This window comes from Vipera ursinii (genome assembly GCF_947247035.1).
Source record: "Vipera ursinii genome assembly, chromosome: 2".
NCBI lineage: Eukaryota > Metazoa > Chordata > Lepidosauria > Squamata > Viperidae > Vipera > Vipera ursinii.
In genome coordinates, this window is record NC_139513.1 from 104,753,525 (window position 1) to 104,897,703 (window position 144,179).

General features: G+C 39.7%; 4 protein-coding genes across 4 annotated transcripts; 1 reads left to right on the forward strand and 3 right to left on the reverse strand.

Annotated features, from left to right (window-relative positions):
* Positions 1-35,397: 35,397 nt before the first annotated feature.
* MAT2B (methionine adenosyltransferase 2 non-catalytic beta subunit) lies at positions 35,398-44,692 on the reverse strand. The gene is made up of 7 exons (XM_083356880.1): positions 44,553-44,692; positions 42,454-42,648; positions 41,872-41,986; positions 41,435-41,587; positions 38,368-38,561; positions 37,230-37,343; positions 35,398-36,012 (listed from the first exon to the last, which is right to left on the reverse strand). Exons 1-7 carry the CDS (start codon positions 44,613-44,615, stop codon positions 35,842-35,844), a joined length of 1,005 nt encoding a protein of 334 aa, XP_083213006.1. The 5' UTR covers positions 44,616-44,692; the 3' UTR covers positions 35,398-35,841.
* Positions 44,693-46,032: 1,340 nt separating this feature from the next.
* On the reverse strand, positions 46,033-79,780 carry HMMR (hyaluronan mediated motility receptor; the record flags this gene model as incomplete). Its single annotated transcript, XM_083351322.1, has 17 exons — positions 46,033-46,552; positions 46,807-46,969; positions 49,536-49,712; positions 50,452-50,551; positions 50,790-50,936; positions 51,830-51,988; positions 52,343-52,459; positions 53,116-53,330; positions 54,583-54,701; positions 55,858-56,039; positions 57,017-57,088; positions 58,157-58,245; positions 66,242-66,430; positions 67,786-67,866; positions 73,945-74,033; positions 76,020-76,118; positions 79,735-79,780. The coding sequence occupies 17 exons, from the start codon at positions 79,778-79,780 to the stop codon at positions 46,518-46,520; spliced, it is 2,079 nt and encodes a 692-aa protein (XP_083207448.1). The 3' UTR covers positions 46,033-46,517.
* Positions 79,781-80,884: 1,104 nt separating this feature from the next.
* On the forward strand, positions 80,885-87,241 carry NUDCD2 (NudC domain containing 2). The gene is made up of 4 exons (XM_083355389.1): positions 80,885-81,128; positions 83,074-83,122; positions 83,907-84,058; positions 85,179-87,241. The coding sequence occupies exons 1-4, from the start codon at positions 80,940-80,942 to the stop codon at positions 85,260-85,262; spliced, it is 474 nt and encodes a 157-aa protein (XP_083211515.1). The 5' UTR covers positions 80,885-80,939; the 3' UTR covers positions 85,263-87,241.
* A 692-nt stretch (positions 87,242-87,933) lies between these two features.
* CCNG1 (cyclin G1) lies at positions 87,934-100,523 on the reverse strand. Its single transcript, XM_083355388.1, has 7 exons — positions 100,329-100,523; positions 99,023-99,286; positions 98,294-98,547; positions 97,208-97,286; positions 97,015-97,113; positions 94,645-94,839; positions 87,934-89,995 (listed from the first exon to the last, which is right to left on the reverse strand). The coding sequence occupies exons 2-6, from the start codon at positions 99,284-99,286 to the stop codon at positions 94,648-94,650; spliced, it is 888 nt and encodes a 295-aa protein (XP_083211514.1). The 5' UTR covers positions 100,329-100,523; the 3' UTR covers positions 87,934-89,995; positions 94,645-94,647.
* Between the last annotated feature and the right edge of the window lie 43,656 nt (positions 100,524-144,179).

Below are 144,179 nucleotides of genomic sequence, written 5' to 3' on the forward strand. Positions count from 1 at the left end.
CCTTCCTAGTAAACATTTTCCTTTTGGACTAAACTTGCATCCAAGAGTTCTTATTTCCTAAGATGTGGATTGAGGTGGGTCACGCGAGGGGGAAAAACCACCAGCCACAGCCAAAAAATCAACAAGTTGCTTCAACTGCGGGAGAGAGGGCCACCGTGCTGCAGAATGTCGTTCAAAAGCCCCCCCCCCCGAAAACCAGAGGCATCATCCTCCAAGAAGCCGGGGAAGCCCCAAGGCAACACAAAAGAATCTTCCATGAAGGGGACAGAGGCTGTAGAGTCCACAATTCCTGCCAGGAACTGGGACTGGACTCCGGCCTGCACCGCAGGGACGGTGGACAACTCGGAAGACAGCTCAGAGGGAGAACCATTGGTAAGTGGACCCCTTCCACCCATACTTAAGACAGTGACTATATTAGCTTCCCCTATGCCTGAAGCAGCCAAAATAAAAGCTCTGATAGACTCTGGGTGCATCCGCTGCCTTATCAGCCCAACGCTGGTGGAGAGATTGAGCATCCCAGTGAGGAGGCTAAAACATCCAATCTCTTTTAGTCAATTAGATGGGACAATAGCAGGGGGAGGACCAGCCACCCTAGCCACTTTACCAATCCACCTATCACTGGGGCCCCATGAGGAGGACATAACGTTTATAGTGGCCCCAAGCATGGAATGCCCAATGATCCTAGGACTGGAATGGCTGAAGAAATGGAACCCCGGGATAAACTGGAGGACAGCAGAACTCAACTTCCCAAAGGGGGGGCAGAAGAACGTAGACTCCAAAAGCACCCCCCCAACCCAGAGGGAGGAGACAGCAGCAGTGGGGAAAGAGAAGGGATTACCAGAGATACCAGAGGAATACAGGGACCTGGCTGAGGTTTTCAGTGAGGAAAGAGCAGATGAGCTTCCCCCCCACCGCCCCACAGACTGCACCATAGAATTCAAACCTGGGGCAAAACTCCCAAAACCCAGGATGTATGCCATGAGCCCAAGGGAAATGGCAGAAATGGAGAGATTCATAAAGAAAAACTTAGAAAGAGGATTTATTGAGCCTGCCAAACCCAAAGTGGCCGCCCCGGTTCTGTTCAGGGAGAAGAAGGATGGATCCTTTTGTTTGGTTGTGGACTATAGAAATTTGAACACAATTAGTGAATGTAATCTGTACCCCCTTCCCCTAATGAAGGATATGTTATCCCACCTATCGAAAGGAAAGATTTTTACCAAACTAGACCTGAGGGAAGCATACTACCGAATTAGGATTAAGGAAGGAGACAAATGGAAGACTGCATTCAACTGCCCAATGGGGTGCTATCAATTCAAAGTATTGCCATTCGGACTGCAAGGGGCCCCCGCAGTCTTTATGCAATTAATTAATGATGTGCTGAGAGAGCACCTATATAAGGGGGTCCTGGTTTACCTCGATGACATCCTTATCTTCACAGAAACCAAAGAGGAACATATCAAACTAGTCAGAGCAGTCCTGAAGAAGTTGCGAGCTGCCCACTTATATGCTAAATTATCGAAGTGTGAATTCCATCAGGAAAAAATCGACTACCTGGGATATCGCATATCTCCAGAGGGCATCGAAATGGACCCTGAGAAGGTCAGAGCAGTACTAGAGTGGGCACCCCCCCGCACACGGAAGCAATTGCAAAGTTTCCTGGGGTTTGCAAACTTCTACCGCCAATTCATCCCCGCATTTGGCCAAATAGCCATGCCCCTCACAAATTTGTTGAAAACGAAGGGGGGGTCACCCGTGAAACCCAGCCAGCCTCTGAAATGGTCAATGGAATGTCAAGCAGCATTTGAGAGGCTAAAGAGACTTTTTTCTGCTGAACCTGTCCTAAAACACCCAGATCCCGACAAACCTTTTGTAATACAGGCAGATGCGAGTGAAGTAGCGGTAGGAGCCGTACTATTACAAGAAAATGATGGGGGGACATTGCAACCATGCGCATACACATCCAGAAAACTCACAGAAACAGAACAATGCTGGCCAATATGGGAAAAAGAGGCATTCTCGTTGAGGTGGGCATTACTAACATGGCGCCAATTTTTAGAAGGAAATAAAATACCTTTCCAGGTCTGGACAGACCACAAAAATTTGGAAGCACTAAAAACGCCCAGGAAGCTCACTCCTAAGCAAGCCCGCTGGTCCCAACATTTTCACCGATTCAATTTCACTCTCAAACACTTACCGGGTGGAAAGAACTTCCTGGCAGATGCATTATCCCGCATGCCCCAATATAACAGCACAAGAGTTACTGACTTTAAACCACTTGTACCGGAAGAACAACTGGCAGCACCAGTCACCACCAGGGCACAAGAAAAAATGAAGCCGAAGGTAGATAGCCAAACTGGAATAGAATTCAGGAAATCTTTGGAAAGTGATGAATGGTTCCAGAAAAATAAACATGTGTGCACAATTAAAGATGGACTGCCGTGGGTGGGGGAGAAGCTATATATACCTGCCACACAGAGAATCAATTTCATGCAACTGTGCCATGATACAAAATCAGCAGGACACTTTGGCTTTGTAAAAACCTTACACTTAACTAAAAGGCAATTTTGGTGGCCATCTATGAAAAAGGACATAGAAAGCTATGTGGGTAGCTGTCAAATTTGCGCGATGGCCAAAAGACTGCAAGGGAAACCGCCAGGTCTGTTACAACCGGTGGCAAACCCCTCAGCCCCATGGAAAGAAATAGCCATGGATTTTATCGTAGAACTGCCTGAAAGTAATGGAAACACCGTAGTCTGGACTGTCACAGATCTGTTCTCTAAGCAAGTACACTTCATACCTTGCCAAAAAATCCCGACTGCAAAAGCATTAGCAAAACTTTTTGTACAGCATATTTACAGATTGCACGGGGTACCACAATGCATCATATCTGACAGAGGGGTGCAATTTACGTCGGCATTTTGGAAAGAATTTTTATCCCTCTTAGGAACCACCCAAGGACTGTCATCTAGTCACCATCCTCAGACAGACGGAGCTTCTGAAAGACTTAATAATATACTTGAACAATATCTGAGATGCTATATTAATTTTCAGCAGTCCGACTGGACGGACCTACTGCCTTTTGCAGAAGTAGCATATAATAAAACAGTCCACTCAAGCACAGGTTACACTCCTTTTCAAGTAGCTACAGGCCAGAGTTTCAACCCAATACCAGAACTAACCCCAAAAGAACCGGTTATCCCTGATCTGAAGGAATGGATTGCTCAATTACAAAATACATGGCCAATCGTTAGGAAAGTGTTGGAAGATGCCAGAAAAGCATACAAGACACAGGCAGACAAAAAAAGAACCGATCCCACACCATTTAGGGTAGGAGAGATGGTATATTTATCCACAAAATACCTGAAATCACTCCAACCCTGTAAAAAACTAGGACCAAAATATATTGGACCCTTTCCAATTAAAAGAATCATAAACCCAGTAACAGTTGAATTAGAACTACCCAAAAATCTTAGACGAATACACCCAACCTTCCACTGCAGTCTATTAAAGAGAGAACAACAATCTCCACTACGAGAAAAAATCCCACCACCACCACCCCCCATCATGGTGGAAGGAGAACAACATTTTGAAGTGAAAGAAATCTTAGATTCCAGAAAACACCATGGAACGATACAATATTTAGTGGCATAGAAACACCTCCCCTCCTCAGAAAACGAATGGGTTAACAAACTCCATGTTAAAGCACCTAAGTTGCTTAAGAGGTTTCATACAGAATATCCAAACAAACCAGGCTAACATTTATATGTTTTCTTTCCCCACAGATGGACTCATCTTTTTTCTGAAAGGAGAGCCGAATGTCAGAATCCATTTATATCACATTTCATAATTGTATAGGTAGAACAACGTGCTATTACTGGGGATTCTGCCATCTCTCCGAGGGGGGGGAGAGGATGGTTACTAAAGCGATTTTCAAACAACAGGGGATGTTTTAACGGGGGAAGGGAGGGGGACAGACAGATCTGGTTTGTGTCTTCATTTACAACTGAAAAAGGGAAGCAATAACCATAAAACCAAGGAGAGTTCCCTTTCCCATGGAAGAACCTGACACCTAGCAACTGACGACAGCCTGACCAAATGGATGAGGGGAGGGACTGGAATGGGAATGGTTTATATAGGATTGAAATGTTACTTTTCTCAGATTCCGTCTTGTATTCCCACAATCGATTCCTTCCTAGTAAACATTTTCCTTTTGGACTAAACTTGCATCCAAGAGTTCTTATTTCCTAAGATGTGGATTGAGGTGGGTCCTGACAGTCCGTGTGTCCTGTCTGGTCTACCTTGGAAAACTGACTCATATTTGAGTTGCAAAAATCTGAATAACTACTAGATGGCAACAAAAAGAATCAGAAAATATTACCTCTAACCACTGACTAGTTGTCATCAAACTTTTGTAGTCCAGATATGTTTAGTGCAATTTTAAAAATCAAGACAGTGAATGTAAAATTGGTCTTTATAAAGCCATATATTCTTTGGGGAAATGTGAAGGGGAAAGAATCTAACCAAAAAAACCCCCAGCCTGATTCAAGGTAAATAATATATAAAATCTTACTGTATATATATACAAAACATGTTGGGAGCACAATGCAAAACTTGAGTATATAAGACCATTATATCACAATCATAATGGAAATGTGATGTCCCTGCTCTCTAACTGTAAAGTTTGGAGGAGGAGGAGGAGGGGGAGGGGGGAGGGGGAGGGGGAGGAGGAGGAAAACTAATACCTGTTTGAATTATTGTTTATGAAATATTTCCTGGTCCCTTTCCAATTGTGTGTCCTGAACTTTAAAAGCAAAAGCACACAATTTCAGATTTTGCAAATCATTCTACACATCTAAGAATGCAGCAGTGCATGGTGTTTGCTCTTGGCAGTTTTGCTCTTTTCCAATACATTGCTGTGTGCAGGAAACTCTTACAAACCAGGCAAACTGCCAGAGACAGTCTACTGAAAAGGAGTCAGGCAAAGTGAGTGGCAACCGTTAGGTAATTGGAATCCATTTAGAGAGCAGTGCTGTGCCACTTTCTTCTTCAGGATACATGAAAATCTAAGGAATGTGTAATGCACGATTTAAGTCAAAGCCAGAAACACCCAAAGCAGCTCACTCACATCTTGGAACTTTCAAATTCTTAAATTTGCCCTTTACTGAAAAAAAGTCAATGATTTCCCCAAGAAAGTTTGATTAGTTTCTTTTACTTTCTGTAATGAAGTGCCATCCTTTTTACACTTGAAAGGATCTTTGTAATAATGCAACATTGATCTGTTGAATACAGATGAGCTAACCCTGATAATAGGATTTGGTGCCCAAAAGGTGGGTCTTAAAAATATCTGTTAGGCTCCAGTGCCATCAAGAGGATTTGTAAGGTGGAGCAGCTATTCACTGAGTTACAGGTTTGCACAACAAAGCTATCCCACCCCTTCCTCTTATACTCAAAGCTGTTTTTTTTTTCAATTCAAGGAATGCAAATGAAAATGTAACAGAAAAAGCGATCAACTTTGAGATAGGTGGCAACAAAGAGTGCCTAATTCATGAGACTGTGCCAGAAGAACGGAACGGATTAATACAGAGATTCAAACTTTTCTCCTTCCTTCCTTCCTTCCTTCCTTCCTTCCTTCCTTCCTTCCTTCCTTCCTTCCTTCCTTCCTTCCTTCCTTCCTTCCTTCCTTCTTCCCTCCCTCCCTCCCTCCCTCCCTCCAATTTTTCTTTTCTTATTGTTGTTCTCATACTGTCTCAAACTGTCAGTAATTTTTGACAAGAATAATGTCTTTTTAAAACAAAACCAAACGCTGCAGAAGAGGTACAGAAGAGAGATTTCCCCCACACACACATCCCATTGGCTGGCCAACACAAGAAGGAAACATTGGGAGAACAGCAGCAGGTCATTTTTATGAATGGTGTTTTCTATCCCTGACCCAGGAGGTAAAACAGGTTCTGGAACTGCTACTGTGGAAAATCTTACTCTCTCTGCTTTGCTGCTACATTGAGTGAATTGTTATGGTTTTTTTAATTAGGTTTCAGTTGGCATAGGCATTTTGTTCTTGCTTTTATTTTGTTTGTTTTGGTTTTTTTATATAAGAAACACAATAATTAAAACTCCCAAGTTTTTTGAGGCATTATAGATGAGCATTGGAACATGAGAGGTAACTATGTCAATCAGATCCAAGTAGAGAACCAAGAAGGGGCTTAGTAAAACTCCAGCCTGATTTGTCTCAATATTTTAGCCTTGAATATCTCAATGAAAAATCAAAATGGTTGGGAACAGCTCAAATAAAGAAAAAAAAGTACAAGCACAACTATAGTGATTACTGGGCTGGAGAAACACAGAAGAGCCCTGAATGAAGCAAAATATCTTTGGTTTGGATTTATGTGTGTGTGTACTATGTATGTATGTATATATGTATGTATGTATATGTGTTTATATATATATATATATATATATATATATATATATATATATATATATATATATATATATATATGTGTGTGTGTGTGTGTGTGTGTGTGTGTGTGTGTGTGTGTGTGTAAACTCTATAAAAACATGGCACCACCACAAACACGAAGCCGAACAAAAGCAGCACAACTCACCAGCTCAGGTCTAAGGCTGGCAGCTGAGACCAGCCCATCCACTCAAAACACACCCCCACCCAATCAGAACACACCCACCATTCAAAACACACTCCCACCCAATCAGAACACACTTACTCCCCCACCCAATCAGAGCAACCTCCACCCACAGAACACACCCCCTCTGGCAGTTTAAAAAAGAGGAACAAACAGCCACATGCTTCTCCCAGAAGAAGGAAGCAGAAGCCTCCAGCCTGATGATGACGGATGGGATTCCGTCGAAACGTCGCCCCTACACCTTTAGTTCTACGCGGGGAAAAACCCGAATAACCAAAGATCCACATACGAACACCCGCGAAAACCTCAGAAAACAAATATCTTACCTCTACGGGGAGGAAATCCACCAGCTAACTAGGACCTATGAAAAACTCAAAGTACGAAGAGCTTCCATTCTGTGTGACCTCACATTCCTACGCAACTGCCGAGATCAAAATTTAATCCCCACATCCTTCCAATTGAAATTCCACTCCAACTCTGCAGCCATCAAACGCATCCTGATAAGAATTGAACTGGCCCTAATCAGAAATAAACTCCACACAAAAAGATTCCTCCTGGACCGAATCAACAGAGACCTCCTCACACTTCACCTCAAACTCAGCAACAAGATCCACCCCACACTTTGGGACAAATTCAAACAAATCGCGGTCTGGAGAGCTGAAACAGAGACTGCCTACAAAACAGACACACACACCAATAAACTCCGAAGACTAAAGGAACGCCAGAAACAAACCCCTCCTCTCTCACAGCAACACATGAAAAAAACTGTGCACAACATCTCAGATAGGATTCTCACCAAAGCCAAAACCAACGTCCTGTCTAAAGGATTTAATTTTGCAGTCGCTCCCAAACACATTCCCACGGAAACCATTATATGCGGAGTCGAATCCAGCCTGACCAAAATTAACCCTGATGACGCCAACAAAATCAGACTCGAAGTGACCAACATCCTCTGCACCAGCAAACCACCCAAAAGCAACTTACCCAAAGAGGAACAGACAGCACTACTTAACCTAAAAAATGACACCAGCATAATCATTCTGCCAGCAGACAAAGGCAACGCCACGGTGGTAATGAACTCATCTGACTACCATACCAAATTATCCAACCTACTCCGAGACTCCACATACAAACTCCTCAAGACAGATCCCACCACCTACCTGGAAAAAACCACAAAATCCAAAATAAAAGCCACCCCCATCAGTGAAGAGATCCAGAAAACTATCATTCCCAGAGAAAAATCATCCAGATGTCCTAAGCTCTATGGTCTGCCCAAGATACACAAAGAAGGAACCCCACTCAGACCCATAGTCAGCTCCATAGGCTCACCTCTACAAAATCTAGCCAAATTTCTTGCCAAACAACTACAGCCTTACGCAAATTCCATCACCTCACACGTACAAGATTCATTCCATTTCATAGAGATCATAAGTAAACTAAACTTACAGCCCTGTGACCTACTTGTGAGCTTCGATGTCGTATCCCTCTTCACCCAAGTGCCTATCAAAGAAGCCTTGACAGCTATCCGAAATAAATACAACCCCCCAAAACACATCCTAGATCTGACCAACCACTGCCTATCTAACACATACTTCATCTACAATGGACAAAGATACAAACAAATGGAAGGAGCACCCATGGGATCACCCCTTTCACCTGTCATTGCAAACCTCTACATGGAACACTTTGAAACCCTCGCTCTAGAAAAATCCAACCACAAACCCAAACTCTGGCTCAGATACGTAGATGACACCTTCGTAATCTGGCCACACGGCAAAGAAAAACTGGATGACTTCCTCACACACCTCAATAGCCTACATCCCAAAATACAATTCACCATGGAAACAGAAGCTAACAATCAACTTCCCTTCCTTGATGTCTTAGTCTACAAGAAATCCAACGGCTCCCTAGGACACACTATCTACCATAAAAAAACACACACAAACCGCTATCTGAATGCACTCTCACACCACCACCCAGCACAGATCAACTCCGTAGCCAAGACACTCATCTCCAGAACAAAACACCTAGCTGACGAACAACACCAAAAAACCGAACTACACACTCTCACTAATGTACTAACAGCCAATGGATTCCAAAGAAACACGATTACCAACTTAATCCGAAGAGAGACACCCACAAAAACCCAAGACAGAGAACAAGAAAATGGCAAAGCCCTCCTCCCATACTTAAAAGGGACCACAGACAGAATCAGCAAGGTCCTCCAAAAACACAACATCAAAACAGCATTCTACACAGACAGAAAAATATCCACCATCCTAAGAAACCCCAAGGACATAATTGGCTTAGAAAACCAAGGAGTATACAAAATCCCATGCTCCACCTGTCCCACCACATACATCGGACAGACCAACAGAAGAATAAGTGCACGCATTGAAGAGCACAAAAACTCACTCAGAAAAGGAGAACAAACTTCTTCCCTGGTCCAACACTTTGAAGCCACGGGACATGAAATTGATTTTAAAAAAACCAAAACTATCGCCAAAATTGAACATTTTAACAACAGAATAATCAGAGAAGCCATTGAGATAGAAAAACGCCCCCACAGCATAAACAAACGAGATGATACCTCTCGCCTACCAACCATTTGGAAACCCACCTTGATTGACAGACGAGTCCCAACCACCAAGAATGATAGACCCAAACTCATGATAACACATGACATCACCACCACACAACCATTCAAAAAGCAAATCCGAACCCACAATGATAACGAGGCACAACCACAAAACAGAAACCTAACCACAGCTGCAACATCAGCCACTTTAAACCCCTCCAAACCACACAATAAGCAAACTGACACCCACTATAAAAACATGGCACCACCACAAACACGAAGCCGAACAAAAGCAGCACAACTCACCAGCTCAGGTCTAAGGCTGGCAGCTGAGACCAGCCCATCCACTCAAAACACACCCCCACCCAATCAGAACACACCCACCATTCAAAACACACTCCCACCCAATCAGAACACACTTACTCCCCCACCCAATCAGGGCAACCTCCACCCACAGAACACACCCCCTCTGGCAGTTTAAAAAAGAGGAACAAACAGCCACATGCTTCTCCCAGAAGAAGGAAGCAGAAGCCTCCAGCCTGATGATGACGGATGGGATTCCGTCGAAACGTCGCCCCTACACCTTTAGTTCTACGCGGGGAAAAACCCGAATAACCAAAGATCCACATATATACAGTCATGGCCGAAATTGTTGGCACCCCAGAAATTTTTCCAGAAAATCAACTATTTCTCACAGAAAATTATTGCAGGAACACATGTTTTGCTATACACAGGTTTATTCCCTTTGTATGTATTGAAACACAACAAAAAAGGGAGGAAAAAAAGCAAATTGGACATAATGTCAAACAAAACTCCAAAAATGGGCTGGACAAAATTATTGGCACCCTTAACTTAATATTTGGTTGCACACCCTTTGGAAAAAATAACTGAAATCAGTTGCTTCCTATAACCATCAATAAGCTTCTTACACCTCTGACCCAGAATTTTGGACCACACTTCCTTTGCAAACTGCTCCAGGTCTCTCTTATTGGAAGGACGCCTTTTCCCAACAGCAATTTTAAGATCTCTCCACAGGTGTTCAATGGGATTCAGATCTGGACTCATTGCTGGCCACTTCAGAACTCTCCAGCGCTTTCTTGCCATCCATTTCTGGGTGTTTTTTGACGTATGTTTGGGGTCATTGGCCTGCTGGAAGACCCAGGATCTCGGACGCAAACCCAGCTTTCTGACACTGGGCTCTACAGTGCGACCCAAAATCCTTTGGTAATCCTCAGATTTCATGATGCCTTGCACACATTCAAGGCACCCAGTGCCAGAGGCAGCAAAACAACCCCAAAACATCATTGAATCTCCACCATATTTCACTTTAGGTACTGTGTTCTTTTCTTTGTACACCTCATTTCATTTTCGGTAAACAGTAGAATGATGTGCTTTACCAAAAAGCTCTATCTTGGTCTCATCTGTCCACAAGACATTTTCCCAGAAGGATTTTGGCTTACTCAAGTACATTTTGGCAAACTGTAATCTTGCTTTTTTATGTCTCTGTGTCAGCAGTGGGGTCCTCCTGGGTCTCCTGCCATAGCGTTTCATTTCATTTAAATGTCAACGGATAGTTCACGCTGACACTGATGCTCCCTGAGCCTGCAGGACAGCTTGCATTCCTTTGGAACTTGTTTAGGGCCGCTTATCCACCATCCGGACTATCCTGCGTTGCAAACTTTCATCAATTTTTCTCTTCCGTCCACGACCAGGGAGATTCGCTACAGTGCAATGGGTTGCAAACTTCTTGATAATGTTGCGCACTGTGGACAAAGGCAAATCTAGATCTCTGGAGATGGACTTGTAACCTTGAGATTGGTGATATTTGTCCACAGTTTTGGTTCTCAAGTCCTCAGACAGTTCTCTTCTCCTCGGTCTGTTGTCCATGCTTAGTGTGGCACACACAGACACACAATGCAAAGACTAAGTGAACTTCTCTCCTTTTTATCTGCTTTCAGGTGTGATTTTTATATTGCCCATACCTGTTACTTGCCCCAGGTGAGTTTAAAGGAGCATCACATGCTTGGAACAATCTTGTTTATCCACAATTTTGAAAGGGTACCAATAATTTTGTCCAGCCCATTTTTGGAGTTTTGTTTGACATTACAGTATGTCCAATTTGCTTTTTTTCCTCCCTTTTTTTGTTGTGTTCCAATACACACAAAGGGAATAAACCTGTGTATAGCAAAACATGTGTTCCTGCAATAATTTTCTGTGAGAAATAGTTGATTTTCTGGAAAGATTTCTGGGGTGCCAACAATTTCGGCCATGACTATATATATATATATATATATATATATATATATATATATATATATATATATATATATATATATATATTGTATAAGGGACGCGGTGGCTCAGTGGGTTAGGACACTGAGCTTGTCGATCAGATGGTCGGTAGTTTGGTGGGTCGAATCCCAAGTGCCGCGTAACAGAGTGAGCGCCTGTTACTCGTCCCAGGTTCTGCCAACCTAGCAGTTCGAAAGCACGTAAAAATGCAAGTAGAAAAATAGGGACCACTACGGTGGGAAGGTAGCAGCATTCCGTGCACCTCTGGCGTCTAGTCATGCCGGCCACATGACCACGGAGATGTCCTCGTACAAGCGCTGGCTCTTCAGCTTTGAAACGGAGATGAGCACCAGCCCCTAGAGTTGGAAACGACTAGCACACATGTGCAGGGGAACCTTTACCTTTTATATATTGTATACAGTTTTCTACATTTATATATATAATATATACTCTGTTCTCTCTCTTTGATAATACTTAGGACAGGGATGTCAAACAGCCAGCCCGCAGGCCGGACACATCACGACGAAACCGCGCCCACCCCATTGCTGGCAATGGGGAAAAAGCTCTGATATGTCACGCAACGTCACGTGACATCGTGAGTTTGACATGTCTGACTTAGGAGATAATCTTATTGTGATGCCCCTCCAGTCACAAAATTAATGGGATTCTATTCCTACCTTACATAGTAACACTAAGTACCACAAACAATGGCATGTATTGTGTCCTTATACTCTTCCTTTCACATGAAAAGACAACTGTCTGGTTTTTGTTATTTGTCTGTTTAATCATCACTTCAGTCATGCTTAAGTCACATTCAATTTTGTGTGTGTGTACATATACATAAAACTTTTAAAATGCATACTCCCCATATTTACATAGTTCTAATATTAATATTAATCAATTGAAACCTTTCTTAAATGGACATTTTCTTAATTTCCTTTTTTGCATCAAGCACAGATTTGATATGATGGTTACCGCCCATTCTGCTGCAGAACGAATCATTCTGACTGGAATTTGTGACTGAATACTTTAGCTCCTTCCCTGAGATTTAGATTAATTTGGTAATATTAATTAAAAATAGATGAGATTTCTATTGGACTGGATGCTTCTGGATGTTTGTTGAGTTTCAGCTACATAACTGTCATACAAAGCCATGCTGACTGAGGATTATAGTAATAGGAATAGCACTTATATACTGCCCCATAGTGCTTTACAGACTCTTTGGGTGGTTCACAATGTCAGCATTGTGGATCTGGATCCTCATTTTACTGAGCTCAGAAGGATAGTAGGCTGAGTTAATCTTGAGTCCTATCAGGATCAAACTCCAGGCTATGGGCAGTGTTAGCGTGCAATACTGCAGTCTAACCACTGTGTCATCAGGAAATAATAATAATAATAATAATAATAATAATAATAATAATAATAATAATAATAATAATAATAATAACAACAACAACAACAACAACAACAACCCCAGTGAGGCACTACCTTGACCTGGTTGTGGGGCTTGTGTACTCTGAGGAAGATGAGAGCTATGCAAGAGGTTCAACCATACTGGACAGGCCTCATCAGAGGAGTCAGACAAAGAATGTCTCTCCCATAAAAAATATGGTGAGATGTAGATTTCAGAATGCCATACTGGCTCTGATGTTGCCCGGGTTGACAAGGTTCACGCTAGATGTTAGAGTTCCTGGACATCTGGTGAAAAATGGGTTACAGGACTGTTGGCTGAGCAACCAGGGCCAGTAGCTGCAGAACTACTGGAAGAAAAGGTGTTTAAGCAATGCAAATACACAGTGATTGAAAACAAAGAAATAATGATCTGTTATTACAGATCAAGCCCAACAAGAAGAAGATATCTAAAATGAATGCACCAGTTCTGCAAAGAACAACATCCAGAATCAGAAATAACAGAACAGAGACTAGCAGATCAATGCTGATTTATAATATGAAATAAAGTATTCACAGAAACAGAATTGGATGAACTGCAAAGGTTTAGCCTGGGCAAAGAAATTAAAGCCTTGCCAGAAGTAATTCAGAATGTAGAGGCAAGCCAGGGGGAGTTGGCAGTGAAGGAATCCAGCAGAGATATAGAACTGTTCTCATTTGGAAACCAGGTACCTCTTCCTCAGGAAGAACAAAGCCCTCTAACTAAAGAAATAAAAGAATTGAAACAAAGAATAACTGAGCATCTAGAACAGCACAAAAACAACAGAATAAGGCTGCCTGCATTGAAGCTTGTTCCAAAGAAACAGCTAGCAGAAGCATTAAAAGATGCAAATACTGCAATATCAAGTATAAGCACCAATTCACTGCAAGAAACCAACCAACTAATGTACAGCACAGCTGCACTTATAACTGAATACCTGGGATGCAAAATCAACAAAGAAGAAAAACAAACAAACAGTGCACCACAAAAATGAAAGTTTAGACTAGAAAATAAGATCAGCAATGAATCAGTCAGTACCTGACAAGGAAGAAACAGTGCAGTTCTGGAAGCAGATATGGGATAACCCAAAGAAACACAACAATGATGCAGCTTGGCTAAAAGAGGTGGATGCAAATGAAACAGAAGTTGAAATGAAAGAACTAGTAATAGCAACAAAAATGAAAAAAAAGAGCAAGGAAGAGCAAAAAGTGTTCAGCACCGGGTGAAGATTGAACTGCATGGGTTTTGGTTGAAAAATCTAACTGTTATATACCCACTCATTGCCAAGCATTTCAACAATATACTACAAGGAGGAGAAATTGAAAAGTGGCTAACAACTGGGAAAACCTACCTAATAATGAAAAATCCAGCAAAAGAGGCAACAGCAGGCAACTACAGGCCAATTACCTGCTTACCAACAACTTTCAAATTGCTAACTGGTGTGGTAGCTGATGCAGTACAACAGCATCTAGATGAAAACAATCTCTTTCCACCTGAGGAGAAAGGAAACCACCCCAATAGCAGAGGAACAAAAGATCAACTCCAAACAGACAAAATGATCTTGGAAAACTGAAAGAAAAGGAAGACCAACCTGAATGTGGCATGGATTGACTACAAAAAGGCATTTGACTCTCTGCCACATGACTGGATAATCAAGAAATAACAGGAGCCAGTAGAAACATCAGAAAATTTGTGCAAAGATTGATGGCACAATGGAAGACACAGTTGCAGGTCAATGGTGTAAGACTGGGAGAGGTTAATATCAAGAGAGGAATATTTCAAGGAGATTCATTATCACCACTACTATTTGTTATTGCACTGTTTCCTCTGTCAACAATACTGAATAACTCAGGACATGGCTATCAAACATCAAAAACATCTGCCAGACTATCTGGCTGATTGTGTGATTTATTTATTTATTTCTTTATTTCTTTATTTCTTTATTTATTTATTTATTTATTTATTTATTTATTTATTTATTGGACTTATATGCCGCCCTATCTCCCGAAGGACTCAGGGTGGCTCACAACAATAAAACAGCTATAAAAAACAGTAATACAAATATTAAAAAAGAATTAAATTACAAAGCCCCATAATTAATTACTAAAACCAATAAAATTAAAACAATATTAAAAAACCCCATCCTCAGTCCAGGTCAGCCAGTTGGAAAAGATACGTCTTTAGGTCGCGACAAAAGGACCGGAGATCTGGGGCCATCCGAAGTTCTTGGGGGAGCTGATTCCAAAGGGCAGGCACCCCAACAGAGAAGGCCCTCCCCCTGGGGGTCGCACGCCAACACTGTCTAGCCAACGGCACCCTGAGGAGACCCTCTCTGTGTGAGCGCACAGGGCGAAGTCATTCCTGGCAGCAGACGGTCCTGTAAGTATCCCGGACCTAAGCCATGTAGGGCTTTATAGGTAAGAACCAGCACCTTGAACCTCACCCGGAGGACAACCGGCAACCAATGCAGCTCATGCAGGAGGGGTGTAATATGGGAGTATCGGGATGCTCCCATCACAACATGCGTGGCCGCATTCTGCACCAGCTGAAGCCTCCTGGTGGTCTTCAAGGGCAGCCCCATGTAGAGAGCGTTACAGTAATCTATACGGGAGGTAACGAGTGTATGAGTGAATGTACGTAAGGCATCTCAGTACAGATAGGGGTGCAACTGGTGCACCAGGTGAACCTGGGCAAATGCCCCCCTGGCCACGGCTCCTATATGATGATCTAAGTTGAGTCGTGCATCCAGGAGGATGCCTAAGTTGCGCGCCCTATCGACGGGAGGCAACACCTCTCCTCCCATAACCAAAGATGGTAAATCTTGGACAACACGAGATGCCGACACGTAGAGCCACTCGGTCTTGGCCGGGTTGAGCTGAAGCCTGTTCTTCCCCATCCAGATTCGTACCACTTCCAGGCAACAGGACATCACATCGAGGGCATCACTGGGTTGGTTCGGAGTGGAGATGAAAAGCTGGGTATCATCAGCATATTGATGATACCTCACTCCGAAACCACGTATGATCTCAACGAGTGGCTTAATATAGATGTTGAACAGGAGGGGAGAGAGGACCGACCCCTGAGGCACCCCACAATCAAGGGGCTTCGGGGTTGACCTCTGTCCTCCTGCCAACACCGTCTGCGAATGACCCGAGAGGTAGGAGGAGAACCACCATAAAACAGTGCCTCCCACTCCCAACCCCCAAAGACGTCGCAGCAAGATACCATGGTCGATGGTATCAAAAGCCGCTGAGAGGTCCAATAGGACCAGGACAGAGGAATAACCCCTATCCCGAGCACGCCAGAGATCATCCACCAGCGCAACCAATGCTGTCTCCATGCTGTACTCGGGCCTGAAACCCGATTGGTACGGATCCAGATACTCAGTTTCCTCCAGGACCAATGGGACCTGCCGTGCCACCACGCTCTCAACAACCTTTGCAAGAAAGCGAAGGTTGGAGACATGATGAAAATTATTCAAAATAGCTGGGTCCAAAGCAGGTTTCTTGAGGAGGGGCCTCACCACTGCCTCTTTCAAGGCGGCAGGAAAACACCCCTCACTCAAAGAGGCATTGATCACTGCCTGGAGCCAGCCTCGTGTAACCTCCCAAGCCGCATAAACCAGCCAGGAGGGACACGGGTCCAATAAACATTATTATTATTATTATTATTATTATTATTATTATTATTATTATTATTATTATTATTATTATTATTATTATTATTATTATTATTATTATTATTATTATTATTATTATTATTTAATAATAATAATAATAATAATAATAATAATAATAATAATAATAATAATAATAATGATGATGATGATGATGATGATGATGATGATGATAAAGTTGGAAGTGACCTTGGAGGTCATCTAGTCCAACCCCCTGCTCAGGCAGGAAACCCTATACCAGGGGTCGGCAACCTGAAAAAGGAAAAGAGCCACTGGGAACCGGTTCCATCACACATAAAAAAAAGTGGGAGCCGCGTGCGTGCGTCCATGCACGCGCATGCGCAAAACGGGTTTTTCTTGCGCATGTGCGGACGCGCGCGTTTGCCATTTTTTTTATGTGTGATGGAACCGGTTCCCGGTTGCGCAACGGCGACGGCCCATTTGCAGAGCTACCGCCTTCGGCAGCCTGCAAACATGCCGCAACAGCTTTCCCAAAGAGCGGCGCCGCTGCCCGTTCGCGCGGAGGTCCGCGCACACCTCTCCAAAGGTTTGGGGAGGTGCACGCGCGCCTCTCGGAATGGGCAGTGGCACCACTTGTTGAGAAAGCTGCCGTGGCCCGTTTGCAGAGCTGCCACTTTCGGCAGTCTGCAAACGTGCCGCGGCAGCTTTCCTAAACAGCGGCACCGCTGCCCGTTCGCACGGAGGTGCGTGCACCTCTCGGAATGGGCAGTGGCGCCGCTTGTTGGGAAAGCTGCTGCAGCCCATTTGCAGAGCTGCCGCGGTGCCAGTCTCCATTTGGAGAGGTGTGCGCGCACCACTGCCCGTTCGAAGAGGTGCGCGCGCACCGGGCAGCTCCGGAGCCGCGGGTTGCCGACCCGTGCCTTATACCATTTCAGACAAATGGCTGTCCAGTCTCTTCTTAAAGACTTCCAGTGTTGGAGCATTCACAGCTTTTGGAGGCAGGTTGTTCCACTGATTAATTGTTCTAACTGTCAGGAAATTTCTCCTTAGTTCTAGGTTGCTTCTCTCCTTGATTAGTTTCCATCCTTTGCTTCTTGTCCTGCCTTCGGGTGCTTTGGAGAATAGCTTGACTTCCTCTTCTTTGTGGCAACCCCTGAGATATTGGAACACTACTATGGTGTCACCCCTCGTCCTTCTCTTCATTAAACTAGACATACCATATTCCAGCAACAGTTCCTTATATGTTTTAGCCTCCAGTCCCCCAATCATCTTTGTTTCTCTTCTCTGCACTCTTTCGAGTCTCAACATCTTTTTTACATTGTGGTGACCAAAGTTGGATGCAGTATTCCAAGCATGGCCTTACCAAGGCATTGTAAAGTGGTATTAATACTTTACATGATCTTGATTCTATCCCTCTGTTAATGCTGCCTAGCACTGTGTTGGCTTTTTTGGCAGCTGTAGGACACTGCTGGCTCATATTAAGTGATTGTCCACTAGGACTCCGAGATCCCTCTCACAGTTACTACTATTGAGCAAGGTACCACCTATACTATACCTGTGCATTTGTTGTTGTTTTTTTTTGCCTAAATATAGAACCTTACTTTTCTCATCATTAAATTTCATTTTGTTAGATAGTGCCCAATGTTCAAGTCTGTCCAGATCCTCCTGTATCTTAAGCCTATCTTCTGGAGTGTTGGCTATTCTTGCCAGGTTGGTGTCATTTGCAAATTTGATGAGTTCCCCATCTATCCCCTCATCCAAATCATTGATGAAGATGTTGAAGAGCACTGGGCCCAGAACAGAGTCCTGGGGCACCCCACTATACACTTCTCTCCATGTAGATGCAGTTCCATTGAGGACCTTCATAGTAAATAAAGTCCAACAAATTTAACAGGGCACCAGGGTAGGAAGACTAATTCTGACTTTCATAGTGGTCTCAGTATCATCTAGCTGACACAGAAATGAGAATGCTAGTGGTGATAATCTTTTTACATCATTTTTTTGCACGGAAGTTATTTCTGTTCCAGTGACTTATAGCATCTTCATAGCATCACCCAGCCATGATTGAAGGGTTATAAAACTTGTCTGCATTATTTACACACAATACTAGCTGGATGAACGTAGAAGATTTTACAAATCACAAATCACCAGTGCATAAATGATTTTTCCATTCTCCTATCAGATGCTTACAACTCAGTTACTAATCTTGATTTATGTCAGCTGATGCATCCTTTTAAAATACTAGAATCATTTTATAGGCACTGAAGCTACTAACAACACTTCAAAATATTAAGAGTCTGAATCCAAAGAAATGGTTTTTGTTTTCTCTATATCTACTGCCAATCATATTCACTGGGTTATCCTAAGTTATTAATTATTGCTTCACTGTGTTGAATCAGGCTTTAAAATGCCAATAGAAGGATATATATGTAACTTAGGGCTGAACTGTGGAGGCCTTGATGTTCTCTGAACATGGTTGTTTGCTTGCAGATATTTCATTATCCAATTAGATAACACTATCAGCCCTCAAAACCATGATTTAAAAACACATTTTTTAAAAGCCCATTATTTTAAATACGATTTAAAAACACGTATTTTACACTGCAGTGTATGTAAGTCCAAGATCTGATTTCATGAAAGATAATAATATTTTAAATAATTAGCACCATGTTGCTTCCACAGCCTAGTGAAAACTATATTTTTTCACTAAATAATAGAATAAACAAATGCCAGTTTTCATAGAGGAATTTAGGTGGAAAAAAAGCAATGATATTGCAATATGATTGGGATGCCTTATATGTGCTATTAATTTTTGTTTTTTGTAAAGATGAAATGTGATCCCTGGTGTAGGATGCAAAGATATGCTTCATGTCACAACTATTTTGACCCCAATTTCAGAGCAGGCAGAAATGGACAAGTGGGTTGCAAAAATAGAACACAAACTTGCTTTGTGAGTCTACCCTTTAATAAACTGCTTTGGAGGCTGGTGTGATAAAGACTGCCTATTTCTCCTTCTTGAAATTCACCTGCTGAACTCCCCACACAGCAGAACGATGTCTTAAAATTAGAAATAAATAGATCATTGCCAACCCTGCCATGTTTCTTTCTGTCAGTTGAATTACATAGATGAATGACAGGGATTGCTAAACAGTGTCCAGATTTTCTTTCATTCACTTCGATATGCATATTATCATAGTGACATTTCTTGCCTTATATCTCCTGTTCTGTAATTGGTCTATCAGAGCAGAACTGAACTACCTGTTCAAATTATTAACGTGTGTCAATCGGACTGGCATATGAAGACGAATCACCAGTTTTGCCTCTTCCATTGATATAAATCCCACACAGAAAAATACATGTAAACACTTATAATTAGCTTCTGTCTCTTTGCAAAAATAAGGCACATGTGCACAGTGAAATCTAACAAATCACTACAAGTCAACCTTTAAAAGAGTCTTTTTCATAAGGCAAGGCTGACCCCTGGTGCTTGAGACAAGGAACTTCATCCTGGAATGAAAATGCCTTTGCTGTTTGATCTCTACAATCTTTATTTCTTTTGTAACCTAGATTAGCATTCAACTTTCAAAATACATTACAGAGCCAAAGGGGAAAAAATAATGAAAGAAGACCCACACTCCAAGCAATTTTTTTTACATCAATAACATTTTCCTTTTTGCTATTTTCAAAGCTGTTTACTTTTTTGTTTTGTTTTCAAAGACGATTTGCTCTTAATTTACTTAAAAATGACTTTTTTAAAAAAAGAAAACAAACAAAAACTTCAATGCAGAGAGGATACACACATATTAGAACTGTAATTTTAATGATCTTGTAAACTATTGCTGAAGAAACTAATAAAACCAAAAATGCTCAATCAATACAAACATTATAGTTTGTTTTAAAAACAATTTTACATTTAAAGAACAAATGTGGCTTTCTTAATGACCTGTTTCTAATTGGTTGGCCTCTTTATTTTGAGGATAGTTGTTCATACATAGTTCCACTTCAAAAGATGGACAAATCTGAATTATTTCCTCCATTTTGGTGCCCTTTGTATCCTAATAAAGAACCCAGCTCACAGGACTTCCGGGTGGCACTTCAGCGGCAAGGACGGTCGGATTCGACCGCCGGCCCTTCGATCCCATTGAAGCGGCGGAATAGCCGACGATCAGCTGTTCTGCCGCTCGAAAACCCTTCTCCTCAGGCAAAGAGGAGAGGGGGAGCTTCCAGGTAGGGGTAGAGCTCCCCTAGAGCCCCAGAACATTTGTTCTGGGGCATGAAGGGTGACAGCCCCCCCCAAAGCTTGGAAATGCTCCGGACGAAGGACTCTTCTGCTTTAGCAGAAGAAGATGCTGAATCCACTCCTGCCAGATCTGATTGACATCTTGAGTGACGGTAGCAGCAGAGCTGATGCAGGAGCAATATAAATATCAAGTACAAAGCTTTAACTCTGAAACTCAAACTCTCTTCCTGCTCCAACAATCGTTTTGAAAGAAGGGGAAGATGGCGCCTGACTGATGTTTTTTCTTTTTAAGAAAAAGTGAAAGTGTTTTTCTTCAAAGTAAAGTGACTGTTTGAACTGAGTTGGAATATGTAAAATGGACTTTTAAACCTTTTAAAGAGCTACTTATAATTTGGAGGTGCTAAAAAGTTATTTTTAAAATTTGGTTATTTCACAGTTTAACTACAAAGTAATAAATGGACTAGAAAGTGAAAGTGTGTATTGAAAGTCATTAGTTGCAAAAATGGCTCCCAAACTGCATAGACCCGTTTTTAAAAGTGCAGAGGCATTGTTTGTTCAGCAATCTGGAACACAGTCTTTGAAGTTACCTCCCGAAGCTGCTGCATCTGTATTGACTTTAAAAGATTTACAATATGCTCTAAACGATGCCTTAAAAATTCAGTCTGAAAAAATATTTGAGAAGGTGGCAGAATTTATTGGAAAGGACAGCAAGAAAATAAGGGAGGATTCTTTGATGGCACTTCAAGTGTTTTCAGGCTGTATTGAGAATCTGGATGAATGTGTGGAAGAAATGAAACAAAATAATCTGATGCTGGAGGCTAAAATGGGTGAAGTGGAGAATAAAATGGAAAAACTTGAAGATGAAATGATGATGATGCAATATGGAAACTAGTCAAGGAGAGAAGCAACCTAGAACTAAGGAGAAACTTCCTGACAGTTAGAACAATTAACCAGTGGAACAACCTGCCTCTAGAGGTGGTGAATGCTCCAACACTGGAGGTTTTTAAGAAGAGACTGGACAGCCATTTGCCTGAAATGGTATAGGGTTTCCTGCCTGAGCAGGGGGTTGGACTAGATGACCTCCAAGGTCCCTTCCAACTTTTTATTATTATTATTATTATTATTATTATTATTATTATTATTATTATTATTATTATTATTATTATTATTATATAGAGATATGGAATTCTCCCTGAGGATCGGAGGTTTGAAAGAAAATCCGCAGGAGAGTCTGGAAGAGATGTTCGTGGATGCCCTGGCACCTATTTTGGGGTTTCAACTTGAGGATTTTTTGGGGAAGATAGATAAAGTATTTCGTGTTAATTCTTGGATTGCTAAACAAAGGAAACTGCCAAGGGATGTGGTTGTGTATTTTACAAAGAGAAAGATTAGAAATGAGATCATTCAAATCTCTTATAATAAAAGACTCAAAGTGGCCAATCAGGAGGTTTTGATTCTGAAAGAGATTCCTCCAAGAATTTTGAGAAAAAGGAAAGATTTTTTTCTTTTTGACAGATGAATTAAAGAAACAACAGCTTCGGTTTAGGTGGGTGATACCAGTGGGGATTGTGGTGAATTACTCTGGAGAAAGATATTGTCTTAATACAGTAGGGAAGGCACGTGATTTTTATTCTAATGTATTGAAAGCAGGCTTACCATCATCCTCAGAAGAAAGAAAAGGAAAGGAAGAAGGAGAGTGACAATTACAAGAAATACCTTTGGAAGCTGTGCAATCCTCGGCTTTATTTAAAGATCTTAAGATTCAAAGAACGACACGGGTTGCATTTAGATTTAAGGAATAATAATAATAATAACAGTAGAGATTAATGGAGGACTTTGATAGAAATAAGATTTAGAAATGGAACTTGTTAAAGATCGTAGGATATTCAAGATCTAATAATGGTGGATATTTGGGGATGGTATTTACAGTAGATCTTAAAAATTAGTATGTATGTATTTAAATTGTTAGTAAATGTTGAAGATGTGGTTGTGATGATGCAATGTATTATTATGTGTGGTTGAATTGTAAAAGATTACAATTTTAAAAGTTAACATAATTTAGTGGAATATGTAAGATCTTTAAGAAAAAGATATTTATAACTAATAACTATAGTAGAATTTTTGGTACTGTTATATTGGAAGAAGGCTGATTTGTTTATTATAGAAGAATGGATTTTGAAAGTTTTGAATTAGATAGAAATGGTAGAATTTGGAATATGTGAAGAATATTTGTAATGGAGATATATTATGATGTTTAAGGAGAGTTAAAGCGTGACTGGATTTAAAGTGTAATTATAGTTAGTTAGCATATTTTAGATTAAGATTGTGAAAATAATACCCTGTATTCTGCTTTGGGAAGTCGGGGGGCTGGGGGAGGTAGGGGTATTGGGTGGGTTAGGGTATGGGTTAGGGGTAGGGGGGGATGGGGTTTATGTTCAAAAATGTACTTTAAAACTTTTTAATAAAAAAAAGAACCCAGCTCACAGCTCATATTACTATTTAATTCTTTAGTTACTATAACAAAGGAAACAGTAAACAAAACTTCAGTTAGGTTATTATACTATTAGAAACAATATGTTAGTATTACTATTAGAATAGTAACAATACAGGTAGTCTTGACTTACAAACATTTGTTTACTGACTGTTCAAAGTTACAACGGTACTGAAAAAAAGACTTACGACAGTTTTCACATTTATGGCTGCTGTAGCATCCCCATGGTCATGTGATCAAAACGTGGATGCTTGGCAACTGGCATGTATTTATGACAGTTGCAGTGTCCCAGGGTCGTGTGATCACAGTTTGTGCTCTTCTGACAAGCAAAGTCAATGGGGAAGCCAAATTCACTTAACTATTATCACTGACAACTGCAGTGATTCACTTAACTGTGGCAAGAAAGGTTGCAAAAGGGGGCAAAAGGCACTTAACAGCTGTCTTGCTAAGCAACAGAAATTTTTAGGCTCAATTGTGGTTGTAAGTCGAGGACTACCTGTAATATTATTAAAAATATATTATTAGAAATAGTTTAATACTATGATACTTTGGGACAAGAAAGAAATTGCTAAAGCTTGATATGCCCAGCACATTAAACTAGTACAATACACTTAGAGCAATCATATCATTTGAAACTGATTCAATTCTGATTAAAGTCAATGTTTTAGAAAGTGTATATACCTGAGTTTTAACTCCTGTCATACTCAGGTTAGAGAACTTATCTGAAGGTAGTCATTCTTTCCACCTTTAAATCAAAATCAAGAAAACTTTTAAAGTTAAGAGGGATTATTTAGGTCACCAAGTCCAATTTGATTTATTTGTATCCCGCCTTTATTATTTTTACAAATGACTCAAGGTGGCGAACATATCCAAATACCATGTTTCCCCGAAAAATAAGACCCACCTGGAAAATAAGCCCTAGCCTGATTTTTTGGGGGTGGGCCTAATATAAGCCCTATCCCAAAAATAAGCCTGTGCAGGATGGGTTTGACCAGCACAAGAGGCAGCAAGCGTGTGGGTGCTGAGGGTGTCTGGCAGCAGCCTGCCGGCCCCTTAGTGCAGCACAGGTGTTCTGAACCAGCCCTCTTCTGGCCTTGTAAAGGCAAACCCCTATTTAGAAAGAAGAGACTGGAGAGCATCCAAGGCTAAAAGGCATCCGCCAAGATTTATTACGCAGTTAACAAAAACACTAGAGCTTGTCTTCTCAAGCGGAAAAGTTGCTTCCAGCAACCAGCCCCTCCCCAAACACTCCTTTTATAGAGAGCTCAGGGCGTGGTCTCCCTGTGCCTCCTCCCGAGGAGTCCCACATTCTTTCTTTGTTTGTTCCTGCTCGACTGCCTCCTGCGTCGGGCGTCCTTGAACAGGGCCAGCTGTGGGTCATCATCTTCCGCACTATCGGGCTCACGCAGCTGAGAAGAGGGCCCCGGCTGGGAACTCTGCCAAGCCTCCACGCCATCATCAACCGGTTCGTCTCCCACACGGTCCTCCTCCCCCTCATCTGAGTCATCCGACACATCTGAGCCGGCTGCCGAAACCACAGGCTGGCCCTGAGTCACAACACCAGGTAAGTCCAAGTGCAGAGGCAGAGGTGGGTGGGAGGCAGGTGATCTGGATGTGCTGCATGGCTGTTTGGCTCATGGGAGGCTCGCGGGAGGCTTGCATGGTGGCACCGGCAGAGACAGAGGCGGGGAGGCAGGTGATCCTGACATGCTGTGTGGCAGCCTGCCCTGGTGCAGCCACAGGCAAGCCAAGAGATGGTAGGATGGAGTGGGTGGCACATCAGGATTGCCTGCCTCCCCCCTGTGCCTCTCCCTTCACTGCTGCTGGTTCTGTCATGTGATCCTCCTGCGAGCCAGGTGGCTGTGCAACACATCCGGATCGCCTGCCTCTCCCCTCCGTGCCTCCGCCTCTGCCTGGCTCAGCCATGCACTTTTCGCTCAGAGGGAGGACTGGAAGATTCATCTGCTTGCAAATGGAGCACTTTGAAATAGAGCGATTCACTTCATTTCAAAGCACCCCATTTGCAAGCAGACAAACTGTCATGCCTCCATCAGAGCCTGAATCTGCGGAGGAGAATGAGGTGGAATGGGACCCTATGGAGGTCGAGGGAGGGATGTCTGTGGATTCAGATGAATGTGGGGAAGAACAGGCTGAGGCAGTCCAGGGCCCTTCAGGATTGGGACAGGATGAACAGGAGAAACAGAGTTTAGGCGATGAGCAAGGGCCACCCCCACCTGATTCTAGAGCATGGAGAGTGGAGAGGAGGGAACAATGCAGGCAGGCTCAACTACTCGGGAGGAGAGCTTCCCACCCCTCTCCAGAAGGCACACCTGGAGACTGAGATTTAAGGAGACGCTATGGGGAGAGGTATTTGTTGGGAACAAATGCTGATTCCTTGCAGTTTTGTGTGTTATTGCTGATCTCTTGTTCTGTGATTCTGCTTTGAAACCTTGAAACTTTGACCATTGGACTGACTGACAACGTTGCTTGGATGTTCAAAGACCTCGGACTGTATTTTGGCTTCTCTTCTGAAACTGCTCAGGCAAGCTTGTATTCACACAGACTAGTTAGGTTTATGATGTATGTGTCATTCCTTGTTATCTCTGTGGGCCTTGAGTAAATTCATCTCCTAATCAGACTGTATGTGAAATTACTTGCAGCCAGAGGTGGCTGAAGGTGTGTGTGTTGTTTGGAGGCTTGCCAGAAATGTGGGAGCATTTGGGGAATATTTGGAGCAATTAAAGGGAGGTTTGAATTCCCAGCTGACTGCATTGCCTCTAAGCTGTGCCCTGGGACATGACACAAACCTTCCAGTCTCCGTCATTTCTCCATCTGGGCAAAAAGTGTTTGGACACCTATGGGGCTCTTGGCAATGGAGCAATTTTCTCTGTTCCCAAGTGCTCCTTAGGCGCCCAATTACTTTTAGCCCAGAGGCAGTCTGGAAGCTTTGTCTGCTTGCAAATGGGGTGCTTTGAGCGATTCGCTCCGTTTCAAAGCACCCCATTTTCAAGCAGAGAAAGCTTCCAGTCTCCATCATTTCTCTGTCTGGGTGAAAAATGCATCTGGACTGGGAAGCCCTGTAAGCTGTTGCAGGTGTGGGCAAGCAGATGGTGGGAGGGAGCAGGCGGGCAGCCACAAAAAAAAAGACATTCCCCTAAAATAAAACCTAGTGGGTCTTTTGGTCAAAAAAATATATGACCAGGTCTTATTATTGGGGAAACATGGTACACCTTCTTCCTATTTTCCCCACAACCCTGTGAAATGGTTCGAGTTGAGAGAGAACAATTGGCTTTGGCTGACTGGAATGAAAGTCACCCAGCTGGCTTTCTTGGGTAAAGTGAGACTTGAACTCAGAGTCTTATTAAGAAAAGCACCACCAGTCACAACTATATAGCGTTTTACTCAGAAAAGGTGGCACATTATTAGTCTTTGTGATCTGACTCATAACCAGAAGAGTGGAGTCATAATAAACCTTCCAGTGTTCTGAATAACTGGTTCCCATATTGAACAGCTATTGTTCTTAGGACTTTTCCCTTGAAATTCAGCTAGAATCTGTATTCCTGTTACCTAAATCAACTATACTCATCTAACTGATTAATCGAGAAAAATAACAGAAGTTGACTTTCTTCCTACGAAATACTCTTTTAGGATCTTCACACTTTTCCAGGATAAATGTCTCCCATCACTTCAATCTCTTTGTTGGACGTATTTCCTAGTCCTCTGATTATCTTTACTGATCCTTCTCTTAACCTCAGCCTCTTGTCTCAATCTTCCTTAAAGTGTGCTGCCCAGAATGGCAAACAATTCCCAAGGTAGCCTGATCAGTGCAAGAAAAAAACACAGAAGTATTAATTCTTGTTTAGAAAATCTAATTCTATTTAGGCAACCTAAAATTTTGGTGCATGTGTGTGTATGTATACTTGGAAGCTACTTCATACTGTCAAGTAATGTTTAATTTGTACTGTTACTCTTTTTCATAAATACTATTACCATATATCTCTACATCCCTCATGTGCATTTGTTTCCCAAATAAATCACTCTGCATGATCTTTGCATTGTTAATTTCATTCTGTTCATTTTCAGAACATTTCACTAACATATCAACATTGTTTTTTCTTTAAATTATTTCTGTCTTTGATGTATTAGTTATGCCTCTTCAGATTTTATGTCATCTCCATCTCCGCTTTTCATCCAAATTGCTAATAAAATCCATGTTTCTTGAAAGACATGCAATTTACTTTTGAAAAATAACTTTTTTTGAATCTTGTTTCCAGCCTTACAAAAGGACAGATTCCTATTGAATGTTTATTTGTATATCATATTTATAAGCCCACTCACAAAATATGACTCTGGGCAGAGTATATTCAAAATATAAAAAGGCTTTTTTAAAAGAAAAAACGATACCAAAATTAAAATTACTATTAAAAGACTAGGAGAGTGTGTCAGATAACACGAACAATGGAATCACCTCATTTCACTTAATCTTGCTTGCAAAATGTCAACTCCTTCAGTCAAATGAATAAACCCAGCCAAACTGTGCGAAACTTTAATAATCTGCTTGATGTAGTAAAGCTGCTGGTCCAAAAACAGGGAGGCTATGAGTTCTAGTCCCTGCCTTAAGCATGAAAACCTCACTGGATGATATTGGAGTAGCCACTCTCTCTCAGCCTAACTCCCCTCAAAATAGGAGGAACTATTAGGAATGTTTACCATCTTGAGTTATTTAGAAAAGCATAATAATAAAGGAGGAATTAAAAGAATTGTTGTTGCCTAGATATCCACAAAGATATACATGTAAACAGTCTCTTTCATACTGCAATAAATGATGAGGACTTCTCCTGACTCTAACTTTGCATAATTATTATCTTTACAAGATAACGACATTCATTCAGTTCAAGTATTTTAAAGGAGCTAGTTTGATCAGTTAGCATTGGATGAACATGGCATTTCACATCAGCCTATAATAGTTGTAATTGTCTGTTGACTCCACCATAATGATCAAGTCTTTTGACATCTCACTTATTCTTGCTTGCAGCATGTGACCTCCTTCAGTCAGTGTAATGAATAATAGGCTACCATTTGGGGTTTTAGCAAGTTCAGCACCATCCATCTTCATTTTTCTTCATTGACTTCCCACTGTCTTTTTGCAGCTTTGGATATTTATATGAATTACTGCATTTATCACTTAGGCATCATTATTTTTCTTTGTTCACACATCTTCTCAAATTATTAATAGAGATGCTTTGACATCATTTATTTTACTCTTATAAATGTTTCCCAACTGCTGTTAAATAGGGATGCATCAGAGAATGGGAAAAAAACCCTTCATGTGAGAGTGGAGGAAGACAAAAAACAAAATAGGATCAGAACTTTAAAATTCAGCTTCCTAAGACACCATTTTTGCTACTTAAAGAGAAACTTTTAACAGACCATAGTTTAAAAGATATCAGTGAAACATATATAAAAAGCAGCATGGAAGAAAGAAAGGTAGTTATGATAATTGGACAAAGCTTTGCCACTTCTTTCATGATTATGTCAGAAAATTATAAGGCTTAATTTTCAATAATGTGTTTAAATTGCATAAAAAATAACCTTATGCAATCTAGAGATGTTTTGTTAGGTGTATATTTATACACATAGGTTTACTGTATGTACATTTTGGTATCTGTCTTTGTAAAACAAACACTGACACATCAAAATAGGGCAGTTAGCCTTCTATGCCCACTAACTATATTTCTGGGTTATGAAAATAGGGGATTTTTCCAGACTTTGCTCCCTCCCTCCCCACTTCCTACTCACATATAGATGGGCTATGCAAGGATTGTCACTCAGATTACTGAGATCATGCTATAATTGGAACAAATAACAATTCCATTTTGTCTACTTATAGGACAACTGAGATATTCAGCAGTTCAACTGTCAAGGATCAGTTTATTCCAAAGAAAAAGCATGTTCACCAGATTTTTCTACACACACTTGAGTAACTGTTTCCAGGTTCATTTTCACAGAATATTTTTGACAGCTTCTTCAATTAAGGACTCTTTTGTCCTTTAAACAAATAACTTTAGGATTTTAGTCAACAACCAAAAAGCGTTCAGCTACTTTCACTTCAGTAATTTAGGCCAGAGGTCCCCAATATTTTGGGCACCAAGGACAAGTTCCATGGAGAGATGTTTTTCCGCAGACCAGAGGGGGTGTGGTTTTGTGTGTTGCCTGCCTTTCATGGATGGGGCTTTGCTTGTTTGTGCGGACCAGTTGCTGGCATGCTGTGGACCAGTACCAGTCCACAGACTGGGGGTTGGGGACCCCTGCTTTAGGCCACTCTTAGGGAAATTCTTCCCTAGAAAACCAGTCACATTCTTAGCATCCTAAATTCCAGTTTCTAAACATATATGCATATACACATAAACATACACATACATACATACATATATCCCTAATGACTATGAAAATATGAATCCCAGGCATATCTGTACAGTAGTATAAAATCCTCAAACTCTGGGATGAATACAAAACAGCTGTTTATTGTTAAAAAAATAAAAACAATATAAAAACAACTATTTACAACCTAAAATAACCTTAGCTTTCACTGGTCCACTGCCAGCATCATCAGAGTGAGTGTTTGGGATGGGGAGTTCGTTTATAAACACTGTTGACTCAGTGCTCTATCCATTGATCGTGTAACGGGGCTGCCCGTCCTAACCGTAATTGCTTTAGTTGTCCCGCATCTCCTTGTGCGTATTCCAGTCTTGCTACTTTCTTTCCTCCTATTGCTCCTTCCTTTGCCCTTCCTATTCCTGTCAATTCTGCCTTTCCTTGCTGTACCCCCTCTCCTGGCATATCTATCTTCTCCACCTGTCTTTCTTGCGTCCGGCCATATGATGTTATTTGCTGATCCATCTTCCAAACCTCCCCCTCCCACAGTCACTATGGGCTGTGTATCTTGATCTGACATTGTGTGTGCCCTTCCATTGCCACCCCCCCTTCCCCCTCTGGTGTATCCACTTGTTGTTTCTGCCTTCTGCTGTTCATTCCCGTCAATCCCATCTTCTCTGGTCATTCCTTGTGCATAAGTGTGTGCACACATTGCGGTGCCCTTCCCCCCTGCCTTGTCCATGCCCGGTCGATCAGAGTGGCTACTGGATCATTCCTAGTCCTGCTCTGCCGTCCATTGTTCTCTGCGCGCAGGCATGTGCATGTGTTACGGCATTTTTCCCCCGTCTTGTCCGTGCCAGATCGGCTGGAGTGTTTGCAGGATCATTCTTAGCCTTGCCTCGTCTGCACTCAGCAAGCTGTTGTTCATCCTGCTTCTTCTCCCTGCGAATCGCGCCATCCTCCTCCGCTTGCCATTCTTCCCCCAAGGATACCTGCATTGCTCTGCCCCTACCAATCCATCAGATCCCCTCCAGCCATCGGGTTGGGCATACCCATGTGTCTGTTTAGCCTCCCTGTTGTTCCTCCCTTTCCTCTCCCCTTCTGATCGACTCCACTCCCTCTAATTGATCTCCATCCATATGTGCACCCATTGGATGTGGTCCGCTCTCTCCTCGACCCCTCCACATCCAGCTGTTGGGAGTTGTCAGACTCACTTCTTACCTGTTCCCACCAGTCTCCTTTCCCCACATGGGTCATGTAGTTGTTATCTTCCTTGGCTCCTCTCCTTCTGAACATGATCAGCATTTTGGATTGCTCTTCATGCGCTTTCTATGCTTAATATGCTGGTGGTAGCTCCATATGCCGGTTGATCGAGTATGTGTCTGACAGCCAGGCTTCCCTAAGCAGCCGGCCTTCTTTGGAGGCATCCTGAGCAATAGCTTCTGCCCCCATGAAGTCAAACAAGTGGCCATTGCTGGCCATGTGTGTCCATATTTGTGAGTACTGTTCCTGCCTTTTGACGGCCAACTTATGCTCATGGATTCTGGTTTTAATCCGTTTGGCCGTGTCCCCCGTACAATTGCACCAGCAGTCCTTACATTGTACTGTATAGGCCACCAATGATTTCTCTTCCTCTGGTAATGGCTCCTTGGGGCACATCATCTTGGTCCAGAGTGTTAGGTTAGATCGATGGGCCACACTGACACTATATGGTGCCAGTATGCATGCCGTTGCTTCCGATACCCCATTGATATAGCGTATCGTTTTCCAGGTTGTTGCCTCCAAATTGTTCTGCACTCTGCGGGGCCCTTGGTGTCTGCTGAATCGCCAGATGAAGTTGGTTGGGTAGCCATTCTGCCTGCATATGCAGTGCAGGTGGGCACGTTCTGTTTGCTTGGCTTTCCTTGTATTGCAGCATGCATGAGAACAACTTGCCGAACGCAGATGGCGAACAGGACTGGGAATGATCCAGCAGCCACTCTGATTGACCGGGCATGGACAAGGCAGGGGGGGAAGGGCACCACAAGAAGATATGCCAGGAGAGGGGGCACAGCAAGGAAAGGCAGGATTGACAGGAGTAGGAAGGGCAAAGAAAGGAGCAATAGGAGGAAAGAAAGTAGCAATACTGGAATACACTGTCTGTATGTGTGTATATATGTATATGTATATGTATATGTATGTGTGTGTGTGTATTCTTTAAAAGGAAACTTACTGCTGTTTAATGAAAGTTTAAGCAATTTTTTATACAGCAGGATTGCTCATAAGAGTTTTGATATACTGTATGTAGTGAATTGAAACCAAAACTACAACTGGACAATCATAAAAGTTAATGAACCTTCATATTTCTTACACTGCTAATATCAATGTCCTTCCCTATCTAATATAAACAGGGATTTAAATAAGTGCCTCGGAGGCTGCTAGCACATCTGAGGCTTACTGTTTGATGATGTTTCTATAAATATATTTCCAGGGAGTATTAAAGATAATTCATATTCAATACTCAATCTCTCTACACTTTCAAAGCATCCATTATGAATTGATTGATCTGAAGTGTTGACCACTTGTTAAATTCAAGTAATCTGCTGAAACAATTTTCCCACTACATTCAAATGTGGCTTATTCAACAGCATCACTTTTTTTCATTTTATTCTGTAGGAAAACTATATTTACTAACCTATGAACAACCAAATGTCCATAGCAGCTTCCAACCTGGAAATGAACATCTCTGTGTAATATACCTAGAACCTACATCGTGCTAAGGCTTCAGGACTATTACATACACTACATGCTCTCCAAATGGTCTAAAGAAGGGGATACAAATCTCATTCTCCCCTCCAAAAATGTTAAAACAAAAGTCATCATATAGTTGAAAAACTGGTAGGTTGAAGCATCATTATCATAAGTAACTTCAGTTTCACCAAGGATATTTGAGGGGCTTTGGCCACCATAATTTTTTTTTTCTCATTATCAGTTTAAAGTAGGAATTAACATTTAAATATCTTAAAATATATATTAATCTCAATGTAGTCTTCATTTTGACAACATTAACTTTGCCCCAAGACTTAATGGGACTTTTAACTATCAAATTATATTTACTGAAATTACATTCATACATTACATTTAGCACATTGTGATATAATTAAAAATGATATAAACCCAAATATTTCATGCAGCCTATACAAATGGTAAATCCTAATCTCTTACAGTAATTCATAGAGAAGCTGCCAAAGGCAGCAAATTAGCCTTGTTCCAGTTAACAGTATAACCAGAGTATTAACCATATTGCTATAGGACTTCAATAAGGTTTGGTAATGACACTGCATAATTACCAAGGATATCAGAGCATGTAAGAACAATTTATATTCATTGTCAAATACCCTCCGTTTCTTGAAAATAGCTATCCAGAGAAGCCAATAGTTCAGGAAACAAATTGAAAATTCATAAACAAAGAGCACCCTTACAGATGCTACAAGGTAATTTAGTCTGAAACAATTCCATTCTTAATAACCCCTAGCCATTGGGTAGATACCCAACTGTAATCCAATGAATAAATGATGAAAAACTTTAGCCTTTAATTTGATTTGTACCATATCAAAGGCCTTCCTTTGATAGGAAAGGAAGAAAAATAGAACAGTTAATTCTATCAGCTACAGTATGTATAATATTAATCACCAGTTGCACGTTGTCAGTTGCCTATTTTTTTTTATAAATCCAGATTGATGTGGCCGAATTATACATATTACTTTATGTAGTCTCCTGGATAGGGAGATTATTTTAGCATTCACATCAAGCAAAGGTATTAAACTAGTTTGTATATCTTGTGAGACTGTAAAATGATAAACAGAAAATAAAATGATTAAATGATTGCAGATCTCTAACTATGTACATGCCAGTAAGTCTGTATTTATTTGGAAGTCCATCTGATTCAAGGACTTTCCTAGCTTCACAGATTGCTGAAATTCTGTGATTTCTTGTAATGTCAACAGCTGTATTTATTTTATCATCCCAAGAAATCTCTTCAGTACTTCACAGGAAATTGATAACTTCTTGTGCAGTTACCAGAATCCTAGTAGATATAAATATTATTATAACTATCATAACATAGATTGTTTTGGTAAATAACTGTCCATCATCAATCAGCCTGAACTGCAGGGATAAAACTTTCTCAGTTCTGTTGTTTCAAGTGATAAGCCAGTAACTTTCTAGCTTTCTCTTATGATTCCTAATATTTTTTGTCAATGAATTTCAAAGAATATTCAAATTGTTCTGAGTGCATTAGCTCCAGCATCTGCTTTGTTACACTATGTGCCTATTGAGTTCTTGTAAATGAATAAAACTTTTTATTTTTTTAAAAAAAGTCCTTCTTAATATATTCTATAAAAAGAGAACTCTTAGAAGAACAAGTTCAAATATCATGTAGAATTGGTTGAGTTATAATAGTTAAATTTCATACTTAAAAAGTCCCTGGAGCTTGGTTTGAGATTGCAATGGACTCACTGAAGAGTCTATAACTAGATAAAGTAGAAGAATATTGTTTTTTTAAAAAAATCTAATTTGAAACAATTTTGAAATACATGTTAAAAAGTTTATTCTCTACATTCTGCATTTTAAAACACCCAAATATCTTAGATTAAATTCTAATATATATGCTTGTAATTCCTTCCAAGTTTAAGAAAGTGAAGGTGTTTTTTTTAAAAAAAGTTCTAATTTCCATAAGAGATTTTTCAATAAATATAACATTTTTATGTTAGTGATGGAGGCCCTATGACTCAAGAGTTTAAGCCTAGCTTGTCAGCTGGAAAGCTGACAGCCTAGGTTTGAGATCCAAGTGCCATGCAAGGAGCGAGCTCCTGTTCTTGCCCCAGCTCCTACCCAACTAGCAGTTTGAAAGCATGAAAATGTGAAGAGATAAATACTGTAGGTACCACTTTGGTGGAAAGTTAAGAGTGTTCCATGTTTTATTCTGCACTGTGATGTCATACTGATCACATGACTGTGGAAGCATCTTCGGAAAAACACTGGCTCCCTTGGCTAAGTAATGGATATGAGCATTGTCCCCCAGAGTCAGACACGACTAGGTAGGGGAAACCTTTACCATTTACCTATTATGTTACTCTATCAGCATATTTTGAAGGAAAAGTCATCGGAATAAGCACAGATTTTTTTTTTCTTGGATGCATTACCTTGGGAGATCAGGGAGTAGCAGGAAAAAGGTGCTGTTTCAATGTATGTTATTTTCTGTTTTAGCAGAAACCTTGTAAATAATACTCCCATTAGTAAGGTAAAAATACTACATTTGCACTTTAAAAAATAAACTTAAAGTGGACATTGATTCCAAATTCTATTAATAAAGTGCTTGCATTCTTGTACTTCAGGTTTTGCCTTTTATTTTATAATGTAGTACCTGATGATGTCACACTGTCTGAAAATAGCTATTCTACAACAGCTCTCTTTACCCAAACAAGTAAAATTCTGTAATTATTTGGAATGTAATAAATCAATATTTCTTTGAATGGTTTTCAGGATTTTACCACCTCCAAATATTATTAAGTAAAGTGCAGGAAAATGTATTTTTATGACATATAACATCTGTTAATATACCTCAGTGTGCATTTACAACTGCATTTTTGAGAAAGAGTTGTCAACTGTTTAATACAATGCTGGAGTTTCAAGATGCAGTACAATGTAGAAACATGTAAAGTATAAGTACACATTCATTCCAAACAAAAATATATTTTATTAGAATTTTTTTAATCAGATCTAAAGCAGTTTTTTTAAATTTGAAATTGCATTGGAAACATTAAACTCCTGCATTACAATATTTATAGTAATCAAGAAAATAAATGCCAAGAGAGATCCTATCCAACAATTTTAAACACAAAAATTGCATGTGAGGAAACATTCTCATTCCATATTACTGAGGACTGCAATAATTGTAGATCACTAGATCTTTATGATAAGCCAGTGACAAACATAAAACATATATTAACAGCTTCAAACAGGTTTATTTTTTTATCAATACTTCTTACAATTTCACTAGTGCAAGACAATATTTTTACCTGATTGAACTTGAAACACAGAATGCTGAATACAAAACTATTCTTTCTCCCCTTTTTAAAAAAGTGCGTCATATACCATACTTACACTAAAATATCTACAAGCTAGTGGAACACTGTCTGTCTCCATCTCTTGTCAGTGAGGAAAGGCCAAAGTGATTCCTTGATCCCAGTTTGAAACGGAGTATGGTGACCAATGCCCAACATCAGAAGGCGGGAACAGTCAAGCTGAGCATTCTTAGGACGAGGAGCACCCAGCACTGGGCTATCTATAATCTTTAATTTAAAAGATCAATGTACTTATTGTTCAGCATAAATATATATATATATCAAAATGCAGTTGTTTCTAAGGTTCCTCTCTCTCCCATCCCCAAACCACTTTCTTCTCTCATATTGCAATATTGTAATAATCATCAGCTAGGAATCCTGAAATCTGCAAAAAGTGCAAAACAGAATCACCAATTATCTGACAAAGCACTTCTATCCAAGTCTTAGTCAAAGACTAAGTCAAAGATGCATGTGACATTAAAGTCATTTGTGTCTCCTGAGAAGAACCTTCTAAAGGTAGCCTTTGACTGTAAATTGAGCAAAAGTTACAGCTTGTCCTTGACTTACAACCATTCATTTAGGGACCATTCAAAGTTATAACAGCACTGCAAAAAATGACTTATGACTGTTTTTCACATTTAGGACGCTTGCAGCATCCTCGTGGTTACGTGATCAAAATTTGGACACATTGCAACTGGTACATATTTATGACAATTGCAGTGTCCCCCTTTTGCAACCTTCCAATAAGCAAAGTCAGTGGGGAAGCCAGTTTCACATAACAAAAGTGTTTCTAACTTAACAACTGCAGTGATTCACTTAAAAACTGTGACAAGGTCATAAAATGGGGTAAAACTCACGTAACAACTGTCTTGTTAGGCACAGAAATTTTGGGCTCAATTGTGGTTGTAAGTTGAGTTCTACCTCTACCTTACATTTCCCCTTTACTAAGAAACTAGAGGCATACAGAAAAGAAACAGAGGAATTCATTTCTAGATTTGATAAATTTGATATACTTTAAAATATTTCTTTTCTAATTTTCCAGGCTCTCGGGTGCCTAGAATTCCTTGCACTTGCCTTAATATAAACATTTATTAGATGAGTATTTACATAAAAGGCAACATAAAAGGACAATTCAGATAGTCACTCACTGGGCTATGAGAAACTATAATCAGAAAGCAATTTTTCGTCCCTTCCACATGGCGTCTTAATTGCAGCTGAAATTTCTTAGCTACATTGTTATATGGTTATCATTTACAATTGCAGAGACAAAAATAAGCATTGCTTCCCAAAGAGCCAAAGGAAGATCAAATAATTGGATTATCAATTTCAAAATTTTATTAGATAAAGATCAATTGTTCCTCAAGGATAACATTTCATAGAACTATATAAAACAAATGTCAAATATTTACCAACTACAAGCTAGCTCATTCCAATTAATTACTTACTGGTCTTAAGTGGCTACTAGGAAGACTGAAAGCATCAGCCATAGCACGTGCCATTTCATACTTCGTCATCTGCTCATTACCAGACCAGTGGAATATTCCCTTAATGGATGGATCCTTGGAAAATGAACAAACATACAATTTGAATTCATTTCGATTTTTCTATACTAAAAAGTTCTAGGAAGGGGAAAACAAATAACCACCTTTGTAGAAGGCCACCAAAGACTAATATCAGAAGCAATATTTAATTCAACGCACTGGTTTTTTTTTGCATTATTAGAACACTTTTTCTGCTACATAATGTAAAACTTACTATACATGTATTCAACAGCTACATGTTACTTTGTACATAATAGTGTTACTAGGGAAAAACCCTCACTGTATTGGTCTTCTCTAAAAGAATAGTTGTGGCTGTTTTACAACAGTTTTTGTTGTTATTGTGGCAAATAAACTCTAGCAATCCAAGATGCATTAATATGTTGCAACTTTAAAAAAAATCTCAGTGAGCTCTCTGAATATTAAAAGCATTAGATAATTCTAACTAAGTCTAAACTTTTAAGTGTTAAATGAATACAGCTCTTGAATACCCTGCATTTAGACTGGCAGCAGGAAGCTTCATAAATATAATGAACATCAGAAAGATAAGTGTACCGTTAATCACAGCTATTTCTTTTTAAAAATGTTTCAAAACTGGTAAATAAATACCAAATATATAGACATACAGTACATGGGAAGGAGGAGTTGACAAATGCAACTTTTTGATGGAGATCCCTTTTGTTTAAAATTTTGAATCATGTGGCTGTTTTTTTCAGGTAAGTATAAAAAATCTCTATAGTTATTTCATATCTTCCAACACCACTATTCTTCCAAATTCCTATTTAACTATTATCTCAATATTAAGACTACAGTATCATATTGTATTGAACATTTTAATCACATGTTCTTGTAAGTATCCTACATGTTTTAATCAGAACCTAATTACATCGTTCATATTGCACTGTAATCAGATACATATTATTGGTTTTAGGAAGTCTGCATATATTTTTGAAACCTCAAATACATAAAAAAAAATATTTGTAGACATTGAACATGTGAAGCAGTGCTTCAAACCTTGATATAATACATAAAAGAAAGTTCTTACCAACATTCGCCTCTCAGCTAGCTGTTGGCAAACAATGGCTACATCCTTGGCATATGTTGGAAACCTTTGCTGCCAGTGGTCCATATTGGCTGATTTGTTATTGAATTGCACCTTATCAAACATAATAGTCACAGCACTCTCCTCCAGCTTTTCAACTTCTCCATATAAAATAGGAATTCTAAGGATAGCAGCACCTAAGAGAAAAGAAAGAAAAGCCATCAATGTTGCACAAATCAAAATATATAACCATGCAATTGCCCAAAATGCTGTAAACTACACATCAAGAGAAAAAATATGGAAAAGGGACAGATTTAACTGGGACAAGCCAAATTATTTTACATATGGTATGTGAAAACTGCTTTAAAACTGTCAAAATTAACTCCAGATAGCTTTGTTTCCCATGATAACTTTGACAATAAAGTTATAAACCATAGTGCAATATTCCTAAGGTAATAATACCTGGGAAACTACCAACATGAGTCTGCAAATTGAACAGGCTCTGCCTGCCACTCATGAAAATGGAGCACGTGCGCATGCACTCACCCGCTGCTCGAACAAGTGACATTTCTAAATTCTGTTTTCACTTGTCATTATGGAGTGCTGAGTGTAGACTAATGAAAAAAATCATGAATGTCAACAACTGTAGAATCAGGCTGCAGCATAACAAAATTGACAAAAGTGAAGGGGGTCTGAATACTTTCCGAATGTACTGTAAGTAAGACCATTCAACTCATCATTATTTACCATGAAAGTCAATCACTGAAAAGGAAGCAAAACGGTATTTTAAAAGGAAGCAAACCGGTATTTTAAAATTGTGTGAGATCTTTTTATGGCCAATGGTTTAACTATTTACTGCAGCTTGATTTACAAAATAGCTCGAATTTATATTCTGAAGGGGTGAAATATTTTCATAAAGCCTTGAGGAATATGGGTGGTTTCTAAATTTGATAAATAAAATGATTGATAATTCATAACCCATCATTCTGTTATAACCCATAACCCTGTTATGTAATCATCCTTCCATTCAAACAATGAAAAAAGAGGTTAGCTATTGCTTACAGATAGATTAAAAACTAAACCATTTTAATTTTTCTTATCTATGACAGATCAACAATCTAACGTTACTTACATTATGCTACCAAAAGTACCAATACAAAGACAGAAATAAATATGATTCTGTGTCCCTGTTGTACTGTTTATTAAAGAAGAAAACTGAGAAATGTTAAGACTTGCAAGTGCTTGATAGAAACAGTAGACTGCAGTCTTTGGGGATGAAATGTTTGTCAAAAAAAAGTGAAAATGATTCTAATTGTGTTATTCTGCTCATGTTGCTATGTAGAATTCAATGCTGGATAAGTCAAGAGAAACATAAGTTTGTTTCTGTTGATAGTGAAACTGAAATACTTAAATATGAGTAATCAAACAGGAGGAGAAATAACTGCTGAACAGCAACATATACAATTAAAATATGTCAACACAATAAGGCCTGGATATTTTAGCAGCTTGAGTTCTTCTGCAGTCGCTTGCGGGCGCATGCCTTGTGGTGCATCGTGTCACTGTTGCCAATCATGGCAGGAAGCCGCATGGTTCATCATGTCGCTCGTACCGGTGCCGCCGCTCGGGCAGGACACGGTGTGCTTGTTGTGCTGCTTGCATCGGTGCCGCTGCTCACTGCAGGACACCACACATCTTGTTGTGTTGGTGCTGCCGCTTGCGGCACGCCGCATGGAGCAGCAGCAAAAGCATGGTGCACCCTGCAGCCTCCTGCTGTGCACCGACGCAAGCGGTGTGAAGATATGAAATAAATATAGAGATATGAGATTCTTTCTATATGTGTGCTAGCACTTAAACTAATCAACTCATATTGATTTGGTCCTGTTCTGTTCTGACTCCATCAAATATGTGAACACAAACCTGGGGGAAAAACATAGTAGTTAAAGATATAAAAGTGATACTGAATATTCCAAAAATATGGAATTTCACACTTTATGCAGAATTAATCTTGATAAAGACAACATTCTTTCTATGTGTCAACTAGTTCAAGAGATTGGCTCTTGAATCATTTTTCAAATTTTACTAAAAGATGTCAAAATACATTTTGATATGGTCTAAGTGTCTAAAACAGGGCTTTTCAACCAGTGGTACAGGTACCACCTGTGGTGCACTGGCACCTGGCAGGTGAAACGCGACCATCCTAGAAAAGTGTTGCGGGGGAGGGGAATGAGCTGAACTGGTGGCAGCACCGCACAAGCCTGAGCGAGAGATGGCTGCCAGGGCTCAGCAGAAGCACTAGAATCAGTGCCGCTTTCCAGCTGATCGACACTTCTTCGGGGCTGTCAGGGCTCAGCGGAAGCGCCAGGATCAGCGCCATGCTCCAGCTGGAGCTCGCCGCTGATCCCGGCATGTCTCCTGAGCCCAGAAGAAGCACCGTTCAGCTGGAATGTTGCAGCATCTCCAGGGTCTTGTGATTCATATTTATGACTGTCACAATGTCCCAGGGTCATGTGAAGTGACCAAAACCTGCTGCAACCACCCAGCAGATAGGGGGAATAAAAACCAAATACCCCCCCTCCCCACCCCCGCTGCCAATCCTCAACAGAAATGCTCACAATGAAAACCTCGGACAGGAGGAAGAGCGCCACCGGGCAGGCAGGCAGGTGTCTTGCTCGGCTGTGGCTTGGGGCGCACTTTTTTCAGTTTCACTGTAACTTCGAACAGTCACTAAGTGAACTGTTGTAAGTCTAGGACTACCTGTACTTCATCACTTTTTTCCTTTTTGGGGGGAGGTGTCATCCAAGTTTTTGACACCTTGCTAGACGACTGGTGGTACTCGGATGTTGCCATATCCTAAAAGTGGTACAATGGGTGAAAAGGTTGAAAAGCCCTAGTCTAAGGCCTGTATTAATATTATTTGGATTTTCCCTTCCTTTCCTCTTAGCTTATTTTAACCACAATAATACATATCTTTTTATTGTAATGTTGCCATTTATTGTTGTTTTTATTGTATCTCATTACTATAAAACAATAAAAGGGAGAAGGGGAAATATGTGCCCAAATATAAACTTACCTTCATTGTTTTTTAAAACTGCTCTTTCACCTTCTAGTTTGGTTCTGCCATAGAGATTTAGAGGATTTGGTACATCGTTCTCCTTGTAGGGAGGGTTTGTGCCATCAAATACATAGTCTGTACTAATGTAGATCAGAAATGCTTCCACTTGAGCTAAATTTGAAGGATAATTTATCATAGTTAAATGTGTAACAAAGGGACTATTCTATCTGGCCTTCAGTTCTTCAGTAAATTATACTACTAAGAAACTTGCTGAATCATACCAAAGACCTTCTATTTAAAATAGCAATCAGTAGATCCCACATTCCTCTTTTACCAAACCATGTTAATGAAACATTAACTGACAGAAATTCTTCAACACTGGTTGAACTACCTACACTTAGAATATAGAAGATAATAATTTCACCTTATTTTTTAAAAAATCAATACGTTTTTACCTGCTTCTTTTGCTAGGATTCCTGAAGCAGTCACATTGAGCTGAGTAGCAGCATCTGGTTGACTGTCTACAATATCTGGCCTTCTCTCAGCTGCACAATGTATTACCACATGAGGCTGGAAACAATACACACATATGAGTAAATTCATTCAAAAAGGACCACTGAAGTTTCATTTAAATACCCTTTATCTACCTAAACCTTCATGTTATATTGCTGAGATCCACCAGAATGTATACAAAATTTATCCATCCAAAATTCCTTTGCTGTTTAGCAGTTTCCTTATTTCTTTGTTCCAATCCAAGAATTTCAAAACATACATGAAGTAAAAAATTCTAGAAGTACGACCTTACTTTTAATAAATTCACTTCAATTCACTACTTTTGTTGAATTTTTTAAATGTATGATCATTCTACCAGTTTTCTTCTAGCATTTTTTAAAAAAAATAAAGTCCCAGTTGATTAAAAATAAAGTATTCTTGCTACATAATGAATAGGATATGCTAGTATTTAGGAAAACCAGTTAAAATTGTTAAGCAGTTCTGAACAATATGGGAAACATTTCCTTTCCTTTAAAAATCCTCACCTGAAAATCTTGGATTACACTGTGAATAGCAGCAGAATCTAAAAGATTAACTTGTTCAAACAAAGGTCGAGCTCTACTGTAGCCACAGCCAAGAGTGTGCCAATGATTTGCTTTAAATTCTTTATAAACAGCTCTGCCAAGGAGTCCAGTGGCGCCAGTAATTAGGACACGTCTATTTGGGATATCAACATCTTCCTAAAAAAACAAAATACAACCTATAGTCATATAAACTTATCAATGTTTTTTCCCAAAACTGTTGCACGCTCCTGCACATCTCTTTCCCTTATTTTTGCAAATTCAATTGAACTTAAGCCACAAAATAGCAGCTTCAATAATAACAGATTTGATGAGTCTTAACAGAACAGGATCAAATTAATGAGTCAGATTAGTTTAAGTACTAACACACATATAGAAAGAAAACATACTATGTTGTAATCACCAAAAGATGACTATAACTTAAAACTATTCACTGAATATCACTGAAATTGATATCTACAAAAAGGTTTATTGAAAAAATGTATTTTTTTGTTTTTATTTTACTTTATAAACTGTAAAGACAAAATTTCTTAAAAAAACAAAAACAATACAAAATTGCTTTTCTTCACCTATCAACCAGCAGTTTTTCTATCAAGATTGTGTAATGACACAAAGGAGAAACACAGTGTTACCAAAAGTCCTGCTGAAGTTTTACCTTATAATTATTCCAGAGTTGTTTCCATTCCAGACGAATCAATGACTTTTAGTAGGATTCTGGAATTATAACTGACATAATTATAATTCCAATTGCTTGTAATGAATAGTTATTGGAATTACACAACATTGATACTTGAGAGGTTTTTCTCTACTCTTTTTTTCCCCTTTTATGACTTGCCTTTTTTAGATTTCTAGGTCTGACAGCAAGTTCTGTCTTGCCTTTGTTGATCTGTACATTTGTCTGACATAACTTAGGAGCAAGGCAATAAATGCTCTGAAAATGTAGCTGATCAACAAAAGATTATTGGAATTTCATATTCCTATCAAGCACTTAAACCAGTTTAAACAAAACATAAGGTCTGTCCTTGAAGTAGAAAAGGCCCAAAGACTTGACAAATAATAAAATCAGCATTATTATTTTTTTGGGGGGTGGTGGTGACCATAAGAACTAGGAATGATTACTTCAGGCTATGCCAGGGGTCGGCAACCTTGGCTCTTTTATGACTCGCGGACTTCAACTCCCAGAATTCCTGAGCCAGCATAGCTGGCTCAGGAATTCTGGGAGTTGAAGTCCGCGAGTCATAAAAGAGCCAAGGTTGCCTACCCCTGGGCTATGCAAACAGTATGGAATTCTTACTGAAAGTTAGGAGGAAGCGAGATGCAAATAAATTATCCCAACTTAGTCAACAGAAAGAGCCTCCAAGTCTGTGCAGAGCCCCATTATAGAAAAACCTTAGGAATCCCATTAGAAGCACACTAATGCTGAAAAGCTGTTTACTAGGCCCACGATAATGGCACTGTGAATATTTAAATTTTATGCAATATTAAGACCAGAGTTTAACTGCTCGCCTCCGGACAGGCTCTTTTTCATTCAACAACAAGCAGCTTTAAACCCATCACGTGTATGGCTTATTTTAACAACTCTCCTCCCACACACAGTACTCACGGGAAAAAGGAAAGTCCCTCTATATAGCTCACTCCCCAGCCCCCCACGAGTGTTGATCATTGTTCGCCCAACCTGGCACTCTGCAGCTGGGTTGAATCCCAAGCCCTAAACCCTCCACGGTTAACTAATGCTGGCTGGGGATTATGGGCGTTCTGGTCCAACACGTTCAGAGACCAAACAGTAAAGGGGATGGGGAGGAAACTGTCACATAAGCACAAGAGGAAACCCTCTCTTTGAGCGCAGAGATCGGCGAGCCAACTCATGATTTGCAGCCCGAGGACCCCTTTAAGGCGTCTTCCACCCCACAAGGCAAGAAAGAGCAAGGATTGCCGTCGCCAAAGCCGAGCCGAGGAGCCGGAAGGGTGAGGCGGCGTAGAGGAGGCGCGGCCAGTTTGTTTACCACGGAAAAGCGGAGAGGACGGCGGAGGGGGAAGGGGGTGGCTTGCGAATCCTTCCTCACCTCCTCGAGCCAACAGCTCCCCGGCTCAAAATGGATGCGGAGCCCTTTCTCCCACCCGACCATCCCTCCTGCCTTGGTCCGTAGGCGCTGCCGCCGCCGCCGCCTGCGTTCAGCTGGACTATGGAGGCGGCCGTCGCAACCGAAAGTCCCACCCCTTTCCTCCAGCCGCACTGCTGATTGGTTCCTTTCCACCACGGGAGGCGGGGATCAGAGGGAGCGCCTCACTGCGGACGTGCGAGCGGCGTGCGCTATGGCGGGGAGGAGGAGCAAGGCAGCTCAGTCCAGCTGTTCCAGCTTGCGAAAGGCTTTCCCTGGCTTCTTTGGGAGCTGGTTAACTTTGTGAACTGGACTCCCCGCAGTATATATGCTTTAGAGCAGCGTTTCCCAACCTTAGGAACTTGAAGATGCGTGGACTTCAACTCCCAGAATTCCCCAGCCAGCATAGCTGGCTGGGGAATTCTGGGAGTTGAAGTCCACGCATCTTCAAGTTCCTAAGGTTGGGAAACGCTGCTTTAGAGACCCACCCTCGAGAAAGCAGCCGGGGACCGCCCTTTGTAGATTTTCCTATTGCGGAAATATTTAGAGCCGCAGGGCAAAAAAAATACGTGAAAACACCCTGACTCCGCCTCCCCGTGAATTGGAATTTCTTCTTGTTCTTTGCCTCAAAACGCTTCTTAAGTCAGGCTAACACAACTCTACTGGTTTAGTAGGCAAGACAGAATTTAAGTTGCTTTATTCTTTCAAGCCAGAAATCTTGGCAAATAAGATAACGTGTGGTAGGCATGTACTGAAAACCATGGAAAATAGGCGTAAAAATAACATGCACAAACTTGCCGCTCAGTTCAAAGTAGATTTGCTTTAGTACGCAGGTAAAAAGGAACCTGGTGAGCTCTTTTACATCCAGTTGAAAGTGAAACTGATAATTTCCTAGGGTGTTAAGTTTTACTTAATTGAAACTGTTAAAATAAAGTTAACAGAGAGAGGGGGGGAGGGGAAAGAAATCCAAACAAATTCAAACTTCAACATGTAGAAAACATTTATCATCACATCCAGTCCTGGACAGATCCTTACCACAAAGGCTTACAGAGCTTCTTGTTGATCCTTATGGGAATAGAATGATAAGTTCCACCGTGAAGTTAGTAATAAATTTTATTTTTTAGCATCATCAGCATTGAAAGAATTTCCCCAGGATAGTCAGATTGAGGATGGGGAAAAAATTGCCTTATTTGTTTTGCTGATGGAAGCTGTTTAATTAGCAGAAGTAACCAAAAAGCAACGTCTCTTCTGCCATCAATTATTAGTAAGAATTTTCTTTTGTGTTTGTTCTTTCCATAGAATTAGACATAGATAAGAAATAGGAAACTAAAGGACATGACAGTTACATATCCTAAGATTAAAATACAATTCAGGAAAGCAGCTAGTAATTGTTGTCTCACAAATTCCTTTTAATAAAACGATAATAAAATCAATAAGTACAAGCTAATACAAATAATCTTTAAAGTCAGAATCATACATGATGTATTTCAATTCAGAAGCAAAAAAACCCCCCAATTAACATAGTAATTAAAAAAATGAGTTACATAATGTTTGAAGACTAAGTACTTCCACAACTATGAGCTATTTATGATCATTGAAGCAACAGTTTCAATTTCTAAAATATACAAAAGTCAGAGTTTAACTATGTAACATACTCTGTGTGTGCATATAAAGAAGTTTCGCTTAGGTCTTGTGTACTGATTCTGCTATAAAAATTAATAGGCTTTAATTTAAATGTTTGATGATTATGCCCTATTGATATTTTTAGAATTGCTGTGGCCATTTGTATTTTAGACAGTTTAAAAGTACTAATTATTAAAATATATTTAAAGACAACTTTTTATTATAGAAATATAGATTGGAGCACACAAGGCAGTAGACAATAGTTTCTTGCAAAGATAAATCTCTCAAGTGTGAACTTGTTCTTCATCAGTGTAGAACAGTTTGATTTTTGTTCCTGTTGCCTGTTAAATAAATAACAGAAGATGATTGAAATTATTTTTAAATTACAGAAGATTTAGTATTCATTGCCTTTCTGATCTGTCCAATAACTGGAATTTGCCACCAATTAGTTAATTAAGCATCAATAAAATAAATGCATTGGTAGTGCTGAAAAGAATACACATATTAAAGCTACTCTGCTGGTTGATGTATACATCGAACTAATTCCCCAGGCCCAAGTTGTTAATATTTATGGAAGATACTTGAAAGTACTCACTTTCTTTAAAAGGTGTTTTGGGAGCAACGTTTTCTTTGCTAGGATGCTGAAAAGCTTTAGAAGGATCAAACCGTTTAATACCCTGAATTTCATTAATTTGATCTTGGAGCTCTCCCCTTGCTTGTTTTTCCTTTGCTACTTGGGAACGTAACTTTAATAACTCCTAAAAGAAAAAAAATCCCAATGCAAGATGAATTCCAGATATTACAAACATGACAATTTATGTCCCCCAATCAATACACCAAAAAAGATGAGTGATATTGTTTATGACAGACAAGTCACACTCACAATGTTACGTGCGTCGCAGGATGTATTGGAATTTTTTCCCCATTGCCGGCAAATTTTTTTAAAAAATCCCATTTATATCCCACCCTTCTCCGAAGACTCAGGGTGGCTTACAATCTAAAGCACAAATCAATGTGCTTAGCGATAGCCTTCATTCTATGTATATGCCTGTTTATTAGGCTTTTGCCTCCCCCCAAGCGGCATTATTACAAAGTCAGCTTAATTGCCCCCAACAATCTGGGTCCTCATTTTACCTACCTCGGAAGGATGGAAGGCTGAGTCAACCTTGAGCCTGGTGGGACTCGAACCTGCACTAATTGCAGGCAGCTGGTGTTACTTAAGGAGGCATTAGCCCACTGCTCCACCAAGGCTCTTGGTGTGGGCGCAGTTTTGTCATGATGCGTCCGGCCCGTGGGATGGCAGTTTGACACCCCTGGTTTATGAGGTTCAAAACATGACATGTATATTTCATTTGTCCTCTCTCTTGTCACATGTCAAAACTGCCATGCTCTAATCCAGTGGTGGCGAACCTATGGCACACGTGACAGAGGCGGCACTCAGAGCCCTCTCTGCTGGCATGCGTGCCACTGCTGGCAGTAGCAGGTCCATCAGGTTGCCACCACTGCCTGAACCAGGAGCCCTGCCCAGCACAAAGGAGACGAAGTGGCTGACTAGCAAGCTCAAGTAGAGGTGGTGGAGCAGAGATCACCAACCACTGTTGATTGGCAGTCTGGAAGAAAAGGGAGGGGGAAGCATTTTACGTGTGTGTGTGTGCACAGGGCTGCGAGCATGCGTGTGCTGCAAATGGGGCGGTGCTAGAGCCTGCATTATACTCACTAGCCCTGCCTCGTTCTTGCGTGGTGCAGCGCCTTGTATCAGCGCCTTGCAGCACGGTGGCCCATTTTTGTGCCCCTGGTTTTTGCGTGCCAGAGGCGGCACTCAGAAGCGCCTCCCTGCCCCCCCATCCCCGAGGGCAACATAATACTGATGCGCCCCTGGCACTTTGCAATAAATAAGTGGGTTTGGGGTTGCAGTTTGGGCACTCAGTCCCTACAAGGTTCCCCATCACTGCTCTAATCCAAACAAATGTTTTGGAGCCAGTTTGTGCAAACTTTGTGATTAGCAAGAAGCCAAGAGTAGGTATTAGTTTAGATTTATAAGAAAGGTTTATATAATAGGAGACAGGAGTGGCTACTGCACTGATTTGACATCAAAGTAAGAAGCCTTTTTTTAAAAAAAAAGTAGAACTCAGTGGAAAGGACTGAAATGGAAATGTGGAAAAATTTCTAGCAAATAAAACGGAGAAATGTCTGTTGAAAAGTTTCTTGGTTTTAAGACACAGAAAGTTTGATTAAGTCAAGGACTATCTATAATTCTAAATGGTTGCTTTCCCCAAGAGGACAAAGATATGATATGGAAAAGCATGCTGAAGACAAGAAGAACACTGTATTTATACTATACTTCCATGTATACATAGGATTAGTATTATTTTATACTGAAATTTTTAGTTCAAAAAACAAAAGGTTTTTCTTTCTTAGCAACTAAATCTAGGGAAGAACAGGAAAAACATTCATAGTGGTATGCGTGCAATTAGCTATGTTTGAAGCTGAGAAAATACGACTTTTATTTTATTGAGTTTGTTTTATCAGCCTAAATTTTGTCTAGTCCTATTATATTGTAGTCTATATAGTAAGAGACAGGGTTCTTAATTATCACTTCCACCCTTCCTAATTCTAATCCAGTTTCAGGTATATATTATGAAGTGGTCAAGTTCCTGATGGATGAATAGCCTATCCCTTGTTTTTTGCCTCTATTCTCCTTCAACTAGTATCACATGGCTAGTGTTGACTATTAATTTGAGGAATATGTGCTTTTTCCTTCCATAAATGTTGCTACTGCTGTTCTTGACCCTCATTTTTCTACTCACTTCTACCAACTGTGGGTCTTATCACCACTAAAGTTCCATGAATGTTGGCTTTTACTCCCTGCTAATTGATGGGGATGAAAGAATTAACATATGTTTGATTGTTTCATAGCTGTTTAATATATAGTCGTTAAATTACATATTAGCAACCCTGGTAGCAGGTTAGAATACAGTATTGCAGGCTAACTCTGCCCAATCTGGAGTTCAATCCTGATGGGGCTTAAAATTGACTCAGCCTTTCATTCTACTGAAGTCGGTAAAATGAGGACCCGGATTGTTGGGGGCAATATGTTGACATTGTAAACTATGGAGCAGTATATTAGTCTAAATGCTGTTGTTAAGTGCTATTGCTAAATAAACATTCTTTACTCACAAAGATAGCAATTTGACAGCATATTTTGAATTTTCCCCCACCCTTAACAGACACATGCAGAGTGGTTATTTACATATCCTTTGATATTTCTGTCTCTCCCTATCACAAATAAACATAAATCTGTGTCCTTCATAGAGTAGCACAGACCTGTTTTAGTTGAGTGTTCTCTTCTTTCAGTTTCACTACATGTTTGATCTTCTGCTTCTGATTCTGATGGCCTAGCAACTTAGCATAAGCATCACTAATTTTGTTCAGTTCTTCTTGGGTTGTACCATGTTCATTTAGAAGGGCATTTCTCTCTGCCTCATATGCATCTAACTGTTGCTGAAATACAAAGCAAGACATATGTTGAATCATAGATGACCAGCAAATCTCAAGGGATGTCCCTGTTTGACTTAACAGAATCCATAAGACTGGGAGGAGGTGATCCCTTTCAGTTATGCCACCTCCTTCACTGTTCAGAAGGGTCCCCCCATCCCCATATGGTACAATTACCAATGAAATAGGAAGAATTACTTGTCATGCTTGTGATGAAAAATTGTTCTGCCATCAGACTATACTTATGTTTAAATAATAATAACTGGAGAAGATACGAACACCTTCAAATAGAAATAGAATGACTGTGGCAAAGAAAGTAAAGGTAGTACCAAAAGTAAATAGGCTCCTTGAATACAATCCCAGAACAATTGGAGCACCACTTGATTATATTTGTTCAAGTAGTGTCATCACAAAATCACCATCAGTCAATTGCAAAAAGGCAGCTTTACATAGAACAGTTTACATCCTGTGATACCTTAACAACCATCAACATCTGCCTATTCCATGCCTTTGGGAATGATTTGATAGGTGGATAAAAATGCCAAATCCAGACTGAACATCTGATTGACTGTGCAACCATAACAACCAATTCATTGCAAGTGCCATCCATCAATACAGGGCATTTGTTATATTAAAAACATGGCAGCATCTTAAAACATAGTTAAAATCCAGGTTGATTTTGGAGTTCCAAAATAGTAAGTTATCAAATACTGCCCAAACCCATCAGTGCTTATTAAGGACTAACCTGAAAAGGTTTTACTTTATTATATAGGTCTTCATAGAGCACACGCCAAGTTTTTATATTCTTTTTGTAATCTGCTTCAATTTTTTCCTTAATGGTTTTCCTAGAAATAAAAAATATTGGATATGCAATTAAGTCTTCTAAATATCTCTATTTATCTAGGCAGCCATTCTCTCTGTGACCATATGAGGCATTGCTGTCAAAAAATCCCAGATTGTTCACCACTGCTCTAATGCCTAGAATGTGATTTCTTTTTTAATGTGAACATACTTACTTCTTTTTCTCTCAAACACTCAAAGTATTTTCATCTGAAGTTCCCATGCAAGACATCTGGAACTCACCTTTCTGTTTCAAGTTTTTTGTTCAGTTCTTCACTTTGCTGCTCCAGTTTGGCTTGTAGATTAGCAATTTGCACAGTGCTTGACTCCTTGATACTTTCTATTTCTGCATCTTTTTGTGCTATTTTTGTCTGACTGTCAAGAAGCATCCTTAAAATAAAGGGAGGAGAACTAAAATGAGAAATTCTCAGTAATTTTAAGAATGTTTGGAAATAGGCAAAGTTTTAGCCTAAAAGAAGAATGTGCTACATGTGCCATAAATGGGCAAAAGGTAGGTTACTACCTAAATCAGAAAACCATAAAAATAATCACACTGCAATAATAGACAAAATGAATTGTTTAATTCCAAATGTTGTTGTGTCTTTTGATAATGCACTCTGGATGTTGGGTGTAAATACAAGATTTTTTGTTTGTTTTTCTATTAAAACAAATCCTACAGTCTAAAATCTGCTACTCTTAAGCTGATCTAAATGTTTTTGCTATTGAAAGCTTTGTAGATATTAATTCAGCAATATACGATTTACAGATTTACTGCAGAACTAGAAGTGAAAGGAGAGACATACTTTTATAAAATTTCCACTCAACCTGCAATCTTTCTGGTTGAATCAAAAGACAGAAAATCTTCTCCAAGTAGTTTATTCTCTCTTAAACTAACCTAAAATAAACTACCGGTAGATAGAAAGTGGAACTACTTCCTATAAACTAGCATTTTGATGGAAACTACACAATTCTAAGCAGTCAGAAACCAGAACACAACAGAAGAAAATATTGGGGAAAAAGTCCGAATCATAATCACAGCAGTTTGACAGTAGAATCAGTTAGGAAGAGAGGAATGTCAGCCTCTCTTCACTGAATATATAATGGGGACTGGGCATCCAATTGTCACTGATACTTTAATTTGAATTGCTATATAAAGATGTTGGACCTGATGAGCTAGAACTAGAATTGTCTCTTTCAATTATCTGATTCTATAAATGCCACAAAACACCAAGTACAGTCCTTGCAGTCAAGTCTTCTTGGAAGAATTTCCTAACTGTCCATACCTTGTATAATCTTCTTTTGCCTGGTCTTTAGCATGCTGTTCTTCTTGCATTGCATGAGTCACATTCTGGACTGTCCTATTCATTTCAGTTAATCTCTCCTCTAAAATAGCTTTGTCTTGTTTCAGGCACGTAATCTCTTCAGCCATGCAGACTTTGTAACTAAGAAAGATTTTAAAAGTTTACAATTTATTTTGAGTTGTGCATAGTACTCGTCATCTTTATGCTAAGCTTTTGCCCACCATCCAGATAAAAAGCTAATGTATGACAGGTTGTACTAAGAGAAAGAAACAATAAGAGTTTGTTCATTTTTGTTCCTTTTTAAAGTAAAATTTGTTAACTTCAGTGAACCTTTGCTACCTAAAGCAAAGAAACACAGTGCAAGAAGTTGATCCCTGTTTCTATACAGTCACTCTGAAACAGATGACTACTTTCAGACTATGGAAAGACAAGAGTTCCTAATACTAAACAAGTAAGACCTTTCCAATCCTTCTCTATGCCATGGTATTGACATACTTTTCAAATTCAGTGGTGGTCTCTCCAAATTTAAACTGGAGCTGGTGATATTCCTCTTGCAGCTTTTCAATGGTACTCTTGTTTGATGCAGCCAATTCTTCCAACTCTGCACTTTTCCTGCACAAATAATATTCAACAGTTAAAATTTTAGCACTCCAAAAGGTACTGAATGAACTGGAAGGTACAAACAGAGCATAGGGGAGTCAGGAATTATTAAGTTTAATTTAATTAGCTCTACTTAAATAGATGGGAATGGGAGACCTCTGGAAATATCTATTCTGAAAGTCCAAAAATAGCTTGAAACATTTGGGCAATATAGGAGGATTAAGGGTAGAAAAGGTAATACAAAATCCTTTGGCTCTCATCCTTAATTTTCAATAAAAATCTGTTTTATTTCTTATTCACATATTTATTAATTTTCTTTTCATGTGATATAAAACTGTACACTTTGGTAACAACTTTGAAAATCTCTGGGGAGACATGAAGAATTTACAGAAGCCATGTACAAACCTGGGACCTCAAGCCATGTACTACTGGTCTACATTGCCTACCATTTACGAGAAGGGCATTATCCATTAGTTCATGGCATATGTCTGCTTCTTCAATGGGAAATTATGTTCCTTCTTAGCACATATACCCCAATTCTCTCCAAAGGGAATTGGAACATTCAGAAGAGATCTGAGAATACACAGACTTCAAGAAAGAAATCCATTCTATAATCCTATTAGCTAATTGACACAGATAATTTCAATAGGAGGCTCTTTTCTACAAACCTTTGCAGTTTTGCTTCCAGCTGTGATAACTCCTCATTTTGGGATGCATTATCCTGTTCCAAACGCTTTAACAGCTTCTCAAGTTTAACTTCTTTAGTGTGTAATTTATCCAGCTCATCCATGGCTTCTTTCAGTTCTGTCTCTAGAATCTCTCTCTCTTTAGCTACCTCCTCTTGGAAATTAAGTAACTTCTGATGCATATCAGCAGAGGTTTCCTGAAGTACCAACAAAAATACAAATGAAGTGTGGCCATTAACAATAAGTTTTTTTCCCCACCTGAAAAATATATTTAACAGAAAGAATGAAGCAAGAACCAGTAACCTTCACAGGTGACAATTTATTCAGGCTTCCCATTTATTTTTTTACATTTATATCTATAAAAGCATTTCTCAGCTATCCTATTTCATTTTAATTTTATACAGAAGAAAATAATAAAACTGTACAACATCATGTGAAATGCAAGCGGATGGGGTTTTTCTTCCAAAATCTCAAGGTCAAGGTATTACTGTGGGGTGCCATCAAAGATTTTCAGTTTTTCTTCTACACAAGATAGGAACCCAGACAGCTTTTTCAGGAATGAACACACTCTATGGATTAATCTGCTTAGGGGAGATGATCCAGCAAATACCTTTATGCCAAGTCATGAAAAGCTGAAAAAATTAAAATCACCACCTTAAATTGAGCTCAGAATCATACTGGTAACCTGTAGCAAAAATTTAACATAAAGGTAACACTGCTAAAGTATTTCCACCTGTTAGTAGTTGGGCTTCTACTTTTTAACCTATTTACAACTTCAGAGTCATCTTCAGAAGCAAAGATTATGAATCACCGTTGCAAGGTTTATTACTCCACAACTGGTGTACCATCTGTTCAAACATAGTTATGAATTCAGGGAGGACCCCTCCTATTTCCTCCTTTCTCCTTCAAGGAGTAGATGACCTCATCCCATACCAATTTAGGAATTGGGATCAAATGTTAACCTATCACACACAAGTAATAATTCCATCTTTTAGGAATTTGAGTTTGTTTTGACCTATTTGGCCCTTCATAGCTTCTACGCATTTGACCAGGATATCTATGCCATTTCCCAAATGTATACTTGAGTGTCAACAGCATAGTGGTGAATCTACATCCCAAGCCGACTGATAATCTCTCAAAAATCTCATGCAGATATTAAACAGCAGGAATATACACCCAAGCTCCACGTGGTATAGGGGCATCATCCATTCAAGTAGGAGCAGAACCATTGTAAAACAATGCTTTCCACTTCCAAATCCTGCATGGACCAGAAGGATACCATATCTGAATGCCACTGAGAGGGCCAGAAGGACTGGGAAATGTGAACTCCTTCTTACAGATGGAAAACTATACAGAATAACTGGACAACACAGAGGATGCTCAGTACATACTGAATTTCACGCATTTATAAATAAATATAACCTTTAGTTATCTTAATCTTTTTTTTACCTTAAAAATCTTCTTTTGCTTTTGATGTTCCTGTTCTTCTATAGAAAGTTTTTCTTTTAAGCATTGTATCTCAGCATTCATAACTTGCTCCTTTTCTTCATATTCATGGAAGCATTTCTCTAAATGAGAACTTTGCTTTTTACATAAGAACTCATATACATATCTATAATTCTATTGTTATTTTGATATATTTTCTAGACTCCTTGATTATTTTTAACATTACAGGACAATATCATAGCTTAGGTTACTCCCTATGAACTGTTTCATATTAACCTATTATTAGAGCCCATTGAATACCATCTGAACTACTTAGAAGCTCTCAAATCTGAATTATTTCTTAGAAATGCAATTGACAAAGCAAAAGTGATTTTCAGAGTGTTTTTTAATATTTTTTTCCTAAAACAAATATCCCAGTAAATGTTTGAACATTTTCTATGAAAGCGGCTGGGATCCATCAAAACAGCAACTATTTTTAGAGCACTCTCTCTTTACATTTTTATATCAGGCTATTAAAGGCAAAGACTTCATTTCTTGGCACAACTTCTCAACAGTTGAAGTTCACATATCTTAAAGCTGTCAAGGTTGAGAAACAGTGCCCTAATCTATTATAGAAGGATGCAGGTAGGAAGAAGAAAGTTGGTGTAATGTTAAATGGATACCATAGAAAGAATAAATAATGGAAAGGCTAATGGGTTACATCTTTAGACTTAGAAAACTGAATGCATAAACATGCATGCATGTGGCTGAACTGATTTCCTTGGGAAATCAATATAGAACCCATTTTGTTGACTACTGATGAGTTATCAACGGAACACGATAAAAGCTCATGTTTCAAATGTCAATATTGTTGAATGGTTAAGTGCCTAACTATGCTGCTTAATATATTCCAAAGCACATGTAGCCAATTTTTCCTTAAATCCCTTTCTAAGGTTCAGGCTAGCATAGAAACCAGTCTATCGCACATGCATTTCGAATGAAACAACACTGAAATCAGTATAACAAAATCTGACACATATTCCTGTTATAATTTATATTAAAGTGTATTAATACATATTATAGTTAAAAAGGTTTTTAAAATGTTATTGCTCTGTTGGGCTGGAGATTAGACATTTAAATCTAGTAAGTCTTTTATCTAATGATAGGAAGTTTTGATTTTCATTTGTCATGATGGGAAGAAAGTATTTCTCAGCCAAGCTTAGAAATAGTTTTCAAAAGTCTAACAAATGGTTTATTTTCTTGCAATAATATGCACACAAACCACATTTTTGGACTTACCTTTTTGCTCCTCAAGTATTTTGCACTTTCCATTCAGTTCTTCAGTTTGTGTGGACAAGATAGTTTCTTTCAGATGAAGAGTACTTTCCAATGTTTCGATGTCCTTGTTTTTGGATTCTATTATTTCCTGTAGTTTGACAATATGGAGCTTGTATTTATCATCAACTTGTTCTGCAACATTACTGTTGGAAAGCAGGAAAAATCACACTAGTTTTGCCATTATGTTTTTCTATAATTTGGTTGGCAAAAGTGTATTTCAGCTCATTTTCTTCTGTATGATATACAAATTAATTGGAGGGGACGGTCTTATATATTACATTTTCTTTTAAAATAATCTCTTCCGAAAAGTAGTCAAGCAATAGTAGCCATATATAATCACTGAAGAAAACCACAATATTGTACTTCTATATCACCCAGCCTTTTTGCTTCTAGTTGAAGTTTTAGATTATATCTGTTCCTAGCCATTACTTTCACTGACTCTTTAATTGCATTGTACACAGTAAGATGAGTGTTTCTACTCTTCTTTGGTATCAGGCATCACAGAACAATTAATTTCACAAGCACGGAAAATTGTTCAAAAATAAGTTAAAATAGTCAAAATCAGTGATGTCACATCCTATCTGATCTTCATGTGAATTTAGTGCTTTACAGGCTGAAATATTAAAAGACTTAATGTGAAAACTCTCACATATTTATAATTCCCATAAAGTGATAATCAGTAAAAACATGGTTAAATGAATGGACAGGTTTTCTGTTCTAAATTTCTGCAGAAGTCATTTTGAGGAAAGAAGAATTAAAATAGTCACTTCAATCTGCTGTCCTTGAGGTGTTCAAGATACATGTAGCTTTTATACAAATTATTCCTCTGAAGGGGAAAATGTGAATTTTGTCTTACATGCATATCTAACAATATCAATTTAATCTCTTCCCACCATACAAGTTTAAAATTAAACACTTAAGTAGCCAAGGATTTATTGCCAGTCACCAATATTGATCATATTTGCTACATCTCCCATGGTCCCATATTAGTATGCTAGGATAGCCATTTTGGGAACTGGAGATTCATCCATCACATATAAAACTGTAACTTGAGAAAATCAGTGTTTCTGAGCAATGTGGCTTGGCCAAAATCAGGACTGCATATGCATACTTAACTTACCCAAGTTCTACAATACATTCCAGGAGTTTCTCCAAGTCATATTTCTCTTCTGTTGGACTCTCTGTTTCTGCCCTGAAATAAAGTTTGATCAGAGTATTAAATTTTAGAAAAAGGACAAAATATATCCCAAACCTCAAGCTGGCAAAAAGGACACTTATGTTTAATTAACACCTTGTCAAAACTGAGCCGGTCTCTTCCTTCCCGTTCAGACCCCAAAAGCCCCCAGGAACAGATTCAGTAGCTCAGCAGTTTCTCATGTCCAACTCAGATAAAAATGAAGCTGGGTACCAATAGCATACTGAAGATACCAAACCCAAAATATGTTCTTACCAAGCTACATTTCATTAGAGTTAATAAAAATAGCTGGTACCTGACAATTCATGAGATAACTTTCCCTGGAAGATCACATAGGAGCTGTGACCAAGGGGGCCTTCTCCCGGGTTCGACTGGTGCCCAACTACGGCCTTATCAGGACCTGGATGCCTTACGTACAGTCACCCATGCCCTTGTGACCTCTCGCCTAGACTACTGTAACGCTCTCTACATGGGGCTGCCCTTGAGATCCACTTGGAAGCTTCAACTGGTGCAAAGTGCAGCGGCACGGACACTTTTGGGAGCCTCCCGAAACTCCCATATCACACCTCTCCTCCGTGCGCTGCACTGGCTTCCGGTTGCCTTCCGAGTGAAGTTCAAGGTGCTAACAATGACATACAAAGCCCTACATGGCATGGGTCCGGACTACCTATGGGAGCACCTTCTGCCAATGTCAACACCCCACCGCCCTGTGCGCTCCCACAGAGAGGGCCTCCTCAGGGTGCCACCGCTCAAGGAATGTCGGCTGGTGGCCCCCAGGGGGAGGGCATTCTCAGTGGGTGCGCCAGCCCTCTGGAACTGCTTACCAACTGAAATCCGGATGGCCCCCGACCTCCGCACCTTCCGGCGCGACTTAAAGACTTACCTATTCCAGCAGTCCGGCCTGGCCTGATAGCTCTAATTGGGGTCCCAGTTTGTTTTGATTATTGTTTTTTCAGTACTGTTTCATTATGTTTGCCTACATTACTCTGTACACCACCCCGAGTCCCTCGGGAGAAGGGCGGTTTGTAAAAACAAACAAATAAATAAATAAATAAATAAACTTACAATTCTTCAGGCTGGGCTAGATTTTCTTCCACAGTTCCTTGGACTACATTTAGTTTACTTTCCATGTCTCCATTTTTAACAGGAACCATCTAAAATTGCATCAAGAAACATTACAGAGTGGCTTATTATGAGAAGGACTATGAAATGTATGAAAAATTAAATAACATTACTAGCAATAGTTCTTCTAACTCTTGGGAAAAATGTAGGCCTAACATACTATCTTGTGATATTTGCAAATTTTTTAACTGAGAAAATGTAATCCACATTGGTAATATAACATACCTTTTTTGAGTTCATTTTGCTCCTAAGCTTCATTAATTCTAAATAGAGATTGTGCATTTTCTTCTGGGTTCCATCTTCAAAACACTTAAAAATTACAGAAGGCAGAACAAATCAGTTTTATTATTACATTTGTATTAGGACACTTCAGAAACTACACAAGAAAAGATGACATCTACATATCTGATTCCAATGGGAAAAGATAACCATATGCCAGACTTCAGGTTTCCGCTCATAGTGCATGGCCTCATGAGAGCGGACCTCCACTCCACACGGCTAATTTCACCCTGCCAGGGGGACCCTAGATGTGTCCGAAGTTGCCCCAGAGAGGTGACTGCGAAGGAGGGGCACCCCATTGATCATGAAGCAATGGCAATCGCTTTGTTTTATCCGGGGAAAGCCCTTCGAGCCCAACAGGAGAAAGGCTAGCCGCATGCCAGTGTCTAGACCAGGGATAGGCAACCTCGGCTCTTTTATGACTCATGGACTTCAACTCCCAGAATTCCTGAGTCAGCGTAGCCTACCCCTGGTCTAGACCAAGCTACTGCAGCCAAAGTCCAAGAGCACTACCAAGAACAGTGAACAGCATGCTTGGAACTGGTTAGAGTATTTGATCTTCTCTCCCTTATTTTACAACCAGTGCCTGGGAAAGATCCCCAAAGCAAGCAATCTCCGAAAGTGAGGGGAGGGGGCTCCATTCCCATTCCCCCCATAGATGGATCGGCGAATTAACCTCGAGGAGGAAAGAACCTTATTGAAATTAAATTCAAAATACTATAATCTGATCAAACTTAGAAACTAAAACAGACTGCTAAGATTATATTCTAAAGGATTTTGATTGAATTACATAAAAAGAAAAATAAGAACTTTTTGTCTGAAAGTGCTGGAAAATAAATATTTGCTGACATCTAGTGGACAATGAGAATATAGCACATTAAAGACGCCTAGAAACAAAACAAAACAAAACAATCTGTTCCCATGAACTCTAATGGACACTGGACACTGCTAGGAGAATCACTGTTTGGGAGACAAAAAGCATACATCCTATCTACTATGTATCTTCTACAATAACTATAAAAATGCAAGAACTGGACAAGTTGAAAGTATTAATTTGGAAAATGATTTGGAAAAGGAAGATTAGAGACGGACTGAAGAGACTGGATTCGCCCTACCAGATGGAATATTATATGAATAAACACTTGTTTGAATATGGCTAAATAAACAATAAGGGACGCGGTGGCTCAGTGGGTTAGGACGCTGAGCTTGTCAATCAGATGGTCGGCAGTTTGGTGGGTCGAATCCCAAGTGCTGCGTAACAGAGTGAGCGCCTGTTACTCGTCCCACCTTCTGCCAACCTAGCAGTTCAAAAGCACGTAAAAATGCAAGTAGAAAAATAGGGACCACTACGGTGGGAAGGTAACAGTGTTACCTTTGCCTTTGGTGTCTAGTCATGCTGGCCACATAACCACAGAGATGTCCTCGAACTAGCGCTGGCTCTTCAGCTTTGAAACGGAGATGAGCACCGGCCCCTAGAGTTGGAAACGACTAGCACGCATGTGCAGGGGAACCTTTACCTTTTAAATAAACAAATAACTTTGGCCATAAAGAAATTTTAGAATAAGCGGGATAAGAGATATAAGAAGATGGTATTTTTTGATAAGATACAAAATGTAAAAATATTAGGATGTTTTAAGTGAAGGAAAAGTTTGAATTTTAAAGAGAAGTTTGAAAAGATTCAGGATTAAGGAATGATTGAAATATTGAAGGGAAATTAGTCTTAATAAGAACTCTGAAAAAAAGGATATATAGTGATTTAACTAATTTTTACAAATAGAAGTGAAATATAAATTGACTAGAAAGATGTTATGGATAGATGTTATGATAGATAAGTAGTATAGTATTTCTATAATATACAAAAGATGAAAATATTGGGATGATATATTTAAATGGAAAATTTGGATATTTAGATGTTAAATACTGGGAAAAATATGATTGACAAGAATTGTTTGAATATTATGGAGAAATTGAGCTTAAATAAGATTTATAAAAATAAGACACATGGTGGTGAATCAATAAGATGACTCTTATGTACAAGTCTCATTATAAATAAATAAATAGCATAAGCTGGTAAGAAAAAAAATGCTACACATGGACACTATTGTTGGTATAATTATAGAAGAAAATGTTATCTAATCATTTAAATATGGAAAATATCAAATATTAGAAATTATATTTATTTAATTTTATAAAAGGAGAATGCTACTGGGTGAAGAGAAGATCAAAGAAATATATTATAAATTGATGTATTAATTATGGAAATGTAAAAAAATAATTATTGTTTATTATTAATTGTATATTCTTTTCTAAACAATTTATGAACCAAGACAACACGCTGTACACCAGGCACTAAGGCTGTTATTGTAAAAAAAACAATAAAACTTTTACAAAAAAAAAAAGATAATCATATGCCTAATTCAGAAATCCCTGTGTTCAACACTTGCTCCCAAATACAGTTTTAAACGTGCTCTTGATTCTCTGCTGCAAATAAGTGAAGTTTAAGAGTTATAATACATAAAATGTACCCTTCATGAAGATGATCCACCACATGTCAATATAGCATACTATAAAAACCTTTTCCTTAAATCCAAGTAGAATCAAAAAGGAAATGTGCATTATAGTATACTATACATTTGCACCCCTTCATGGATTACTGCCTTGTCGGGGCGAAGGGGCTTGCGTAATTCAATGAAGCTATGAGCTATGCCGTGCAGGGCCACCCAAGACGGACAGGTCATAGCAGAGAGTTCTGACAAAACGTGATCCACTGGAGAAGGAAATGGCAACCCACTCCAGTATCTTTGCCATGAAAACCCTATGGACAGTACCAAAAGGCAAAACGATATGACGCTGGAAGATGAGCCCCTCAGGTCGGAAGGCGTCCAATATGCTACTGGGGAAGAGCAGAGGGCTAGTACTAGTAGCGCCAGAAAGAATGAAGCGACTGGGCCAAAGCCGAAAGGACGCTCAGCTGTGGATATGTCTGGTGGTGAAAGGAAAGTCCGATGCTGTAAAGATTTTTTCTCCATAGGAACCTGGAATGTAAGATCCATGAATCAAGGCAAGCTGGACGTGGTCAAACAAGAGATGACAAGACTGAACATCGACATCTTAGGTATCAGCGAACTAAAATGGACAGGAATGGGTGAATTTAATTCAGATGACCATCAGGTATACTACTGCGGGCAAGAATCCCTCAGAAGAAATGGAGTAGCCTTCATAGTCAATAAAAGAGTAGGAAAAGCAATACTGGGATACAATCCTCAAAACGACAGAATGATCTCAGTTCGAATCCAAGGCAAACCATTCAATATCACAGTAGTCCAAGTCTATGCCCCAACCACCAGTGCTGAAGAGGATGAAATTGACCGGTTCTATGAAGCACTACAGCACCTTATAGAACTAACACCAAAAAATGATGTTCTTATCATCATGGGGGATTGGAATGCTAAAGTAGGAAGCCAAAAGATAACTGGAATAACAGGCAAGTTTGGCCTTGGAGTACAAAATGAAGCAGGGCACAGGCTGATAGAATTTTGTCAAGAGAATACGATGGTCATAGCAAACACTCTTTTCCAACAACCCAAGAGACGGCTCTACACATGGACATCACCAGACGGTCAACACAGAAATCAGATTGACTATATGCTCTGCAGCCAAAGATGGAGAAGCTCTATACAGTCAGTAAAAACAAGACCAGGAGCTGACTGTGGCTCAGACCATGAGCTTCTCCTTGCAAAGTTTAGGCTTAAACTGAAGAAAGTAGGGAAAAGCACCAGGCCAGTCAGGTATGAATTAAATCATATCCCCATGGAATATACAGTAGAGGTGACAAATAGATTTAAGGAATTAGATCTGATAGACAGGGTGCCTGAAGAACTATGGACAGAGGTTCGCAACATTGTACAAGAGGTAGCAACCAAAACCATCCCAAAGAAAAAGAAATGCAAGAAAGCAAAATGGCTGTCTGAGGAAGCTTTGCAAATAGCTGAGGAAAGGAGGGAAGCGAAAGGCAAGGGAGAAAAAGAAAGATACGCCCAATTGAATGCAGAATTCCAGAGAATAGCTAGAAGAGATAAGAATGCCTTCTTAAATGAACAGTGCAAAGAAATAGAAGAAAACAATAGAATAGGGAGGACCAGAGATCTTTTCAAGAAAATTGGAGAGATGAAGGGAACGTTCAATGCAAAAATGGGCATGATAAAGGACCAAAATGGCAGGGACCTAACAGAGGCAGAAGATATTAAGAAGAGATGGCAAAATTACACAGAAGAACTATACAGGAATGAGCTTAATGTCCCTGATAATCGCACTGAGGTGGTCACTGACCTAGAGCCAGACATCCTAGAATGTGAAGTGAAGTGGGTCTTAGAAAAGCTGAGCAACAACAAAGCTAGTGGAGGTGACGGTATTCCAGCTGAGCTATTCAAAATCTTAAAAGACGATGCAGTAAAAGTGCTACACTCAATTTGCCAGCAAATTTGGAAAACTCAACAGTGGCCACAGGATTGGAAAAGATCAGTTTACATTCCAATTCCAAAGAAAGGCAGTGCCAAAGAATGTTCAAACTATCGCACCATTGCACTCATTTCTCATGCTAGTAAAGTTATGCTTAAAATCCTACAAGCTAGACTCCAGCAGTATGTGGATCGAGAACTACCAGAAGTACAGGCAGGATTTCGAAGAGGCAGAGGAACCAGAGATCAAATAGCCAACATACGCTGGATCATGGAGAAAGCTAGGGAGTTCCAGAAAAACATCTACTTCTGCTTCATTGACTATGCTAAAGCCTTTGATTGTGTGGATCATAACAAACTGTGGCAAGTTCTTAAAGAGATGGGAGTACCAGAACATCTTATTTGTCTCTTGAGAAACCTATATGCGGGCCAAGAAGCAACAGTGAGAACTGGACACGGAACCACTGATTGGTTCCAAATTGGGAAAGGTGTCCGGCAAGGCTGTATACTGTCGCCTTGCCTATTTAACTTATATGCAGAGCATATCATGAGAAAGGCAGGGCTAGAGGAGTCAAAAGTTGGAATTAAGATTGCTGGAAGAAATATCAACAACCTAAGATATGCAGATGATACCACTCTAATGGCAGAAAGTGAAGAGGAACTGAAGAGTCTCTTGTTGCGAGTGAAGAAGGAGAGTGCAAAAGTTGGGTTGAAACTAAACATTAAGAAAACCAAGATCATGGCATCCGGCCCTCTCAATTCCTGGCAAATAGATGGGGAAGAAGTGGAGGTAGTGACAAACTTTATCTTCCTGGGCTCCAAGATCACTGCAGATGGGGACTGTAGTCAAGAAATTAAAAGACGCTTGCTCCTCGGGAGGAAAGCCATGGCAGATCTAGACAGCACACTAAAAAGCAGAGACATCACCCTGTCAACAAAAGTGCGTATAGTCAAGGCTATGGTCTTCCCAGTTGCAATGTATGGCAGTGAAAGCTGGACCATAAGAAAGGCTGAGCGCAAAAGAATTGAGGCCTTTGAACTCTGGTGCTGGAGAAGACTCCTGCGAGTCCCTTGGACTGCAAGGCGATCAAACCGGTCAGTCCTAGAGGAGATCAACCCTGACTGCTCTTTAGAAGGCCAGATCCTGAAGCTAAAACTCAAATACTTTGGCCACCTAATGAGGAGGAAGGACTCACTGGAGAAGAGCCTAATGCTGGGAAAGATTGAGGGCAATAGAAGAAGGGGACGACAGAGAATGAGGTGGCTGGATGGAGTTACTGAAGCAGTAGGCGTGAGCTTAAATGGACTCCAGAAGATGGTAGAGGACAGGAAAGCTTGGAGGAACATTGTCCATAGGGTCGCGATGGGTCGGACACGACTTCGCAACTAACAACAACAACATACATTTGCAATTACCTGAATGGAACAATCAATATGCATATATCAGTGCCACTAAATCATGTCCTGAAATCTGCTTTGCAAGCACTTTATTTTAAAAAAAAATCTTATTCACAGGGGCACTTGAACCTTTCTTTCTGATTTCTCTTAAGTGTTTTTACTGTATTGCTGGGAGTGGCAGAGACAGCAACTGATTATGTTTTCTGCTCTGAATTTTCTCTGCCACTCTGAAGTCGCCCTGGCTGCCTGCACAGTCTGAAACAAGTTCAATAGGAATTTATTCATGCTCTTGGAGTGATAGAAAACCATGAAAACTCCAGACTGCTGTAGATATTGTGGCATAAAAAAGAAAGAAGGCAATCTTATAAGTTCCTTATCTATCTCAAAACTTATGAAGGATGAGAAAACAGTGACCAACCCAGATTGGGTCCTGCAACTTTATTCTGGGACACGTATATTCGCCTTTATTCGTGAGAGAAAAACAGACTCTGTCCTAATCTTTGAATGAATTGTTCTTTGAAAGAAAATAACAGAATAGTAGAGTTGGAAGGGACCTTTGTGGTCTTCTATTCCAAACCTCTGCTCAAGCAGGAAATCCTATAACATTTCAGACAAATGGCTATCCAATTTCTTCTTAAAAATCTCCAGTGTTGGAATACCCACAACTTCTGGAGGCAACTCATTCCATTGATTAATTGTTCTAACTGTCAAGAACTTTCTTAATTCAAAGTTGGTTCTCTTCTTGATTAGTTTCCATCCATTGCTTCTTGTCCTGCCTTCAGGTGATTTGGAGAATAGATTGACCACCTCTTCCTTATGGCAGCCCCTCAAATACTGGAACACTGCTATCCTGTCACCTTCGTTCATTCCGCCGGGACCTGAAGACCTGGCTCTTTGAACTTTCCGGCCAGGACTGAGAATTTTAATTTTAATTTTAATTTAATTGGGTTTAAATTGGAGTTTAACAGGGGTTTTATACTTTATTCAAGGACTAAATTTAATTATTTTAATTGTTCTTAACTTTTGTAATTTGTATTGTTATTTTAAATACTTTGTGAACCGCCCTGAGTCCTACGGGAGAAGGGCGGTATATAAGTCCAATAAACATAAACATAAACATAATTCTTTTCATTAAACTAGATATACCCAATTCCTTCAACTGTTCTTCATGGTTCAGACTCCAGTCCACTAATCATCTTTGTTGCTCTTCTCTGCACTATTTCTGGAGTCTCAACATCTTTTTTATATTGTGGTGACCAAAACGGGATGCAATATTCCAGCTGTAGTTTTATCTTGAAAACAAAACCTCTTTCATGACACTTAATATGAATTGCTACAAAAATGCATTTTTGTGTATTTTAAGTATACAGGTACTTCTCACTTAATAACCACAATTGGGACTAGCAACTCCATCAGTAAGCAGCACGGTCATTAAGCGAGAGATCATATAATCATAAACAAACTTATGACTTCAGTTTCACTCTGGTTGCTAAGCAAATTTGCCACAGCAATTGCAATATAAGACCACGAATTGTGGTTTTACTGCTGGCTTCTTCATTGACTCTGCTTGTTGGAAATTGGTTGCGAAGCTCACAAATAGTGATCATGTGACTGCAGGACACTGTGACAGTAAGCAAAGTACCTGGAGTTGATTGCATGATCATAAATGCAAGGAACGATTGTTACTTTTGTAAAACCATTGCAACTTTAAACAGTAACTAAACTGTACAGTTAAGCAAAGATTACCTGTATCAAACATCTTTCTTCACAAAATAAAGACCATTACAAATCTATACGTTACATTTTAACTTCCAACTATAAATGCAGGAGCCCATCATTATCCTACCCATAAAAGGTGTTCTAATCCCTTTAAAAGAGAGCTATCGATATGCACCTTCGTTTTGAGCAAGTCATTGCTTTTTCTCAACTCCAAAAGCTGTTTTTCCAGAGAAGCAACGTTTGCTAAAATGGTGTTTTTTTCCCTGATTGCAGCAGACAGCTTTGATTCAGACTTGGCAAGATCTTCCTCCAGAGCTTGCAATCTTTTATCTTGACGGGCACGTATTCCAATTAGTATCCGAATCTACACAAACAGGATGAAATTAACTGAAACATTTGATAGAAGGCAAGTCCATCCCTTTATATAGTTTGGCAAAATGTACACGAATTTATTCCTAATATAAAACCACTGGACTGAAAGCTTCCATTTCTTTTACATGCTCATTGAAAGAAGTAACCAAATATTTATTTCTAATACGAGCTGCCTACCAACAATGTCAAGAGAACATAAAAAATTTAAATCACAAAACACAGGTTAAGTAAAACAATCAAGAGAAAGTAGTTCATGGACTCTTACAATTTAAAATGTAAATTAAAGCATTTATAACATTATCTACAATTTGGCGGCTAGTTTACAAAGATTAATAATCAAATATCTGAAAAAGTGGAATTTTACTGATACCCTGTTTATTTATTAAATTTGTAGGCCATTCAATTCATAACATCTCTGGTCCGCATATAACACTAGTTCCTAAACTGAAGGTAAAGACCTCTAAGGGTAATTTAGAAATATAATGAGGGTAATGGAATAATTTATCAGTGTTTGTGAGTTGAGGATCCAGTTTAGAACTGCAGCTAAGTCACTTGTGTAAAACAACAGAGTTGAAAGTCCTTGGTGCTCTCTGAGCTTGTTTGTTTTCTTGTAGACATTTCATTATCTAAGCTAGGCAAGTGTTGGCAAGGAGTGTGGTTTACTGTCAATTTATATAGCCATCAATCAACACATAGACATTAACATCTATAGACTATGCAAGAGACAAACCACCAGCCAAAAAGGGAACAAAAAGACCGATGCCCCTCTCCACCAATCAGCATCCAGATAAGCATAGATTAAAGTCATATCAGACCAATAATCAAGTAAACAATACCCCAATCAAGAAACTGCCAAAGAAATCAATAGTAAACAACCCAACCAAAGTATCTCTAAGGCCACCCCACTAACACTGACAGGGGAATTCACTGCTGGCTCAGGAATTCTGGGAGTTGAAGTCCACGAGTCATAAAACAGCCAAGGTTGCCTACCCCTGCACTAGAATATAAACTGACAACGAACCACACTCCTTACCAGCACTGATGATGTTACCTAGCTTGGGTAATGAAATGTCTGCAGGAAAACAAGGAAGGTCAGAGAGCACTAAGGACCACTCATGTTAACACTGAGCTACAAATATTCTCCTTTATTGGTACAAAAGTTTCTTTTTATGGGAGTAAAACCGGAAAAACAGGTAATTGGGTCAAGAGTTTTAAAAACCCTGGCATACAACATAAAAACAAACAGTTAAGACAAGAAACTATAAGCCCACTTTGCAGTTAGCTTATTAAGATGCATCATCAGCTGTGTTAACTCCACATCAGACTTAAAATAATGTTGAATCATACCTCTTTTTCCAGCTCTTTTTGCTTTTTCAATTCTTTAATAGCAACCAGACTTTTGTCAGGCTTTATTCCTGTGTTTTTTGGCTTTAAAATAAAAACAAAAAAACAAAACTAAAGTTAAAACTCTGCAAGTTTGCTTCATAAAGTTACTGACAGTTAAAAATGAGATTTTGCTTTCACTTTTTATGAAAACAACATTTAAAAGTATAAATACAGCTTGAATTGGTCACACTGCTGAGAAACACACCAACTTCTGGGAAATTGTACCCTAGATGCACAGTTACCCCATCTTTAATAACATTTGGTGAAAATACTTTCAAAAAAATAGTTCAGCAAATTTTAAACTATTCGGTTAAATATGTGAGGTTGGAAACCCCACCCCACCTCCATAAAACAATTGTTATAATTATTACAGTGCCAAATTGTCTCATTTAATGTGACTAACAGTTTGCTTAACATTTAGATATTACATAGGTGATGAATAAAAATTCAACTCCAAGGATGCTGGAAAACAAAACAAGTTTTATTAAAGCTTTCGCAGAAGCGGTGGAACTCTTAGTAATAGCAAATCCCAGAGTCCACCGCTTTTGCAAAAGCTTTAATAAAACTTGTTTTGTTTTCCAACATCCTTAGAGTTGAATTTTTATTCCTCACAATTTGGTGGCCCATATGAGGAATCAGCAACTCTTAGTTCTCGGGTTTCCTCTGAGGAAAAGGGAGCCATGCCTCACTGATTTCAGTGACCCAGACTTCTTTGAATTCCTGAGAGCTGAGGTCTGCTCAAACTAACCTGTTGGAACAAAACAGGAACTGCCAACTGGATTAAGGGAAAAGAGGGGAAGTATGGAAGAGATTAGAATTACTGGCCTCAGTGACCGGGCCACTCTGTGTACAGACCTAGGTAAGTTTTCTGGGGTAAACCAGAGGAAAAACTGCCTAGGCAGTCGGGTGGAAGGCTGGGTAGGACTGTTTGAGTCTGAGATCTGTCAGAAGAGTGTGTGAAACATCCCAAGCACCATAGGGTGGCAAGACGAAGTGAGTGTGGACTTCTAAGTATCTTACTTCCATACCCTCGCTAGAGGATTGGTGGGGAACAGAAGGAAGTGGCTTGGTGAAGTGAATTGTGGTCTCATTAGATTGGTCAAGACAAGAAAACAGGACAGTAAATCAGGATGGGTAATTCTAATAATATCCCGGAAAAGAAATGTGTGAAGAAAATTAGGAAAAATCCCAAACTTAATATAGATAAAGAGAGTCCTTTGGGACTCTTATTAATGGGCTGACTGCATGTTGGGGGTCTCACAGGCAGGGAAAGATCAGTCATGGGCAATAAGGCCCGTAAGGGGATAAGGTGTCCCCTGGAAAGTCCCTTAGGGCAAGGTTGGCAGGATAAACAATATACTCGAGGTAAAAGTAAAAGTATTATGATAAAGTATTGCTGTTTTAAATGCTAGCAGAATGGGATGGACTCATCTGGAAAATACACCTGGGATAAGAGTAAAGGTACCATGATTCAATATTGTTATTTTGAGTGGACAAGAAATCCTATTAAAAGCACTAGTGCATTTTGCTCAAAATATGGAAGTTTTAAAAATTGGCTATGTCAAGCACTAAACATATATGTTAATAAAAGAGGTTTATATGCCTGTTACATTCCAGGAAGTGAATAGTTCATTTTTGTTAGAGGACTCTGGAGGTAGTGTATGTGTGTCTGTCTGTGTTGTGTCTAATAACAATAAACAAAAAGGCCTTATTTAAAAACAAACAGACAAAAAGAGATTGGCTTGTGAACAGCTCCCTGAAATTATAATAATAGTGATTGGTTTGCCTGGAGAAAGCATGAAAGGAACTATCTGTATGTGGAATTTCTTATGCAAGCAGTTTGAATGGAAGTAAATGTGTGGGTATGCTGACCCTCCCTCCGTCCCTCCCTCCCTCTCTCTCTCTCTCTATGTGTATGTGTGTGTGTGTTTGTGTGTGTGTGTGTGTGTGTGTGTGTGTGTGTGTGTGTGTGTGAGAGAGAGAGAGAGAGAGAGAGATTCTCCTCCACCCTGGCTGTGAAAAAACAGTAAATTGCAGATTTCATTGTTGTAAAAGTAAATGGAAAAGCAATAGCAAGTGTTTGCATGAGAAGAGTCCCATGGAGGATGTGTGAATTTATGGAAACTGCATGTGAAGGAGAAAACTATTTTTTAGTGGTGAGATTTTTGTGAATTTTTTTTTCCTCATGTCTTTTTCTTTTTCTGCTGGCTTTGTTGCTTTAAGAGTGAGAGAGACAGAAAGAAAGGGGGGAGCTGCTCGTTTTAACTTTTTTTCTTCTTCTCTGCTTAGAATTCCGGTTTGAGAAAGGTGGGGTGGATGTGAAATTTAATGCCCACTCTTGCAGTTTCAGCTTGCAATGCTTTTTACTGGAAAGAGGAGAGAATAATTGCTGGACAATCTTTTTTGGAAAACTTTTGAGTTTTAGTTAGACCTATATATTCATCAACCAAAAGAAATGACTTTGAATTATTTTGCTTAAATTTCTAAATGTTTTAACTTAATGGAAATTTGTTTCCATCTGAATGGAATCGGATTAAATTGGAATTTGACTCACTTTATATTAAAAGCAATACTAGTTTGATATAGAACTATTTCAGTAACTCAGAATATCTCATTAAGCTTGTTTATCTTTTTGTGGAGTTGCTTTTTTGATGTTTTTATGTCTGTGTGCAGGACACATTGATAGAAAATAATATCTAAGCGAATTGAAGGAATTGTAATTCAATCCTTGTTTAAAATAAAAGAGTTGAGAAATTTTTGTAGGATTATAAATAGCTATGCTGTTTTGATTAAAGATTTATATGCAAAACTGTTAGAAAAAGAGCCTAACATTAACAAGCTCAAACAGACTTTGGTGAGTGTTCCTTTGTTGGCTCTTCACTAGGTAATTTGTTTGTAAATATAGGCAAAGGAATGGCTTGGAGGAGGTTTTGACCCAGAAGTGGGGGAAAAGAGGCAGCCAGTGGCATTTTGACATTTGGGGAAGTCTTGGTGGTTAGCATTTCTTATCAAGTGTGGGTAATTTTAAATCAGAAAGCCGAAAGGAGGTAACCACTTGTTCATAGCAAAGTAGTTGGGAAAAAGAAAAGAAAAAGAAAGAGAGACTTAATGAAGGTTCGATAGTAGATGGGGAGGAGAAAATGTGAGTGGAAGCTGGGAGAATTTCCCTCCCTTAGTCAGCACTAACCTGTGGATTTTATGCCTTACGGCAAGTTCTGAGGTTGTTAATAAGGGAGGAGAATATATACACTGACTCCAAGTATGCTTATGGAATCTTGAATACTTTGGAGAAGAGGAATGAAGAGGATTTATTAATAGTAAAGGGAAAGAGCTGGCTCATGTAAAGTTGAAATAAGATGTACTTGTGGAAGAAGAAAAGAAAGAAGTTAGGCCAGAGTGGCAGAAGAGAAGAAATGGATAATAGAAGGAAAAAGAAGGAAAGTTGCTTTTAAGTTGGTTTGCACAGACTTGTGAATTGCATGCATTAAAGTTGTTGGAAGCAGGGAGACTACCATTAACAGGGTCAGCTCAAAGGTGTGAATTGTATGCCTTAACACAATGTTGAAGGAACAGGAATGTACTATTGAAATATGGAAAGAGAAAAAAACAGGAAGTATAAGAAAGTGGGAGGTGGATGTTGCAAGATGGGAGACGGATGTTGAAAACAAAGAAAGAAGGAAGAAAAAAAAACAAAGCAATAGCTAAGACACAAAAGCAGCCACTGAAGGGGGGTGGGTGGGTCGCAAGGGATGATTGATACTTTTCTAAAACAGGATGGCTGTATTTATACTTTAGTTAAACAAATCTGTGATAAATATATAAGTAAACAAGTAAATAAAAAGCTCTATAACATCTAGTGGTAAGACTATTTCAATGCGTTCAAGTTGAATTTAAATTACCTCAAGTGGGGGAAATTCTACAATATGAAACTAATGACATGTTTATAAAGGATTAGATACTGGGGCTGTTTTCCGCTTTGTCTTTTCTCAGGAAACAAGGATTGCTAGCCCAGACACCTCCATTGGAGTTTGCTATCCACAAGTTTCAGCCTGGTGATTGGGTCCTGATAAAAAGCTGGTGTGAAGAAAAACTTACTCCAGCCTGGGATGGTCCCTACCAAGTCCTCCTAACAACTGAAACAGCAGTTTGAAAGAAAGAAAAAGGGTGGAGCCAAAAGAGTGGAAAATAATTCCTGGAGAAGACCTGCTGTGAATAAAAATTACCAAAACTGATGTGATCATTGTGGGATGAAGAAATAAGAGTCTGGGTTTTGTTTATGATTTTTCTCATTGTAGGAGTAGCAGCTTTCTAACTTTTTCAATCTGAGTGGTGGCCTATGCTGTACCATCCAAAGGATTCCAGAAGAAGCTGTGGACCTCTGCATTCTACAAATCCTTTCATAATATGTTGGTTCTGTGATTGCAACTGTATCACTGAATGCTGTTGTGATTGTGGACAAGTCTGTCCCTGTGAAGAACCTTGTGACATAGTAATAGTGGAAGATTGGTTATAAATGTGTAAAGGTCTGACACCAAGAGCCTCCTTATCCCAATTACAGGAGAAATTGAAATTGAGACACAACCTGACCTAAATTGAAATTGAAATTGAAACACAACCTGACCTAAATTCAGTTATATTGGGAGATAGTGATATTCAAATTCCACTGGAGAATATAGAATGGATTTAAGGTGTATACAGGCTAATCAAACATATATTGGGACAATTAAGGTAAGGGATGAGGTTTTGTACCAACTTACATTTAATACTACCGATATCACATTTCAGATTGATGCTAATGCTGATAAACATATTAGCATGTTGACAAAAAATAATAATCAAGACCCTTGGGATTTCAAAAATGGAAACGTGCCCAGGATGGAGTAATATATGATGGACGGCAAATAGTTGGTACTCTCCCTGGACCCAGATAAGAAAGAGAAAAATATTTTTTAAAAAAAAGGTTGACAAAGCAAGGGAGAGTGACTAATAAAACCTTACATGGAAGGAAAGAATCAATTGCTATAAAACATCAAGTAGATAAAGAACATTGGGAGGATTTCTGGAGTCCCTTTATTTTTTTTTAATAATCTATTTCTAGATCTTAGAGATCGGGCTAACACAGGGATCGCATTTTTATTACTACCGTAATTATAGTTACAGGAGTAATTTGTTGTTACTGTTTGCAGTGATTTCAGTGCATTATTTCAGTATTCAAAGAATGTTCTCTTAAGAGGACAGCAGAAAATATTACACATGATGTTAAACAATGTCCAGGTAACCTATGAAGAGGATATGGAAAGGGCAGAAATGATGTATCCATGGGTAGAAAATTCCAAGTAGGATAAATGAAGAAAAAGGGTGGATTGTGAGGCACATAACAAATGTACATGTTGTAATTTTTAGAATAGTGCACACTATTGTAGAATAACATATAGCTTATGAATTCATTTTATATAAAGTTTATTCTTTATAAAAACTGCTTAAGAGTTAGTATTTTAAAGTATAACTAAAAACAAAAGTGCAGCTATGTTTAACAGAAGCATGAACTCTGTTACACACATAGCTTCTAGATGCAAGACAGGCATTCTTATAGAAAAACAAGGGAAGACATAAATCTTTTCTAATTGCAATTATCCAGCTTGGGTAACAGTTCACCTTGTAGATAAGGCTATACCCCCAAGTTAGCAGGGTATTACAAATCATGTCACAGAAAAGGGAGTGAAGATAAGATAGGAACAAAAGGGCATTGGATCTAATAATTGGAGGGTCTGGTAATTGTAATGGTTGCTAGGCAGTCAGAAAGCATGTGACCGGGTGGGCCTATCAACTTGGCTCATTTTGGAAGGATGTGGTGTGATGTACAGGACAGGGTATAAAAATCTATGCAAAAATTGATTCAAGTGTGGACTCTGGGATTTGCTATTACCAAGAGTTCCACTGCTTTTGCAAAAGCTTTAATAAAACTTGTTTTGTTTGCCAACATCCTTGGAGTTGAATTTTTATTCCTCACACATATTCTACTGTAAATTTAAAAAACTCCTACTTAGGAAAAGAAAGATTTTTTTACTCTCTATAAAATAAGGCTAATGGAACATGAAAGAAGAAGGATATGATACTTACTCTTGAACCGAGAGATGGAAGTTTTCTTGTACTTGCTGGGGAAGTCATAGGTTTCATGTTGCTTGGATTTGGCTGAACTCCTACTTCTTCTATAAAAATATAAAATAAGAGGTTTAATTCTCCATCCTAAAGAGTGTAATTTTTCCCAAATATATTTCTAAGCTATTAACTCAACACTGAAACACTGGAAAATAGACACACTATGCAGAAACCTTGAAATAGAAAATCATGCACATTATCTATTTGACTTGCAAATGTTAGGTCCAAATCAATGGTGTATGTAGCAAGCATCACTTGGCAATGAGGCCATTTCAAAAAATAGCATTATCATTTGCCCCATTTCCATGCCCCATGAAAGCTTACATGCCAAATGTAAGCATGTTTACAGTTTTATGATGAGTTTAATATGAATCCCAAAGAGAAATGTTAACTTGTTAAATGCATAATTCCAGTAAATACAGTATAGGATTCCTGTATTAAGCTATTTAAAGTCTTCCAGCTAAAGAGACCAACGGGGCTGCTTTGTTTTAATAAAATCATGTTAAATGTGAGTTGGCACAATAAAAATGCTGGAATTAGGCAGGGAAACACATATACATATTTTTGCAAGATTTAATTTAGTAAACCAAGATCAATTGAATACAGTTACAGTAAAATGAAAATGTAATTTTTTTGTGTGTATGCAGGTGATCTTCAACTTACCACAACTGAGCCCAAAATTTCTGTTGATCAGTGAGAGATTTTTTAAGTGAGTTTTGCCCTATTTTATGACCTTTCTTGCCACTGTTGCTAAGTGAATCACTACACTTGTTAAATTAGTAACATGGTTGTTAAGTGAATCTGGCTTCCCCATTGACTTTGCTTATCAGAAGATTGCAAAAGGGGATCACGTGAGCTGGAGCTGTCATAAATATGAGTCAGCTGCCAAGGGTCTGAATTGTGATCACATGACCATAACGATGCTGCAACAGTTATAAATGTGAAAAATGGTCATAAGTCACTTTTTTCAGTACCTTTGTAGCTCAAATGGTCACTAAATGAACTGTTGTTGAGGACTACCTTATTTAAAAGTAGCATTATCAAGCATAAGCAATTATTTAAATATGTGATTAAAATCCAATTTGTGTAAGATAAATAAAGGTGCTAATGCTATTTAGAATCATTTCAGCAATTTCAAAAAAAATATTCAGTATGTCATAAGCATTTTTAAATTAGACAATCACTGTACTGCTACAAAGTGCATTCTGAATTTTGTTATTTTCATATTATTTCACTGCCAGGTTGCTAACTAGCTGTGGATGAACCTGTACCACTCTGTCTCTTGAGATTAAGAAACAACGATCTTGAGTAAGGTTGCCAATCACACTGCATCAAGCCATAGTGTTAATGCTGCTAACATTTGATGTTCCCGCTCGGACAACTGATGAAAATGCAGCCATTTTCTCTTTCTCTTTAATGTGCTTTTCTGGTATTTAGAATTAGGTGCAGTAAAGGGGGTTGGGATGAAAACTCGAGCTTGGCTAGCCATAATAATAACTCTGCTTTGTGGGAACTCAAGGACAAGCTGATAACATTTTGGAGGGCTGAGGAGAAAGCCTGCATTTTAGTCTAATTGGAGAATGTGATTCATGACAACAAATTGGGGGTGGGAATTGCACTTTGTTACTTTGTATCTGGGGGAAGGGAATTTAATTTTTGGGTTCAACTATGTTTCCTGAATAAAATGTTCTTTAAGGAAGAATTTTGCCTTGAAGTTCTTTTGATGGGTTTCATCAATCGGAACCATGACACTTAGTTTGTCACTCACTGCTTAATTCTTAATTCCTAGAGTTTTATAGGAAATAAATCCTGCTGTTTGCTGAGAGTTGTTGGAGGAGATAAATCAGGAAAGAGGCCCCAGTGAATAAGGTGTTATTCAACATCCAGGTGCTACACATGATCAAACTGCAATGTAAATTAGAAACAGACCATCTCCAGACACATGCTTAACATTAAAACAAGCAACCATACATATAAGTAAAAAGATGATGAAGAAACTTTGCAAAACCACTGCCATTCATAACCCGGTAACTTACCCATCTGCATCTTGAATCGCTGAGACTTTTCAAAAGACACAGGTCCTTTTGATGGGTCTGAAGTTTTGATATCATAAGAGCCTGGTGGTGGGGCACAAGCTAGAGATGTGGGTAGGAGACAGATATTAATCAAAGTCAGAGCCCCAGTTACAATAAGTTTATTTTTTTTAAAAAAAATAAATAATAATCCATTAAAATGATTTAATTTAAACCCATGTCTATTTTATGGTTTTTTTTTCCTGTTTTCATGGTTCCATTAAATGTAAAATATTTATGAACTCTTAATGAAATGCCCACATCACAAGGAAAGAAGGTAAATTGTATCTGTTCCAAAAAATATATCTTGATACAATTAACACTTATTTTAAAGAATACATTATCCTTTTGAATGATCTACCATGGACTACTTGGGAAGAATATTGTTTGAATTTTTTGTCACAGGATTCCAAAAGAATTCTCGATTTGAGGGCACCTCTAAAGAAGTTTTTCTCAATCTTAGAAACTTTGAGTGGACTTCAACTCCCAACATTACCATCATAAGTCACTTTTTTCAGTATCGTTGTAACTTTGAATGGGTGTGTGTGTGTGTGTGTATGTGTGTGTATAATGGCCATTCAAATTATCAGAGAATATATGTACACGCATAAAGGCAGTCCTATTTCAAGTCGAGGACTATATCTATAGAGAGACAGTCCTCAACTTACAGGACTACCTTTGTGTGTGTACATATATTCTCTGATAATTTTTCTGCAAGGTAACTTTCAAAGAGCACTCAATACAAACTGCTGAACTATCTATTTTTGTGGCAATGGAGTGGAAAAAAGGATGCTCAGTGTTTCCAAGGTCTATTCCAGAGGGGATGCTATGCTTCCAGCTGGAAAAAAAAGCACACACTTTGTTTGATGCACATACCCCAGTGTTATTTGCATGCTGACAAGTATTAACAAGCATAACTGTACATTACGTGTGTATTTGTTAGACTCATAGAAAGTCAGTTTGGTCTAGAAACAAGAAGACTGTGAGTTTTACACAATTTAGGCACAAAGCCAGCTGGGTGACCCTGGGCTAGTCATTTCTCTCAGTCCAAGGAAGACAATGGCAAACCACTTCTGACAACCTTGCCAAGAAAATTGCAGGGACTTGTTGAGGCAGATTCCGAGAATTGGACATGATGCAATGGAATAAAAACAAAGAGTTATTCTTAACTCTTAAAAAACTTAATTCTTTAAAAAAAATTATTATTGTTATCATTTCCCCTGATGGTTGAGATAAAAAGGGGAAATATAAGAACTATGTACACCTTGAAAATTATTATCTTTATACGTACAGTAGCACAAACTGAAATGAGGCTGCTTTTGAAGACTGTATAGAAATTGATTTTGTGAAGTTTACATTATATGTATTATGTTTCAATTTCAGTGATTCATACATTCATACCGTCAAGATACAGAAGAATCAAAAAAATTCAGTACATGAAGTCTACACCAGTTCTCCAGGAGAAAAGTACTGTATATGCATACCTTTATATCAATGAGACCCCATATCTTTGGTAGCCTCACATTGCAATGGAACATTCAGTTTCTCAGCTACTAAAAGTCTTGGCCCAGCAGATACAAAAGTAGCCAGGGAAATGATTGAAGCCTGGGAAACAGGCCCCTTGTCAATCAACAGGGTTGCTGATTTACCACCAGCTTATCAGGTACTTAGGAGTTGAGGACTTGGCAGCCCAAGGAAACAGCAGCCAATAGCCAGCCAACAACATTCCAATTAATAAAAAGTTACACAACCAGGCACCACATAAATACGATACATAGAATAGCCTACAGGACACATTTCTGGCAGAGAGAAGTTCTCTGAGGGTGGACTCCAGCAAGAGTCTGAAACCTCGGAACACTAAACCTCTGGTCTCGGTGACCAACCCAGATTGGGTCCTATAATTTTCTCTCTCTAGTGTCTAATCCTGGGGGTTCCTTGGTTTGTCAAATAGCTTTGGGAGATGAAACAACTGAAGAGATTATACTGGAAGACTATGAATAAATATGGTCATACCTATGTTTGGGTTTGCACTGTGGTGATAAAAATGGCAACATGCAATTTCTGCTCTTATTGCATTTTCAGACTCTTGATAGTTCAGGGTGATGTGTTTATTATTAGAGAAAAAATCTCAGAACAATATTATATAATTGCTGTAAAATTCTCCACAGATAAAATCAGCCATACTGGTAGTAACATAAATGGGATAACATCTCTCAGTTTGATCTGGGATTCTTTTGATTTCATGACTCCAAGAGAAAGAATAAGATCCTCTGCAACATTTTTATTTATTAAATTTATATACCACCCATTTTACCAGCAGGCTGGGTGGCTGAAAACTGGACTATATGGCTAATTAAGGAATTGATTAATGCCTCAGAAAGGAAAAAATACCACCAACCTTGATTGAGACAGTAATAAGCCATCTCTCAATTTAACATATTGTACACAACTGAGATTTCACAAATTATTGGGAACCCTGACTTCTTCCTTCAGAAGAAAGATAATTTCATTTGAAGATTTATTTTGTTAGCAATCTTGTATTCAGTTAGAATTCAAGGTATTTCCTGAGATTTCAACTACTAAAGGTACATTCCAGACCTCTAGAATGTAATTGCACAACTGCTAAGGATTGCATTGGATTTGTGACATTAAAGCAACAGGAAACTCCCTGTTATCTAGCTCTGACCTTACCTTGGCTTGGAACTAATTAGGGTTATATCTGGTTACAACCTGAGTAGGAAACTTCAAGGAATATCAAAATTGAGAATTTTTTTTAAAAAATCCAGAATGCAATAACAAACCACTTATAAAGTGTTGCCAATATAACAAATTGAATTCCTCCATGAAATTATCAGGAGTTAAATTCAGCTCCAAAGGGGCTATCTTTATCTTCCTAAATTTCTAACTGGGCCTTTCATTATTGGTTACTATTGAACATGATCAAATCTTTCCATCTGTACATTTCCATATCTTTCCATTTAATTCTATTGCTCAATCAGTTAGTTTACATAAAGACTGGAGAGGTGGGAGGGAACCTAATAAGAACCATTTTTGCATCACTTTCAGAGCTGGACGCACTGAAATTGCTTTTTCTTTTCTTTTTTTTCTTCTTCTGACCCACCAGCAGATGAATGATCTGTTTGCTCTCCACCTTTTTTCATGTTTGCAATAGTTCACTGTGAAAAGATGATGCTAAATAGAAGTTTTTAGAATTGTTTTAAAAAGTCCATGGTTTATCATGGGATAAGTAGGCACCTCCTTTTTCTATCTTTTCACCTGCTTAGTGCATTAGAATGTAAGCCAAGCAATTCCCAAAAAAATTCCAACAATGCTTTACTACCCTGTTACTTTGCAGCCAATGGTAATGCTGGCTGGCGATAATGGGAATCCACTTCATTAAGGAAAGCTCTGGATTGGAGAAGGCTGTCTTATTAAATGATAAAGGAAGGAAATGGTGATATGATACCCCAAATATCTCAGGAACGGAACTTCATACAATTTACGATTATTTTGGAGACAGAAGGTTGCACAGAATTGCAGCAAAGTAACGCGGACGGAGAGGTATAACATGTTCTCGCACACATTTTCCATCCTGCTCGAAAAATATATTTCTAAAGATCTTTTCTTTCAGAAGAGCATCCACAGCCTCTGGAAAAACAAAACAAACCCATTCACTTACTTGGTGCCTCATTGAAACGCTTGATGGGAGCCTTCGGAAACGACATAATCAGCCTGCAACTTCCCCCACCCAGAACGAACAGAACAAATTCAAAAACTGAACAGGATCCCGCCCACTTTAAAGCACGCCCGAATCAGCCAATGGGAGAATTCGACCGGCGAATTGGTGAACAAATCAGGGGTCCACGGTGGAGCTTGCGCCGTCGGAGGGCGGATAGATAATTAGGTAATAGATAGATAATTAGGCAATAGATAATAATAAAATTGCGAAGCTAGGAATGGTGCGATATGATTTTAGACTCCCATACTGAGTGCAATGAAATATGAACAGAAATGATTGATAGTTTGAGGTTGTAAATGAATATTTAACATATATAAGACCCTACTTGTTTTTTCCCCCTAAGTATCAAACTACGGCGTGTCCGATTTTCAATAATATATTGTATGTTGTCAAATAAAAATACATTTTATACTGTGCACATAGAATGCAGTTTCCAACAGGTCAACAGGAATGTGGATATATATTCCCGAGCTTGGCATCTTTTTACTTTCAGATCAATCCTGTTTGAATTATCATAAACTGCTGGCCAGTCAATGATTTTGGGAACAAAACATCTCTCGGTCAAAAGTAACGTATGTGATTATAGAACTGAAGCATTGTTTTTAGACTCTTTCTTCACGCAAAATCTTGTTGTTCTGTGTGAGCAGCAAAATTGAATGTGATTTTATTTTAAAGCGACTCGTGTAACTACGCTTGTTCCTGTTTTACTAGCACTGGGCAAACAAATTTACCAAATGTGGCGGATAGCAGTAGGGCTTTCTCAGTCTCGGTTCCCCATATCGTCTCTCTGTGGTTCTTGACAGGCTGTCGTATATGCTTGTCTTAAGGCTTTTTCATTAATAAAATGAAAACACATTGAGAGAAAACAACTAGAAACTTGAACCAGTTGTTCCCACCCAAAATGGTAGATTGTGCTGTAATTAGTTGTGAAACGCTATCACTCTACACGTTTTTTCCCCGTACTAGTTCTATGGATGGGCGCTGTCGTAAGATGCTGGCGGAAGCCTGGTAGGCTTGGCCTCGCCCCTTCCCCCCCCCCCCCGCGGTTTCTACCGGAATAGTTCCGAAGACGGGCGAAGAGATCGGACGAGCGGCAGCCGCGCAAAGGCGCATGCGTCTTTTTCCAAGCTTGGGCCGCCAAGTGGATGTCTGCGCCTTTCGAAGAGCGGAGCGGGCTGGTGCCCTGCGCCACTCCCTGGGGCTGCTGGTACCAAACCATGGAAGAGGTCTTCGTCGAGGTGAACGTGCCGCAAGGGACTCGTGCGCGGGACGTGGAATGCAGCCTGAAGAGCCGGCACCTGGCTTTGACCGTAGCGGGGAAGGAGGTGCTCAAGGTACCTCTGCAAAACAGCAGAGAGAGAGAGACAGAGAGAGAGAGCATTTCCTTCCACGCTGGTTCGGTTTAGTCCTCGTGATGTGACATGGGAGAGCGTAGGGCAGACTTATTGCTGCGTGGTCTCGTATTTTTTATTTATTTTATTTTTTTATTTTAATTCCATTTATATCCCGCCCTTCTCCGAAGACTCAGGGTGGCTTACAAGCTTATTGACTTTTGTTTATTGCTTCTGCTCTACTATACTACACTTTTCTCTTTTTTTTGGCGGGGAGAGGGTATGTGTCTTTGAGCCTGGATAATATCCTGCAGTTTTGTTGGCACGATTTCAGAAGTGATTTGCCGGCAAATAACTTTTTATCATCATTTGATCATTTCCCCTAGAAATCAGGAGTTTGTGAGTTTAGTTCTGCCTCAAGCATGAAGCCAACTGGGTGACTTTGAACTGGTCACTCTCTTTCTGCCCTAAGAAGAAGGCAGTGACAAGCCACTTCTGAAAGCCACCTTGCCAAGAAAACTGCAGGGTCTATCTCAAGGGAACTTGTGGACTGGACACATTGATTGGTGAAAAAAAAACATCTTAAGTACACAGATTATATCTAGAATTCTGGAACAGAGTGGCTAATTGCCCTACTCTCATCTTGAGTACTGCATATAAAAGATTCTCAGTCTCCTACCTATCTCCTATCTTAGGCAGACAATTCAGATTCCTAGTCTACCATTGATGAAAAAAACTCCAACACTAAAGCCAAGAATACAGTTAGAAGAATAAATAAATGTGTTGTATAATCTTTTTAGATGCCAGTTTGTCTCGACAAGCTGATTAAAATGTAACATTTGTGCTACAGGTAGTCCTCGGTTTATGACCACAATTGGGACTGGATTCTCAGCCATTGAATAAATCAGTTGTTAAGAGGTCATGTGACTGCTTTCCCTGGTGACCACAATCCCAGCACTTTTGGTTGCATTGTTAAGTGAGCTTGTAGGATGTTAAGCAGAGATAGTCTGAGGTAGGGAAAAGGCCTGCTTTGGGGTTGGGGGATGCTTTGCACAGACCACATGTGAGTCTTCCTTTGCTTATGAGATGAAAATTCTCCCTGCCGAAATTCAAAAAGGATTCTTATTGCCTATGTAAAGGGACACTTATGCGCAGCCTGCACCGGACTTCTTAGGACCTAGGGCTTCCCCCAACCATCTTGTGCTCCCTACCTTACCACATTGCTTCTCAACCGAGGAGCTGAAATTCTTGCCTGCTGAAATCCAAGCAGGCACAATGTTGGAATTCTTTGGAAGGAAGTCCTTCAGCCAGCCCAGAAACAAGAGAGAGTCCTCTGGCAGGTGGCAGCAGGTTGTAACATTCCCTGCTGGCTTCCCCAATAATTTTCAGGGAAAACCAGTAAAGAAGATTGCAAATGGTGATCCCATGATCATGGGGCACTTGGCAACTGGTTGTAAGTGTGAACACATTTCCAAGCACCCAGATTACAGTAATGTGACTGGAGGGAGTGTGTGTGCTGATTCATTCCCTATCTTTGGAATTATGGCTTTAGAATTAAAAACCTGTCTATAACCTTAGGTTAGCAGTTGGCTACTTAATCATTTCTTTCTGCTTTCCAAAGGGGGTGCAATTTGGAATTAAAACTTCCCCCATTTTTAGCAGAATAGTGCAAGAAAAGCAAATGGTCGTAATTAAGCTTGGAATTTTGATATAGTAGAATCTTGAAGGCCTCAATTAAAATAGCCAAATCTATAAAAACATGTGACCTCCTCTTATGCAATAATTGAGCAAGCTGACCTTTTTGATGTGCTACTAAATCTAATAGTTAAGTTTACAAAATTAACTGCAAAATTATAGTATTTCTGTAATCAATTTGTGACATTCAAATATAAATCTATAATATTTGCTTTTGAAATACAGGTTCTATATTTTTAATTTTTTTTACCAGGGTAATCTATTTGACTCTACAATAGCTGATGAAGCAACCTGGACACTAGGTAAGATCTGTGCTTCAGAGAACTTTACATAACAATTTAGTTTAATTGTGGACTTTCTTTGTATCAGCTTGGATTTTTAATTTAAGAAAAACACATGGAAAATGATATTTTGTAAGGACATGGGATTTGTAATTTTGGCTACCATTTTTCCCTTTTGGCAAAATCACGAATCTTGTCTCACTTATTTTGGCCATGTCATGAGAGGGAATTCACTAGAGAAAGCCATTGGAATAGTTAACGATAAAAGCAAAGTAAGCCGCCAAAGAACATGGTGATTAAACATCATCAAAGCTGACAGCAACCAGAACATGGAAAAACTTAAAGAAGTAGTGCAAGATCAAAAGATGTGGAGAGATCCGGCCCATAGAATCATCAAGAGTTAGACATGAGACTGAATGGACAATATTATCACCATCGTTTTCCTTTTCTCAAGACTTTTTAAAATAAAAAGAAAACAGTTGTACTGGGTTAATCTCAGTTGGAATATCATTAGACCCTATCCCTTCACTCTGGAAAACTAATGAGGATGGTCTACATAATTTGTGTTGCACTTTCTTACGGTTCAAAATATGAGTATTTATTATGATTATATGCCATCAAATTAGTGCTGAATCTTAGGGATCACGTAGATAGATTTTCTCCAGGATAATTTGTCCTCAATTTCATTTTCTAACAACCTATTCTTTGTTCTGTAATTGAGTCCATCCACCTAATCATCCTCTTCTTTCAAATAATTGTTCCACTGAATAAATCCAGTGTTGTTGTTGTTTTTTCATTTGAAAAGAGGATCAGAAATTGATACGAATCACCTTGACAAAAACCAACCGTGATGCTGGAAACTGTTGGAGTTCCTTGCTTGAGAATGAGTATGCTGCTGATCCATGGGTTCAAGACCAAATGCAAAGGAAGCTTACATTAGAAAGATTCCAGAGAGAGGCAAGTCAATAGACATTACCCATATTGCAAAACAATGGTGGCCCAGTAATTAAAATGCACTATTGCAAACTACCCACAACTAGGAGTTCGATCCTGACTGGTTCAAGCTGATTCAGCCTTCCATTCTTCTGAGGAGAATGAAGGACCCAAGATTGTTGTGGGCAATATGATGCTCATAAACCCCTTAGAGAGTGCTGTAAAGCACTATGGAACAGTATATAAGTTTAAGTGCTATTGCTAAGTGCTACTTTCGTTTAAAACACTGTTTCATAGACAAGGCTTTATAAACAAATCAAAAATTAATTTGAATATATCATATTTATACACCACCTATATCAGGAAATAATTACCATATACATCATATACTATTATCAGAAGTCCTATATTAATTTACTAGGATCAAGACTCATGGAATGTACTTTAAATACATTCTGAAATTTAATTTGGATTTCAAATGTGTTACTAATGTTGCTAGAGCACAGCTGGTTGTTTTTACATTAAGCTTTATTTAAAAGAAAAACAAGGGGACAATGGAAGAAATACAAATGGCATTTGGATAGGTGTAGGTTATAGACGTGGTGGCTCAGTGGGTTAGGATGCTGAGCTTGATCAGAAGGTCGGCAGTTTGGCGAGTCAAATCCTGAGTGCCGCGTAACAGAGTGAGCGCCTGTTACTTGTCCCAGCTTCTGCCAACCTAGCAGTTCGAAAGCACATAAAAATGCAAGTAGAAAAATAGGGACCACTACGGTGGGAAGGTAACAGCATTCTGTGCGCCTTTGGCATCTAGTCATGCCGGCCACATGACCACGGAGACGTCCTCAGACAAGCGCTGGCTCTTCGGCTTTGAAACGGAGATGAGCACCGACCCCTAGAGTCGGAAAACGACTAGCACACATGTGCGGAGGAACCTTTACCTTTACCTTAGGTTATAAATATTATGAAATAAATAAATATATATACAGGCAATCTAAAGTTATTTGTCTTTTTCAGGTGCTAATACAGTAAATGGAAAATGTTAAGAAGAGTATATAACAGAATTCTGTGTAGTCTTAGTTTGAAATATATCCCAGTAGGCATGTTCAGCAAGAGTATAAATAGAATGCTATGCCTTCTCTTGCAGAACCCTGGATTTGACTTCAGTGGAGCAGAAATTTCTGGAAATTATACCAAAGGAGGGCCAGACTTTTCTAGTCTTGAAAGATAGTGTGTCCTTTCAGCTATATTTCCTCCAGTTTCTACAAAATACAAAACATTAAGCTTTGGAATAGTTTACTGGTTTTCTTCTGGACAGCTTTAAACCATAAAACAATGTCACCAGAATTGCATTAACAGTAATTAAAAATGAACATTTCATGCATGTTCAGATCAATATTATTTGTATGATGACACTTTTGTGCAAGGTTAACAGCATACAGGTTCAGTTGCTACACTTCAAATTGTTTATTGATATGCTAGTATTTTTTTTTGAAAGTCTGTGATCTGACTTATTTTTTGGCAAAGCAGATGAGTAAAAAACATTACTCCCTAAATGCTCTGGCTTTCTCCACTGTCAAATCACTAAAATAAACTTTGAAATATATTTTCAAATACATTGTTGTGTGGTATAAGAACACATTTTGAAGGCAGGGTGTGCCGTCCTGAAAATTTGTATTAAGCCAATTCCAACACTGTATTTTACTTAGAAGAGTCATTACAACTAATGTTAAAATCTGGTATAATTAACATCTTCCACAATTTTGTATCAAATTGTACTATCAGTCAAACCATAACATGCAATACGATATCCTTGGTTAAAGCCATTTAGTGTTCATAAATTTATACCTGACTCTCTTTATAACAGGATCTCCAGTGTGTACCTTCTCTTAATGAAATTCAGACAACCATTTTAGCCACTTTAAAGAGCTATTTCATGCCAAGGGAGTTTTTTGATTTGTTTTGACTATGGGCACCTTTGTGTTAACATATCATACTGGCTGGAACACTTGATAGAATAATTAAAGCATGTGTAACTTTTTCATGAAACATAGTTCTGCTTTCACTGGTACTTATGTTTTTCTGCAGCCCAAGGTATGATTTATAGACAAGCATGTAACGCTCTTATTATAAAGATCTGGATTGTATCCAGTGATGCTATTTGGACTATTCAAATAGATCATTTTTGCATCCCAAATTGGCTCTAACATGTTAGGGTATGTGTTAGGATATATATGGACAAAACAATGAGCTGAATTCTCATTGAGTGATTGGAAATCTACTTGGACAACATAGCATATATCTTTTGTTTATATATGTAAGAAGAAGGAACATACATCATATGTAATTAAAATTTCTAATTGTTGTGCCACGCTTTGCTTTATCCTTGTATACCGTATTTTTCCGTGTATAAGAAACACCCTTGTATAAGACGCCCTGGCATGCAAGTTCCAAGCTTACAGCAAACAAAGCGCTGGGAGCAACCACCTCCCAGTACTCTAGACGCCTCCCTGCTGCCCCCCACCCACCTAACCAGCACGATAAGCATGCATAGTCAGTTCACAGCAGCAGCCTTCCGACCCTGGTAAACAAACTGGCATGAGCACCGGCATGACAGCAAGGCAAGGGAAGCGAAGGCAGGTTTTAAACTCAGCACCGATCAGCTGTTTGGTGGAGCGCCGAACAGCTGAGCTGGCAAATCCGGAAGTTCGGCCGGCCACTATTATCGAGCAGGACGGCCTCGCAGCTGTGTTCCACAGGGTCCCTGGTCAGCATACAGGTACAAGGGAGGGAAAAAGCTGTTGCTGCCATCCATGCTGCTGGTCCCATCAGTTGCCTCTGGATGCCGTCCTCCGACGAATTTGCCCCCTCCTGTTAGTGGCAAGCCCACAGGGCCTTGACACCTGCACCAGGCGGCATGGCAGCGGCATGTAAAGAACCCACACAGGCATGCCCTGGGCTGCAGAGGTTACCATTATTTTTTCGTGTGACGCACCTGATTTTTGAACAGGGTGTTTGCAGGAAAACAGTGCCTTATACACGGAAAAATACAGTATATTTACTCCTCCAATTAACAGAATGAGTGTTAATTGTAGTCTGATTCATTCCCTAACCACATGTACTCTTTTTGTATCTTTATGCTTAGACATGTTTAGTTATCTATAGTTAAGCGAAGTAGTAATTTTCATGCTTAAAAAAGATTTAAACTACCTCAGTTTGTTCTATGGTATGCTTTAATTGTACAGCGCCAGGGCTTGCTAAGTGTTTTGTCTGCCAAGAATTCAAAGCTACTATTTCAGCTATTAAGATGCTACAAGCAGAACTCGTATTGTTTATATAAAGTGAGGAAATGGGATCAATAAAATTGATTTTGTATGCCTAAAGCAGACTTGAAATACAAAGCATGAGGAAAGGAAAAATACATACATTAAGCCCAAGTAACATTCTCAGAAATAATTATCAATAGTACTTATCTGACAATGTTGGAAACAATTTCAACAAGGCAATGATCTTCATGTGCTCACAGGAAACGAAAGTATGAAGATGCTGGAATGATCTTTTCAATCCCTAGATGAGTGTTATTGAAAACATGCGACAAGTGTGCCTTCAAATTTACAGGCAAAGTAGTATTCACGGAAATGTACTATTTGAATGCGAGAGCTTAAATTGTTGAACGTAGTTGTACGTGATTTTATCATTCTCTACAAGTAGGGTTCCAAATTGGTGCTCTTAACTAAATGCATTAAATCTAGACTAGTAACATCTGGGGACTTCCAGATATATTTTATTATTCTTGGCCATATTGACTAAGATGACTGGAAGCTGAAGTCCAAAACATCTAACCACCATTGGTGCAGTGGTTAGAATGCAGTATTACAGGCTAACTGTCCACAGTCTGGAGTTTGATCCTGACCACCTCAAGGTTGACTCAGCCTTCCAAGGTCAGTAAAATGAAAACTTAATTTGCCCAACACCCTTTTCCAAATCCAGGTTAGTTGATCTGATATATTCTATAGACAAGGTAAGTTCCTGAAAGCCCGTCTGTGGTGTAATCAACTCATCAGACTGCAGAAATATTTTTTTCTGAAAAGCAAGTTTTTCTTTGCAATACCTCCAAGAGCATCAAAGGTGGGCTACACATTGCTGGCAAAGAGTGTTCCAGGTATGTGTCTGACCCAGCACAGCCAGGTCTTGTAAACACAGCGATACATATCTCAACATGCAGCCTTGTTTAGAGCACAGTAAATATCAACATATTTTGGAAAATATTTTTCTTTAAGCAAGTTACTGTCACAATCCAAGGCTAACAAATCAATTCATGCAATTCCATTTCAATGTGTTTTATTGAAAGGTACTTTTGTTGCTTACAGACGTAATAGGACATTTTGATAACATGTTTGTTCCTTCTTGACTCCATAAACATCATCTTAAATATTGTTCAGTTTCAATATTCAAATACTAAAGGCATATTAAGATACAATTATTCAATTTAATAACGTCCATAAAAAATTATAGTCTGAGGAAATATCCCATGAGTTTTGTTCTGAAGAGCAGCTTGCAATGAGGTAGAAATAAATGGTTTGTCCAAATGCTGGGTTAAACCAAAAACAAGTCTTCAGGTTTCTGTAATTGTAATAATTTTCCTAAATTTCTTACTTTGATTCTAAATACAAGCCAGTCAGCTTTAAGTGAGTCATTAAGGCAATATGAAATTACACCAACGGTATATGTGCTAAAATTAAAAACATAAGAATTGCTGCATTATGTTTCCAGTCAGCTTCCAAAATTCTTCCTAAGAAAAATCCATTCTAATTTGGGCTGAACAATGCAGTACTCATTATGGTAGAATACTTTATCAAGTTGAAAAGATAATTAAAACTGTTTAAAGTAGCACACCACTAAATTCTGTGCTTTGAAATCCATTTAACACAATGTTTTACTGAAAGTTTGATACCAATCCAAAGCCAGACACATTCCCCTACATATATGCTTAATATAAACACAGAACTTTTGCACTTCTAATAGAGGGGAAAAAAGTTTAATCCAGACCAGGGAAGTTTAAGCACTGAAATGCTTAAATTTGTCTCACCAATTTTGGTACATGCAAGCAGAAGTAAAGACCAGGGTGAAATACTATGGGAAAAATCTAAAATAGTTAATTCTATTTTTAGACATTGCCCACATTCTCAGCTGGTGCCTGACTTGCATTCTTTAAAGAGTTTTAATTTCCAGTGAATGTAATGTACTTTCCAACTTCTTTAAAATATACTTTGCTAGAATCTGAACTGTAATGATACTTGTTAAAAATGTATTCTTTATGTTAACACACTGTAAATACAGACTAGATTTGGCACTTGCAGTCAGTATGATCTTGGACCAACATATTTTTTATTAGATTAAATTCACCTCTAATGTGAATCACAGTTTAAAGGGAATTATCGAATTTTGGATTAATTTGGAATTTTATGTTAACACCATTTCTCAATCATTATTGCCATTACTATGAATCAGATGTAGCAATTTTCTTTCCCTTAGTAATGTTACTACTCTCACTAGAAACTTGTGTATGTTTTATTAGTTTAGTGATAGTTATGTTCATTTTCTACCACCATTTAGTTCAGAAGTGCAAGTATACAGAAGAATTATTAAGGATCAAGTTCTACAATGACTCACATTTTCACATTTCCAGAGGGTAGATCAAAACAAAAGCAGCTGACTTGTTGGTATTTTAGACCCAAGCATTCCTTTACACAAAAAGTCTTCAGTTCTGTGGATTAAGAACAATCTTGTGGCAACAGGCTATACTGTTGTATAGTTCAGAGGCATAAGTGTGGTTGAAGTTTAACATTCATGAAATCAGGTCAGAAGAATCCAACCATTTCTGTTTCAGCACAGGAAAGCTTATATCCTTGTTGATTGAACATATGTTGCCAGTGTCCCATCCACTCTTCTTCAGGATTACCACTAAATCAAAGGAAATTTGAAAATTAATATTGTAACATAAAGTGCACTTATGCAAAAGTGGGGTGAATTAGCATTGTTTACAAGCAGTGTATTCTAAAAAAACAAAAACAGGAATTTCTCTCTTGAAGATTCCTATTTTGACTATTTCATTTTTATGCTATTAAACAAAACCGTGTTTATATCACAGGTAGCCCTATACTTACAACAATTCATTTAGTGATTGTTAGAAGTTACAATGCCACTGGAAAAAGTGGCTTAGGAAAGTTTTTCACACTTACGGCTGTTGTATCATCCCCACGGTCACATGGTCAAAATTTAGATGCTTGGCAACTGACTCACATTTATGATGGTTGCAGTGTCATGTGATCACTTTCTGACAAGCAAAGTCAATGTGGAAGCCAGATTCACTTAACAATCATATTACTAACTTAACAATTGCAGTGATGCACTTGGCTATGGCAAGGAAGTTCGTAAAATGGGCAAAGTTCACTTAACAACTGCCTTCACTTAGCAACAGAAATTTGGGGCTCCGTTGAGGTAATAAGTCAAGGACTTTCTGTACTGTAATCTTTGCTGAGTGCACTGTCATGGATAGCAATAACCCTCTCAGCAAGGCATTGCTGGAATGAAAGTTTAAAGTATCTGAAAGGTTCCTAGATTTGCAAAGATGAACTCTATTCTCCCATTAGTTAAGGTGTTTAAGATTACAAGTAATCCTCACTTGCTAACCACAACTGGGGATCAACAAATCTTTTGCTATGCAAACTCAGTCATGAATTGAAACCTCACAACCCACTTACAAAATTAGTTTCAACTGTGCGTTATTAAACAAGACATGACCAGACTTGCAGCTTCCAGCCTGCTTCTCCATTGATTTTGCTTGTCAGAGGCTGGCTGTGAAGGGTGCAAATGGTAATGACACGATTGTGGGGTGCTGTGACCATTGTAAATGTGTGAAGGTGCTAAGCACTTGAATCACAATTACATGACCATTGGGATAGTATGATGGCAAGTTCAAAAACTGGTCTTAACCAAACCAGCATTCGGTAAGGGAGGACTCTATGTATGAAAGTCCATTTACATGCATATAAGTAGTAAGAAAACTCAACATTTATATTTCTCGTAGTTTAGCGCTTTACTTCTTGACTATTACATGTCCATCTACTGTGGATAGCTTTTTGTGCTATATTAAACTGAAGAATGCAGGCAATTATATTAGCAAAAAAAAAAAAAAGGATTGAGACGGGTAATGTTCACAAAGTGCAGTTAGGATTGGCAACTATACCCCTATGTAATGCAGTTGTTAAGTGAGACATAACGTAACCACAACTTGTAATTTCACTGCCAGCTTCTCCAGACTCTGTTGGAAGCTTGCTGTGAAACTCTCAAATGACAACCATGTGATCGCAGAAACATTATGATAATCATTAATTTGATGGAACTAAGTTAAGGTACTTTTTAGCACCTTTGTAACTTTGAACAGTCACTAAACAGGGCAGTCAGTAAGCGAGAACTACCTATGTAATGAAGCACATTAGGAAACTTGAGAATATAAAACTGACACTAGATTTCAGTAGCTTTTCAACATGTTTTCCTTACAAATATCTGATTAGTTTTTTTCTAAACCATATAAACATGTTTTTGTTCAAAGTTATATTTTTCAGATTCCTAAAAAGATTGCTGCAACTTTTACACTATTTTTATTTCTACTCAAAAATTCAGAATAGTTAAAAATTTATATATATATATAAACAGACTGCTTTATATTTGGTAGAAAGGGTGCTCCACTCAACACACATATATATATATCCTCCCTGGCCTCAACTGACAGAAGTGACGAGGAGCCTGTGGTCTAAAGGTTAATATAGCTGCCTAACATGCAAGCTGCCCAGGTTCGAATTCCATAGAGGTAAGACAAGCTGATGAGAGCTAAAGAGCTTGAAATAGCTATACTAGTCTCCCTTTAACTCTTTGTCAGCAAATATATATATATATATATATATATATATATATATATATATATATATATATATATATACCGTATATACTTGAGTATAAGCCGAATTTTTCAGCCCACTTTTTGGGCTGAAAAATTCCACTTCGGCTTATACTCCAGTCAACAAAAAAAACTTACCGAGGACTTGTGCGCGGCCGAGGCTTTGGTGCTTCCGGGATCGCCCGCACCTCTCCCAAGCCACCGCCGTCCGAGACCTGCCGAAGTTTGGGGAGGTTTGGGGAGGTGCGCGCGCACCTCCCCAAACTCCGCGCCTTGCCTGCCTGCTTCTTTCCGCAGCGGAAAGAAGCAGGCAGGCAGGGCGCGGAGGAACGGAGACTTGCCGACGTTTGGGGAGGTTTGGGCGCCTCCCCAAACCTCCCCAAACCTCGGCAGGTCTCCGTTCCTCCTGCCGACCTTTGGGGAGGTTTGGGCGCCTCCCCAAACCTCCCCAAACCTCGGCAGGTCTCCGTTCCTCCTGCCGACCTTTGGGGAGGTTTGGGCGCCTCCCCAAACCTCCCCAAACCTCGGCAGGTCTCCGTTCCTCCTGCCGACCTTTGGGGAGGTTTGGGCGCCTCCCCAAACCTCGGCAGGTCTCCGTTCCTCCGCGCAGACCTGCCGACGTTTGGGAAGGTTTGGGCGCCTCCCCAAACCTCCCCAAACCTCGGCAGGTCTCCGTTCCTCCGCGCAGACCTGCCGACCTTTGGGGAGGTTTGGGCGCCTCCCCAAACCTCCCCAAACCTCGGCAGGTCTCCGTTCTTCCTGCCGACCTTTGGGGAGGTTTGGGCGCCTCCCCAAACCTCCCCAAACCTCGGCAGGTCTGCGCGGAGGAACGGAGACCTGCCGAGGTTTGGGGAGGTTTGGGGAGGTTTGGGGAGGCGCCCAAACCTCCCCAAAGGTCGGCAGGTCTGCGCGGAGGAACGGAGACCTGCCGAGGTTTGGGGAGGCGCCCAAACCTCCCCAAAGGTCGGCAGGAGGAACGGAGACCTGCCGAGGTTTGGGGAGGTTTGGGGAGGCGCCCAAACCTCCCCAAAGGTCGGCAGGAGGAACGGAGACCTGCCGAGGTTTGGGGAGGCGCCCAAACCTCCCCAAAGGTCGGCAGGAGGAACGGAGACCTGCCGAGGTTTGGGGAGGTTTGGGGAGGCGCCCAAACCTCCCCAAAGGTCGGCAGGAGGAACGGAGACCTGCCGAGGTTTGGGGAGGTTTGGGGAGGCGCCCAAACCTCCCCAAAGGTCGGCAGGTCTGCGCGGAGGAACGGAGACCTGCCGAGGTTTGGGGAGGTTTGGGGAGGCGCCCAAACCTCCCCAAAGGTCGGCAGGTCTGCGCGGAGGAACGGAGACCTGCAGAGGTTTGGGGGGGTTTGGGGAGGCGCCCAAACCTCCCCAAAGGTCGGCAGGAGGAACGGAGACCTGCCGAGGTTTGGGGAGGTTTGGGGAGGCGCCCAAACCTCCCCAAAGGTCGGCAGGAGGAACGGAGACCTGCCGAGGTTTGGGGAGGTTTGGGGAGGCGCCCAAACCTCCCCAAAGGTCGGCAGGAGGAACGGAGACCTGCCGAGGTTTGGGGAGGCGCCCAAACCTCCCCAAAGGTCGGCAGGAGGAACGGAGACCTGCCGAGGTTTGGGGAGGTTTGGGGAGGCGCCCAAACCTCCCCAAAGGTCGGCAGGAGGAACGGAGACCTGCCGAGGTTTGGGGAGGTTTGGGGAGGCGCCCAAACCTCCCCAAAGGTCGGCAGGAGGAACGGAGACCTGCCGAGGTTTGGGGAGGTTTGGGGAGGCGCCCAAACCTCCCCAAAGGTCGGCAGGTCTGCGCGGAGGAACGGAGACCTGCAGAGGTTTGGGGAGGTTTGGGGAGGCGCCCAAACCTCCCCAAAGGTCGGCAGGAGGAACGGAGACCTGCCGAGGTTTGGGGAGGTTTGGGGAGGCGCCCAAACCTCCCCAAAGGTCGGCAGGAGGAACGGAGACCTGCCGAGGTTTGGGGAGGTTTAGGGAGGCGCCCAAACCTCCCCAAAGGTCGGCAGGAGGAACGGAGACCTGCCGAGGTTTGGGGAGGCGCCCAAACCTCCCCAAAGGTCGGCAGGAGGAACGGAGACCTGCCGACGAGCCGCGGCCACACAGGGTATTCCTGTGTATTCAGGCTTGCAAAATGGCGGATCGAGCCTCTGCTGGCGGCAGAGGCTTGCAGAACGGCGGATCGGCTTATACTCGAGTCAATAACTTTTTCCAGTTTTTGGGGGTGAAATTGGGGGTCTCGGCTTATACTCGAGTCGGCTTATACTCAAGTATATACGGTATATGTGTGTGTGTGTGTGTGTGTGTGTGTGTGTGTATCTTTGGTCATTCGGGTTTTTTATATATTTTATATTTTATATATAATATAATATAATTTATATACGGTATATATAAATTTTAGATTGCTAACAAAGATTTAAAGGGAGACTGATATGCATTTCAAACTTTTTTTTTTTCATCAGTCAGCCATACCCTTCTGAGATTCGAACCTGGGCTGATTGCACATTAGGCAGTTGTTTTAACCTCTAGGCTGTAAGCTCTATCTCACTTTGTTAGCTGAGAAGCAAGGGAGATATGTGTTAGATGCTTGTTAACTATTTAGATTACCTTGCTAGGTATATGAGTCAAAAACACTTTTAAAAAATTCACCTTTTAGGGACCAGTTTCTGGGATTGTGGGAAGATGGGCAATTCTGTAATAACTGTGTTTCAGTTGCCGGGCTGTGCGACCAGACACAATCCATTTTAGCTTTTGTCCACTTGGCTTGGAACATTTGCTTGAGGAATATTCTGAGAGGCACTTTGATACAAGTTCTTTCCAAAAGGAAAATTCTCTACTATTTATCTATAGGGGGAAAAAGGGAAATTAAAACCAATCAGTACCACTCATGAGCAATCAATCCATGTCAATGATCAGGTAACACATAAAGACTGACACACTTTCATTTATCATGTGAGTTTTAAAAAGCTTATTCAATGCATAATTTCAGTTTATTTAAGAGGCTTTCAGGTTGTCAAGAATTTTTTTATTATAAAACTCTGGAGATATAAATATGAGGTTTAAAACTGATTTATTGAAGAAAAATACACCAAAATGCAAGCAGGTTGACAATTATAGTACCTGTCATAAAAAAATTATGTGCAAGTTGTTTTAGGTAAATAATTAAAAAGAAAATTCTAGAATGAAGATTCACCAGACATAAATGTTATGAGGGACAAAAAAATAATTACAGTACTGTATGCAATATATCAGTGTCTAGGGAAAAAATGTAAAAGAAAGCAGTATGTTTTCAAATAAATTTCTCAAAAATGAGACTTTAGTATTAAGTTACTGATTTACAATGAAATTTAGTTATGCATCAAAGAAACAAATAGGAATTAAAATTTATGTATCAATATATTATATTTTATTTTTTTATTATTTTAATTCCATTTATATCCCGCCCTTCTCTGAAGACTCAGGGCGGCTTACAAGCTTAGCAGTAGCCTTCATTCTATGTATATGCCTGCTTATTAGGGCTTTCACACACCCCCTAAGCGGCATTATTACAAAGTCAGCTTAATTGCCCCCAACAATCTGGGTCCTCATTTTACCTACCTCGGAAGGATGGAAGGCTGAGTCAACCTTGAGCCTGGTGGGATGCGAACCTGCACTAATTGCAGGCAGCTGGAGTTACTTAAGGAGGCATTAGCCCACTGCTCCACCAAGGCTCTTCCATACACACATATAAAAATTCCATACACACACATTCCATACACACATATAAAAATTATTCATTCACAAATATAGTCCATAAAATGAAGCTGAAAAGGGTCTCTCTCATACTCACCAAATGTATCTCTAATAGTTAAAAAAAGGTATGCTCTTCCAAAAGATCTTAAGGATTTAAATACATTCATAAGAAGGAATATTAAATAGCTTCAATCCAAAGTAAGAATTTAAGTCATAACAAATATTTTGAATTGTGTCCAGAAACATGAATTTGCTAGTATGTTTCTTACAATTTAATCCACACTCACAATCCTTCATTGTAGCAAACTGAATAATCTGAATTTTCCAAATACTTTTGAGAGAAATAAATGACCCGTTTATAACTAGTTTTAAGAGCTGAAATATTCTCCATTTGGTCTTTAGGAAATGCAGCCCTGATGTTTTTGATATTACCATTTAAGATTTCAGTCTTTAAAAAAGGTTTCTTATACTGTAATCTAAGAATGAATGAACTTTTATATAACCAGGTGGATCAACTAAAGTAAAATCCATGAACATACACACAATGTAATACAATGTGATCTGGAAAATAAGGATTGCTTAGTGTGTTATATTGGAGCACATCGTGTGGCTAATTCAACAAATCATGGATAATCTATGAATTAGTCTATGAACTTCATCATATTTCCACAAATAGGTTTCTAAACTTGTAAGCTGTAAAAGTTTTCATTCATAACATTCATACTCTGCTGGCTCTTCACCATTGCCCAAATATCAATACCCTTAATCCAGGAACTATATCCCTTTTTCTAATGTCACATTTGCCCTTTAACTACCATTCTTTTGAGCAAATAGAGAGGCACTAAGAAATTTTCTGATTGGAGCTGTAGCCAGCTTCTCCATTCCATTTAACAAGTAATTAAACAATGAGATCTGCTGAGCTGCACTATTTGCTATGACGAGAGTTAAGCCACACAAGTTATTTTAATGTTTGAAAAATAACCACTGTTATCAAAACTATTTGCCAGGGACTGAAATTGTGCCTCTCAACATATACTTGAAATACCTTCAAAAATATATTTCCTGAAACTGTCAGCAAGGATTCTCCTGAAAATTATTCCATTTCTCTTGCCACCTACATAGCTATTTCCATCTTATTCTAATCTAACTAACCTAAACATTTTCAGAAGAAACCAACCTGTGGATGATATCTAGCTTAAAAAAATAGTCATCATATTTCTATGATAAATTAACAAAGTTAATTCAAAGTTAGTAAAGACATCAAACAGATATTTAATTAGGGCCTACCTTGGAATGTATTCGGAGACACTGTATTATTTCAACCAATTCTGGCACTTTCTTCTCTTCAGCTTCTACGGCCATTATTGAAAGTGCCAACACCGAAGGCTAGTGAGAAATAAAATAATTAAAAACTATCAATTATGTTAAGCTTTTGCAAAACTTACTGCTGAATTGATCACTAACTGATCATAATCCATACCTTTGCTTTTGAAAGAAGAATTCTGCAGTGGCAGGCCTTTAGCTGGGCTTCAAGTATCTCTAATTTAAGATTATCATTCCTGTATAAAACAAGGCTTAATTTGTTGATTTTCAATATTTTATATAAGGATTACCACAAAATGAAATATGAACTGAGTAGTTAGAAGATATGAAAAACTAAAAAAAAGTCATAAAGTGATTTTTTGAACTTAAATCAAAAACACATCACCTAATATTTGGCAACTCAACTCTAAATTCTCAAATTATAAAATTGCATCTAAATACAAACACGTTTCACTCATAGCATATTTAAAAACAGTAATTAATAGTAGTTGGGGCCTAGAGTAGAATCAACTAAGGAGGAGTATTTTGGGTAGATAAATCAAAAACTCGTTAGAAACTTCCTTTGAGCAGAGAGTGAGTAGTTATAGAGGATTAGCAAAATTAAATATTGATTGCCCTTTATTTTCTGTTTTCATTTGGTTCCTTCCACGAAGTTCTGACACTATAATCAAAGCTACATAAGGGCCCTCTGCAGGATTGAGGTAATTCAGGTTATTAGAGTTAACTATGCTGTGTATGTCTGTGTGCAGATGAGCTACATTTGTGTGTGTGTGTGGGGGGGTTTCTAGAAACCTCAAAGGCCCCTAATAGAAAGCTGCTACTTAGGGGCAAGGAAAAGTAATTCCACCTCATAAACTCTGCTGTAATATAACTATGGTGGCATGACAATGACGATACTGATTTTACACAAATGTAGTAACCCTGTTTCAGATAGCTCAAATTTAATAGGATTCTAATAACACTTCAAACTGCTGTGTGGGATTAATAGAATTGTACGTCACAGCCATGTAAATATTAATACCTCTTAAAGCCAGAATGTCTGTCTGCTATGATGTACACATATATTGGGGCACTGTTTAACAGTTTCAACCCCCAGAGTTAAAATTTGAATTGCAAATGCATATCTCTATTAATTTAAAAAGGTATTCTTAGATATTTACCACCCTGCTAAGACATAGGACATTTTCTTTCTATAAATCTCTTTTTGGTTTAATTCCAAATTGGTCCAGAAAAGGAGACTTACCTTTCACAGTTGATGCTGTCACACAGAATTAAACAATAAAGTTGCAGAAACTGGAAGGCAGTTGTTGCTTTTACTTTTCCATGTAGCTTCTCTAAAAGAATTTCCTCCATTCTCATTAGGTCACTAACTGTAAACCGATACTGACTTATTCGGATTAAGTCCGTAGCTAATGGAATATTACTCTCTTCTTCCATGACTTTCACCGCCAAGTAAAAGCAACTTAAGCCAACACAGCCCAAGTGTTTTGGCTGCACCTAGAAGAAAAAGATTTTCAGTTGAAGCCTACAGTATACTTGGTTTACATACATACTGCAAACCTACAAAGTAAATACTATGTAACTCAATAGGACTTTTGACCCAAAAATGTTTGCTGTGGGCTTATAGCAACCTTTTCTTACTTAAAATAAAAAGCAATCATTCCTTAATCTATTTTCTTCTATGCTACCTTTTAAACTTTTGGTGTGTTTATATTCAAGAAAATAGGAATTTCCAGTATGGAACCACTTTGGTTAACGTTGTCTATTGTTCAGAAAAGTAAGCTTTCATGCCTTGCTGTTCAACATCAATCAAGCATCTATTCACTGTATATTATCCCTCAAAACAATTCAGTTCAGTATACAGGAATTCTCTTTGGCAGCTGAAAATCTGAAAAGCAAATTAGCAGCAATCTGAAATCTTGTATCAAAATAAAAATAAACTGGCTTATACTGTAACTTCATAAAGGCCTACCTTCATTTTTGATAAAAAACGATCTAAGTAATTCACGGCAAGAGAGAACGTCTCTGTGCGGAAGCCGAAGAATTGAATCAAACTAAGCAGATCTTTCACTTCAAAATCCCGCAACCTTGCTGTCATCCGGAGCCCATTATCATGAGCTGATTCAATTGTTCGCAAGCCAGAGAGCTTTGGCTGATATCTTAATTCTTGCTCAAGCAATGCATTGAGCTGCAGCAGTAACTCAGGAGTCCCATTTGTTGCAAACACATCAATCATCTGAAATACAAAATTTAGATCAAGACTGTTTTCAAGCAAAACACTTAGAGAACTTTCTTTGCTTTTGCCACCTGTCTGCAAAGCTGCAGAGACACTGCTGCATGTCATATTCTACATTCTTTAATTCCATGTGTAACATTTGCAGAAGTAATACAAAATGCCAAGGAAGCAGAAATGGTCAGATATATAAACCAAGGCTTAAAAATGCAAATATAAAATTATAATTGTAAGAGCCATTGTATCCACAGTGAAACAAACTGTTCTCATGTCTTGAACCACCCTCATTATATTTCTTTAAAAAAATAATGAAACATTTAAACTAATTCTACAAAGGCCTATGATTTAAGTTTTTAAAACATTGTGAAGAGAGCACCACACCTAATAGGATGAATCCCAGGGTTTATTTAATTCTGTATCAGTTAAAAAAGCACTGCGGTGAATGTTATCCTCATTCCCTCACTGTGAAGTCCCTTGCTTCCTCCCAGTAGCAAAAGATCAACTATAATTTATTAGAGGTTCCTTACCCTGTCGCTGTCTAGCGTCTTCTAGAAGCCTTGGACTTGACCAAGTTGCCAAGCGGCTAAATGAGCGCTTGATTGGGAAAGGCTGAGAGTTAAGTGTGACCAAGTTTAATTAAATGAATGTAACAAGTCCTTGGGGAGAAGGGCGGCATATAAATTTAATAAATCTCAACACCGTAGTAACATTCTCTGCCACAGCTGGCTTTATCTCACTCACTTTCCTTTCGGGACTCCTTATTTGAAAAATATTGATGTTAATAAGAAACGTTTCACTTCTGGTTCTCCCTCTCTCCCCCGCTCCCCTCTTCTTACTTTTTGTGTTATTTCATTGATAGACATAGGAATTATTACACTTCAGTAGATCCTATCGTTAGTAATCTCTGTTAACGATGCCAACTTCACGACAAGTCCGGACTTGTCCTCTCGTCTCATATAGCACGCTGACAGCCACTCGCCAGTAGGAGTGAACTATTTTGTATGGTGAAATAAATAGCCCAGCTGCCGGAATTCCAGTCTCTTACCTTTTATCCCAGGAAAGATACAGGCGGTCGGAAAGTCTTCAGATAATCCGAGCTGAAGTTGAAACAAACTATGGACTTTAAAAATATAAATATATAAATACCTCTAGATTTTTTTTTTAAAAAATAGCTTTTTATTTATTTTACAAAAGGACAGAACTAGAGTGACGCTTGCAGCTTTGGGGGAAAAAAAAAAACCACGCGAAGACTCTCCACCTCTTTCAGCTCCGGAGGAAACTAGATTCTGCCAACATTACTTCTGCTGACTTCAAACTCCGCCCCGGCTTTTATAGAAAAAAAAAGAGAGAGGTTTCTTCTGATTGGCTACTGTATTGACCTGGTAGACCAATCAGAGCCTCTCACACCGCAACTTGCTCCAATCGGGAACTGAAAAGCTATATAGAGCCGGGAAATTGCGCGTCTGTGGTGCGTTTTGGTTTCTTCGTTCGTCTGTAGTACCGCGATCGCTGGTAGATAAATAGGCTTTCCGTTGAGTTCGGGGCAAGACAAAGAGAAAGTAAACTTGTTTCAGCTTAAGGTAGATTTGTATGATATGTTTTTCTAGAGCAGCGTTTCCCAACCTTAGGAACTTGAAGATGCGTGGACTTCAACTCCCAGAATTCCCCAGCCAGCTATGCTGGCTGGGGAATTCTGGGAGTTGAAGTCCACGCATCTTCAAGTTCCTAAGGTTGGGAAACGCTGTTCTAGAGGCAATTCTAGGGGGGGAAAAATCCCACTCCACAAGTCCTGTTTATCAATCGGAATGCGACTGAGTGAATGAAAGAGTTACACAAACAGATCACAGGTGCTACGGTATTTATTCAGGCAAGACAATCGGGACACATGGCTACGACGATCATTCCAACCTACTGTACGAAAGTAATGGAATTGCACTACATTACAGGCATCATGAATATTAATACCTCGCAGTAACGGCCTGTCCATCTGTAATAGAAATATATGCTTTCACAAGGAATGAGCCGGTGAGACTTAAAGAGTTTTCATCACATGGTTAAGATCTCGATTCAAACTGCACCACAAGTTGCTGCCTGGGGGGAGGATAGATGATCAAATCACAGAAATAAGCTGGCTAGATTTATGTACCGGTATTACATTAAATCATGAAGTCAACTTTTTAGAAAAGTTTTGGTTTAGTATGGAATATAAATTCAGCAACATCATAGTTTGTTGACAAGCCCGTGATTGTTGGTTCAGTTTTTAAAAAGGTCAGAGGAGAACAATTATTTTGTACAGCACGCTGACTATAACTTTTCTAGAACACCAGCCTGGGAAGGATATAAGCAATAGAGTAGCTACTGTATACCCTCAGGAATAAGTCTGCAATCAGTAAAATTTACTCCCAGATAAATGACATACATGGTGTGCTTTGATGTCTTGATTATGTGCCATCAGATATTTTTTGACTCCTAAAGACCACATGGATAGTTTTTTTCTCCATGACCATCTTCTCTCAGATCTTCCAACAGTGTAGTCATCACCATTGTAACTAAATCCATCCACTTTGCTAATGGTTGTCTTTCTCTTCCATCTTTCTTAGCATTAAAAACTTATCTAGAGGGCTATGTTTTCCCATAATGTGTCTGAGTTAGGATATTTTTTTTTAAAAAAAAGTTAGGATAAAATTAGGGTAATTTCAAAAGAAAGCAGTTATCTTAATGCATCAGACTAACAAGCAGGAGACCATGAATTCAAGTGACACTTTAGCCATGAAAGCCAGTGGGGTGATCTTGGGCCAATCACTCTTTCGTCTCAGCTGAACCCTCCTCACAGGATTGTTGTGGGGAAAATAGGAGGAGGAAGGTGTATTGGATATGTTTGCCACCTTGAGCTATTTGTGAAAATAATAAAGGTGGGAGATAAAAAAATACAAATAAATTTGAGCCTGACGTAATGAAAAAACTGGATTGATTTGTTGAATGATCCGTTGACTTGTTTTCTTGGCTGTCCATAATGTTCAAGAGTTTTATCCAAAATAAATGTTCAAAAGCATCAATACACTTCTTATGCTGCTTCCTCAAAATCTCAACTTTTGCTTCCATAGATTGTCACAGGGAATACCATGTCTTGCACAGTTTTAATTTCTGTAGGTATAGCCATATCACATTTGAATATATTTAATAAGGCCTTTAGGACTGCTCTATCAAGTTTTAATATATGGCATATTTCTTGACTTTGATGTCTTCATTGTCAGTTCTAAGGATAGTTGTTCTACTTGTGATCATTAGCTTGGTGTTCTTTATATTTCATTTTTGTTTCATTTTGTTTCATTTTGCTCTTTGATTTTCATTACTAGAGCTTGCAGATCTGTTGCATTTTTCACTATCACGATACTATCATCAGCACAGCACAGGTTATTGAAGTTTCTTCCTCCAATTCCTCCAGTTTTAAAACCACACATCTTCTCCCAGTCCTGCTTCTCTTAATATATATTTGGCAAATAGACTGAATAAATAAGGGGAGACCACAACCTTGTCACACTCCTTTGCCAACTTGGACCCAATCTGTTTATACTGTGGCTTATCTGCATGTAAGATGAGAACAATACAGTATTTGAGAATTCCTATTTTCCAGAGCAAATTCCACAGCTTAACTCAATTGACATAATCAAAGGCCTGTCTATAATCAATGAAGCACCTAGGGACTTCTTTTGATATTCTTTGGCTTTTTCAATTACTCACCATGCATCAGTACTAATTTCTTATGTTCCTCAATCTTTTCTAAAGCCAGTTTGAACATCTGGCATCTCTTTTTCCGTGTAAGATTGGAATTTCCTTCTGAGTTCAAAGATCTTTTGAAAGATGTTCTTGCATTTCTTTTCATCTTTCAGGTTTTTACAGGTGTTATAATGCTGTTTCTTATCTCTTCTTTTTAAAAAAAAGTTTTATTAATTTTCTAATTTTACATTTAAATATTTAAAAAGCAACGTGGCAGCTGAGTTAATCGATAATTCAATAACATACAAATATATTTAGTACAAGTTTCAAAATACATAGTATTTCCTCTCTTTTCACCTTAGTATTTACTGTCTCATGTTTAAACTAATACAATTCTTATTATATCAATTAAATAAAAAATAACTTTCTTGCATTTGTCAATAATTTTAGTTTATACATATCCTGGTTATTTTAATATTCAATCTTTATAGACAATCAATATCCTAATTAGTTTTTCCCAATTTTTAATTTCCTATTAATATTTAAGTTGCAATTCTTCAAAGAACCTCGAGGCATTGTTTACCTTAAGGAGTCTTTAATCAAAAGAGCATAGCTTCGGCATGTACATGGTCAAGCCGAAATCTGGATTCCCCTCCCCTAAGTACACAGTATCAAAGCACAGTTCCTCCCTCTAATGATCCATCATAAATCACATTCTCCTATTAGTTTGAATTGTAAGCTTTCCTTCCTTTTTAACAATCCGCCAAATTCTTATCTTCTCTTATTTCAAAACAGCCTTGAGAGACATTCTTCCTCCTCCCACCAGCATCAACTAATTCTAACTCTAAAAGTAACACACAAGTTTTAAAGAAGCAAAGCTGCCTCTCTACATGTTGTCAAAGCAAGAACATCTGATGTTAGCAGCATTGAAATAATATTTATAATTTCCAAGTTTTAAATGACCACAATTCCCTTTATTACAATTCATCATAGGCCACATGATCAGGAAGATTTTAATGTGTTTGAGCAACATGGTGGAACTAAGGTAACATTCGACATACGACCGACAATCTTTGCTGGCCTGGTGAGTTTCTAGTGCTTTTGGAATTGTTGGTGAGACCGTTAAAAGTCGTTGGCGCTGTTTGAATTTGTTCTACCAGCAGCAAGATCTGACTGCTGGCCCAGTGATGGATTGTATTACAAATCAGGGCTGTTTCCAGAGGAGGCAGAGGAGGAGAGGACCTGGAGCTTATGGAGTGAAGGAACTGGATGAGGCTGTCGGCAGGCCCAGAGGAAGGGAGTGGGGCTTTTGGAGGAGTTGGTGGCAGCAGCAGCGTGCTCCAGGGGCGAAAAGAAGCAAGGCCTCTTTAAGGAAAGGGTGGAAGAGTCAGGATCAGTAAAAGGAAAGAGGGCGAGGTTGTCAGAATACAAGCGAATTTGAGGGCTAATCAACATGGAGCCCCATTTCCATCTGTCCTGTGTGCCATCGTTCACTCCCTAGAGACTAAAATGGACAATGTGAAATTTGAGCGGGCCACAAACAAGAAGTATATATCGGAGGTGGGGACCCTTTGAGAGCTGTATGCAACGAAATTTCATTTTGATGTATGCCGATTGGTATACATTCAAAGTGACAATAAAGTTATCATCATCATCATCACAAAATCTAATATTCAGAATACATGTCTTATCTATTTAAATATATTCTATTTCTCACCATCTTACATTAATTAATTAATAATACAATATAACATTCTTATTTTCTATTAATTTCCAAATGTCTTAAATTTAGTAACCAAAATTTTCTCTTATTTCAACATTAAATACTTCCTCTTTTCCCCTTGATGTCTACTATCTCATATTTAAGCTAGTAACTTTTATTATAACAGCTAAGTAAAAACATATTTATTACATTTATCAATAGATTTTTAGCTTATATATATCTTACTTTTACATTCAACCTTTATAAGCAAAACAATATTCGAGTTTCACTTTTAATATTTATACTTCCAAGTTTTAAATGACCAAAGTTTTCTTTATTTCAGCTCATAACAAAATCTAGTATTCAAAGTACTCGTCTATTTGAATATGTTCTATTTTAATTCTCACTAATAAATAAAAATCCCAATTTTCTTCAGCCTTATTCTAACTAACTTTCTTTGCCAACTTGCCTTCCATGTCCGTGCTTTTAAGTCATCCAATAGATCTCCTTGTGTTATATATATTTGAAGTAGAAAAGGCCATCTGGTCATCATTTTTTTGGAAGTACTGATGTCAACGCTGCTAACATCGAATGTTAGTGCTTGACAAGAGATGAAGAAGTAGCCATTTCATATGTTAAATTTGTGTATTGCTTTAAGAGATTGAGTTTAAAATTGGGAAGGGGGAAGAGGAGGATTGTACCTTCAAGGCCATCTCTAACTAAAGAAGATAAGACCTTGGCGGGTTTTCTAACGGAAGGGAAACTGATTCTTTAAATTAATTGGAGATTATGATTAATGACAAAATTAGAAAGGTGGAGAATTGTGTTTTAATATATTGTGTGAGGGGCAGAGATTTCAGATTCCAGCTTCCTTCGAGCAGGCATTTGCCGGTGTATTAGGCTAATAAAGGACTTTTAAGGTAAACAATACCTCAGTCACTTGAAAAGCCCATACGTTGGAAACTTGACATCAAGCTGGAATCCACACTACTTTTTAAACTAATTAGGGAGTCCCGACCTCCCGTCGCTGTCTCCAAGTTTGGGAGGCAGTCTGGCAAAGAGTTGGGGAATATCCCATAATGGAGGGAGAAAAATTGCATGAAGCCAGCGCCCTGGCACCAGCAGCCACCCCAGTGGGGGAAGGGCCAGCAAAGAAGCCGGCAGGGAAAGAGTTTCAGCAATCCTCCCAGCTGGGAACTAGACCCAAACAACTAGGAGAATTGGTCTGGTCATCAGAGTGGATTAAGCCCAGGTGCCTCAGAGCAGCCTTGCCATCCCCACAGGCTTCAAAGGCAGAGGAGGTGGGATGACAACAAAGAGAATCCTGCACATTGTATTCCCCAGACCAGTGGGGAGCAGCCAGACCAGCTGAGATTAAATACTCAGGTGAGTGGAAAATCCTGTCTGCAGATCAGACTGCCTGCCAGACCCAGGAGTCCCCTGCCAAGCCCTCTAGACCCATAGAGACAGAGGAACCCAGCCTGGGGCCTCTGCAACAATGGGAGGTTGGGAAGCCCCCACAAGTGAAAGACCAACAACCTCTGAGCTTGCCCCAGCTAATAGAAGACTTGCAACAGCTGGGGGTGATGCAGAAGCCTGGAGATCAGGAGCTGGTGGGAGGACAACAGCAAGGCTAGCAGCAGCAGGACCCAAACGTGCAACCCCTGAATGTACAGCAGGACCAGTGGTCCAGCAACAGGGGGGTCCTGGCACCCATTAAATCAGCAACCAGAGTGGGGCCAGCAACAACTGGAGATACAACAGCACCAGTGGGGGCCCTGGCAGCCAATGAATCAACAACCAGGAGGGGGCCAGCAGCAACTGGGGGCACAACAGCAGTGGGGCCCCAGCAGCCATTGAACCAACAACTAGGGTGGGGCCAGCAACAATGGGGGCCCCAGCAAGCAATGATGAGCCCACCCTTCAGAACAACCTTCCTTGGGGACCCAGAGAAACTGATTTTTTTTCCTCAACCAAGTACGCTCTCACTTGAATCGCTGGGGTCACATTTACCCGGACCTGGGTGCAATGGTCGATGTGATTGCATCCAACCTAGAGGGAGAAGCATCTGAATGGTTGAACAATTTATATAACAAGCAGGCCTCTTAATGGGAGGACCCCCACCTTTTCCTCCTGGGGCTGAGGGAAAGATTTGAGGACTCATCCATTGTCCTTAAAGTGGAAGAACAAATCCATAAGATAAAGCAAGCTGGCCGGCCTGCCCTACAGTACGTATGGGAGTTTCAAAAGATGGCAGGTCGGATAGAGAGATGGTCTGAGCAATCAATAATTCATTTTTTTAGAGAAGGGTTAGATGACCACCTTTCTCAGGCATGTATCTACCGAGCTATCCCCAACCAGCTGCATGAATGGTACCAGGCAGCGGTGAAATTAGATGTCCACTATAAAAAGCCTCCCCCATCTGAAACTGCACCAAAACCAGGATCCAGATGGCTACCACGCCCCCCCAAAACCCCCAACGACTGCTACTGCCGAAAGACTTAGACCACCTACAGGTCCACCAATCAAGTGCTTTTGATGTGGACAGCAGGGACATCGAGCAGCGAACTGCCCAGTTCCTTACCTGCAACAACAGAGTAGATCAGATCCAACAAGGAGGAATAAACCCGCACAGCAGCCATCGAGAGAAAAGTCCAACTTTGCCACCCAGGAGCCCATTACCCAGGTTACGTCCCCCACCCAGGAGGACGCTGGCCCAGCGACAGGACCCCCCCAGTTTTGACAGCGACGATGAAGGGGAGAACGACCCGATGGTGAGTCGGTGCATCCTACCTTTTTTATTGCCTGCTAAACTCATAATCCCTAAGTCAGGGGCACAAGTAGACCTGAAAGTGCTACTCGATACCAGCTGCTCCTGATGCATCATTAGCCTGTCTTGTGCCTTGAGACTGGGCATACGGGCCAAGCCGCTCTCCAAACCTGTGAGGTTTGAGCAAGCCAATGGTTCCCTAATAAGAAGGACTTTAGTCACGCAATTAACAGAGCCCTTACACCTGGAAATAGGCGAGCACTGGGAGTTTATTTGCTTCCTGGTAGCTCCAAAGATGTCTGAAACTGTGATTCTAGGACTAGCCTGACTAGACAAATGGAAGCCATTGATCTGGTGGGAAAAGGGAATGAGAACTGTGAGACTACCCATAGGGCCCGATCCCCCCATTGATTCAACAGAAGTTACAGGAGAATTTAGCCCCCCCCCCCAATGAGCGAGTGCACATGGCTGCCTTACAGCCACCTGACAAGCCGCTCATCCCCAGTGAGTACCAGGACCTAGCGGAGGCGTTTAGTGAAAAAGAATGTGACACTTTGCCTCCTCATCGTCCCAATGACTGTTCCATTGAACTGTTACCAGGGGCCAAACTCCCCCAACCAAGAATGTACGCTATGTCCCCCTTTGAAATGGAGGAGATGCAGCGATATGTGGAGACAAACCTAGCGAGGGGATTCATCGAACGGGCCAAGTCTACTGTGGGAGCCCCTGTGTTGTTCAAAGAGAAAAAAGATGGGTCTCTCTATTTTTCCACCTCGACGTAGTTGTCCTGAAATGTTTATCTTCCCTTCAGTCTATTCTTCTTCTTGATCTTCAGGTTTCTTCTGGTTTGTATAGAAAGTCTTTTCCTTTTTCCACGTTGTCAGTCTCTTTTCTGGGTTTTCCCTTAACTGTGTTGATCAATTGAATCTTCTATCATAGTATTTAATTGTTCCACTTCTTCTATTATATTCTGTGTAGTTGATTCTTTCATTGTAATCAAAGTTTGGGTTCGTATATCTGGGCTGACTTCTTGTTCTTTTCTGTAGCTTCTTATATCATCAGTAGCTACAAGAATAGTTTCATAAATTGCTTTCAACATAAAGAGAATCTGTTCCTGATCTTCATCCATGTTCTCTTAGTAGAGTGTTAAGTTAAAAACTTTACAATCAGAGAATGAAAATAATTTTGTTACTGAGTATAGAACACAGCTGGGCTTCTCTCAGCTGATATCTGTCAAGGTTGCAAGTCTTATCTATAGTCTGGGCATCAAGCCAAGTCTCTTTTAGACAATAACAAATTGTAATATCAGTTTTAGCCACAAGATGTTGCCCATACCATTTAGGGTTTTTTGTTTGTTTGTTTGTTTTTTAAGTCTGAAATTTTTATAATCCTTTTTCCAATTTTACTTCTTTTTTGCAGGTGGAAACCCAAATCTTCAATAAGAATAAAAAATCTTTTAGTCCACAAATTTTAGAAAGATAAAGCTCCAGTTAGAATCAGGTTATTCTTGCAACATTTTAAACTCTCCTGGATAGTCAGTCGCTGCTGTTTTTAGAGGGTGGGATAGAATCTCCCTTCCCTCTCTTACAGGGGGAAAAATACTTTGGGCAGCTTATACAGATAGAAAAAAGTAGGATTGAAGAGAGGTAGATCTCACCCAGTCTCATCTGCGCTGCTTTGTAAGGTACCTGATGGTAAATTTGACTTCGGCTGTCAGTAGACTAGTGACAGGCCATATTTCTATGGCTGGTATTCCGTCTGCCGGTTTGGAGGGCTGCCCCAGATCTAGCGGAAGACTACTGCCCTCCCGCGATTAAGTCGGGATCCCCTTCTTGCTGGTCACCCCTACAGGGCGACTTTCGACTCTTTCCAGGGTCCCCCAGTCATGCGGAATTGGACGTGGAAGACGGAGCTCACCTTCCAAACGTCTGCGGTGGCCATGGTGGCAAACTGGAAGTCCTTTTGTTATCTCCTCTAGCAGGCCTCTGAATTTCTTTGTTAAGTTCTTTCCTGGGAACTTTGTCTTTCTTGGCTTCTTTTTTCTTCTTGACAAAAGTTCCATGGTTTGTTCTGATAACCAGTTTGCTTTCTTCTCTTTCTTCATCTTTGGTGGCCATTTTTCACACTTATCCTTAGTGACTTATTTAAGTTCATTCCATAATTTACTTGATTATCAATGAAGCTCAGGACTTCATAGCAGTTTCTGATGTCCTCTTTGAAAATGGTGGGTATACATTCAATATCATATCCTGAAAATTGACTTTTTGTTCTTTTGTTAGCTGAACATGGAACTTGCACACAAGCAGTTTCTGAACTTTTTCAAAGTCAACACCTGGCCATGTCTTTGATGTTCCTATGGTTCCCTTTAGCAATAATATAGCCAATTTTTATATGCTCTTTCTAGTGATATCCATGTATAGAGGTATCATTTTGTTTGCTTGAGGACAGTGTTAGCTATCAAGAAATAATTGGCCTGGCAGAAATTGTCAAGTCAGTCTCCAGACTCATTTCAGTTTCCCTAAGCCAAACAATTCAAGTAGGGTCCTGTTTAATGTTTCCAACTTTGGCATTCCACTCTCCTATCTTGCTTGCACGTTTGTTAATTTCAAAATGAACATGATCATTGAGATGTGTTTGAATATTAGTAGCTCGGGTTGGTAGTTGGGCTGTTGATTTGATCTCTGAGCCTGGCGATTTGGCTGCAAACATTTTGTCTCCATTTGGGGGGACATCTTCAGTGCGCTTTGAATTGTGCACTTTGAAGTTGACCATAAAACTCATCAAACTCCTTCGCTTCTGCATTGGTAGTTGAATGATTGTCAAAGGATTGTTCACAAAGTCTGATACTATTCAGCAACTGGTTGCATATCATAGGAGAAATAATAACAATAACAATAACAACAATAACAATAACAAGTTGGGAGGGACCTTGGAGGTCATCTAGTCCAACCCCCTGCTAAGGCAGGAAACCCTATACCATTTCAGACAAATGGCTGTCCAGTCTCTTCTTAAAAACTTCCAATGTTGGAGCACTCACCACTTCTGGAGGCAGGTTGTTCCACTGGTTAGTTGTTCTAACTGTCAGGAAGTTTCTCCTTAGTTCTAGGTAGCTTCTCTCCTTGACTAGTTTCCATCCATTGCTTCTTGTCCTGCTTTCAGGTGCTTTGGAGAATAGCTTGGCTCCCTCTTCTTTGTGGCAGCCCCTGAGATATTGGAACACTGCTATCATGTCACCCCTCACTCTTCTCTTCGTTAAACTACACATACCCAATTCCAGCAACCATTCCCTATATGTTTTAGCCTCCAGTCCCCCAATCATCTTTGTTGCTCTTCTCTGTACTCTTTCTAGAGTCTCGACATCTTTTTTACATCATGGTGACCAAAACTGGATGCAGTATTCCAGGTGTGGCCTTACCAAGGCATTGTAGAGTGGTATTAGTACTTCATGTGATCTTGATTCTATCCCTCTGTTAATGCAGCCTAGCATTGCGTTGGCTTTTTTGGCAGCTGCAGCACACTGCTGGCTCATATTTAAGTGATTGTCCACTAGGACTCTGAGATCTCTCTCACTGATACTACTATCGAGCAAGGTACCACCTATATTATACATGTGCATTTGATTTTTCCTGCCTAAATGTAGAACCTTACTTTTTTCACAACTGAATTTCATTTTGTTAGATAGTGCCCAGTGTTCGAGTCTGTCCAGATCCTCCTGTATCTTCTGGAGTATTGGCTATTCCTGCCAGCTTGGTGTCATCTGCAAATTTCATGAGTTCCCCATCCCCTCATCCAAATCGTTGATGAAGATGTTGAAGAGCACTGGGCCCAGAACAGAGGCCTGGGGCACCCCACTACACACTTCCTTCCATGTAGATGCAGTTCCATTGAGGACCACACGCTGAGTACGGCCTGTCAGCCAGCTACGAATCCATCTGGTGGTGATGCTATCTAACCCACATTTTTCTATCTTATCAAGTAGTAGGTTGTGATCTACTTTATCAAATGGCTTACTGAAGTCCAAGTAAATTATATCTACAGCATTCCTCTGGTCCACTAGTTTTGTCACTTGGTCAAAGAATGCAATAAGGTTTGTCTGGCATGATTTGTTTTTGACAAACCATGTTGGCTTTTAGTGATAACTTTGTTCGCATCAAGGTGTTCGCTGATTTGTTGTTTGATTATCTTTTCCAGAATCTTCCCAGGTATTGAGGTCAGGCTGATAGGTCTGTAGTTTCCTGGATCTATTTTTTTTCCCTTTTTTGAAGATGGGAACTACATCAGCTCTCTTCCAGTCCTCTGGTAGTTCCCCAGTGCTCCAGGATCTTTGAAAAATATAGTTCAGTGGTTCTGAGATCACGTATGCCAGTTCCTTGAGAACCTTGGGGTGTAATCCATCTGGTCCTGGTGATTTGAACTCATCTAGGCTGGACAGGTGCTCACTTACCACTTTCTTGCCTATCTTAACTTACGTTTCTATTCTGTTTTTTATGGCACTGGTTTTGGTAGGTTGGACTGTTTTTTCCCTTTGTGTAAAGACAGATGCAAAAAATGAGTTAAGAAGTTCTGCTTTCTCCCTATTGCTTGTCACCTTCTTGCCACTTTCCCCCACTAATGGACCAATCATTTACTTAACTTTTTTCTTGTTTCTTATATGTTGAAAGAAGCTTTTTTTGTTATTTTTGACTTTGGTCACAAGCCTTAGTTCATTTTGAGCCTTAGCTTCCCTCACTTCATATTTGCAGGCACGGGCTGTTTGCTGATATTCTGCCTTAGTTATGTGCCCCTCTTTCCACTTCTTATACTTGTCCTTTTTATCTTTCAGTTTATCAAGAGAGTTCTTTATGCAGCCATGCTGGTTTCTTTTGAAAGCTGTTATTTTTCTTCTTTGCTGGTATTGTGCTAGACTGGGCCTTTATTATCTCACTTTTCAAAATTTCAAAAGGTACATGCCTAGGTTTTGTTTGATCCTGGGAGACGTTCTTAAGTTTGTATTCATCTAACTTTGAAGACATTGAAAGAAATGGTTTGTTAAGTTAGAGCTGAAGCACTTTGTATCTTGGATCAAGTTCTAGTTTAGGGATGAACAATATTTTTGATGGCTGGGAGCTATACTTAACTTTGGGGAAGGGACATGGATAGAGTTCTATCATGACTGGCAATTTTTACTCTCTGTTTAAAATTTTTTTACACTATATAAACATTATTTTAGGACTTACTCTGCATTACTTACGGTATGTGTTTCCATTTCAAAATAGAAACTGCCAGTGATTTTTGACAATTGCTCTAAACAAAATAAGGAGGCCGGGACAGTAAGGTCTTTAAGGGGAAAAGTCTAAACTGCTAAGCTGGAGAAGTAACTATCACATTATAAATCCTACCTCTTTCATATGCACAACTAAAGAGGCAAGGTTTGCACTGTAATCCTCCATCTGCCATCTTACCAATTTTGAATCTGTCCCCAGGCAACTCTGGGTAGGACCCTGTGCACTGTAAAAGATTTCAACAACTGAATGCCATGCTGGAAACATTAGATATTCTTTGTGTTTATAATCCCTAGTAATAAACAGAAAATAAAGTATGATGGACATGGTACTTGAGAGTAGTATTTCTTATCACATTAACAGATTAGCCATGTACAGTATTTACTGCCTACATAGAAGTAGCATCCTCCCCATCAAAAGCCTCAATGCCAATGATAAAATATGGAAAATCCAAGTGGTACTCCCACTCCTGGGAGCAAATGGGGGTAATCGTGCATTAACAATAGATTCATTAATGAAAAACCAATTGCCTTTTTAATATTGCTCTAATGGTTAGGGTGATCCCTCAAATTGTCTAGTAATATCTAGGGAGCGCCAGCCCTATGGAATCAGCTCCCCCCTGAGCTTCGGATGGCCCAAAACCTCCAATCCTTTCGCTGCGGCCTCAAAACACTCCTGTTCCACCAGGCTGACCTGGACTGACAGGCATTTTAATTAATTTATATTTAGAATTTTTAATTTATTTTTTAAAATTCTCTAATTTTAATTTATTGCACAGATGTTCTCAATTTTATTATCTTGATTTCTGTACTTATTATATGTTTTGTTGTTAGCCGCCCTGAGTCCTTCGGGAGATAGGGCGGGATATAAATCCCATCAATAAATAAATAAATAAATAAATATCTAGTCTAAAGAATTTTACTGAAGTGTTTATATAGCTGGGGAAAGTATTAGAGAAAATTAAAAGAAAAAAGACAGCAGTCTTTGTTGATGAGAAGAGGAATGAAGCCTGCCCAAATCCAGTTAGTTAATGTGGATATTAAGATCAACCAAATGGCACAAATAATGCAAGCATTAGATTTTTGTACTGCATAACTAATCATTAAGACCACTTCATCTTTTCTATTTCCTTGCACAGCATGAGAGTTTTGGAGAGTTTGAAAAAGCAATTTTGTGTCACTTTGCTGGTCCCAATAAAACTTGCTTTTGGCATAGAAAGCACTCAAAGCTTATGTGCAAGACAGAGAATTTCTAGTATTTATTATAATTGTTTTCCCAATTTTATTTTTGGAAAGTAGTTACACTTTTGCAATGCTACTATGATAGAGGAATGCATTTTCTTATTTAAAGAGTGGGGGGGAGGGGGAAGGAGACTCTCAAAATTAAGCAACTGCAAGGGGAATGTATCATTGGCTAGCAGACATGTCATTGGTACTAAATAATACATGACCACAAAATACACAGAACCTCAGGGACAGCCTTCAACAAATCAATTTGTCAAAGATTTGTGAGGTTTGAGAACATTGGCAGAAATAAGGAACAAAATAATCAATTGGTGTACTAACTGCCAAGGGATTTGTATTGATCACTGACTACAATACTTTTGAGGACAGTATCTACTAAGTGACCCACTTCTAACTCAGGTTTGTTAGACAAAACAAACCAGGCAAATGATAAACTTTAACTATTTTTGGCTCAGTTTTCAGTGTGTTCCAGAACAGAGGTCCCCAACCTTTTGAGCACCAAGGACTGGTTCTGTGGAGAGAGGTTTTTCTGTGGACCAGAGGGTGCATGGTTTTGTGTGCTGCCTGCATCTCACAAATGGGGCTTTGCTTGTTTGTGTGGACCGGTTGCTGGCATGCCACGGACCGGTACTGGTCCACGGACCGGGGATTGGGGATCCCTGTTCCAGAAGACAGCAAAGTGTGAATTTTTGAAACATGATAAGAACATTACTTAGACAGCTGCATATAATTAATGTTTCATATACCTTAGCTGATTACTTTAAAAGGAGAAACATGTTTCCTCTGCTAATTAGGGAATACTGTATTTGAGGAAAAAAATATCACTACCAGACATCTGTAAGTGATGGTATCATAATGTGGTAAACCTATGAGAAAATTTTCTGAATTGGCCCATATGACATGGTCTCTCATGGGGAAAAAAAAAGCCCTGCAGAGCCTATATCATCTGATGGTAGATGAAGAAGATCACAGAAAAACATCAAACTCAACTGGTTTCTATTCAACAACTATCTTTTGTTCTAGGAGCCTCTTTTTGTTAACTAAAGAAACCTAGAACCTTGGAGATTTCTATTCACTATGCAGGAGTCCTCTGTGATTGGACTTAATCTTTTATTAGGCAAAGCTCATCCTGTCAGGAGATAGATGCTGAGGACGAGACTACTGGAGTTTATGTTAGAAAGTTCTTACTATAGTCACTTTCTATCCTTTCAAACAGCAAATTATATCACACTGATGTTATTATCAGTTACCTGGGAATAAGTCCCAATGAATATAGTGGGACTGAATGAATGCATACCCAGTTGTGCCATGTGCAATTTAAACACTTACAGGATTGGAAAAGGAAATAACTACAAATTGCAGCTTTTTTCTGATTTAATTGGCATCCTGTGAAAGCATTTGGCTTTCCAAAATAACATGATCTGGCTAAAAGAGGAAAGTCTGCTGACAGCACATATTCTTTTTACAGTCTACAGTTGTTTACAACCAAGTTCCTCTTTGTAGAAGAATGACATTTCTTTAGAAAAGGGCTTGGGAACTGAGGGTTGAATAACACTTTAAAAGTGAATATAATCAAACAGCTGTGCCCTTAACAGCTGTTGATTGCATATAATTCTGTCTTTCAGCTGTTAAATACAATTTTATGGTTGCTTTTTTTAGGCTGACAGAGCCATTCACTCAGAGGTAATCCAGAATTTGAGCACAATTAAGTTAAAAAACTATACATAAATTATCTATTTTATATCCCAAACTGATGAACACATAAGAGGGGGTGTTTGTGAGATAGGATGTCAAATTGCCCTAATTAATGTCAAATTAAACACATAATCATGGCACTTGAGGCATATTTCTCGTCTTAAGAACATCCGTTAGAAATGAAGACAATTGTGGTGTTGTTCAAAATTTACAAATTCCTTAATATGGCTTGTATCCACACATTATCATTTGTAAAACAAGATATATATATATGACAGTGCCATGTTTGGGGCCTAGCAAGGTAATCTAAATACTTAAAAAACATTTAACACATATCTCCCTTGCTTCTTAGCTAACAAAGCGAGAAAGATCCTGTGGCCTAGAGGTTAAAACAACTGCCTAATGTGCAATTAGCCCAGGTTCGAATCTCAGAAGGATATGGCTGACTGATGAGAACAAATAAGTTTGAAATGCATATCAGTCTCCCTTTAATTCTTTGTTAGCAATCCAAAAAAAATTACACAAATATGAGCTGTCACTACTGTGGATGGCCTTGGGTTAGGCCAGGGGTGTCAAACTCAATTTCATTGAGGGCCGCATCAGCTTTGCAGTTGCCCTCAGGGGGCCAGGTGGGTATGGCCAGGGTGGGTGTGGCCTACTGGGTGGGCGTGGCTAGAGTGCATATGGCCTACTGGGTGGGCGTGGCCAGCTCTACATCGTTCGCATCAAGGGTGTCTATGGGGGCCTGGGCAGGAGTGGGACAGATCTGAGGGTCTCTGGCAGAAGGAAGGTCTCTGGGCCAGGGCCAAGGCAGTGGGGGCCGTTCCCTCACTGTTTCCAGGATTTATTTTATTTTATTTTTTATTTTAATCCCATTTATATCCCGCCCTTCTCCGAAGACTCAGGGCGGCTTACAATTTAAGCACAAACCAATGTGCTTAGCAATAGCCTTCATTCTATGTATATGCCTGCTTATTAGGGCTTCCCCCCCCCAGCGGCATTATTACAAAGTCAGCTTATTGCCCTCAACAATCTGGGTCCTCATTTTACCTACCTCGGAAGGATGGAAGGCTGAGTCAACCTTGAGCCTGGTGGGATGCGAACCTGCACTAATTGCAGGCAGCTGGTGTTACTTAAGGAGGCATTAGCCCTCTGCTCCACCAAGGCTCCACCAAGAATGTGCAGATGTGCAGGATGGCTTCGCGGGCCACATGAAACCACTTTGCGGGCCAGATCTGGCCCCCAGGCCTTGTGTTTGACATGTCTGGGTTAGGCTGAAACCAGAAATAAGATTTGTCCCATGTTTGGGGCCTAGCAAGGTAATCTAAATACTTAACAAACATTTCACACACACACACACACACACACACACACACACACACACAAATATATATATACAGATATACGTATATACATATATACGTATATACATATATACATACATTACATACACACACACACACACACACACACGCACACACACACACACACACACACATATATATATATATATATATATATATATATATATATATATATATATATATATATATATATATATACCATTTATATCCCGCCCTTCTCCGAAGACTCAGGGCGACTTACAGTTTAAGCACAAACCAATGTGCTTAGCAATAGCCTTCATTCTCAATGTACTGTATTTAATAGTAGGATGTCTTATCTTATGTTCCCTTTATTTTTTTTGAGCAATATATATATATATATATATATATATATATATATATATATATATATATATATATATATGTATGTATGTATGTATGTATGTATGTATATGTATATGTATATACACACATTTCTAATTTCTATGGATGGTCTATGAGTTATGTATCTACCTATTCTTAAGTTTCAGCACACAGCGTAAAGTTTTCTTACATTTAACAAACCAACATATGATTTTTTTTATTCCATTATTTGATTATTTCTCATTTGTGCACTGCTCAGGGGCAGAATAGATCTAATAAAATATTAGAACTAGGGCCATATTTATAATTGTCTGTTCTCAGAATAAGGCTTACTGGTTGCTGAGATGTGCAGAAACATTTTAGGGAATCCTTGACTTATGACCACAATTAGGGCCTACATTTCTGTTGCTAAGCAAGGCAATTGTTAAAGGAGTTTTGCCCCATTTTACCACAATTGTTAGGCAAATCACTGCAGTTGTTAAATGAACCATGTGGTTGTTAAGCAAATCTGTTTTCCGCCATTGACTTTGTTTATCGGAAGCAGGCTGGAAAGGTTACAAATGGTGATTACATGACCCTGGGACAGTGCAACTGTTATAAATGCATGCGTGCTACAAAGCATCTGAATTTTGATCACGTGACCATGGAAATGCTGCAATGGGTGTAAATGGTCATAAGTCACTTTTTTCAGTGCCATTGTAACTTGAAACAGTCACTAAGGAACAGTTTCAAGTTGAGAACTGTCTGTAGAAGAGACAGAAGGATGAAAGAAACAATGCCATCTACAAAATCCAACTGTAACCATTACAACCAATTCTATGTGGGACAAACATTATTGCAGGTTCCCATCCCACCAGGCTCAAGGTTGACTCAGCCTTCCATCCTCCTGAGGGAGGTAAAATGAGGACCCAGATTGTTGGGGGCAATTAAGCTGAGTTTGTAATAATGCCGCTTGGGGTGTGTGTGTGAAAGCCCTAATAAGCAGGCATATACATAGAATGAAGGCTACTGCTAAGCTTGTAAGCCGCCCTGAGTCTTCAGAGAAGGGCGGGAAATAAATGGAATTAAAATAAAAATAAATAAAAAACATTGCGTCAATTAAAACCCAGGATCCATGAACACCGGCTGGCAGTCAAGCGCCACAATCCCAAAACCTTAATCTCTACCCACACCCACACCAAACAGCACCATTTCGATTGGAGTTCATCGAAGCCTGGCACTCCACAAGCAATTCCATCAACACACACATTGACCTACAGCCAGCCTATGAACCCCTCAGAATCCAAATCAATCGCACAGCCAACCAGAGGCAGCACCGATCCTCAACCAACCCACACAAGCCCCCTCCCCCTCACCAGTTCACCTCCCAACGACCTTGACCTGATGTAACCTACCCATCACAAGACTCACTGAGGACTCATACTTGACTCATCACAAGATCCATCACAGACCCTTACTTGACACATCCAACCTGAAGCCCTTATAAACAGAAGAACACTGACATCTCCTGAACTCTGCTGAAGATGTTACCTAGCCTGGTAACAAATTACTGTAAATACTAGAATGTCCTTTAGTGAGAGAAAGTAGTGGTTCTTACCCTCTTAGTTTTTTAAAAAAGGAATTTATGTGCATTTAGTGATTTCAGTGTTGTTTTAATGTAATATGTCTCCCTCTCCTTTGTTTGCAAGTATTTTAACCTAAATTGCTGCATAGTATCAGGGTGATAATTATGGTAAGATAATAAAAATGTGCTACTAAATTAAAAGTATTTTTCAGTAGGAAAGTGCATTGCTTTGTCTTCTTTCCTAAAATACTGAAACTTAGTTTCCTTGACTGTTCATTGTGAGGAAGGTAGCACAAAAAAACAACTATACTGCAAAAATATCACCTGATAGTGCAAGATGATTGGGTTTTTTTAAAATAGCCCTTTGTTGGCATCTAGTCATTATTTAGTTCTGTATTGCCCAGACGTAGTAGTCCTATATTATCATTTTTATTTGTATAGGAAATGTAATATATTTAATTTCAGAGGCATGTGTGATAAATTAAACTCAATCCATGATAAGTTTATCACCTTCCATCCTGCCTCAGTTAGATAATTTCCTGAACTTGGAAGAGATAATGATTTAATTTATTATGATATATTCAAGCCATCATATGTCAACTACATCACAGGTATAAATTAAAATGTGATAACATCATTCAAGAGCCCTGAGAAAAATGTCGTTCTCTGGTCTCTTCTAGATCAAAAGTAGATAACGAAGCTTGGCAGACTATGCTGTATTCTATTTTTCTCCTAGCTACCTTATAAATATTAATCGGCAGCTCCAAAGCACAGTTTCAACAAATGATCAAGGAAATAGTAAGAGATATAACAGCACACCAACTGTAGCATACACAAATGCTATGTACTCTATATTTAATGATCAAAACAACTGTGTAAATATACACATTTTGTGAAGTTGAACAAATTTGTTATTGCATCATTCATTCTATATTTAAACAAATTTACATAATAAGAGTATGTGTTTGCTGGCCATGAGGCTCTCACATCCCTCTTCTACCCCAGCTTCTCAGATTTCACAGGCTCCTACTTTCAAATATAACATATTTTCCTTAGAGTGAGAATATTGCTATAATGGGGAAAATAAACCTAACAAACAAAATGGAAGGTGCACCCTTTTCCTATCTGGCTTTTGGACATGACAAGGGCCAAACCCAGTTCATGTCTTTGCTTAATCCAGGGGGGTCTTCAAACTTGGCCCTTTTACGACTTATGGACTTCCAGAATTCGTCAGCCAGCATGCCTGGCTGAGGAATTCTGGGAATTGAAGTCCACAAGTCATAAAAGGGCCAAGTTTGAAGACCCCGCTGGATTAATCCTACCAGACCCAAACTGAGTCTTTCCTTTATAATCCTATAAAATCAAAGAATAGAAGTCTCGTTACTAGCTCAGTATAGTCCATGGGTAGGCAACCTTGTCTCTTTTATGACTCGTGGACTTCAACTTCAGGAATTCTGAGAGTTGAAGTCCACGAGTCATAAAAGAGACAAGGTTGCCTACCCCTGGTATAGGCCAACAGAGGTCCTAAGGAAGAAATTGCAAAAGACAGAAATACCAAGTTCTATCCTCCGTCAGCTGATGACCTCAGTATTCCATCTTCTTTACAATTAACCTCATTAGTTCTGCTGCCAACCTGAAAGGCCTATTTTGCTTAACAACAGAACTAACCTCATGTACACTGACAAGGAACTACCTACAGTAGCTCCCCCAAACTGGCCAGCAGATCAGATCCTTAGGATTTCCCACTTTGTACCTCAACTTCTACAAAATCTTTGGTTTTCTATTGTTCCTCCTTCTTGTAAAACAGGCGGTCATTAACAGTTGTGTAAACATAGTTCTTCTCAGGTTTATGTTCTTTCTTCATACTGAATCCACAACAATGCTGGTAAAATATAACACTGAGATTATATAACTAGCTGCTTCCAGATCTACTTAGCAGCAACTGTAGACACTTTACATGACTGTGAAATGCCTTTTCTATTGTGAATTATGGAATTGACAGGATTCACTTAGGCCCAGATATCAATCCCCAGACAAAATCAAGTCTCCAAACAAAAACTTCATACACAGATGCTTGTCTAGCCTTCTCTTGAAACACATCAGCCTATCGCTTCTCTGGGTAACAGATTTCTGTCAAAAGTGTTTTCAAAGTCTTTTGACATTCAGTCAGTATTCTCACCAGTACACCTACATTTACTAGATAATCCTCTGTATACCAAAAGGAGGTTTGCAACCCTACAATTGTCAGTGTTCTTGTTTGCAGAACTTTTTTCATTGAATGGGTAAGTATTGTTGTCTACAGAAAAAGTTATATATTAAAAGAAGCTTGGGCTGATTAAAGAAAAATATTTTCTTTCTGCTCTTAGCTTTCCTCTAGTTTTTATAGGATAGAGAAATGCTTGAAGCCCAATTTAGAATATTGAAAATGACAGTGAAACTAGTATTTAAATCAAATTCCACTCCAACCTTAGCCTTGTGCTGAATGATGCCATTGGTTTAAATGAGGTGTTGGCATGCTAATGCACTTCAATTACTTTTAAACTCAGTCTTACTATCATGCCCATGGCCATAAATTATGCGAGTTCTAAACCTAACATTTGTAGGGCTTCCAGTTGCCAATACTTGACCAAAGAGTTCATTCAGTTTTCCTTTCCTTATTTAATTTTTATTTTTTTTAATTTTTTTTATTATATTTATATACCGCCCTTCTCCTGAAGGACTCAGGGCGGTGAACAGGGCACATAAAAATACAAAATACAAAAATTAAAAAAGAATTAAATAAGAGCCCGAGCTAAAAACAGTAGCGTAATAAAAATCCCCAATAAAAATCCCCAATAAAAACCCCTTCTCAGGAAATATGCTTGAAAAATTCTGGATACTGCTTTACATCTACTAGCTTACTAAAATGACTCTCTTTGTTAGTAATGATCTCTCAACATACATTTTCCCTTCTCCACTATGTTAATATTAAATCTTCTGTATTAACATTGAAATATTTTAAAGCCACATTCTCTGCAAGTAGTGTCCCAGATAATTGCCAGGTTCTAAGTACTATTCAGCTGTTCTCTCTTCTAAGAGAATGTCATTTGTCCATAAAACTAAATTAGCTACATTCAGTGTTGATAAATATACACATTCAGAATGTCCTATCACAAGCAAAATGGGGTGACCTTAAACACGGGAAATCAGGGAAGTCAAGACCAAGAGCAATTCCATGCAAGCATACCTAAATGCTGGCTCATTTTAATGACCATCTAAGCTTGCCTTTATGATTAAATTATTCCCATTTTATAATGAAATTATACATTATATTTACAAGGAAATGAAAAGTGCCAATTGTCTCATGATAATGATGATGATTTTGCTGAATATAGTTACCGGTAGATAGCTAGCTAGCTAGCTAGCTAGCTAGCTAGCTAGATAGATAGATAGATAGATAGATAGATAGATAGATAGATAGATAGATAGATAGATAGATAGATAGATATTTATTTATTTATTTATTTTATTGCATTTATATACCGCCCTTTCCCTGAGGACTCAGGGCGGTTTACAGGGAGTTAAAAATCAACCATACAAAAGTTAAAACCCAATTTAAAAAATATTAAATCAACCCTGTACTATTAAAAACCCCAATTAAAATGAATGTCTCCTCAGCCTGGGCCCGAGAGCTCAAAGAGCCAGGTCTTCAGGCCCCGGCGGAATGATCGGAGGTCGGGGGCAGTCCTCAGCTCCACCGGCAGCTGGTTCCAGAGGGCAGGCGCCCCCACTGAGAAGGCCCTATCCCTGGGTGTCACCCGCCGGCAATCTCTTACCGGCGAGACCCTGAGCAGACCCTCCCTGTGGGAGCGCACTGGGCGAAGGGCGTTTGATGCCGGCGGCAGGTGTTCCCTCAAATACCCCGGACCCAGGCCATGTAGGGCTTTATAGGTGATAACCAGCACCTTGAATTTCACCCGGAGGGCAACCGGAAGCCAATGCAGCTCGCGTAGTAGAGGTGTTACATGGGAGTATCGGGAGACCCCCATTACAACTCGCGCGGCCGCATTCTGCACCAGTTGAAGCCTCCGAGTGGTCTTCAAGGGCAGCCCCATGTAGAGAGCGTTACAGTAGTCCAAACGGGAGGTCACAAGCGCATGAGTAACTGTGCGTAGGGCGTCTCGGTCCAGATAGGGACGCAACTGGCGCACCAGGCGAACCTGTGCAAAAGCCCCCCTGGTCACGGCTCCTATGTGATCTTCAAAATTGAGCCGTGAATCCAGGAGGACGCCCAAGTTGCGAGCCCTATCAACGGGGGGTAACACCTCACCCCCCATCATTAGAGGTGGAATAACTTGGTTAACCCGAGATGCTGATATGCACAGCCACTCAGTCTTGGTGGGATTGAGACGAAGCCTGTTTCTCCCCATCCAGACCTGAACCGCCTCCAGGCACCGGGACATCATGGAGAGGGCATCACAGGGTTGGTTCGGGGTGGAAAGAAAAAGTTGGGTATCATCAGCGTACTGGTGATACCCCACCCCGAAGCCACGAATGATCTCGCCCAGCGGCTTCATATACATGTTGAACAGGAGAGGCGAGAGAACCGACCCCTGAGGGACTCCACAAATGAGAGGCCTCGGGGCGGATCTCTGCCCTCCCATCAACACCGACTGCGAGCGGCCCTGGAGGTAGGAGGAGAACCACCGTAAAACGGTGCCTCCCACTCCCAACCCCCTGAGACGCCGCAGCAGGATACCATGGTCGATGGTATCGAAAGCCGCTGAGAGATCTAATAGGACCAGGACAGAGGAGCAACCCCTGTCCCTTGCCCTCCAGAGATCATTCACCAGTGCGACCAATGCCTGCGGAGGGGGTTCATCCAGCCCGCTCGGTCTAAGATGGCGGCCCCTGTCTTGTTCAGGGAGAAGAAAGACGGGACCCTAAGACTGTGCGTTGATTATCGGGGGGTTAACGCGGTATGTGTAGAGCACTTGTACCCCCTCCCTTTGATGAAGGACCTTTTAGCTCAATTGGCTACGGGCCGGGTGTTCACCAAGTTAGACCTCAGGGAGGCGTACTACCGTGTCCGGATTAAAGCTGGTGATGAATGGAAGACGGCTTTCAACTGCCCGTTGGGGAGCTTTCAGTTTAGGGTAATGCCGTTTGGACTGCAAGGAGCCCCCGCGGTTTTCATGCAGTTGATCAACCAAGTCCTGCATGACCATTTGTACCGGGGGGTTCTCGTTTATCTTGATGACATCCTCATATATACGTCTACGCTGGAGGAGCATGTCGCCTTGGTTCGGAGTGTGCTGACCAAGCTGAGGGACGCCCAGTTATATGTGAAGCTCTCCAAATGTGAGTTTCACAAGCCCCAGCTGGACTATTTGGGATATCGGGTGTCCTCCAGCGGGGTGGAGATGGACCCGGGGAAGGTGGAGGCTATCCAACAGTGGCAGGCCCCACGGACCCGGAAACAGTTACAGACCTCGCCCAGCGGTGCGTCTGCGCGCGGCTCCCCGGCCCGGACGGCTCCGGGGCTCACATCTCGGTTTCCGCTACCTCCGGACGCGCTGCGGCTGCTGTGCACGGAGTCGCTCATTCAGGTCTGGGCCTGAAACCCGATTGGTACGGGTCCAGATAATCAGTTTCCTCCAGGAACAGAGGGAGCTGATGTGCCACCACACTCTCAACAACCTTCGCCAGAAAGCGAAGGTTGGAGACTGGACGGTAGTTGTCTAAAGCAGCCGGGTCCAAAGCAGGCTTCTTGAGAAGGGGTCTCACCACCGCCTCCTTCAAGGCGGCAGGGAAGACACCCTCCTTCAAAGAAGCAGTTATTACTGCATGGAACCAGCCTCGTGTTCCCTCATGAGCCGCATAAGCTAGCCAGGAGGGGCACGGATCCAACAAACAGGTGGTGGTGCTCAGTCTCCCCATGATCCTGTCCACATCATCAGGGGAAACAGGGTCGAACTCAGTCCAGATAACGTGCTCAAGACCGCCTGATTCCTCCACATCAGACTCTGCCCAGTCGGAGTCCAGGCCGGTCCGGATCCGAGCGATTTTGTCCGCCAGATGATGACTAAACTCCTCGGCTCGTCCCTGCAAGGGATCCTCTCTCACCTCCTGGTTAAGGAGGGAGCGAGTCACCCTAAACAGGGCGGCCGGGCGATTATCTGCGGACGCGATAAGGGCGGCAAAGTAGTTAGACTTCGCCGTCCTTATCGCCGCAAGATAAGACCTTATAAAGGTTCTTAACTGCAATCGGTCGGATTCGGATCGGCTGGATCTCCAACTGCTCTCTAGACCTCGTCTCCGACGCTTCATCTCCCGGAGCTCCACAGAGAACCATGGGGCCCAACGGGATCTGCGCCGGGTCAGAGGTCGCGTGGGTACAACGCAGTCAAGTGCCCTGGTGGCAGCCGTTTCCCAGGCCTCCACCAGAGCATCGACTGGGCTGTGGGTAAGGGTGATAGGTATAGGCCCAAGCGCCCTCTGGAACCGATCCGGGTCCATTAGGCACCTGGGGCGGAACCACCTGGTGGGTTCCACCGCCCAGCGGCGGGGGGTGGCATGATGGAAAACCAGCCTCAGGAGGTGGTGATCTGACCATGACAGAGGGGTGATGGACGGGGAGCCCCCTCCCAGATCATCCAACCACTGTCCAGACAGGAATACCAGGTCGAGAGTATGATCCCCCACATGAGTCGGGCCCTCAATAACCTGGGTCAGGCCCATGGCTGTCATGGAAGCCATGAACTCCCGAGCTAACTCCGACGACCCTCCCAGTGACGGCAGGTTGAAGTCACCCAGGACTATAAGCCTGGGGAACTCCACCGCCAACCCTGAGAGGGTGTCGAGCAGCTCAGGCAGGGCTGTTGCCACATAGCTGGGCGCCAGGTATGTAAGCAACAAAAATAGATAGATAGATAGATAGATAGATAGATAGATAGATAGATAGATAGATAGATAGATAGATAGAGTGTTTTTTGATATACCTGTCGGCCCAAATATGGGAAGAAGAAATCAGCAGCCCAGGTTCGAATCTCAGAAGGGTACAGCTGGCTGATGAGAGCTAATAAGCTCGAAATAGCTATTCCAGCCCCCCTTTAACTCTTTGTTAGTAATCCAAAAATTTAGCACGCACGCACACACACACACACATATATAACCACACCTTTTCAAATTCATGTTCAGTTCAAATGTATTTTTGAAGCTCAAGGTAAGGAATAGCTGAAGAAAAAACTGGGTAGCAGGCACATAGAGACCTTTACATGCAGTATGTATGAAAAATGGTCAAGAATGGCTTTACTACACTTTGACTATCACAATCTCATGAAACCACATCATTTTCCACTAGTTGGCAAGCTCTTCTATTTGTCTTCTATTGTCTTTTTTAATGTAGCACACTGTACAAAATTATTTCTAGCATTAATAATCTGTTCTGTTTTTCTCTGCTTTTACTTTTCATACCAATGAGTCAAGGAACATGTGTTTCACATCCCCTATCAACTCCAGTTGGGAAAGCCAAAAGTGAAGGATGCTGGGAGTTGTAGTTCAATGACACCTGGAGAGCTTATCACCCATGCATGCCTGTTATTTATTTGTGGGCAGATTCTTGGCCTACATTTCAACAGACATTTTTCAATCCCGAATGGTCATAAGTCATTTTTTTCAGTGCTGTTGTAACTTTGAAGGTCACTAGATGAATTGCTGTAAATCGAGGAGTACCTGTACAGAGCTAGAGCAGGTTTGGGGAGGGGGGGAGTAACTAATATGATCAAGGGGCTGAAACAGCTTTCCTATGAGGAAATTGGGGCTTTTTAGTCTAGAAAGGAGCTAATGAGAGAGGAAATTATTGATAGAAAATTATGCCTGGTATGGATAAAGTGGGAAAGGAAAAGCTCTTTTCCCCTTCTCAAAGTACTGGAATCAGGATTACCCCATGGAATCCTAAAAGAATTAGTACAGGTAAAAGGATTTTTGTTTTGTTTTTACACAGCGTATAATTGAACTTTGGAATTTGCCACTGTATGATATGCTGTTGGCTGCCGTCTTTCTGGTTTCAAAGGAGTGGATCAATTCAGGAAGGTCATGAGGATCAATCGCTATTAGCCTTGATGACAGCATGACTGGCTCTGAAAGCCATCTGCTGGGAGATTAATGTGCTTTTCTGTGCAATTGGTTGGCCACTGAAAACAGACTATTGGATTAGATGGGCCAAGAATCTGATCCAGCAGGACACTACTTATATTCTTAATAGGATGTGCGACCATCACTCACGTTTCATCAGCCAACATAAAATGGCTCAAGGCACTGTTATTGATCATCTGGGACCACCAGGGTAATGAGAAGGGGAGAGAAATAATCACAGAGTGGCAGTAGCTGCTAGCTTGTCTGAACACAAAAGACCAATAGAATAAAGCTAAACTTCTCCATCCAATAGTTTGTTTTCTTTCACAATCAAGACTCTTCCCCCATACCTCACATTAATGTTTTCCTTCTTGAAATCTGTTTTCTTTCTCTTTTCTCTATAGCTAAATCACAAGATTAAATTATTGGAGTCTACTGTGCAAAGGTAACAGAGTTTTTATCTATGCTCACCCTTATTGACTTTATGAAAATTAACTTTACTCACTGTTACTTATTCAATAGGCTTATGCCAATGGGGATACTTATAGACCCCTATATTGCAAGCTAAAAGGAGTAGGAGTCCCAGAACAATGCTGTTCTGTGGTGGCATAAAGAATCATAAAGCTGGGAGGAAGAATTTAGGTCAATAAATCCAACTTCTTGCTATTTGAAGAAATCCAAATTTCTTCAAATGGCTGTCTAGTGTCTAAAACTCATACTCAAATGCATTCCATAAAGGGGAAGTCACCAGCTCACTAAATAGTTGGCTCCCCTGCAGAGCTGCTCTTAAGGCTAGAGATTTTTTTCCCCTGCCATTCAACTGGAATTTGCCTTTCTCTAATTAAAGATTTCAGGGATAGGGAACAATGTCAGTGTTTATAGCAATAGGACTTAGATTTATATACCAGTTCCTCAATTTACCGACCTCGGAAGGATGGAAGGCTGAGTCAACCTTGAAACCTGTCAGGATCAAACTCCTGCTATGGGCAGAGTTTGCCTGCAATACTGTACTGTAACCACTGGGCCACCACACAGTGGATAGAGCAGAAGTTTGGGGAAAGTTCAGGTGACTAATTTTTTTTAAGCTTTATATACTTACTGTATTTTTCTGTGTATAAGACAACCCTTGTATAAGACGCTCTGGCATGTGAGTTCCAAGCTTACAGCAAACAAAGTCAGCGCTGGGAGCAACTGCCTCCCAGCGCTCTAAATAGACGCCTCCCGGCTGCCCCCACCCACCTAACCAGCATCCGGCACAATGAGCATGCAAAGTCGGTTCACAGCAGCAGCCTTCTGACCCTGGTAAACAAACTGGCGTGAGCACTGGCATGACAGCAAGGAAAGAGAAGTGAAGGCAGGTTTTAAACTCCCCGCCCTTTCTCTGCACCAATCAGCTGTTTGGCGGAGCATCAAACAACTGATCCAGCAAATCCAAAAGTTCGGCCGGCCACTATTATCAAGCAGGATGGCCTTACAGCTGCATTCCACAGGGTCCCTGGCCAGCATACAGGTACGAGGGAGGGAAAGGGCTGTTGCTGCCCTCTATGCTGCTGGTCCCATCCGCTGCCTCCGGATGCCGCCATCTGGCGATCTTTCCCTCTCCCCCCTCCCGTTAGTGTCAAGCCCACAGGGGCTTGACACCTGCACCAGGCGGCATGGCAGCGGCATGTAAAGAACCCACACAGGCATGCCCTGGGCTGCAGAGATTAACATTATTTTTTTGTGTATAAGACGCTGCACTTGTATAAAATGCACCTGATTTTTGAATAGGGTGTTTGCAGGAAAAAATAGCGTCTTATACATGGAAAAATATGGTAACTTAGGTCTTATAGTTTTATGGATTTCTCCTCAAAATAGCAAGAAGCCAATTCCATTATTATTATTAAAAGATCTTCTGGGGTCAGGAAAAAGGGGAGGTCATAATTGGCTGGGGAGCCTCAGTTCACCCACCTCTATTATGAATACCTCCACTCATGACCACCTTTTGTATCTAGTTCAAACTTCTGGCCAAGAATTTGAATAAAAGAGAATAATTATTGCAAAGTGTTGGACTGAGGTTGCACCAAGGACACCACATGAATTTGGATTCTGTTTAATGAGACTTCCCTTAGCAACTATAATCAGTTGCGTTCACAAAAAAATGATAAGGCTAATAAACCATATTATGTGACCCCCAGCCTGAATGAAATAGATGAAATAATACATGACTACCTTGTAGAATATTTCGCAGAAATCTTTCACTAGGTAGTTCAAGTCTTACTGAGAAACTCATACATGTTACTTTGCTTAAACAAATGAACAAAATCCAGACAATCAGGAGAGTCAGGGGCCTGAAGGCTTTCAGAAGAGAAAAGATCATTTTAAGTGGCTTCATTGGATCTCACCCTAATCTTCTTTGAGCATCTTTGGCTAATTAAATGTAAGAAAATTCCTCCCATTAAACTGAAACTATATATAGAAGATCACCCAGCCAACTAATCCATGAAGATGCTTATAAATTGACCAACCCAAAGTACTGGAACAACAACAAAATCAGAAAAAATCCTGAAAGTTTAAATAGTTGTCACTGAGCCAAGTACTGTAGACAGAATCAAACTACTAATTCCTTCATCTTGACTGCATCCTCATAGCCACTAAGTCTACTGTACTTTTTATTACAAAAACAATAACCATTCTAGAGTCTGAGTATCAATTGTTTGAAGGATACTGAATATCTGGCTAGCAGATTTATGGATTTTGGTTTAGTTTTAAAATTAATTTGGGATTCATATGGTTTCCAGGATTGTTGTTTATGATCTCTTCCTAGCACTATTTCTATTTTATTCTGACATCAAACACTTGTTCCCAGGTGATTCATTTGTTTTCTTCAACAATTTTACTACCCTGTTGACCCAGAAAACTTCAGCTAGTATGGTGATTTTCTATCAGGTATTCTGTCATTTCCCTTGGAGAAATCAATGTTGTTGTCATCTCCTACAGACTACCCTTCTCTCAGCTGGCTAGCATCAGGAATGCTTTTTCAGTCTGACAAATACATAGGTAACTGAAAGGTTAGGTTTAGGGTCCCGTCACCAAGGAAGCATGACTTTTCCTGATTACAATTTCATGTGGAGATTTGAAGTGCCAAACCTGCATTTTTGTGAGTACTCACCTTGAACAGTGGTATACATAACACCGCTCTTTCTGTAAATACTTCCTCCTTTCATCTGTTACTAATAAAAGGACAAGATATCTACTTTGTGGCTCTCCCCACCACCCTCCCCCCTCAATGGCTTGTAACCAGCAGAGAAGGAAAACAGATACTGTCCTCAAAACTTAGGATAAAATCCCAGAATCCCTCAAAAAAAAAATTACATGAAAGCAGAGTCAATTCCTGCTTGTCTGTTGTGACTAAAATAATAATCCTTGGTGTCTTATGAGATGAAATATGAATGGAGGATTTCTGCAAAGAAAATAGCAGATGGGGTACTGTAACAGCAATGAAGATGAGGAAGCTTTGGAGATTTTTTTTATTCAAAAATGACAAATAAATCCAACAATATAAATTTGGCTGATAACTAAGAACTATATACTGCATGCAGGCAACATAAATATGCTTTTATATCAGAATAAGATGATTGAAACTATGCTGATAGGAAAATATAGGCCTGATAGCTAGGATTACAATAGCCTTGACAGCATATCCTGGATTTTCTCAGAAAGTAGTTGCTAGAGGGCAGTTCATGCCTACTTAAAACATTTGATATGGTGGTCACAGTTAGGGATGCACCCTAATCCCAAATTATGGTTAGGGTACAGCAAAAAAAAGATATACCCTCCAATTTGTCCTTATGTCCAGGCATAACTTTAAAATCAAATATTGTCTAGCTTCTTGAGTATCTTAGGTTGGTTTTTTTTATTAGTTTTGAAGTGTTTTCACAGTGTAGAGCAGGGGTCCCCAATCCCCAGTCCGTGGACTAGTACTGGGCGGCAGCATGCCAGCAACTGGTCCACACAAACAAGAAAAGCCCCATCTGCAGGATGAAGGCAGCACACAAAACCACACACCCTCTGGTCTGTGGAAAAACGTCTCTCCATGGAACCGGTCCCTGTGCCCAAAAGGTTGGGGACCTCTGGTGTAGAGTGTAGGAGGAAACTACACCCCACCAAAATTGGCAGGTGAAGCTATTCTACATGAACAGGCAGCAAATCCCCCATTGCCTTACGCTGATGATATTACCTAGTTGGACAAGGAAAGATCTGCAAGCAACCAAGTTCAGAGAGCTCAAGGAACTCCACAGTTCAATCCTGATGAATAGATATGCTCCCATATTGGAGATTATATTCACTGTTTGTTTATTTCTGGATGCAGGGATGTGGGGTGTTTGGATATAAAGTCCTTATCTGCTTCATTCGAATACTGAACATCCCTAAGAGATACCTAGGAATATTTTTGAAACCCAGTAAACAAAGATGAAAAGACTATCTAGCATTTTCTTTGCAGCATCCTAGTTTCCACCGTTCTCTGTCGTTGTGGTTAGTAATTTTGGTTCCTAAAAATAATCCTGTGGGTAGAAGGTCAGACTGGCTCTACTCAAAATATTCTCAGGACCAGGTTCAGAATCTCTATCAAATTCAGGGTAGGCAAGATCACCCATCTCTATTCGCTTTTTCGACCAAATTCAGATTATTATATTTTTTTGCATCTCAAAAATGCCGCCTCGAGATGGCGCCATTGTTCCAACGTTGGCGTTTTCGCTTGCCATGAGAACAATCAATCCAGATTAAGGTGGAGGGGAAAAAAAGACAACTCTCCAGAGGCCTTCAATAAACATTATATTCCTGTTCCGCAGTCGTGACATCCACCTGCTTCACAGCCCTCCCATCATAAATCGTGGCTGCAAATATCGCCCGCTCTTCCGAAAACAGATCCCGAAAGGCACAAACGCGCGCTTCCGTGCCGTTTGCTTGACCTTCTTGTCTGGGCGAAGCGCAGCAGACGTAAAACTGTTCCCTCATGATTATTAATACTGTTGTCGTCGGAATGCAGTGAAGTACAATTCAAAGGTCCCCACCGCGCAAGTGCTTTCGTTAACGGAAGCAAAAAACGAACAGGCTGCCGAGGAACCGGAGCGGCTGATTCACGATTTGAGGTGAGAAACGGAGCTCTACTTCGTGGGCTGCTTTGAAGCCTACAGTACTATAAAGCCCGAAGCCGAGCCACGGAGACCGTATGTTGCCCCAGCTGCCGCTAACATGCTTATTTTGTATTTAGCTCCGTTTGTTTCCCATTCCCAGTACGGGTAGCCCTCAACTTCCAACAGTTCATTTAGTGACCATTCAAAATTACAACAGCACCGAACAGAATGACTTACGACCATTTTTTCACATTTATGACCAGTTGCTGCATCCCCATGGTCACATGATTTACATTTGGATGCTTGACAACTGACTCATATTTATGACGGTTGCAGCGTCCCGTCTTCTTTTGCAGCCTTATGACAAGCAAAGTCAATGGGGAAACCAGATTCACTTAACAGCCGTGTTACTAATTTAAGAACTGTGGTGATTCACTTAATAGATATGGCAAGAAAAGTCATAAAACGGGGCAAAACTCACTGAACATGTTTCTCACTTAGCAGCATAAATTTTGGGCTCAATTGTGGCCGTAAGTTGAGGACTACTTGTATCTGGCAGCCCACCGAAGAGGTCCAGAGTGGGCTAGTCACTTAAGACTATCCACCTCACAAGGTTGTTGTTGTGGGGAAACTAGGAGGATGAAGGAGTGTGTTCACCTTTGGGCCTTGATGAGCATGAAAGGCATGCTTGTTGACCCTGCCACTTATCTTCAAAAAGAACACCAAAAGCAGAAAATAGACCTCATCTGTCCTCCCATTTCAAGCAGAAATTGGGAAAGAACGAGAATAGGAAGCAGAGGGAGTCCCTAGCCAAAACGCTGCCTTGACTTTTGCCCCAACTACTGTGGCGACTGTATTTTGGAAGAAAGAAAAAGAAAAAGAAAGAAAGAAAGAAAAGCCACTCTCCTTCACACCTTTATATCGTTCTGATCTAGACATCCTAGGAAACTGCCTAGAAAAAAATTATAACCAACTACCCCATTTTATTTGTTTGTTTATGCCAGTTGTTTCTAAAGGGCAGCTTAGTGGGTGTGAATCATGGACAGAGCAGATCTTTCAACAGCTGGCCTTGCTGCGCTTAAATGTGTTTGGCTTGTGTTTAGAACATCCACTGATTTACAAATATGGCATTGTATAAGTCCAGTTGTGGTTTATTTGATAAACTTTGGTTAAATAAACCAGGAATTGGTGCAAATGTCTATGGAGATTTTCAGTCAGCCAGGTAATGGTTGTCCCAAAGGTGCTTTGTTCAGCTGCCTTTTTTTTGGGGGGGACACCTTTGGGACATGTATTAGTGCAATATGTGAGCCCAGTCATTCTTAAAAAGTCAGTTGTGAACATTGTAATTCGCTTCATTTCTGAGGCATTACTGTGCCAGTATTTTTTTTAAAAAAAATAAACTTAATTGCTACTCTAGAAGCATACATTAGCAAATCTAGTATAATATCTACTGCACTGCAATACATAAAGGTAAGGTAAGGGAGGAGGGTAAAATTTGAAAGATCACGTGTTTTGTGATTGATGTATAGTAAGAGTTTATATTGGCAACCTCATGAATATCATGGTTCAATAGCAAATTCCTTTGCATTTCTAAAGCACTCCTTTTTTAATTTTCCCACTGGCTCCTGCTGCTGTTTGAAACTGCTATTTCATTTCATTTCATTTTGCTTTGCATTCTGACCTCTGTAGCTGTGCAGGAATGAAGGCTTAAAAATATGAATAGCATTGAACTTTTCCTGGGTTTTTCCCCCTTTAAAAGAGGGGGTTTTTTCCCCCCTTTTTGTATATCGCTTTTAAGTGCTTTGACATTTCTGTAGATGTGCTTTAGGCCTTATATCTATCCATTAGCACTTACTCTCTCCATACCTCTGAAGTTTTCCTGGCTGCCCATTCTTTCTGATCTGAGAAAAGGTCAATGGTTAGAGTTGTGTCATTTCACTTTGTTCAGTTCAGTTCATTCTTTTAAGATTGTACTGAAGTATGGGAAGCCAGCTTGAGTACTGACCATTGAAACTGCAAGTGCAAGATAGGATATTCATGTGTGTGTGTGTGTGTGTGTATACACACATACATACACAATAAAATGTCTAGATAAGATTTATATATATATATATATATATATATATATATATATATATATATATATATATATATATATATATAAAATCTTATACTCATCTAGATATTTTATTTACATGACACAAAGAGAATGTGGGCAGACATTGAAGAGATTTTCAGAACAACATGAGGTTCAAGATTTTTAACTGCAGTGGTTTGGGTGCACAGTGAAATATAGCCTCTGAGAAGAAAAAAAAAGACCTGGCCATGAATTTCCTGTCCACAGACCTTAATGTAGAATACCACAACTCATTTGTACAGGAAATTACAGCACAGCAGAAACTATTCTAAAAGTACAGGAATAAATTAAAAAGAAAACTGGAGAACTTATATGCTGTACAAGTGAGTCATATATTTCAGCTCTGGGGTGAGACATACTAGAATAGATTGCACATTTTCTAATCACTTTCCTTGATGTTCTCTCAAGAAACAGTGGAAGAGGTATGGTAGAAAAAATAAATAAAATGTCTGCCATGTCTTGCTGTAAGGAGTGGCGACCTTGCATTTAAATTCCACACGGATAGAGGGAATGCCACATTAGTAATTTGGTTAGACCAAAGAAAAACTTCTTCCTTGTTCTCATAAACTTTTTAAATAATTTATGTTTGAGTTAATATTATTTGCAAGAAATAATAGGGTGTTTGATGAGGAATATATTGTTCTTTGCCATCTCTCTTAACCCTTGTTCTAACTTGGACCATTCAAAGTAAACCAAGAATGGCTATCAACTGGATCCCATGCTGGGCATAAAAGGTTATATATGTTGCATTTCAAAGTAAACCTTTGGGTAAATGTTTTTTATACATTTTTGGGGAAAAGGAGCTGATTATGACTCCTTATACTGTTAAAAATATGCAGACTTATTCATTGCAGTATTTCCCCTCCCATGTTCTCAGCTATGACCTACTTCTTTTTCTCCAGCATCTCCTCATGAGAGCTTCTCATTTTCAGTGAAAGCCCCAAGGCCAGCAGTACCTAGCAGAAAGCAGGTCAATCAATATTTGTGCTGAAGATAAAAAAAAGTTGTAACTTCTTTAAAGCATGTTTCTTAGGATGAGAGCATTAAACAGCCTTTGAATTTGGCACCAGTCATGGTTGTTATAAGATCAAGTGTGAAGGTAGGAGAACAAGTTTCATGCTGTTGCTAATACTACAACAAATTTATGAACTCATTTGGGTTGCAAATTTTATACATTTATCTGGGACTGGATCACATTGAATATATGGGGTCTTTGGCTGAGTAGATATGGATAGAATCAAACTGTAAAGTCAGGTAAAAAACTCTCCCAAAGTTGAAGTTTTGTGAAATGTTTCTCAGACTTCTTCCATTGTTACCAATTTCCAAAATTAGCTTCTTGGTACTGGATCAATCAGGGCTTTAATGATTAGACAGGATAATTTATAGAAAGAAGAGTATTATGGTATAATTTTAGTAAGAGAGATTAAAATATAACTGTTGGGAAGAATATCGGAAACCAATTATTTATATTTTTCTTCATTCCCTAAGGTGAGAAACTTTCAACCTGTATGTGGCTCCTAGATCATGGGTGTGAAACTGCCGGCCCGCTGAAACCACACCCACCCCATTGCCGGCAATGGAAAAAAAGTCATGATACGTCGCAGTGACGTTGCGAGCTTGACACCCCTGTCCTATATCAATGGTTGAGCTTTTGGGACCTCTCCACACCCCACATTATACCAGCAGAAGAGTGATTTTCAGCAATGTTGATTTCTGTGTGTATTTGATAGACCATGTCATTAAATCATACATTAAGAGTCTGATAGATGTCCTCCTTTGCCAAAGTTTTCCAGAGTTGAGATAAACTATCTTCAGATGGTGACAGGAAGTTCTCTCTTAAGTAAGAGAATAAGGAGAACCCCTGGAAAGCATTAATTTATCTAGCTGAAAGTTTAACTAGTTATTTCCACATGAGGTGGATGAGATTTGGACAAATTATTCTATTAACCACAATTATGATATTATTTTACTTCCAGGATTGGATTATGCATCACACCATGCATCTGAATACTAGTTGTCAAGGAACAATAGTGAACAAATGTAAATGTCCTGGTGTCTTGCTAGTGTACACCTCTCACATATATGGATGGTTACTTTGATGCTGTTTTTCTGCCTTTTGCTCTAATCCAGCTAGACACAACTATATAAACAGAGGAGTGGCATGCCTAAGATCTTTGGTTCATTAGGGGACAATGAATCATTAATAACCCTGTAGAAGGGAAGAAAATATAACCTGCTGGTTGTTGACTGATAAAATGATGTTCATTATGGGTGAATATAAGCAAAACCCCAAAAGCCCAGTTCATTTGTTCCTAGAATATAATTAAACCACCAAAAAGTAGTTTTCTCACATCAGTACTGAACTGTCAGAATAGGGTTGTAAGCCTGCCCCACTGTTATCAAAAAGAAGATTTGGGCAAAGTTATCTAAGTAATAATCCTTTTGTAATGAGGCCAACACAAAAACATGAGCTGAGAGTTGAGTAATAATATGTTGATGAATGCTATACAGAAATACTAATAGAGAATGCTACTTCCAGCTGAGAAACTGGCTTTCTAATGTCTCATTATAATATATTATTGATTTTAACTCTTGGAACAATTTGCAAGCTTTGCATATTTTAAGGAAAATGTAGGAAATTCAAGACTTTCTCTTTCTTCCTTGAAACATCCATCTAGGTTACTGAATTAACTAAAAGCGTTTTCAGTAAATGGCTCCTCGGTTTCTGCTCAAACTCATTGAGTAAAATAGAATCCATTACCTTTGGGTATTTTTACGAGGCCGAATTTGAGGGCTACATTGCAAGGGAAAGAGTCTTAACATGGGATGCTAAACCTGTTGCCTTCCAGATTCCAGCAATCTATAGTAGCATGTGCAGAAATAAGAGACTCTGTAGCCCCTTGTCACATGTCTGGTTCCAGATGCTTTTCAAGAAGAAGAGTTTTCATTAAGAAGCCAGGAAAAAGTATTTACAGTACATTGCTGCTTCTTGCTACATTTCACTTTAAATGTCTTCCAGCTGGGTTTATTCTTTCTTACCTTCCAGACTTACAGGTACATTACAAATACAGTATGGAATGCACTAAGGTTTTTTCAAGTTGGGTACGTAGATATTTAGGAATCATGGGTAGTGTCCACAGTGTGAGGGCACCAGAAGAGTAAAAATAGCCTCATGCTGTTGTGACACAAAGTTTATCCCTTCTGTATAGGTGTTATGATTCACATATATGTTCAAAGTGAGCAGACCTTGCAATGCAACAAACCAACAGTGCTCTCATAACTTTGATAAAAGTAATAGTGATAAAAGTAATAAAATCCCCCTGGATGCCCTTGTGATTCAGACAGAACTTTTAAAAACACAGATCTTCATTTAAACTAAGTAATTCCCACTAGCTTACTCTATGGAACAAAAAAAAAATTATTTTGCGCACCCAGTTCTCATCTAATTTAATGAAATAATGTATATGAGAAATTGTCATAAACAGGATGTGATGATCTTAGATTACAGTAATGAGATGTGTATGAATGTTCTGTAATTTACTGTACATTGTTTTCTCTAGTTGTCTGCAGTTTCCACTGAAGGTTTCTCATTCCTTGATCAAATCTCAAAGGAAGTAGCTGAAGTAACTGAGTCTATGTGGCCATTAAGATAGTGATGCTCAGGCTTGTCAGATAAAACCTCCACCCAGTTTCACTGCCCTCATTTGGATAGAGATTTTCAAAAGGCCATTTGTGTCTAGCTCTATTCTGTGTGTCTGTTCAACTCTGTCTGAACAGAGTTTAGACTCCCTACCAGCTATTCCCCCTGCCCCCCATTCATGGCCACTAAACTGCCATTCTTGTTATCTCAGCTTTGTCATATAATACTTCCATTATTCGTACTGGGGAAAGAGGATAGGAAAACAGCATATATGTTTGTTTAGGTTATATTATATATGTTTTGGGATATGAGCACTTCTCCTACCTGGTGAATCTTCACTGTCAAACTGATTCCTTCTCTGGATGTTTTAAAAGCTCAAGGCTATCATATTTTCTTGGATGTGGCTAGCTTTTTTTTTTTTAAAAAAAAAGCATTTTCAGTCAAAAGAACAGAAAAACCTGAACACTAGCAATATAATCACACCCCGGTATCTCAGACCCCAATGATTATGTCCAGCATTTCATCATCAATAAAGAGCTCTCACAGTGAGGGTTAGTAGCTTGAATGAAGAATGGCTGACAAGCAAAGGCAATGCTATTTAAGAAACAAATAAAAATGGTTAGGGAACTGGATTTGGATGAACTCTGCCAATGGCTCAGAAATCAACTACTGTATCCATTTTTTTATAAAAAATAGACCACTGGTCCATGTAGTTCAATATTATCTGCATGATCCCCTCCTCTCCCTCAACCGGTTTGGACTACATTTTGTCAGTTTTTGTCAAGACTGTCAGTTAACATGAGCAATAAACCTATGGCAGGGAGTAATGAAATGAGTGCTAGTTTGAGGAAGCAATATTTCTCAGGACTCTTTCCCAACAAGCATAAATATCTAGGCATAAATTGTTCTGATTGAACAAAAAGGTTGCAGGAGCAGGAGATCTGCTTCCAATGGATCCAAAGGGAAGGGGGAATAAAGTAGCATTTTTTAAAAGAATCTGTCAAGCCCTGTGGGCTCGACATTCAATGGGGGAGGAGGGGAGACAGCAAGTCAAGAGCAGCTCCACCGGCGGACCCGGCAGAGATAACCAGCTGGCAGGTCCGTCGGCTCATTCTCACCACTGCTAACCAGCTGGACACCTGGGACAGCACAAAAGCATAGGCTGACAAGAAATGAAGGCCCCAAAAACCTCTCCAGGTGGGCAACCAGGTGTATCTCTCAACAAAATACCTATGGCTAAGGGTGCCCTTTAAAAAGTTAGGTCCCAAGTACCTGGGGCCCTTCTGGGTCACACATGTCATTAACCTGGTGACTGTACGGCTACACCTGCCTCAGTTCCTGGGGAAGATACACCCAATGTTTCATTGTAGCCTGTTAAAACTGGTGGGGGATGGCTCCTGTAGGCCCAGAGGAAAGGTACCAAGGCCCATCAAGGGGGACCAGTATGAAGTGCAGGAGATTCTGGACTCTTGGGTCCGAAGGGGACAATTACAATACTTAGAATGGTGGGCGGGATATCCTGTCACGGAGGCATCCTGGGTGGGGGAACTGGATGTCCATGCCCCCCATTTGTTGAGGTTTCATTGCCTGTGCCTGGGCAAGCTGGGTGGGGGGTCAGCTGACAAGTCCTCAAATAGGTGCTTACATGTTTCTCCTTGCCTTCCAGGTGGACCCCTGGTAGAGGGAACTGCCTGTCAAGCCCCATGGGCTCGACATTCAATGGGGGGGAGAGACATCATTAAATGACATCAGATGCTCCCTCACAAAAACTCTGGGATACTGCAGTGGTTTCCATTAACATAGCCCGGCATCTGGCAACTTGAGAATCTTGTGAAAGTAAAATAATAAAGCAGCATGCTGCTAAACATAGATGATTTTACTAACTTGAAGTGCTCTGTCCACCCTGCAGCCATGACTCATGACTCATCCTTGGCATATAAAAACTGTACTAATGAATTTTAAGAACAAAACATCAGGAGCAGAATAGAACAGAAATAGGCACTGAATACATTTATTCATGTATGCCTTCTTTCTCCTTGTTCCAAAATATGATGTAGATGTGATCTCCATTTTCCATCCTACTGCCTCCTGAATATAACGTTAACCACAAATACATTTATAGTGTTCGACAGATTGACTCTCCCACCTTAACACTTGAATTTCCCATGCCTCTTTTCTCTCATAAATATGACATTTTCTGTAGCAATAAATGATGTTACTGCTGTAAAACAAGAACAGAGTGAATTTCAGGCCTGCTTGGCTAGCTCATTGGTTTTGTATGTTGAATAACTATTGCATGAATAATAAATTATATAATAAAGAAGAGCAGTTGAAGTACACAATTTATCTTTAAGTACACAGTTTAAGTAAAACACCTAGTTGTTCCCCCATTGGTCATTCTGCTGAGAAATGTAGTCAATTTTAATTTTCTCTTGTAATATCCTCCCACTCTCCATCTGTGGTTTTTTTAAACAATTTTTGTTTGCCAATCCAAAGGTAAGTTGATTTAGGCAATCTCTGCTACGGATCATTGTGGGGACAGTGAATGTCTTGAGATTCAGGAAACTAGCTTTACTATTTTGGCAATAGCCAAAAAAGCTAACACAATCCTCGGTTGTATAAATAGAGGCATAGACTCAAAATCATATGAAGTATTAGTACCGCTTTATAAAGCCTTAGTAAGAATACTGCATCCAGTTTTGGTCACCGTGTTACAAAAAAGTTGTTGAGACGAAGAACCACTAAGATGATTAAGGGCCTGGAGACAAAAGCATATGAAGAATGTTTGCAGGAATTGGGTCTGGCTAGTCTAGAGAAAAGAAGAATTAGGGGTGACATAATAGGAGTATTCCAGTATTTGAGTGGCTGCCACAAAGAAGAGGGGGGTCAACTTATTTTCCAAGCACCAGAAGACAAGACAAGAAAGAATGGATGGAAACTAATCAAGGAGAATTAAGGAGAAACTTCCTGACAGTGAGCACAATTAACCAATGGAACAGCTTGCCTTCAAAAATTGTAGGTGCTTCATCACTGGAGGTTTCAAAGAAGAGACCGGAGAGTCACCTTTCTGAAGTGATATAGGGTCTCCTGTTTGAGCAGGGGGTTGGATTAGAAGACCTCCAAAGTCCCTTCCAGCTCCTTTCTGATTGATATTTTCCAGATGGATGGTGGGAAATAACAGCAGAGATGTTATGCATGTATAACTTTATGTGAGTATGTACTGTATGTATCTTAACTTACAAGATTTGCATTTAGGAGGAGTAGATGCTGCTGCTTAGCATATTCAGAGTACTAAAAAAAGTATTGAATAATTCAGTAGCAAACTGTCCTATTAAAAAAAATACAACATTCTTATAATGTCTTGAATGCAGTGTATGGGCTTGGCTCAGCTATCAATTAATGCTAACAGGTATTTATTGTATTTGAAGAAAAAAAGATTTATTGGAAAATACACAAGAATAAAAAAAGCTAACTTAACTATACCTTGAATAGAAGAAAAAATGATTAGGGAAGTTTTCTAATTAATTCAATGTAGTGGGTACTGCAGTGAATAAGTAGAAATGGATGATCTAAATTTATGTAACCATAGATCAACGAGAAACAGATGCAGGGACAGATTCTTTCCTTTATCTATCACTTGCCATTTATTCTAGTGGTTTAAAAAGCTCATAGATGCAAACCAATGGTGGATTTCCTAACAAAGCTTTGGTAACAATTTTATGCATAGTCAATATTCTCTTTGCAGGTGGATTGTATATAGGTACTGCTTTCCAGACCCATTCCTCTTGTGAGATTTTTGGTGTAGCAAATATGGCGTAGTAATTTTGGTCACTGTGATACAAAAAAGATCTTGAGATCTTAGAAAAAGTTCAGAGCAACTAAAATGATCCAAGGCCTGGAGACTAAAACATATGAAGAACGGCTGAAGGATTTGGGTTTGGCTAGTCTAAAGAACAGAAGAAACAGGGGCAACATGATAGCAGTATTCCAGTATTTGAGGGGTTGCCACAAAGAGGGCATCAAACTAGTCTCCAAAGCACCAGAGGGCAGGACAAGAAACAATGGTTGGAAACTGATCAAAGAGAGAAGCAATCTGGAATTAAGGAGAAACTTCCTAACAGTGAGGACAATTAACCAGTGGAACAGTTTGCCTTCAGAAATCATGGGTGCTCCATCACTGGAGATTTTTAAGAAGAGACTGGACAGCCACTTGTCTGAGATGGCATAGGTTCTGCTTGAGCAGAGGGCTGGACTAGAAGACCTCCAAGGTCCCTTCCAGCTTCTATTCTGTTCTGTTCTGTTCTATTCTAAATATGTGCTCCGTCATATTTGAATGCATGGAAAAAAGCTATCACAGTGAGATTTTAACTTGGTCTTAAATATAATTTTAGCAGATGCTTATTAATAAGTGCTGATATCCTCCAAATCTGGAAGAGCATTTGCAACTATGTTGGTTGTTTACTCAATATTGAGAAAAGGCATCGGCAACTGTAATTGCATCTTTTTTTGTCTACATTTAGTGGGTATTGCAGTGAATAAGTGGAAATGGACTTATGCCTCAGTGTACTGTTCTTTAGTGTGAAAAGACAAGGATAAGCAATTTCCTTCTAGCAATGGATGGGTAGCAGATATAATGAAACATGACTGATGTGACTCAGTGTTCTGTGTTATTTAAAAAGGTGTCAGGGAAACTTGCTATGCTGTCTTGAGCAAGACAGCTGCTTTTCAAACACACACTTGGAGTTTCATGGAGAGTTCACTTGGTGTGCTACTAGTGGCTTGTAACCTAAGGTCAAACTTCATGTTAAGCCTTGGGGAAATGGCTTACTAATCATACTGATTGTAAATCATCACACCTTAGAATGGGCTAATGTATGATGCATGAACCAGATGGTATGGAGGCTTCTCCAAGCTTGAATCTGGCTGTTCATCCTGGTGATAATTCATTATTGAAAACACTTATGAAATATGAACAAGTACATATATAGCTTTCTCCCATTATTTTTGCAGGGGTTTTGCATAAAAGAGGGATAGACAATCTTTTAATTTCTCACTTGCTTAGTAGCCATACCAACAGAGTTGCAGGGCTAAAATTATGAGAATTGTGTGTGTGTGTATGTATGTATATATATGTGCGTATATATATATATATGCATTTGGATATATATATGCATTATATATATATATATGCATTTGGTTATTCGGGTTTTTCCCCACGTAGAACTAAAGGTGTAGGGGCGACATTTCGACGGAATCCCATCCGTCATCATCAGGCTGGTGGCTTCTGCTTCCTTCTTCTGGGAGAAGCATGTGGCTGTTTGTTCGTATGCACAGCATGTGGCTGTTTGTTCGTATGCACATACGAACACCCGCAAAAACCTCAGAAAACATATATATATATATATATATATATATATATATATATATATATATATATATATATATATATATATATATATATATATATATATATATATATATGTTTAAGTATTTGTCAAGGCTTTTTGAATGGACCTTGCTAATTAACTCTTTCATTCCTGTTTTGGCCCGACTCAGGGCTTATCCACAGGAACTAGTCAACTTATGACAGCTCATTATTTGTGCAAATTATTCAAATTGCTAATAAAGAATTTGGGAGGCTAAGATGATCATTTCGAACTCTTTATGTTCTCATCAGTTAGTCATACCCTTTATCTGAGATTCGAACCTGGGCTGATTATATATATCAGGCAGTGTTTTAACTTCCTGAGCCACGGGTTCTTTCTCCCTTTTTATTAGCTGGAAGGCAAGGCAAATGTATGTTTAAGTATTTGTCAAGGCTTTTTGAATGGACCTTGCTAATTAACTCTTTCATTCCTGTTTTGGCCCGACTCAGGGCTTATCCACAGGAACTAGTCAACTTATGACAGCTCATTATTTGTGCAAATTATTCAAATTGCTAATAAAGAATTTGGGAGGCTAAGATGATCATTTCGAACTCTTTATGTTCTCATCAGTTAGTCATACCCTTTATCTGAGATTCGAACCTGGGCTGATTATATATATCAGGCAGTGTTTTAACTTCCTGAGCCACGGGTTCTTTCTCCCTTTTTATTAGCTGGAAGGCAAGGCAAATGTATGTTTAAGTATTTGTCAAGGCTTTTTGAATGGACCTTGCTAATTAACTCTTTCATTCCTGTTTTGGCCCGACTCAGGGCTTATCCACAGGAACTAGTCAACTTATGACAG

Bases quoted from the DNA above. Each gene is read 5' to 3' on its own strand.
- MAT2B (XM_083356880.1), bottom strand. From the start codon at position 44,615: ATGGTCGGGTGGGAGAAAGGGCTCCGCATCCATTTTGAGCCGGGGAGC. The intron at 38,562-41,434 runs GTAAGTTTATAT...CTTTTCTCTTAG, and splicing joins AGTTTTAAAAAACAATGAAG to GTGCTGCTATCCTTAGAATT. The intron at 36,013-37,229 runs GTAAGTAATTAA...TTTAAATTAAAG, and splicing joins CTAGTAGCCACTTAAGACCA to ATTATAGATAGCCCAGTGCT.
- NUDCD2 (XM_083355389.1), top strand. From the start codon at position 80,940: ATGTCTGCGCCTTTCGAAGAGCGGAGCGGGCTGGTGCCCTGCGCCACT. The intron at 81,129-83,073 runs GTACCTCTGCAA...TTTTTTTACCAG, and splicing joins CGGGGAAGGAGGTGCTCAAG to GGTAATCTATTTGACTCTAC. The intron at 83,123-83,906 runs GTAAGATCTGTG...TCATTTGAAAAG, and splicing joins TGAAGCAACCTGGACACTAG to AGGATCAGAAATTGATACGA.
- CCNG1 (XM_083355388.1), bottom strand. From the start codon at position 99,286: ATGATTGATGTGTTTGCAACAAATGGGACTCCTGAGTTACTGCTGCAG. The intron at 98,548-99,022 runs GTAGGCCTTTAT...TTTTTCTTCTAG, and splicing joins GTTTTTTATCAAAAATGAAG to GTGCAGCCAAAACACTTGGG. The intron at 97,287-98,293 runs GTAAGTCTCCTT...TGTTTTATACAG, and splicing joins GACAGCATCAACTGTGAAAG to GAATGATAATCTTAAATTAG.